The sequence below is a fragment of the Thermobia domestica genome, chromosome 14, assembly GCF_964235325.1.
Source record: "Thermobia domestica chromosome 14, izTheDome1.hap1.1, whole genome shotgun sequence".
Classification (NCBI taxonomy): Eukaryota; Metazoa; Arthropoda; class Insecta; order Zygentoma; family Lepismatidae; genus Thermobia; species Thermobia domestica.
The window spans coordinates 38,311,457-38,455,635 of NC_137467.1; the positions used below are offsets into that span (position 1 = coordinate 38,311,457).

A 144,179-nucleotide genomic window follows, 5' to 3' on the forward strand; every position below is an offset into this window, starting at 1 on the left:
CATGAATGAATAGCCTACTTTTTGCATTTCTTACGACCTTTCGCCATATACACTGAGAAAAAGTCGTATTTGGCGTATGTAAAATCGTATGTTACATTTGTAAATCCTGTAGTTTTTGGAGTTAACGTACAGTAAACGTATAACTGAAAACGCATGCTTTATAATACTTTCTGTATAAGTGTTCCATCTATGCGTATTTTCCGTATGAAACAATGTAGGCCGTCAGGATCTCACATACAAATGGACGTATATAACATATAGCTGACGAAGGTAACATACATATATGTATGTAATATAGGCCTAAGGAAGATACCATACATTCAGCAGCGGAATGATATAACATCTAAGGGCAGTGCCTATGTAGCATATAGTTAACGTATGCTTCGTACTAATATCTGTAGTAAGGAAAACGATACCGTATATTTGATCAATATACTGCTGTCCGGAGAACGGATTTTTCTCAGTTTAGGCCTACGGCTTAGAGAGGAGGAAGGGTAAAGATCCGGCCTGGTCTCATAGAAAGTACCATTCTGGGGGGCGCTGTGGCTCAGTGGTAGAGCGTTCACCTCCGGTGCTTGGGGTCCCTGGTTCGATCCCAGCTCGCGCCGTGTGGACTTTGTGGTGGACAAACACCGTGCTCGTGGGTTTTCTCGGGGTTCTCCCGTTTCCTCCTACTTTCTTCATTCCACCATTTCACTCATTTCACATAATCTCCGTCTCCTTTAGCCTAACCGGCATAACCATGGGACGTTAAATTTAAAGATTTCATTTCATTTCATTTTCAAAGTACCATTCTGGCGTTCACCTGGAGCACTGAGGAATACCAGGAAAACCTGTTAGGATGCACGGCCGGCGCAAGGCAAGGTACTTTTAGCAATGCCGATTATCCGCGTTACATCCGCGTAGTGGCAGTACTTGTCGCTGCCTTCTATCTTCACAAGATTCGTTTGCAAAGTGGGCGTTCGGCATTGGCCAATTCTCCCCTATATTTTAATTCATTTTAATTTTTCAATAATCCTTATATTTTTCAAATATATAATATTAATATTGAAACTATGACGATAATTTTAATATTTTAATACGTTTTACATTTTTTGCTATTTGCATATCCATTCGTGTTTCTATGTTCTATATACAGATAAAAGTATATTTTAAAAGAAGAATTCTTACTAAGTTGTATTGAAATGTTTGAATATTCTTGAAGTCAACATTTTGATGAATAGTTATTATGTGTGTATATTTACTTCATATTACACAATATAAAGTGATCGAATGGGAATACTCAAAAACGTTTAAAGTAAAGTATTTTTTAAAAAATAAGAATCTAAAAGCCCTATGAACGCTTTATGCGCACTTTTGATGAAAAGATAACAGAAGTTATCGCACTGGTGTTTAAAGCCATGTTTCCTCTTTCTCACACCCACGTCTATTAAAAACTTCCCTTCCCTTATAATGGAATCAACGTCGGAGAACAAAGTGGGATATTAACCACAAGGAGACAACAAGGATTTCAACAGATGAAGAAACAGAAAATAAGGAAATCCAACTGCACCAGTTATTCAAGAGGGTCTTATCACTTTGTGGAACACCTGGATTGGATACTGCTCATGCAAGAACTTCATCATATTTTGTTGTAGTGACTGACTAACAAGTTATTTAACATTTTTAAATAGCCCTTCTTTAGGTGAAAAAACAGTAAAATTTTATGGACGTAAATCTCACACCATATCACAGTGCTGAAAACTAACTAATAAAATTTTTTGGTGAGAAACCTAAGTTTTATCCCAATCTCATTAAACAGCCGGGAGTTCTGAACCTGTACTTCTAATACACTTGAACGTTTGGCCATGTCGAGAGCCAATCTATAACCTCAACAGGTTATAGAAGTAAAATTTGTGGACCCTCTGTATACTTCGACGGAAACAAATCATTTTCCGATTCATACATTACTTTTACGACGCAAATAATTTCTTTGTTCGGTGGGAATTACTTCTTTCTCACGCAATAGAAGAAAGGAGTTTTTCATCGTTAACTCATATATATACCTGTAACATTTTTTTCATTGTGAGAGTATTTTAGTAAGCGACAAAGGTTCTCAGTGTTTCTCCTTTACTTATTAATATGCAAAGACTGTGTTCTATAGTTATGTGGAACTAAATTAAGTCCATTCTTCGATAATTTATGGAAATATTGCAAACCAGGTGCAACTCTGCCATATCGGCAACAGCTATATCCCTCAGCCAGTTCTTTATCTGAACGTTCTCACAAGCAAGTTGTTGCTATGTCTTGTGCGTCGTGGCCTATGGACTGAAAATTAATGTCAATTCTTTTTTATATTCTATTTGCTTATAGATACAGGTGATTTAAAGTGAGTGCATTTTAAAATGAACTGCCGACATTGACCGGTCGGTCAATGCAGTTCGAACCTCGGAACTTTTGACTCGGGGAGTCTTAAACGTTAAGGGGCATAAGCTAGTCAGCTTATGTTAAGGGGCATAAAGTAGTTAGCCGGTGAAGAATTAATCTTAGGGGTAGCACCTCATTAGTGGAGTCTTAGGTTTTCAAACCTAGTGCATATCACCTGTAAACGCACCCTCCAACATTCTCATTCTATTTTGGTAACTGTCTACATTCTTTTGTTGGAAACTAACATCAATTTTTGTGGATTTGTGCAGCAGCTACAAGTTACTTCGTGGGATTATCCCGATGTCACCTCCACAGTGCTAATTCCCTATGTGCGTGCATTAATGGTGTGAGAAAAGCATCTATAGTGAAATCCCAATCATAATATTCCATATATATATATATATATATATATATATATATATATATATATATATATATATATATATATATATATATATATATATATATACGCGATAAAGTTCTATAGTGTCTGAAAAGCGAACTGTGATTTTATTAGTGAAAATAATTATATACATTCAGTGTTGAATGTTCGGTTTTTTCTCTACTGCGTTATTTTTATATAGTCTTTTAATAAATAAGTATAGTGCCATTTTATTGAATGTGTTTTTGTTATATGTATGAATGATTTTTGTGTGCGTTTCGATCTGAGTGACCATGTGATCGTTTTTGAGGATTTTGAGACAAGACCTCCGAACACCTGGGTGCCTAATGCTAATTTCATTATTGAGACCGGTGTGCGATTTGGGAACCATTCTCTAATTCCCTTTTGGAAATGTTCTTCGATGTCTTAACCAGGTAAGTTCAGGTTTCCTGGAAAATACTAATTGATGGGACAGCAGGGGGCAGGTCCGGAGGACGATTACACTTCTGTATATATTGAAAACCTGGTTGAATATTTACTCTTAAACGAAACAAAATTCCTATTGTTTCTGTGAATATTTTTTTAGAGAGAAAAAGCTCTCGAGAACAAAGTCTCCATACAAAATTACATGAAAAATTTCAAGAAAAAAAAGCCGACGCCTGTCAGACAGAAGGTTAAGATCCGCTTTTATGTCTGACAAGCTCTCCCGTCCTATTTCTTTAGTTCTCCAGAGGAAAATCACTGTGGAAAATTACTTGAGAAAATTTCAAGTCAAAGAGCTTATACCTGTCAGACAGTAGGGTAAGCATTGACACATGCTTATGTCTGAAAGGCTAGCCTATCCTATTTCTTTAAATTTCCATTTTAACCAGCCTAGGAATGAATTTTTAACTGGTTCAATCGAGGAAATAAAATATTTTCTTCACTATTCCAAATTACGGTACAATACTTAAGATGAGACCTAACATTGCACATATAGAGAGTTTTGCAGGCATTAATATTAGTAAGGTTTCGACATAACAATTTCAGCATATAATAATAATAATAATAATAATAATAATAATAATAATAATAATAATAATAATAATAATAATAATAATAATAATAATAATAATAATGTTACATTTTTATTCGGCTGCAAACAACATATAGCCACTTGTGCGCCAAAACAAAGAATGAAAAAAGCGCATGCAATACTAATTACATCATGAAATTATATATAGGATTAAACAAGATAATGTAAAGATACAAATGAAGCAGAAATATTAAAAATGGAATAAATAATAACATACATAAATAAGAAAGCAGATAATTAATGAATATGAAGTTTAAAGAAATAAAAAAGACAAGTGACTGTCCAATAACACTCATAAAAACCAAAGCTCGCGTAGTAAAACTTTACAAAAATAACCTGCAGAAATACCGAAAAATAAGAAACAAACATGGTTATCTGTTCAGAATTAAATAGGGGTTCATACAATTGATGAAAAAATACAATAGATATGTAAAACAAATCCATACAGTACTTAATAAAAACAAAATAAAATTAAGGCAATCAATTGCAAAAATAAAAATACTGAGAAATTTCATACTTTATTTAAAAATTTAAAAAATGATTTACGCACTTTCTCAAAACTCTTGTGAAATACCTAAAGAACAGGCTGAAAGCTTTTAGCTGTTTCTATACTATAGTGAAACCCTGCTTGAATATTTATTCATAAACGGAACAAAATTCCTAATCTTTCTGTGAATATTTTTTTAGAGAGAAAAAGCTCTCGAGAACAAAGTCTCCATACAAAATTACATGAAAAATTTCAAGAAAAAAAAGCCGACGCCTGTCAGACAGAAGGTTAAGATCCGCTTTTATGTCTGACAAGCTCTCCCGTCCTATTTCTTTAAATTTCCATTTTAACCAGGCTAAGAATACATTTTGAACTGATTCAATCGAGGAACTAAAATATTTTGCTTCACTATTCCAAATTACGGTACAATATTCAAGATGAAACCTAATATTGCACATATAGAGAATTTTTCAGGTATTAATATCAGTAAAGTTTCGACATAAACATCTCAGCAGTCTTAAATTTTTTCTAGCTTTGGAGATTGTAACCTGAAGATTTTTCTGAAAAAGCAATTTTTCATCTAATATTACCCCTAGAACTCTAATATGATTGACGAATAGGATAAGTTGATTTCCTATCCTGTATATGAAGATTAAAAGGTTAATCTTCCTCGAAAATGTTATTGCTTGCGTTTTATTAAATTTCAGGGGTAGGGAATTCTTTTCGGATCATTTCGCTATGATATCTATATTTTTTTTGCAAAGAATCTTGATTTTTTGGACTTTAATATCGTCAGCATATAACAGATACTCACAAGTTAAGTCAACACAAATGTCATTATTATATAGCAAAAAACAATAGAGGACCAAGATTAAAACCCTGGCGTACCCGGAATTATTACTATGAATAGCAGACAGTTTCCCTTTATATTTTACCACAAATATCCTTTCATTTAAATGTAAAATCAACCAGTCAATAATACTTATCAATAAGTTATGTGATAATTTATCAAATGCATTAACAAAGTCCAAGTAAATAGCAGTAGTAGTGGTCCCGTTATGCCCGAATGACTCATCCTCACTCTCTTTTATGACCGGGGTGAAAGGTCAATGACCTGGACCGGGGTCAATGACCTAGGGGTACCTAGGACCACCCCCTCTAAATTTTGGCAGGGGTACCATGGCCCACCCCCTAAATTTTGGCAGGGGTACGTAGGACCACCCCCCTTAAATTTTGGAAATTGCCAAATCTAAAAATTTGGTATGGTAGCCTAGGACCATAGTATGTACCTCTATTAGTATTGGGTGTCTATGTTGTTCCCTTTTATGGGTAAAAAATTGCCAAAAATTCAAATTTCGGGGGTTTTTGACCTAATTTATCCCCTTTGATGTGGTGTTATTACCCTATATGGTTATATGGGCGTATACAGGGGTCCATTCCCTTTCATAAGACATGGGTATATTAATGCACCCCTTGAAAAATTTGGGAGGGGTACCTTGGCCCACCCCTTAAATTTTGGAAATTGACCAATTTCAACATTGGATATTATAGTATAGGACCCTAATATGTATTATGATAAATTTGGGTGGTCCACCTCGTTCCCTTCTAGGGGTATCAAATTGCCAAAATATAAACGTAAGCAATACGTAGTACCACGTGTTTGGTTTCGACCTAAGTTATCCCCTTGGATGAGGTCCTATTACCTTATATGGTTATATGGGCGTATACAGGGGTCCATTCCCTTTCATAAGATATGGGTATATTGGTGCACCCCTTTAAAATTTGGGAGGGGTACCATGGCCCACCACCTAAATTTTGGAAATTGCCCAATTTAAACATTGGGTATTATACTACAGGACCCTAATATGTATCATGATAAATTTGGGTGGTCCACCTCGTCCCCTTTTAGGGGTACAAAATTGCCAAAAATATAAACGTAAGCAATACGTTATACCACGTGTTTGGTTTTCGGCCTAATTTATCTCCTTGGATGAGGTCCTATTACCTTATATAGTTATATGGGCGTATACAGGGGTCCGTTCCCTTTCATAAGACATAGGTATATTAATGCATCCCCGGGAGGGGTACCTTGGGCCACCCCCTTAAATTTTGGAAATTGCCAAATTTAAAAATTGGGTGTGGTACCCTAGGACCATAGTATGTACCTCTATCAGTATTGGGGGGTCTATGTCGTTCCCTTTCATGTGTAAAAAATTGCCAAAAATTCAAATTTGGGGGTTTTTTGACCTAATTTATCCCCTTTGATGAGGTGTTATTACCCTATATGGTTATATGGGCGTATACAGGGGTCCATTAGCTTTTATAACATATGGGTATATTAATGCACCCCTTGAAAAATTTGGGAGGGGTACCTTGGCCCACCCCTTAAATTTTGGAAATTGCCCAATTTCAACATTTGGTATTATAGTACTGGACCCTAACATGTATTATGATAAATTTGGGTGGTCCACCTTGTTCCCTTTTAGGAGTACACAATTTCCAAAATATAAACGTAAGCAATACGTTATACCACGTGTTTGGTTTTGACCTAATTTATCTCCTTGGATGAGGTCCTATTACCTTATATGGTTATATGGTTATGTATAGGGGTTTATTTCCTTTCATAAGACATAGGTACATTTGTGCACTCTGGGAGGGGTACCTTGGCCCACCCCTTAAATTTTGGAAATTGCCCAATTTAAGCATTCGCTATCATAGTACATGACCTCAATATCTATCATGATAAATTTGGGTGTTTCACCTCGTTCCCTTTTAGGGGTACGAAATTGCCAAATTTTAGTACAACCACGTGTTTGTTCTTTTGACCCATTTTATCCCCTTTGATGAGGTCCTATTACCTTATACAGTTATATGGTTATGTGTAGGGGTCTATTTCCTATCATAAGACATAGGTACATTTGCGCACCCCTTTAAAAATTTGGAATGGTACCTTGGCTCATTCACTCAGTTTTAGAAATTGTTTAATATAAGCATTTGGTATCTTCGTACAGGTCTTCAATATGTACCACTATAAATTTGGATGGTCCACATCGTTCCCTTTCATGGGTAAAGAACTACCAAAAATCAATTTTTCGGAGGTTATTGACCCCTTTGATAAGTATTTAGCACGTTATATAGTTTATTATCTTTATATGTGTATGCCCTTTTAAATTTGGGAATTATCAAATAACAAAATTCGGTAAACGTTTTTCTAGGACCCATTGGTGTTCCTTTATGGCCAAATATTCAAAATTTAAAGGTTATTGACCTATCTTTTGATATGGCTTTATTATTGAATAACTACAGGATTTATTACTTTTTCATAAGACATAAGTGTATTTGTGTACCAATCTTAAATTTTGGGAGAGGTACATTTCTTATTGTCATATTAATAATTGGTAATTGTTCTTAAAATTGGATAGTATCTCATTCTTTGGATAAATCATTGTCAAATATGAGTATGATCACGTGATCAGTTATTGACCTATGATGGGATTAGGAGTCCAGGACAGTGGTACATTTAAACTTTGTAGGATAATTTGAGAATTGTCAAATGAAATTGCGTCATTGGTTTCGATTATTACAACCTATGGACCAAATATAAACGTAAGCAATACGATGTACCACGTGATTGACCTTGATGAGGTAGTGTAGAGGGATACATAGCTAACCTTATTGAATCTTATGACTCATAGTCTTAAGGGAATACATGCTACATCACTGGCAAAGTTATTGTTGATGCAATTTGATTGGTTGATCACTATCTTTCGTGCAATCTGATTGGTTGCTGATTTTCAAATCTTTGCTGCATTCAGTTTTAAGTTTTGTTTAACATTTAAAAAAGTTTTTGAAATTTTTGTTTGAAACTTTGGTTTGACATTTTTTCGTTTGATATTTTTAGTTTGAAAATTTTTGTTTCGAAGTTTTTGTTTGAAATTTGTTTTGAAATTTTTGTTTCAATTTTTTTTGTTTGAAACTGGTTTGAAATTATTTTCGTTTGAAATTTTTAGTTTGAAAAATTTGTTTCGAAAGTTTTGTTTAAAAAAAATGTGTTTGAAATTTTTGTTTCAAAATTTTTTGTTTGAAATTTTTTGGTTTGGAATTTTTGTTTCAAAATTTTGTTTGAAATTTTTGTTTCAAAATTTTTTCTAAATGTTTTGTTTTGAAATTTTTGTTTCAAAATTTTCTTTGAAATTTTTGTTTCGACATTTTTGTTTGAAATTTTTGTTTCAGGGTTTGATTTGACATTTTTAAAAGTTTTGTGCACTCATTAGTAAAGAACCGGAACTGTTTAAAACAAAAACCTCTGGCAACATTGTTTATCATGGTGCAATAATACACGTCAGAACATGATAATGCAACGTCATCAGTTTTGCATCATCGTTCGAGTTAGTATTCATGATAACATCATCATGGCTACTTGTCTGCAGTTTCTAAACACACGTGATGTGATGAAATCATTTACCAAGATTACTGATGTACAACAGAATGTACTTTATAGAATCTTAGCTAGTCAAATGATCCCTACAAAGTTTGGATTAAGAATCGTAGTGAAGTTTGAAAATGATAAGAATATAATTTTACCATGAAGATATTTACCCATGGAAGCATCAAAACAAGAAGAACTGCTGCGTTTCTTAAATACTGGATCTGTATCTTTATCTTACATAGGATTCTTGGGTCGAAGTCATCAATTTGAATTTAGTACACAGCCGGATTCGTCAACAATTGCGATGAAATCATGAATTCAAACGTCAGCACATTAGACATAGTTGTATGAATTTGGTTGGTCAGCATGACGGCAGCAACTGTGATGAAATCATGAATTCAAATGTCAGCACATTCCTTTTCAATGACGTCAGCAATAACTATAAATCAACCAATACACAGTCATCCCACGAAATCATTTGAGCAAGTGCATTTCAGGAGGAAAGATGTGTACTTCGAACGATAAAGAATTCCTCTTCGCAAGCTATTATCCAATAAATATATTTCAAACAAAACATGTGATAATTGGTATCAGTGCTAGAACATTTGAACCAGTGATTCGATTGGGCAAAGCAGAACAATTTGGTGTACAACTGACCTGTGAAGAATGGCACGAATCGACCAAATGAACGATTATTTTCATGATGAGCTAAATGTGACCATAGTCAAATCATTAGGCTCAAATCATGAAGTGGTGCTGCGTACAGTCCTCGAAGAAAAGATGGTGCTGTTACGTAAAAAGAGTACATTCCATGTCCCTCGCAACATGGTGTATCTAACGCAAACGGAATGGAACAAATTCATCAACGTTTCCAGTGTGTTAAACATGTAGTGGAAGTATGCAACAAAACAAGTATATTCCTGAAAAAGTACTATTTTGAAAAATGTATCATGCATATTGTACAACATGTATCTAGATATTGTGATGGTTGTCAACATCGTTCGTGGGTGCATACCTGTATTGATAAACAGTTTATTTGTGATCAAATGGACATTGAGTTTCCACCAATTGATATTGCAATAGACCTTAAAAGACTTCAATTGGAATTAAAATTATATGCTAAAGACAAACTAGTGCAAGAAGTTCAAAATACATTGTATCGACAATATCCAGAACCACTATCTGGTATGGATGTATGTGCAGTGTAATACAATGATCCATTTCAATGATTTGTGTCTCTTCATTTCAAGTACAACCCCATATTCTGACGTGTACTATTGCATCATGATAAACAATGTTACCAGAGGTTTTTGTTTTAAACAGTTCCGGTTCTTTACTAATGAGTGCACAAAACTTTTAAAAATGTCAAATCAAACCTTGAAACAAAAATTTCAAACAAAAATGTCGAAACAAAAATTTCAAAGAAAATTTTGAAACAAAAATTTCAAAACAAAACATTTCAAAAAATTTTGAAACAAAAATTTCAAACAAAATTTTGAAACAAAAATTCCAAACCAAAAGATTTCAAACAAAAAATTTTGAAACAAAAATTTCAAACAAAATTTTTTTAAACAAAACTTTCAAAACAAATTTTTCAAACTAAAAATTTCAAACGAAAACAATTTCAAACCAGTTTCAAACAAAAAAAATTGAAACAAAAATTTCAAAACAAATTTCAAAGAAAAACTTCGAAACAAAAATTTTCAAACTAAAAATATCAAGCGAAAAAATGTCAAACCAAAGTTTCAAACAAAAATTTCAAAAACTTTTTTAAATGTTAAACAAAACTTAAAACTGAATGCAGCAAAGATTTGAAAATCAGCAACCAATCAGATTGCACGAAAGATAGTGATCAACCAATCAAATTGCATCAACAATAACTTTGCCAGTGATGTAGCATGTATTCCCTTAAGACTATGAGTCATAAGATTCAATAAGGTTAGCTATGTATCCCTCTACACTACCTCATCAAGGTCAATCACGTGGTACATCGTATTGCTTACGTTTATATTTGGTCCATAGGTTGTAATAATCGAAACCAATGACGCAATTTCATTTGACAATTCTCAAATTATCCTACAAAGTTTAAATGTACCACTGTCCTGGACTCCTAATCCCATCATAGGTCAATAACTGATCACGTGATCATACTCATATTTGACAATGATTTATCCAAAGAATGAGATACTATCCAATTTTAAGAACAATTACCAATTATTAATATGACAATAAGAAATGTACCTCTCCCAAAATTTAAGATTGGTACACAAATACACTTATGTCTTATGAAAAAGTAATAAATCCTGTAGTTATTCAATAATAAAGCCATATCAAAAGATAGGTCAATAACCTTTAAATTTTGAATATTTGGCCATAAAGGAACAGCAATGGGTCCTAGAAAAACGTTTACCGAATTTTGTTATTTGATAATTCCCAAATTTAAAAGGGCACATACACATATAAAGGTAATAAACCATACAACGTGCTAAATACTTATCAAAGGGGTCAATAACCTCCGAAAAATTGATTTTTGGTAGTTCTTTACCCATGAAAGGGAACGATGTGGACCATCCAAATTTATAGTGGTACATATTGAAGATCTGTACGAAGATACCAAATGCTTATATTAAACAATTTCTAAAACTGAGTGAATGATCCAAGGTACCCTTCCAAATTTTTAAAGGGGTGCACAAATGTACCTATGTCTTATGATAGGAAATAGACCCCTATACATAACAATATAACTGCATAAGGTAATAGGACCTCATTAAAGGGGATAAAATGGGTCAAAAGAACAAACACGTGGTTGTACTAAAATTTGGCAATTTCGTACCCCTAAAAGGGAACGAGGTGAAACACCCAAATTTATCATAATACATGTTAGGGTCCAGTACTATAATACCAAATATATAAAATGAGCAATTTCTAAAATTTAAGGGGTGGGCCAAGGTACCCCTCACAAATTTTAAAAGGAGTGCGCAAATGTACCTATGTCTTATGATAGGGTATAAACCCCTATACATAACCATATAACCATATAATGTAATAGGACCTCATCAAAGGGGATAAAATCGACCGAAAACCAAACACGTGGTATAACGTATTGCTTACGTTTATATTTTGGCAATTCTGTACCCTAGAAGGAAACGAGGTGGACCGCCCAAATTTATCATGATACAAACTAGGGTCCAGTACTATAATACCAAATATATAAAATGAGCAATTTCTAAAATTTAAGGGGTGGGCCAAGGTACCCCTCCCAAATTTTTAAAGGAGTGCATCAATGTACCCATGTCTTTTGATAGGAAATGAACCTATATACATGACCATATAACCATATACGGTAATAAGATCACATCAAACGGAATAAATTGGGCCAAAAACCAAACATGTGATACAACATATTGATTATGTTTATATTTTGGCAATTTTTTTTACCCATGAAAGGGAACAAGGTGGACCACCCAAATTTATCATGATAGACATTGAGGTCATGTACTACGATAGCGAATGCTTAAATTGGGCTATTTCCAAAATTTAAGGGGTGGGCCAAGGTACCCCTCCCAGAGTGCACAAATGTACCTATGTCTTATGAAAGGAAATAAACCCCTATATATAACCATATAACCATATAAGGTAATAGGACCTCATCCAAGGAGATAAATTAGGTCAAAACCAAACACGTGGTATAACGTATTGCTTACGTTTATATTTTGGAAATTGTGTACTCCTAAAAGGGAACAAGGTGGACCACCCAAATTTATCATAATACATGTTAGGGTCCAGTACTATAATACCAAATGTTGAAATTGGGCAATTTCCAAAATTTAAGGGGTGGGCCAAGGTACCCCTCCCAAATTTTTCAAGGGGTGCATTAATATACCCATATGTTATAAAAGGTAATGGACCCCTGTATACGCCCATATAACCATATAGGGTAATAACACTTCATCAAAGGGGATAAATTAGGTCAAAAACCCCCGAAATTTGAATTTTTGGCAATTTTTTACACATGAAAGGTGTAACGGATGAACGATACACATATAATCTTTAAATAGCCCCCACTACCCACAGTCCTGCGAGAACGGACGTCACCCCACTTCCCCCTTTAGAATATAAGAATTTTAAAAGGAGAGAGAAAGGAGAATTCCACTCCCCCACGGCTGAGAATAATGACGACGTGAAGAGTGAGGTTCAATACTGGAAAAGGCTTATACTGTATGCAAAATATCACTATTAACCCTGCATCGGTCGGTTATATTGTGTAACGCGGTCGGTCGGTTGTGAGCATCGTGCTCACACGTACAATATATGCATTAACTTTATTATTATGATTGTAAAATAGTAATTTCTGTTGATGGTTTGCACAATGCAAGGTTTTCACGTTGTAATATTCAATTATTAAATGTTATTGAAAAATTAAAAACATAAACTAACCTAACATATGAAAAGTGAATTATCTATTTTCATATTATCAACTTGTACTTGTGTTCGCAATTTAACATTTTACAGGAAGATATGCAGGAATAACATCTGTGAAAATTACTGGAAAAAGTTAAAGTAAATACAAAACACAACATCGTGTAATTTTTTAAAACTTCTACGCGTAAATAAAAGCTAAGGAAAGAGTCCTGAAATCGAAAGTCACAAGTTGCTTGCAGCAAATCATTGAGTAACATTTGAACACTTAAAACCACTGAATATTTGAAACAAAATTAAAAATCTTGTAAACTTTCACTGAAACAGTAGACTTGAAGAAAATTTATAAGATTTATTCCAGAAAACCTCCTTATTCACTGCTGTAACACTACCATCTCACTTGAAAATCTTTTAGTCTTCCTCTGTGTCATCATCGCCATTGGTCTTCTGGCTTCTACACTTGTGACAGATTGTGATGACATGCTCTCCACAGATGGGCAGTTGACAACTGGCACATCTTGTCTTCGTTTTCCGGTTTATTCAGAAAACACACACATCACTCGTTCCCTGCTCTGGGTTTGCTCGGGACAGTTTCTTGAGGTGGAAGCTGGAGATGTTTCCTAAGACGAATCTTCACATCATTTCGAACACCTAACATGGAAAGTCTTCTGATCATGTGATTTCTTGTTAGATCCATAGCCAAATCCTTCAGGAAATTTCTGCGCGTAATTTTCTGGTTAGAGTTGCATAAAAGTATAATTTGGGCATTAATGGCTCCAATGTCCAGTAGTGTGAAAAAAATTCTGAGAGGCCAACGGCAACAGACTGGCAACACTGTAGGTGGACTTCATTTGATATACAACTTCTATTCCTCCTTTCGTGAGATTGTAAAATGTTATCCATTTCACCTCGAAATCACATCAACGCACTAACAGAATTTTAAAAAAAGAAAAAAAAATTGAAGAAAAAACAACAACGCAATCGGTCGATTGTTAGCGGCCCGCTCACATACAGAACACGTCTGTCCCTATGCCGACTCTGCTTCAAACTGGGCACGTGAGAGATTAATGAAAATTTACCTGGCCACGCACAGCATTCCAATCTGCAGTTAGGTGGCAGCATAGGTCAATAGACAAATTTACGTACGTACAGAAACGATATAAAAACAAAATTGAGCACACTGCTAACAACCGACCGATCCCGGGTTAAGATAATCAGGAATATTTCTACAACTACTTGTAAATGTAAAAAGTTTTCTAACAAAATGGAAAATTTTATTATAACAAATCCGAAACGTGTTATATAAATATAGAAAAACATTCAACAAAATTTAACAAGTAAGAATAGCATTAATCGAAATCTCCGTTAGTAAGCAACATTAATTTTCCAAAAGTTTTTTTTTTCCAAGTGACAAAAGTTTCTGAAGTAAATACTATAACCAATCGTAAATCCAAATATAGAATTTAGAAACCTATACAACAATATCAAAATGTATGGAACTCGAAGTTACTGCAAAGTGGCTTTCTTTGGAATGAAAATGTGGGAGGAAATGATTTCTTAAATATGGGTCAAAATGCATGAATTACGAGCAATAGCTCAACTGTAATTCTACAAAATCCTTTCTTTTTTCTTTCCTTTTCCAAAAGTGGACCTAAGACATAAATCATACATTTGAAGTCTCCACTTAATATTTTCCGTAATTTCAATATATTAAACTTCCTGACTAGTGACTTTACTTTAGTTTTATCAAGGAAAACAAGAATCAACATGTTTTAACTCAAGGCATAACTCTGCTTACACAAAACCAGTAACATGAACTATTCAGTTAACTATTTTTACTTTTTTACTTTTCCTTTCGCAATATTTTTAGAAATAAGTGCTTCCAAATATATTGAATAAAAATAATGTCTTCTAAATAATGACCATAGTCAGGAACTGTTATAGTTCTTAAAAGAAGTTAACTAAACTATACGATTATACGAAAAGAATATTAATTTAATGACCCATTCTCTATTTCGAAGGACCTAACACCCTTACCTCATTTTATACACTGCAAAGCGCTTTCGTCTTAAAGCCAGAACCTCGGCTGCAACGTGACGTCATCCCGATCGACGACTCGCGCAAACCAACCGAAGGTTATGCAGTGCTTCCAACTCCAAGAGAAATAACCGACTTAACAGTAAACTGGAGTTTCATCTCACAAAATTTTCCTTTTACAAAATTTCATTTTATTATGAAACTTGGGTGGGTTACATAATATCCGAGGGTCGGTCAAAAAAAATTCCTATCCATAACAAATCCCAAGTTGAATAATAAAATAATTTCAATACATTACCAAATCTTCCATAAATATTCAAATGCTAACGCCTTCTTTACAAACTTCTACAGTAAATTTTCCCAATTCCTTACACAACATATACAAAGGATGATGATGAGGTATTTACAAAATGAAAAGGTTGACCTCTCACTTTCTCGGACGAGGCATTCCTGCAGGAATAAAAAAAATATACAACACACAAAATTTGTTCGAACAAACATCTTAAAACATCAATAAGTACAATATTAATAATTTACTTAACCTCGATTCTCACATCAAATCATTTTTTTTTCGTGTTACCTTATGGGTTAGATTGATTAACTTGTCTCGGTAGAAAATATTTCTTACAAAAACGAACATGGCGTTTTATATGAACATATGGTCTTTCAATATTTTCTAGCCAAACTGTATTTGGTGTAGGTTTAGAAATAAGACGGTATGGGCCTTCCCACTGAGGGGCGATCTTTGGATTGAAATGTTTCTCTGCTGAAATTTTCATGAACCTTTTAACCAATACTAAATCATCAATATTTAAATTAACAGGACTATGTTTTTGACTATATACCTTCGCACTATGTTTCCAAGCGCGTTCAATGTTATTATTTATATTGACTAATTTTTGCTCTTTATCCTGGTCATCGTCTAGAAGATCTAAATCCATCAGCCATTTAACATCTAATGGATGGTAAAATTTCCGTCCCATATAAAGTTCACATGGACTAGTCCCAGTAGTTTCATTCATACTTATGTTAATAGTAAAAGCAATTTTAGATAGTAATTGGGCCCAATTCTGTTGAGACTTATCAACATAAATACGAATTAAATTTTTAACCGATCTCACCGTACGTTCGGCTCTGTTCGATTGTGGGTTATATGGGGAGAATTTTACACTCTGTATACCATAGCTATACAAGAATTTTAAGAAGTAATCACTCACGAAATAAGAAGCTCCGTCGTTTAGGACCTTACCAGGAAAGCCGTATCGAAGAAATAATTCCTGTAACTTATTACAGATGATTTTTGAGGTTAGTCGTCTTAAAGGTTCTAAAAAGACAAAACGACTATAGGCGTCAGTGACAATTAAAATATATTCAAATCCAGAACTACTAGGCAATTTCCCTGCAATATCAATAAACCAAGTATAATTCGGGTGCATTACCTTTTTTGTAAAATATTGACCCATAGGTTTTCGATTGGAATCTTTACAGGTTTGGCACAAATGACAAGATTGTATAAAATTCTTAATGTCAGAATATAAAGTAGGCCAGGTATACTTTTCAGCGACCTTAGCAATGGTTTTTCGATATCCCATATGCCCACCATGAATTATTGGACAATGAGAATACTCAATAATCGACTGAATTAAAGAATTAGGTATTACAATTCTAAATCCATTATTCCCTTTACCTTTTGTCTTTTTAAACAAGATCTTATTTCTTAATACGTACGGAGGAACTTCTTCCTTTTGCTCTAACCTATTGATAATTTCCCTTAATTCAGGATCCTTCCTCTGGTGATCTGTAAGAGGTACATTAAACACAGGATTTTGCCAAAAATTAATGAAAGACAAATTTACTGTTTTATTATGATCTTTTATGACTTCCATTGTATTTTCATCTTTTGTATAGAATTCTAGATGGTTTCCAACCCTAGAAAGGAAATCGGCTATACTATTTATTTTTGATCTTACATGGACTATACGAAATTTAAACCTCGAGATTTTCTCTAACATAGTTCCATATCTCCTTTGTCTTTTATGGTTATTAAGTAACCAAGTTAAACTCTTACTATCAGTATATACTACAAAGGGATTTGCCAAGTAATACTCGAATTTTTCCAAAGATAAAGAAAGAGCCTTAAGTTCTAATTCGTATATATTTTTACTCCAATCAGATTGTGGAATTGCCCGACTAAACATAGATACAGGTCTAAGATTCCCTTCCGAATCGTATTGACTGAGAACCCCAGAAAAATGACGCAAAGAGCTATCACAATGTATTACGAAGTTGGAATTCATATCTGGGACTTTCAAAATGACCTAACTACAAAAGGCATCTTTTAATTTTTGTAGGGCTTCATCATGAACTTTAGTCCATTTAAAAGGCTTTTTTACAGATCTTAATTCTTGAAGGGGAGCAATCAACTCTGAATACCCATAAATAAATTTTGAATAGAATGAGAAAAATGAACATATTCTGTTCACTCCTTTTCTATTCTTTGGTTTAGGTATCTCCTGGATAGCTTTAATTCTCTCAGGGTCTATTGACATGTTGCCATTTTCAAAACGAAACCCTAAATATTTAATACTAGTTTGAAATAGACAGGACTTCTTTTCTGATATAGTAATTCCCCAATTTCTTAGTCGAGATAATACCTCCTCTAATAGAGCTTTATGACTCTCAATATCTTTGCTAAATAAAATTATGTCATCAAAATATATCTCTAAATTCTTACCAATTAACCCTTCAAAGACTTTTGACATCAAATTACTTAAAACAAAAGGTGATAATACTAATCCCATTGGTACCGATTTATATCGATAGATTTTGTTTTTTGTCACAAAAGCAGTAATATTTCTACTCTCTTCAGACAGAGGAATTTGATGAAAACAGGATTTACAATCAAGTTTTGAAAAGATATTATTATCCGAAATACTAGATATTACATTCTCCATGTTAGGAGAAGGATAGCTGTTTACCATCACCTTTTTGTTCACCTCTCCGTATGAAATTACAAGCCGCCTGCTTCCGTCTGAATTTGTTACTAGAAAGCAGGGTGATGTGTAGGGAGAATAATCTACTTCCTCTATAATATCGTCTTTTAAAAGCTGGGCAATAAAAGAATCTAATTCCTTTTGCTTATGCGTTGGAAGTTGATAAGGTTGCAATCGAATGGGAGTTTTATCTGCAAGTTCAATTTTGTAAGTGAAATTTTTAACTCTACCAATTTTGTTTCCAATAACATCAGAATATGAAGTTAACAAGTTATTAACATATTCCTGTAAATTAGAATCACATTGTAATAATTGATCAGGAACCGTATAATTACCTTGAGATTCCTCCGGTTTAGTCTCCGATGGATGCAATATGGACTGATCAAAAACGAATTCCACTCCAGGGTCAAACATGGTGTTAACTCCGTTGTCTCTGGTTACTGATGTCGATGGAGTCAAACTCTGATGAGAATTACCAAAAGATCTAGGCTGAGGTGTAGCTTTCGGACAACCAAGGTCGCATGGCGGCTGCTTTCCACTCACCCCATTCCTAGAAGTATATGCAGAAGCGAGAGAAGTCTGGGCACACAAAGGTTCATCAGCTCGGATCATAGAAACCACTAACTTCCGAGCTTTTATATTATATAAATTACCCGCAATGTCTATTATGGCATCGTATTTTGTATGAAAGTCATTTCCAAGCAGAAGATCAAACTCATTAGAGTCCACGATGAAAAAAATTTCACTAAATTGGTGTCTTCCAATTTTAAAATATAGTCTTACTCTCATATCCACTGTAACTTGTACATTTCCTAAGCCAATCGTCTGAACGTTCACCTTTTCTGCCTTTATTTTACACCTTTTTCTAAGTTCATCATAAAGATGTCGAGCCAAATAAGAGTTCGTACTCCCAGTATCAATTAAGCACTTAAAACGCATACCCGTAATGTAAACAGGAATCGCTAACAAATTTTCCAATTCACTATCATTTTGTTTTACGTCTAAGTTATTTTGAGTTAAATACTGAGATTCTATATTATAGTTATGAGAAAATCCTGCCTTATCAATTTTTTTATAATTAGATGGTAAAGATTTCATAGCTGGAGAAACTAAATTTTTATGCAAATTTATTGGTTCACGAGATTGCAACACTACTTGCTGTTTTGTATTCTTCGCTCCGATAAAGGAAGATGATTTACGGGGTGGTACCAAGTCCCGTACGTTACAACCTTGATTACGTAACCTATAATAGTCCTTCCTATACCTATGCAAAGCATCATAGTGTTCTGCAGCTAAATACAATTGATTTAAATCGATAGGCATACCTCTTTCAGCTAGAAATTGATGGGCAGAAGGCGTTACCATATTAGTAATTAAACTACAAATGGTGGCTTCATCAAAGGACATATCAAGTACGTGAATAATCGATAATTTATTATCTACGAACTCATATAATGAATGATCCTCCCGCATGGGAACGTAGAAAAATAGTCGCATGAATTGTGTTCTACCAATAGTGGAAATAAATCGCACCACTAAATGTCTACAAACTGTTTGCCAAGGGGAAGCGTCCCCAATGAACGATTGTATCACCTCTTGCATTTCTCCTTTTGTACGAGAAAGACAAGCTACTAACACAAGATCTAAAGGCAAACCCTTACCTCTGACAATACTATCAAGTTTTAATAAAAACTGAAATGTAGACTCAGTGTTGGTACCATCTATTATAGGTAGACTATTAATATCATGCAACAAAGATTTATAGATTCCTTCCGAAGCAAATTTCTCAAAATTTAAATTTAATGAAGCTGCCATATTAAATGGTCGATCTCTATATTTATTTTGCAAGCTCTGACTCCCTCCTGCTCTTAAATTAAGCGAGGAATTCGCAAACCGTGAACTGTGTCCCACATTACTTTGTGGATCCACGTTATAATTTTGATCCTGAAATGGTCTACTTTGACCACCTAGTAAAGGTTCGTGAGGATTCACTTGAATATGGGCTGAAGGCCTTAAATGATCAAACATAGGATTACTAAATTCATAAGAATATCCAAGAAATTCATCCCCACTAGAACTTGAAGAATCCGAAAATCTAGACTTTACATGCGTCTCCTTTGACTGTGCCATCCTTACAAGCACACCACAAAATATTGAGCACAAAGAAACCAAAAGAATAATTACTACTATTTTTACAACCTTATCAATAATTATTTTCTTATTACACAATGACCTACTAAGCCATAAATTTTGTATCCGACCCCGGCAACACTGTATTAAGTATTTTACGTTAACATTCATATACAACATTTATATTAACTCAACAAGAAAGGCATAGTATAATGAAAATATGTTATTTAATTTAGAGGTTAATTTAACCAAGGAAATACACATAAATTTTAGAATATAAAGGGAAACACTTTTGGCTGGACCTCCCCGAACCGAACCTCGAAGCCACCATTAATTTGCCTTTCCAGGGCAGTGTATAAAATTTATTTTTTATTTAAAAATTATATATGTAACGGATGAACGATACACATATAATCTTTAAATAGCCCCCACTACCCACAGTCCTGCGAGAACGGACGTCACCCCACTTCCCCCTTTAGAATATAAGAATTTTAAAAGGAGAGAGAAAGGAGAATTCCACTCCCCCACGGCTGAGAACAATGACGACGTGAAGAGTGAGGTTCAATACTGGAAAAGGCTTATACTGTATGCAAAATATCACTATTAAGATAATCAGGAATATTTCTACAACTACTTGTAAATGTAAAAAGTTTTCTAACAAAATGGAAAATTTTATTATAACAAATCCGAAACGTGTTATATAAATATAGAAAAACATTCAACAAAATTTAACAAGTAAGAATAGCATTAATCGAAATCTCCGTTAGTAAGCAACATTAATTTTCCAAAAGTTTTTTTTTTCCAAGTGACAAAAGTTTCTGAAGTAAATACTATAACCAATCGTAAATCCAAATATAGAATTTAGAAACCTATACAACAATATCAAAATGTATGGAACTCGAAGTTACTGCAAAGTGGCTTTCTTTGGAATGAAAATGTGGGAGGAAATGATTTCTTAAATATGGGTCAAAATGCATGAATTACGAGCAATAGCTCAACTGTAATTCTACAAAATCCTTTCTTTTTTCTTTCCTTTTCCAAAAGTGGACCTAAGACATAAATCATACATTTGAAGTCTCCACTTAATATTTTCCGTAATTTCAATATATTAAACTTCCTGACTAGTGACTTTACTTTAGTTTTATCAAGGAAAACAAGAATCAACATGTTTTAACTCAAGGCATAACTCTGCTTACACAAAACCAGTAACATGAACTATTCAGTTAACTATTTTTACTTTTTTACTTTTCCTTTCGCAATATTTTTAGAAATAAGTGCTTCCAAATATATTGAATAAAAATAATGTCTTCTAAATAATGACCATAGTCAGGAACTGTTATAGTTCTTAAAAGAAGTTAACTAAACTATACGATTATACGAAAAGAATATTAATTTAATGACCCATTCTCTATTTCGAAGGACCTAACACCCTTACCTCATTTTATACACTGCAAAGCGCTTTCGTCTTAAAGCCAGAACCTCGGCTGCAACGTGACGTCATCCCGATCGACGACTCGCGCAAACCAACCGAAGGTTATGCAGTGCTTCCAACTCCAAGAGAAATAACCGACTTAACAGTAAACTGGAGTTTCATCTCACAAAATTTTCCTTTTACAAAATTTCATTTTATTATGAAACTTGGGTGGGTTACAAAGGGAACGACATAGACCCCCCAATACTGATAGAGGTACATACTATGGTCCTAGGGTACCACACCCAATTTTTAAATTTGGCAATTTCCAAAATTTAAGGGGGTGGCCCAAGGTACCCCTCCCGGAGGTGCATTAATATACCTATGTCTTATGAAAGGGAACGGACCCCTGTATACGGCCATATAACTATATAAGGTAATAGGACCTCATCCAAGGAGATAAATTAGGCCGAAAACCAAACACGTGGTATAACGTATTGCTTACGTTTATATTTTTGGCAATTTTGTACCCCTAAAAGGGGACGAGGTGGACCACCCAAATTTATCATGATACATATTAGGGTCCTGTAGTATAATACCCAATGTTTAAATTGGGCAATTTCCAAAATTTAGGTGGTGGGCCAAGGTACCCCTCCCAAATTTTAAAGGGGTGCACCAATATACCCATATCTTATGAAAGGGAATGGACCCCTGTATACGCTCATATAACCATATAAGGTAATAGGACCTCATCCAAGGGGATAACTTAGGTCGAAACCAAACACGTGGTACTACGTATTGCTTACGTTTATATTTTGGCAATTTGATACCCCTAGAAGGGAACGAGGTGGACCACCCAAATTTATCATAATACATATTAGGGTCCTATACTATAATATCCAATGTTGAAATTGGTCAATTTCCAAAATTTAAGGGGTGGGCCAAGGTACCCCTCCCAAATTTTTCAAGGGGTGCATTAATATACCCATGTCTTATGAAAGGGAATGGACCCCTGTATACGCCCATATAACCATATAGGGTAATAACACCTCATCAAAGGGGATAAATTAGGTCAAAAAACCCCGAAATTTGAATTTTTGGCAATTTTTTACCCATAAAAGGGAACAACATAGACACCCAATACTAATAGAGGTACATACTATGGTCCTAGGCTACCATACCAAATTTTTAGATTTGGCAACTTCTAAAATTTAATGGGGTGGTCCTACGTACCCCTGCCAAAATTTAGGGGGTGGGCCATGGTACCCCTGCCAAAATTTAGAGGGGGTGGTCCTAGGTACCCCTAGGTCATTGACCCCGGTCCAGGTCATTGACCTTTCACCCCGGTCATAAAAGAGAGTGAGGATGAGTCATTCGGGCATAACGGGACCACTACTACTATAGCGTCAACTTGACCACAAGACCAAATAATTGGAAGCGTATAATGAATAGGACTTGCTAAATTTGTTACTGCAGATATACCAGCCATAAATCCATGTTGGTTTATATTAATTTCATCCTTTATTTTATTATAAACATATTTATAAATTATTTTCTCAAAGATTGTCGGAATTACCCCATTACAGAGTTTGGTCGAAAATTATTAACAGACTTCCCATTAGCTTTAGGTATTAGTGTTACAGAAACAATTTTCCATACATCTGGATAATTACAAGTGGATAAACTCCAAATAAACAAAGAAGACAATATTGTTGCAATTATTTCACCAATACGTTAATAATGAAAGCTGAAATACTTATCTCACTCGACGATTTAATTTTTAAAGTTCTGAAAGCTTCCAACACATGTTGAGTAGTAATTTCTGGTGGCTTAACTTGACTGTGTAACAGAAAAAATGACTTTTAGTAGCATTAGAAGACTAATGAAAAATAGATAGCAAAGTTTTCAGCCAACACACTGTCATCAGTTAACAAAACATCGCTGTCAATAGTACCAGATATTTCCTTATTTTTTGAACCACTTATACATTTCCAAAATTTTCAGGGACAGTAGTAAGATCATTTTCTATTTTGCTAAAAGAAATTTGCCCATCCACATTTAATTGACCTTTGAAAGTTCTACAATTAGCAAGGACCATGTAATCATTTTCCCATTGACGAGTTTTGTATTTTTATGAGCCTGGTTCTTTACTTTCCATAAGGAAATCAATTTTTTGAATAGCATAAGGGAAATTTAGATTTTTTATGCCTAGATTTAGGAATATTACACTCCATCACAGATATAATAATGCTCCTAGTTTACAAGCTACTAAATTGATATCATTACCTAACAATATATTACACCAATCAGTATTAGCAATTTGAAAATATAATGATAGATGGTCACTTTTAGCATACAAAAATTTTTCAGTGGACTCATATATTTTACTAACACTGAATAAAATTCTTTAGTTACAATTGAATGATGGTGTGCATCAGGAGCCACCATATATTCATCATGTCTTTCCGATACTATAGGTGTATTTGTTAGAACTAAGTCTAATTCCGATACTACTGGTTCAATACTTAGATTCGTGCTATCCAAAAAAGTTAACAATAACGAAACCTGATTTTAGAATAATTGAGTATTCCTGGTAAGGGCTCTTTATTTATCCTATCTATTTAAGGTATATTAAAATCTCCGAAGATTAATACATCATTTTTAGCAGGTCAAGTTTACTGGAGATACAATTTAGATGGTTCTCAAATACATCAAGAGGAAATGTTGGATGAAAATAAGCACAAGAGATCATATGATTTTTCGTTGATTAACACTTAAGTTCAATCCAGACACATTCGTTTACACTTTCCAATTCATATCTTCGGAACACCTGAAAGTTATTTCTGACAATTATTAAAAACCACCTCCTCTATTACCACCTTCTTCACTATAACACCTGTCCGCTCTGAACCAAGTATATATAACTGAGAAATAATTCACATCATCATGAAATTCAGGTAACCTAGTTTCAGTTACTTCCACAAGATCATAGCCAAAACTAGAGGTTATAGAAAATAGCTCGTAACCTTTAGTACGCAATCCACGAACATTCTGATAGCATATTTTAAGACTCTCCATGTTTAGCATGAGAATCAGTATTCCTAGCAAGTTCATCCTAATTCTGTAATTTTGCAAGGAAAGGACCCATTCAGACTTTTATTCCACACTGCAGGAACATATATAATAGGAAATATAATAATATAATATAATATAATATAATATAATAAACATATTATTGTTATTATTTTACTTATCACTAATGTTGCCTATCAGTATTTGCATTGCAAAGTGTTACAAAAAGCAAATCAAATAACACTCCTCTCGAACTGGAAATACATGATTTATAGTTCTCTTTGTTAGGGGAAGGCACATTTATTATGCCATTCTTTCAAATAAAACGTTTCACAAGTTACTTCACTTTCAAAACTTCACAACATCACTAATTATCAGCTTGTTCCAATAGAAAAATATTTTCCTCCCAAAACCGAGCCTGACCGAGGCGAAGGGCGCGAACCTTCTTTAGGTGATTAATTGGGTCCAATATATAAATAAAAGAGAATAAATCACTCAAAGATTTATGGACTAAATTTGGTTCCTTTGGAACTTTTTAAGAGTTTGAACGTTTGAACGGTCGTCGTTTTGACTATTTTCATCATATTATTCTGGCTAACGAATTTATCCAAGATATTTCAACAGTTAATGTTTGTACCAAGCTTGGCCTCAATTCACTGAAAGTTATGTCGTTCCAAAAAGCGTGGTTATTGTCTCAGAGGGTGATGATCAGCAAAAATGCATAGACATTTTGCGGTATTTCTGGCATCATGGTATCTGCAATAGGCACATTTGTGAAGAAATTTGCCTATTTTTGACTCTCAAATGTGAGAATTTCGGGAAAGTTTTGTTTTCCCGATCACCGCTTTCTGCTACATACACCTGATTGGATACACTTGCATCCTCAATTTCATTGTTGCACTTCTCCAATAGATGTCACTGGAATGTTTAACTCGTTTTTACTTAATATATCAAACGGGCAATAAAGTTTCTTTTACCACCTTTCATGTGCTCTATGCACTGTTAACAAAAATAAAATATACTAGTTGTAAGGGGTTCGAACTGACGTCCTTCGAATTTGCAATATTTTGCTTTAAAAACTACACCGAGACTGTTGCTCGTAAGTGCTTAGTTGTCGGCGTATTTGTTTGCATTTGTATTTTATGTCCCTACTTCGACAATTTTTACTCTTTTTTTCTCCGTTTAGCAGCTATTTCTGGGTTTCTCTTAGGGTGTCGTTCTTCATTTACACCATGCAGTATTCGTATTCACAGCTTGTCCCCTTCTTCAATATTTTACTCAGATCAGTCTTTTTCCTTACCCTTCACTACACTTTTGATTGCTTTCTCATGTTGTCCACAGTTGTAGCGGGGGAATGCCAGCAACAAAAATTAGATATACAATTAATATATTTAGCGATGGGTCGTTCGTTAATGATTTGATCCAAAAGATCGGATCTTTTAGGTGAACGAAATGAATGAACCTCAAAAAGAAATTGAATGATTTGGTTGAATCGATTCGGAGTTGAAAGTGTTGAGTTCGGTAAGGAATGAAAAGATCGAGTTTACACAAGGAATAGAATGGAATGAGAGGAACAAATATTTCGCGCATGCGTTTAAACCAGAAGAAAGCATAGCAAATGGTACTCACTTCTGTGTGCTTTCCTCTTGCAAACTTCATCCGGACATTTTTCCAGCTACGGAGGGGTCGAGGCTCCAGGGATGGCGGGTGGCGTAAAATATAACTACACTGATGCATCATGCCTAGTGAATGAAACATTCCGCATTTTTTTGCTTTTAACACTTTTTGTTTCATTTACATTTTAGAAAAAGTACTTAGAAATGAGTAAAATGACAGGTCGTAATGAAAAGTATTGTCTTATCGCTATTACATAAAGATAAACAGTACGTTTAATTCTTCTCATATATATATATATATATATATATATATATATATATATATATATATATATATACGAATTGGGCAATTGTTTAAAAGAATTACGATGTACAAATCAATTGCAAGTTATAATGTTTTACAAATTTGAATTTAGAAAAATGAGCTGTCTAACTTTGTTTAAACTTATCCGACTTCTTCTTTATCTTATTATTTGTCCTTCGTTAGAGAAACTCTTTCACAGGGTACAAACGTTGACAAAGAACGTAATTAAACTAATTATTGTAAACTTGGAGGATATTAAAATATTGCAGCAGAGTTCTCGATATTTTGATAAGTCTTTGAAGCTATGGAAGGCAGCCAAGAAAATTTATGCGGTGAAATTATTCGTAACATAGGGCCCCCTTGAAATAGTCGGCTCCAGGGCCCCAAAAGTCTTAATCTGCCTCTGAGTATAATGTAATGGTAGAAGTAAAAAATATATATAAATGCTATATACCGTAGTGGGAGTGACACTAACTGCTCTGGTGTTAAACTGTAGTATGGTTCTGATCCGATCTTACCTAAGTACAGTAGTATGTCTTGTGCTTAAAACTTCCTGCATTCGGATGATAATCACAAATCAAACTCCAATTTCAGATCGATTTACATTCAATAGACTGTCTACAATTTGAGATCGAGTTAGTTGTCAATACATACCCCAAAATTGATTCAATACAGTCATACGAACAATGATTGTGAATGAATATTTAGTAAGTACAAGGTTGGGTCACGAGCATCGTTAGCTACTTAATTCTTGGGATGTCGGATGGTTTTAAAAAATATGATCACTAAAACACATATTTGCTTCTCCCTTTCCAACACCAAGATATTTTCAGACCCATTCCGTGCACAATTTATGGTGATCCAGTGTTAGTGTAATGTACGCGTCAAATTAAAGAGACGCTGTGTTGAAGCAATAGCTTATTATAGCCTTTATTATATATTCTTGTCTTAATTTCCTTACATACTGTACATTTGTAAAAAAAAAAAAATGAGGGATCATGACCACCCCGACGCCCTCGTTAACGACGCCCGTGGTTATGGATTAGATACACGTCGCTGGAATTTTCCTCACCCCAACAAGTTAATACCGAAATAGTCCCCCAAATATTGGCTGGGGCTGCCTCTTTTCATATCTTCTATTGCTTCATAAAATTAATAATCACATGAGACGGCATTTGCAATATGATGTATTTATTAGGCCAAGAAATAAACAAATATCAGCTACGATTAATAAGTGTACCTTTTCTTCTATTGTTGTGAATATATATATATATATATATATATATATATATATATATATATATATATATATATATATTTTCAATTAGGCTAGTAGTTAGCGTTTTTGTTTTGAATCAGGAGGTCCTCGGTTCGAATCCGGAGTTCGGCCATTCTGACTGAGACTTTCCAGGGTTTTCCTGAGTTTCACCAAGCAGATGCCAGGATGGTACCTTCACCTACAGGCCGTGGTCGTCTACTTTGTGCTTCCTATCTCAGTGTTGTTATCCTTGCTGATCGCTCCAGTGTAAAATGGCCTGAGGCCTAGACTGGTAAAATGGCCTGAGGTCTGGAAGCCTAGTAATAAATAAGTAAAAATAAATAAATTAATAAACCAATCATGATAAGGACAAAATTTGTACCATTATCAGTGTGCAACTAGTAAAATTTGTGATAACTGAAATAGTAGATTTTTCATTTAAAAGAAGAAGAAGAAGAGAGAGAGAGAATTTCAGATTTACATTGTATTTTTTATTATCAAGCTGTATTTACGGTATTCCGAAAGAAAAAGTAGCAGAGCAGTTTCCTCCTAAAATGACCTCAGAAGAGAACTGGATTCATTTGGCTGGAACAAGATTGGTTCTGTGGAAGGCGAACCGATTTTCGGAAGGTCACCCAGATGGTGGAAAATTCTGAATGACAAAAAGAACTGATTTCCGAATGAAAGAACATGAAACATGAGTAGAGGTGAGGTGATTTTGAGTTTTACGTCCCGTTCAGCAGCGAGGCTATATGAGACGTGGACCTACTGATTAACGTGGAATCCGAACCACATGAGCTCCCGCCGGGTATCGAACCCGGATCTCCCACGCCAAAGGCGGGTACGCTAACCGCTTAGCCACGAAGGAGCTCCAAAAACATGAGTAGAGTATATCTGTCCTTCGTGCTTCTTCTGTAGCCCATTTCTGACTGTGACCCCCGTTCAGCCAGTCATTTTCTGCTTCTCATCTCTCAAACATCAAGAACATATTTGTTTCCCATCGTATCTCAGTTTCGCGCGAAGCGAAAAGTAGAAAGAATAGGAGGGATGCTAGGTGTTTGTGACGAGAAATATAATCTTCTCCTTCTGTCTTTCTCACACGCGCACTAACACATACAAAAATTACAGAAAACTATGTGTGTGTGTTTATGGTTGGACAGCCCGAGGAAGTACGACCATTTCCGAGACCAAACGATGCGCGGAATGGACTTGCAAATTGAATGAGATGGGTGAAAGAAAGAAGCTAACTACAGAAATCGATCAGGAATGAAATGGTAGAAAAGATTCGTTCTTTTTAACCAATAATTCAGATCAATAGAATGAAAAGAACGAAATTTCCCATTACTATTATAAATCAGGAAAATGAAGCAAGGATATAAATCACCCACAATTTGCTTCTCTAAAAATTAATCATCTAAAACATTTCGAAATTAATAAAAGTTTAGTTGGCGTTAGAGTATCTTCACAGATTTTTTTTGGGGTTAAGCCGGTCAGAGGGTTACGCCCTTTCTTTGGGACGAGGATTATAAATATGGGGAATTTGCTTTATTTATAGGGGGCATTGAGGGTTTGAAGCATTATTTTATTTTATTTCATTCTTATTTATGGGCATCTTTGCCACTGAGGGTTTGGAGCATTATTTTCTTTTATTTTATTTCATTCTTACTATTGGGCATCTTTTTTTTTTATGAGAGATGAGGTGAAGTGCAGGTAGACGTCACAAACACGAGGGTAATGTTAGTATGGACGAGTGAATGGTTATCTTCTGCCCTGGGGCGTCACAGGGCTGATGAAGACAGATGAAGCCCGCTGCTAGCAACATTGATGGAACACTAGTGCAGAGATGGATAAATGCATGGACTAAGATGAGGTGGATGATAGATGGCAAAGTCGGCCTTTTGGGGGTCATCGTCGTCTAGTGTGTTATGGTATAAAGTGAGAAGATGTTGGAGAGGAGTGGCTTGGTGACGTGGGGGCGTATCACGTATGATATCCTGTTGAAAGGTGTCAAGGAATATCGGATTTCCTTCTGCAATGACTTTTATAATATATTTAGTGCGAAGTGCTTCTAAGTATGGAAGTATTGTTGGAAAGTTGATTCGGCGATAGAGGTCGGCAGTCGGTGCTGGTAGTTTGATACGATAAGCAAGTCAGAGAGCATGTCTTTCGGAGATGGCGAGTCTATTATATAGTTCATCAGGGGCAGAAATCCAGCAGATATGGCCATGTGTGAGAGCAGGTCGCAGGAATACTTTATAGGTCGTAATGACTGTTTCGGTGTGTAAGCCCCAGGTTGTGCCCACTAGCCGTCGGAGGAGGTTTAAGCGGTTCGTTGCCTGTGATCGTATCTTTTGTAGGTGGGGTTTCCAACTGAGTTTAGAATCAAAGATGATCCCAAGGTAGCTAATTTGTGATGATGGGCGGATGAAAGTGCCGTTTACATTAATGTGAAGAAGGGAAGGATTGCGATGTGTGCGTGAGCGGCAACGAGGTGGGAGAAAAATAAGCGCTTGTGTTTTGAGAGAATTGATGGTGAGGCGCCATTTGGAACACCAGGAGGTAAAGGCGTCAATTGCCTGCTGAAGTGTTTTATTTATGTTTTGAACAGTATTAGATGTGGCAAGAAAAGCGGTATCATCTGCATATTGGTATACTGAGACATTTGGTAGGAGAGGGGGCATGTCGGCGACATATAAAATATATAGAAGAGGTGAAAGGACAGATCCCTGAGGGACGCCACAGTGAAGAAAGATCGGATAGGAAAGGGATTGGTTGATATTAATATAAGTCATACGATTGGAAAGGAAAGAAAGTATTTTTTTTAAAGCTAGCTGAAAGCTAGCCACCTCTTAGAGGGGTACACCCTCTTCCAGGAAAGGAAGTGAAGGACTGAGAGGAATGAAAATTCATGGATGGTCTAAGTGAGGTTAGGTTATTCAGTATTTATTTATTCTTTATTATTCATTATTCCATAAGGTCATTATGATCTTTGCGATCATAATCATTCTGTAAGGTGGGACGAAAGTACAACATATATAACATACAAAGCAGATATTAAATAATATATATTATAACAAGCATTACTAATACTAAATAGTGCAGATAAACGAGTTGGGAAAGTATAAGTTCTGAGTTAAGAAAGTATAATGAGAAATAGAAAGACTGAATGATAATGGGCATGAGGGATGAGGTGAGGTGCAAAGCACGGCACAACACTTAGGAGAAGTTAGTATGACAAATGCGATTATCTTCTGCCTAGGGGCGACGCTAGGCTGATGAAGACATGGGGAGCCCTGTTAATTACAAAGGTAGTTACTGTGCGCTATATGATGGGAAAAGATGCGGAAGATGATCATGCAAATGATAGTCCTCGAGCAGCGCAAGGTCCGGATGATCAGGGGGAAGTGTGTAACAATAAAGCGTAAAGAGGAGGTGTAACGGTGTGTGATAATAACGAGAGCGGCATGGATGAAGTGCGAGGTAGTGCATAGTTTCAAGAAGAAGAGGCTGATGATTAACATAACGTCCAGTAATAAACTTCAGGCGGAGTGATTCAAGGTGAAATTTGAGAGTCGGGAAGGAGATAAGAGTGTACAGATCACGAGTAGGGCTAGGGAGAGAAATGCGAAAAGCCATACGGAAAGCATGTCGTTCGAAAATGTCCAGTTTTTTATAGTAGGAGAGTGGAGCGGAGATCCACGCAGGAAAGCCATAGGTGAGGACTGGTCGGAGGAACGCTTTGTAAGTATTCAGGACGAGATGTGAAGATAGTCCCCAGGTAGTGCCGGTTAGTCGTTTCAGCAGATTGAGTCTATTTGTGACTTTGGTCTTGAGAGATTTGAGATGAGGTGCCCAAGTAAGATGATGATCAAAAACTATTCCAAGGTACGTGACAGTTTTAGAAGGCCGAATGGGGATATCGTTAACTGTTAATGAAAGCAAAGATGGATTGCGATGAACTTTGGATCGTTGTCGAGGCGGGATGAAAATTATGCTTTGAGTTTTGCCTGCATTGATTGAGAGATTCCACTTGCGACACCAACGTGTGAAGCGATTAATGGCTTCCTGAAGAGAGATATTGATCTGTTGGATGGATCGGCAGAGAGCGAGAAAAACTGTATCGTCTGCATACTGAAACAGGTGAATATTCGGAGGCAAGTCTGGAAAATCGGCCACAAAAAGAATATACAGTAGAGGCGATAATGCTGACCCTTGTGGTACACAACACATGAGGAAAACAGGGTGTGAGAGTGAATCATTGATTGCTACATATGACAGACGGCAGGTGAGAAAATGGTAGATGAGACGGATATATGTAACAGGAAGTTTCAGCTTGGTAAGTTTGTAGATGAGAGCTATATGCCAGATTTTATCAAAGGCTTTCTCGAGATCAAAGAGAATGAGACAAGATGGGTGAACAGAGTTATAGTGGTTGGTAATGAGTGTAGTAAGACGAAGTAATTGGTCGTTTATGGAATACGAAGGTCGGAATCCAGCCTGATGAGTGGGGATTTTGTTTCGAGAGGCTAAGTATGGGTGTAGGCGTTTAACAATAATCCTTTCAAAGATCTTGCTGAAGGTGGATGTTAACTGGATTGGTCTGTAGGACGAAATATCAGATGGCGGTTAATTCGGCTTGGGAAACATAAGAGTTTTGGAGACTTTCCAGTCCAATGGGTAAAAGCCAGTGCGGAGTATGAAGGTGTAGATTAATGAAAGAAGAGTGAGGAATGAATGGGGACTTTCTTTTACATGGCGATAAGTTATACCATCAAAACCTGGAGCGGTATTACGTTTTCGCCGAACGACAGAAGTAATCTCCTCCACTGTAATGGGATTGGTGAGTGCGTGGGTAGGTAGTGTATGAGTATCAGCTGGTTGGAGATGTGGAGACTGAGTATTAACTGTATTGGCGGGATGAGTGCGAGTAGTAGGATCTGGTGCAGGTGGAGTAAAGATAAATTGAAGGTGAGAAGCGAAAGCGTTGGCTTTGTCTTGATCAGAATGGGCAGGCGTATTATTGATAAGAATTGGATAAGGTGTCTTAGTGAATTTGCCACATAGAGCATTAAAACGTTTCCAGTATAACGTGGGATGTGCTGTGTCTGCAAGGTGATTGCATGTCTTTATCCATTGACGTTGCTTGTAGGCGGTAATGTAGTTGCGAACGGTCCGTTGGAGTTGGTGGTGAAGACGTAAAGTAGCTGGATTTCTAGTTTGCAGATATTCCCGATAGCATTGACGTGAACGACGTACCATAGCAAGGTATTGAGGTGGTAATTTAGGCCGAAAAGGTATGGACTCAGTTTGTGGAATGTAGAGTGTGGAGGCCTGTTGAATAGCTTTGGTTAGAGCATCAACTTGGGTAGTAAGTTCATCGGAAGTGGTAGGTGAATGATATGGTTCGATGGCGGAAGAAAGGTAAGAGCGATAATTATCCCAGTTTGCTTTATCATAGCGTGGAGAAAAACGAGGTGATCGTGCGGATGGCGAGTGAGCAAGACCAGTATGGTAAGTAAGTTTGATTGGGGCGTGATCACTGCCAAGCAAATCCAGGACTGTAACTGTGCAATGCGTAACTATTGTATTTGAAGTAATTGCTACATCGGGCGTGGTATTAGAAGCTGGGCGAGTTGGTGAAGGTAAGTCAAGTAGAACACCAGTAGTGTTGGTCAGTATGAAATCTTTGAAGTGTGTACGTTCCTGATCAGTGCGACTATGCATGTTAATATCTGCGAGAATAATGAAATGCTTATAGGTGTTGGAGATATGAGAGAAGAAATCGTATGGTATGGGTACGCCGGGCCGGATATAAATAGTAGCAAGAGTGATAGCAATGGATTTAAAGTAAAGAGTAGTAATAACATATTCTGGTATGTCTAGTACAGGGCTAGTATGCTGTCTGAAAGGAAGATGATGCTGGAAACCTATGGCAGCTCCGCCGTTTGCCCGTAACGTAGGTAAGAGGTTATCGTGTCGGAGTAAAGTGAAATTTGGAAGTCTGCACTGTGTGGACGGAGTGAGGAAAGTTTCGTTCAAGAGTAATGCGGTGATGTGTTCTTCTAGTAAAAGTGCTTGGAAAAGGACTTTGTTTTTCGGAAGAGAACGGATATTCAAGAACAGAAAACCTAAATCCATGATTAGCAGAAGGTTACACTGATGTTTCAAGTGGAGTAGTATGAATGTGAACATAATTGTTAGAATATGTGGCGTAAAGAGCGACATTAAAAGTCGATTTGGCGGCTAGAGTGAGCTGTTGAAGGATGTGCGGACGATGAAAAGGATGAATGTTTTGAAGTGCAAGGGTGAGAAATTCTAGCAATTTACCGATGGTAACTGGGTCATTGATAGTAGTCTCCGTGTTTGTGGAAGTAGACTGTTCGTAACGGAACCACTAGTTCTGGGTGTGTTTCGTCCGGTGAAGGTTTGCGTTTACATTTATAACTGTAGGCAGGATGGCGTTCTGCGCAGGTTGAGCATTGGGGTGGAAGCTGCATGTTTGGACAAACTCTAGTGAGATGTGATCCAGAGCAGTACCCACAAACTGTAGGGTTTGTGCAATTAACAGTTGCATGATTGTTATAGGTCTGGCACTTTTCGCAACGGAGTGGTAGAGGCGGAGAAGAGCGAGAAGGCTCAACTCGATGTTTTCTCTTGTAAATGAATGCACCATTAGTGAGCAGGAAATCGATCGTGTCTTGAGACATAGTCAGCACTCGTACCATATAAGTGGGGCCAGTATTGTTGCGTATGCGAATTACTCTGTCTATGGTGTGCCCTTCCTGCTTCAATTCCTCAAGTATTTCTTCATCAGAATAGGAGGGATCGATTCCTCGGATAACCACAGAGAGCAGCGGAGAACGTTTGGGTGGAGGAGGTTGCTTACGGCGAGCGGTGTTGAGAGAAACCAGTGTGGAGTTTTTGCCGAATATCTCAAAGGAGGCCTTATTTCGGACGGTAGTTAAGAAATTTTCATCGGTAGATTTGAAAATGAAGCCATTGCGTGTCTTGACGACTTCGGTAATGGGAATACTGGGAAGGTATTTTCGAAGTTGCAGAATGATAAACTTTTCGTTTGTGAACTTGGCGTCAAAATTTTGCAGTAAGAAGCAATGAAGTGATGAACTAGGATGAGATGATGAGGATGGTCGGCGTGCAGTTGGTGTAACATCGGCTTCCATGTCTGATGAAGCTGAAGCGTTATCGATATGTTGTTTCTTGGCGGGAGGCGAGTTCTTGACCCTATCAGAGTATTTTGTTTGGCTCCGTGGAGATCTGGATCGAGATCTATTAGAAGCAGTTGACACACTGGAGGCATTCGAGCGTTCTGAAGCCCGTCGCTGTCTTTCAACATATTCCTTCCGCTTCTCCACCTTCGTGGAGGGAGCAGATGGGCTAGCGAAGACTGGGGGTAATCCTCCATGCCTGCATTCCAGAGGTAATCCACTGACTGAGCCTGGGTCGGTCATCGTAAAGGCCAATTGCTGGCACAAGCCTTCTGTGTTCTGCCCTCAAACCGATGTAATGAGAGTGAGAGTGAAGTGTATTGATGTAAAGGTGGGACAACCCGTTCGGATAGTTGTCCAGGAGGAGCAAGTCCTCTATCTCTATCTGTAAAACCGGCTGCCCTTGACTAGATGAGTCTGACAGATGGTTCGCCACGAAAGAGACAGAGAAAGAGCTCAGGATCAGGAAAAGGAAGGATTTTCTCAAAAATCGTCACTGTTTGCTCTGTGCCGCTTCAGAGCAAAGATCTGGGTGAGTATGAAGAAAGTATTTTTTTTTTGCTAGCCGCGCACGACTAGCCCCGCCCAAAGGGTCATACCCTTTATTAGGGGATGAGGACTTAAGGAAATCTCGGGTGAGGAGAAAGATAGATGGGTGAAGTGAGGTTTAATTTATTTATTAAATCTTTATTTTATTTCAAAATCATAATAACATTAGGGGGGAAGCATCAATTTTCAGCTCCGGTATTGACTGGAGGAGCTGCAGGACATCATGGCCTTTAACCATGATCATACTATTAGGTGATGATGAGATGAGGATGAAGTGCAGAAGACGTCACAACACAAGGTATTTGGTTAGTTCGACAAATGCTGATTATCTTCTGATCCAGGGCTACTCTGGATCGTGATGAAGACAGTGGGAGGCCTGTTGAGACAGTAGGACTACTGTGCAGTAGATGGGAAAATGTAAGGTGAATCGAGATGAGTGATGAAATCGGCAACGAGAGGAAGATCAATGCTGTCAGGTGGCAGTGAATAATGATACAGTGAGAAAAGCAGAGACAACGGTGTATGGCGAAGGAGTTCTCGTTTTGGGAAAGTGGCGTCGGCGTGCATGGTGGCAAAAAGTAAGGGGTGGTGGTTCTGGAAGCGTTGAGAAATATAGCGTAGGCGGAGTGTTTCAAGGTGGTAGAGAATATGTGGAAATGGAGTACGGTCATACAGATCTCGAGTAGGGCTGGGAAGACGGATACGAAAGGCAAGTCGGAGTGCGTGGCGTTCTAGAATTTGGAGGCGTTTATAGAAAGAAGAGGGAGCATCGATCCAAGCTGTAAAGCCGTATGTAAGGACTGGTCGGAGGAAGGATTTGTAAGTATTAAGAAGTGTGACAGCAGAAAGACCCCAAGTAGTGCCTGTAAGGCGGCGAAGGAGGTTAAGGCGTGAGTAAGCCTTGGTACAGATGTACTTGAGGTATGGAGTCCATTTAAGATGTTGGTCGAAAGTTATGCCTAAATAAGTGACCGTTTTGCTGATGGTGACAGGAGTATGGGATATACGGAGATGGAGATTGGTAGGATTGCGATGAACACGGGAGCGCTTTCCAGGTGGTAAGAAGATAATCGCTTGCGTTTTAGCGGCATTGATGGTAAGACGCCACTTGTAACACCAAGAAAGAAAGGAATCTATGGCAGGTTGGAGGGAAGAATTAATGCGTTGCATCGTATTTCCTGTGGCTAAAAAGGCAGTGTCGTCGGCATATTGAAAGAGGGTAACGTTCGGGGGAAGTATGGGAAAGTCTGCGACATATAAAAGGTAGAGCAGAGGGGATAGGGCTGATCCTTGGGGGACTCCGGAATGAAGGAAGATAGGATAGGAAAGGTGATTATTAATTGATATATAGCTAAGTCTGCAAGAGAGAAATTGATAGATGAGGCGAATATAACAGTAGGGCAGGTGAAAGGAGAAAAGTTTATAGAGGAGGCCAAGATGCCAGACTTTATCAAAAGCTTTCTCGAGGTCAAATAAGATGAGGCAGGAAGGTTTGGATGTGTTAAACTGATTAGTGATAAAAGTAGTGAGGCGGAGGAGTTGATCGGAGATGCTAAAGGAAGGACGAAAACCTGCTTGATGGAGAGGGAGTAAATTATATGCTGAAAGATGGGTGTGAAGGCGAGTGACGAGGATACGTTCGAGAATCTTGCTAAACACAAGGGTGAGTTGGATAGGGCGGTATGAAGAGACAGATTGTGGGGGTTTGCCAGGTTTGAGAAACATTAAGGTAGTAGAAGTTTTCCAGGGTAGAGGATAGAAGCCAGTGCGAAGAATGAAAGTAAAAATGGTAGAGAGAAGGTAAAGCAAGACATAAGGACCTTCCTTGATGTGGCGGTAGGTGATTTTGTCTATGCCAGGAGCAGTGTTCTTCTTTCGGGAGATGGTATGCTGTATATCAGAAACAGTGATAGGAGCTGTAAGGGGATTGTGGAGAGGTAATGGATGATCGGGGTGAGGTTGAAGGTCGGGTGACGAAAGATCTAAAGTGTCAGTGGGATGTCGGCGAAATACTGGATCTGGTGCAGAAGGAGTGAATATATCCTGAAGGTAGGTGGCAAAAGCGTTGGCTTTAGCAGTATCGTCGGGAAGAGGTAGTGCATCATCTAGAAGTGGATAGGTAGTACGTGTGGATTTGCCGGTAAGTTGATGGAAACGCTTCCAGAATTTGGTGGGGTGGGAGTTGTCAGAGATAGAATTGCAAGTTTTGATCCAATTTCGGCGTTTGTAAGCTACTAGGTAATTATGGACGGTACGTTGGTATTGACGATGGAGCCTAAGGGATTCGGGATTGCCGGTACGGGTGAAATCACGATAGAGTTGTCTAGAACGCCTGATTAAAGGAAGGTATTGAGGCGGCAGGGGCGGTTTGTGTGGATGAATGGTAGACTGAGGTATGTATTTCGTAGATGCAAGATGAATGGTGTCGGTGACAGTGTCAAGAGTTGTATAAAGTTCAGTTTCGGTTGTTGGAGGCAGAACAGGTTCAAGAGCCGTATCAATGTGGGAGCGGTAACTAACCCAATCGGCCTTGTCGAAACGAGGGGAGGTGCGAACGGGAAGAGATTGATAATTTACAGGAGAGCGTTGCAGGTGCAGCGACAGTTTAATGGGAAGATGATCGCTTCCAAGCGGATCTAAGACCGAAATCGTGCAACGCTGAGAGAGATTGGATGATGTGATCACCACGTCAGGTGTGGTATTACTGACAGGGCGAGTTGGTTTCGGGAGAGTATGGATAAACCCAGTAGTATGAGTGGTAATATAAGTTCGAAAATCCTGCTGTTGTTGGGCTGAGCGGCTATGAAAGTTGATATCGGCCATAATAATGAAAGAGCGGAAGTTTGCAGAGATGAAGTGAAAAAAGTCGTCCGGAATGGGATGGCCAGGGCGAACATAGAGAGTAGCGACAGTTACAGATATATGTCTGAAATAGAGAGTGAGAATGAGATGCTCAGGGAGATTGGGAACAGCAGAAATATGTTGTCGGAAAGGAATGCTGGGAGGAAAGCCAATGGCTACCCCACCATTTGCACGGCGTGCCGGGAGTGCATTATCATGGCGAACTATCTGATAGCCAGAGATGCGGGGATGGAGACGTGGAGTCAGATAAGTTTCGTTGAGGAGAAACGTACTAACATGTTCTTCTCTGAGCAGTTGTTCAAAGAGAGGTTGGTGTTGGCACAAGGAACGAATATTCAAAAATAGAAAGTTCAATTCCATGATGAAGACAATGAAAAATTTGAGTTTCTGGTGGGGATACCTAAAATGGTTACACTGCTGTCTGGAGCACATCAGAGTGAAAATAGACAGTTGGACCGGAATAGGTTGCTTGGAAGTCGACGTTAAGGATGGCTTTAGCTGTTTGTTGAACCTGTTGTAAGATGTGATGGCGAAGGAAGGAGTGGATATTCTGAAGAGTAACAGTAATGAAAGACAGGAATTGATTAATAGTGATCGGTTGGTATACAGATGATGGCGGAGGAACAGTAGTATCTTGAGTCCCGTGAGGACGCAGAGGGACAACGAGTTCTGGCTTAAAAGGTTCGGCTGTGGGTCTGGCTTTGCATTTGTAACTGTATGTGGGATGTTCATGAGAACCACAGGTACTACAGAGGGGGGTTGCTGAAGATTCGTGCAGGTTTTGGTACTATGAGGTCCGGAGCAGAAACCGCACTTGGGTGTGTTCGGACATTGAGAAGTATGGTGCGAGTTGTACGTTTGACAGGTTTCACATCTGACAGGGAGGGGTGCCGGAGATTTAGATGGTTCAACCCTATGTAGTTTGCGATAAATATAGGCTCCGTGCGAGAGAAGATTGTCAATAGTTGTTGAGGAATTTGTAAGTACACGGACCATGTAGGTATTCCCAGAAGCGTTTTTAATACGGATGCACTTAAGGATAGAGTGTCCGTCGAGTTTAAGTTCCTCTGCAATCTCGTCGTCTGTGTAATCAGGTGGAACTCCTCTAATGACAACAGAGAGTGCTGGTGAACGTCGAGGTGGTGGTGGTTGTTTGGTGCGAGAGGGAGCCAGCTTAGAAAGATTTGCGTTTCTGCCAAAGACCTCATATGAGTGGGTGTTAAGTAGTGAAGCAGCCAGATTAGAATCAGGGGACTTAATGATTACACCCTTACGGGTCGAGACGATTTGGGTGATTTGCGAACGAGGAACGTATTTGGTGAGACGAAGGTAAAGCTGTTTGAGATCTTGATATTTCGGGTCGTAATTGGAAAGCAAGAAGGAAGTAGTTGCTGGAGCCTGTAGGTTACTAACTGAAGATCGATTTTGTGAGCGAGGTAGTGATGGAAAGTCTGTATCCATATTGAAGTGACCAGAAGTAGTTGACGAAGATGATTCACTAAGCGTGTGATGACGTTTAGCTCGAGGTGAAAGAGACTGGGGGTCCTCTTTAGAATGAGGCGATCGTGAACGCTCAGGACTTGGATTAGAACGGCGTTCCTTTCTTTTATCCACCTTAGTGGATACAGCAGAAGTGTCTGCATCAACAGAGGTTCGTCCTGTAGAAGACATAGCGAGTGCAAACACAAAGATGATACAACAAATATGGGTATCAGGTTGTAGGTTCAAGACCACCCATTCGGATAGTGGTCTAGGTGAGGAAATGCCCCAGTCTAATCGTGTCGCAACAAGTTACCCTTGGCTGAGATAAGTCTGATAGCTGTTGCTCACCGAATATCTGACGAGCAAGTCCAAGGATCGAGGACAGGAGTACAAAAACAGCCGTGCTGACGTTTGGTACGTCACAGCTGATGGTGTCGATATGACTATCGACCTGAAAGATCTGAGGAAAGTATACCCTTGTTCGAACCCCAATCCAAGTACTTCATTCTCTTCATGATGAAAATTTGAAATTTCAGACTTAGCTGATATAAGTGTTTTGATACATGTCTAGTTTGACTAAATTGTTTAAATACGTCTTTTACAAGAAATTTAGTGCTAAAAAATTTTGATAAATTTTGCATAATTTTAATGAGATCCAACCATAGACTGTAGTATGAATGTGTGCTGCCATCTGTTGCCATCTATTACCATCATTTAAACTATAGGCCTACAAATATTTAAATATCTACCATGCACTCTGTCTAGTAAGGCATTCTAAATGGTATTTTAGATTTTCTTTTATTAACTACACCCATATACAAAGAGGAAGGCCTCTACGTGAACTGTAGAAGATTTCTATTTAAACATTGCTAACCATAACATCGTTCTTATTCTATGAAATTGTTGTCAAGACGAGTTCCCACAGGCGGTTCTGGGGAACTGAATACGTTAATGAAAACATTTTCGAGAACATAGTATTTTCATTGAAATTGACCGATCAAACTGGTGAAGTTTGTTTGTCTTGGTTTTCGTTCTTCAGTTCAGAAAAAAAGAATCAACCTGCAAGGACTATTATGTTTTAGCTAAAAACGTAAGGTGTTCGGAAGATTAGTATAGCTAATTAATTTGAGGAAAGAAACAAAAAGTTTGAAAATCATATCCATTCTTCGTCTTATGATTTTTTTTTTAAATTTCCAGAGGGAAAAAAATGATTTTAAAAAATATTCAAAAGGGGTGTATGTTTAAGCAATAATTTCTTAAATATCACTTTCAATGGAGAAGGAAGTCTTTTCCACGGTGATTGGCTTTAGCTATTAGTTATTTTATACTTCAATCGGCAGCGCAGAACAGCTTCATTGTTTGAACTTTAATCAACAACAGCGATACAGCTCTCACTCGCTGCACTTTAACCCTGGATTACAAACCTTATTTTGTGCCTACGTGGTTACAAACCATTCCTAAATTTTACGACTCAATTTTAGTCTTTTTATTATTTCTGTCTACATTGTTATTTTTAAACCTCAAAATGCGCTTGCTTTTAGAATTATATCGGCAATAATATTGGATTCCTTTGGAATATTTTATTGAACAAGTAGGCCTACATGTAGAAGTTATGTCCTATATAACTTGCTAGTTGTATACTTGAATTGTAAATATGACTTCATTAAGAAATAATTACATTTATGCCGGAAAATTGTTTTATAGATATTACAATAGATAACTAAAGTAAAAGGACCAAGGCAACTAAAAATCGTAGCACTTTGCATATCAACTTCGAAAAAAGTAATTAGGTGCAAACTGAAAGTTGTCATTCCAAACTTTTTCATTTTTCCTCGTCACTCACCACGAAACACGCAGCTTTACTTTCAGCACAAATCGTCTTCCTCCAGTGCTTACACAAGTGTGTTGTCATTCTCCTTTTTCCTGACGGTCACAAAAAGCAAGTTTTTCTTATTTCTTGTGGCAGGTTTGACATAAGGTTAGTGATGGGGATGCGCCTCATTAGCAGTATCACTATAAAATGGAATGAAATGAAATCTTTAAGTCTTACATCCCATGATTATGCCGGTTAGGCTAAAGGAGACGGTTATGATGAGTAATGAATGAAATGGTGGAATGAAGAAAGTGGGAGGAAACGGGAGAACCCCGAGAAAACTCACGCACACGGTGTTTGTCCACCAGAAAGTTCACTTGGCGGGGGCTGGGACCGAACCCGGGACCGCAAGCACCAGAAGTGAACGATCTACCACTGATCACTAGAGTCTTCATCAGAAGATCTTACCCAACAACCTTTTTATTTGATTATTTTCACGTTCTTCCTCACTGTCTTCCATAATTTCTCCACCAACGAAGACAAGAAATATTTATAATACTATGATACAACTCTTCATTATTTATAATCCAAAAAACACTCATTTAATGTTAAAAACAAGAAAGTAGATTTTTCAAAATTTGTGAAACAAAAGAACGTCGTTACAAACCTTTCGTAAAAATTACTAGATCTTGAAAATATGGATGATATAACCGACTGACACGGCTGTGAAAGGAAAACTAGTCTCTGCTGTAAGAGCTAGGAAGGTATTGGGGAGGAGAACGGCCGCGGTTCAGCGAATTCAATAATTTTGGACATGTTGCTTCGTAAAATTTAGGAATGGTTTGTAATCCAGGGTTAACCACATTTAAACTATTTCGCCTTGTATGCTGCATTCTAATGAATTATACAATCAAGCGTTTTATCCAGTGTATACATACCTTTGCAAGTGGAATAAAATGAATTTCTTTCTCGGTGTAGAGTGAAGTCATATTTTCAGGTTAAAGTTCCTTAACAACTTACTCTAGCACAATAAATGGCAGTAAAACACATAAAGGTATGTATCTTGTTTAATTTTGATACTGGATTTATTTCTGCCAAATTTTGTTTCTGACTCAGGCGATGACACAACAGAAAAAAAGTCTCTCTTATTGCAGGTTCTTATGAAATTTTATAAAGAACCGCTTGGGTAGGATGTTTAGTGGTGTATTCTCAGAAGGACTAGTTGCAAAAACAAATATGTGATTTTTTTTCAACTAAACGGAAATAACAAATTTTATTTAAATATTTCACAAACAGAAAAACAATAAATTCTAACCAAATAATTTCTTTTAGTTTTTGATAACAGAATATATTCTATATTTTTTTTGAAAGGGGGATAGGAAAATTAACTTTATGTATGCAATATGTTTCTGGAAAATTGTACACTTCTCCTGTCTCTGAGAGGGTTACGCCCCCTCTGTGGCATGTGATTTTCTGTACAAATGTAATTTTGAAAAGAAACGGATGGGCTAAGTTAAGTTTCTTATTAACATCGGTATTTGTGCATCAGTTTTGGAAAGGGGTATAGCATCATTTTTTATTTTTTTATTTTTTATTTTTTATTTTTTTTTACATTTTATTTTCCTTTATATCTTTATGATAACGTACACAAAAGGAGTTAGTAAAATGAAAATACCACATGTGAATATACAACGAAGGATAAATAAATTAAATAAGGCAAGAAAATAATGAATACAGGTTATCATGTGAAGAGCGAAATGCAATTGAGGACAAAATGGGCGCAAATGTGCAAGAATACCAAATATATATATATTGTGAGATAATGCTTAAGTGAAAATGTACGATAATGAAAATGAAAGATGATATGAGGTGCCGCCACATCACAAACAGATAGAAATTAGTCAGACAAATGCAGGTTAAATCTTCTGTCCTGGGGCGACTCGGGACTAATGATCACAGGGGGAAGCCCTTGTTAGTTGTGAGGATCTCTGTGCTAAGATGGAAAAACATGAGGAATATGATCATGAATGATATAAATGGCAAAGGTGTCGCGTTGTGCTACTGTGAGGTTTGCATGGTGGACATATAGGGAAATGAGTATATTCAATGGGGTACGCTTGTAACTATATGCGGCATCAGTGAGAGCATCAGTTCGAACAATATCCAAGAATAGTGGATGGCCCGTTTCAATGCGAGATGTAATGTACCGATTACGAAGTTGTGCAATAAGGTCTGTGATCTTCGGAAAGTCGATATATTCATACGTGAGCTACGTAGGATTCGAAGAGCTAGTCGGATAGCATGACGCTCCAATACGTAAAGTCTTTCGTAGAAGGAAGTAGAAGCATTGCACCAGGCCGTATGTCCGAAAGTGAGAATAGGTCGGAGAAACATCTTATAAGTATAGAGTAAGACATCGGGTTTGAGGCCCCAAGATATGCCTGTAAGACGACGTAAAAGATTTAATCGAATAGTAGCCTTTGATGTCAGTTTTTGCAAGTGTGCATTCCAAGTCAGTTGTGAATCAAAGACGATGCCCAAGTACGTAGCAGTGTTGGAAGGGCGTACAAGATACCAATCGACAGTTACTCGCAAGAGTGTCGGACTTCGGTAGACTCTGGAACGTCTGTTAGGTGATAAAAAGACTAGTGCTTGCGTTTTGTCTTTGTTGATAGTTAAATACCATCTCTTGCACCACTTGATGAAGTCATGAAGAGTTGTTTGTAGAGCACGGCTAATATGCTGGACAGTGCTGCCAAATGCAAGAAAAGCTGTATCGTCTTCATATTGGAAAGTGAAAACGTTACGTGGTACTGAAGGAATGTCAGAAGCGTAAATAATATATAATAATGGGCTGAGTGTAGATCCCTGTGGCATTCCAGTAAGTGGAAATACAGGCGAAGAGAGTGTATTACCAACTACGACATACGCAATCCGATTTGTAATGAAAGAGTAGATTATCCTTAAATAGCAGATGGGAAGTTTAAATGACTGCAGTTTTTGAATTAGACCGTAGTGCCAAACTTTATCGAAAGCCTTCTCCCTATCGATTAGAATGAGGCAAGAGGGAAAGCCTTTGTTAAACTGATTTGTAATTATGGTGCTGAGATGTAGGAGTTGATCATGGATGCAGAATCTAGGCCGAAATCCTGCTTGATGAATAGGTAGGAGACTAGTAGTTTTAAAGTATTTATGAAGTCGGCAGACAATAATTTTTTCCAAGGGCTTGCTGAATACAGAGGTGAGTTGGATTCGTCTATATGAAGAAACAGTATGTACACTTTTATTTGGTTTATGAAACATACAAACTTTTGAAACTTTCCAGTCAGAGGGATAGAAACCAGTTTGAAGTATGAAAGTATATATTGTTACCAGGATGAGCAGAAATCAGTATGGAGCTTCTTTTATGTGTCGGTAAAAGATATTGTCAATCCGAGGTGCTGTGTTCTTCTTTCTCGTTAATGCAGCATGGAGTTCATTTGTAGTAATAGGTGCAGTGGGTGGATGTTCCGGATCAATGACATGACTTGTTGAAGGTTGTAAAACGGGAATGCAAGAGAGGGCTTTTCGTTCAGAGCGTTTAGAGGCTGATGGTGTAAAAACAGTCCTGAGCTGTAACGCAAGGGCATATGCTTTTTCTTCGTCGGAGAACAGAGGAATGCCATCTGCAACTAACGGGCAGGTTATTGTGGTGTTCTTGCCATTCAGTTGATTAAATCGCTTCCGGTAGCAAGATGGATCCGCATCCTCGGATAAGGTGTTACATGTTTTGATCCAATTGCGGCGTTTATATGCAACAAGGTAGCTATGAACAGCTCGTTGCCATTGGCGATGCTGCCGAAGGCATGCCTCATTCTTGGTCCCGAAGATGATGTCGGGCTTTCTGTATGAGTGTAAGATATGATGGTGGTAGGACCGGTTTATGAGGCTGTACTTCCTGCGTCGGAATGTGCTGATAGGCACTGGTTTGAATTGCTGTAGTGATAGTAGAAAGACAGGAAACAAGTTCAGTTTCAGTAGTTGGAGGCTTTATGCTAGAAATAGAATGTTCTAGGTCTTCCCGGAAAAGAGGCCAATTCGCTGTATTATACCTCGGAACTAGACGAGGTGCATGTACAGGGCGTGGGGGTTGTCCTCGAATGAATGTTAATTTAACGATAACAGAATAAATTTAGATTGAGTTTCACTTTTAAATTTGACTATCCGCGAGAATATAATAATAATGAGTAATTTTAAAGTCTCTAGAGCATATTCTCATTTGTAGAAAATGTTTACCCAAATGTAAAATCAGTGTTCTCCATGCAAAGAATAACTAAAAACGTAAATACCAAAGTTCAGCTAACTTAACAAATTGGTAGTCCAATTCAAATTTACGCCTTTCTTGTGAAACTGGTTTGATATAACTTTTCCGCCACAAAATTTCTGTTGTTCTTCATTACACAAATTCCTTTCAATTTTCATTTCACTTCAATTTCACACTATACGAACTTTGTATCGAAGCACAAAATAATAATATCTGATAATAGCATGCTCTATATGATAATGTGACTACTAAGAAATATAAAGGTAGTCATTCGCTCCTATGGTTCTTCCAACTAAAGAGGGGATGTTTGCTACACAACCACGAAAGATCGCAGAGGGCAGCACCATCGACTACTTCAATCAACAAACAAGGTAGCCAGCTAGTAAACACTTATGACAGCATCACTTGTCTAAAATGCATACAGTACGTAGGCTAATTTTTTTTTCTCTGAACAAATAAATTCTATCACACAACACTCTTCAATCATAAATGGAAGGGTGCGTCGTAATTGGCCCAATATTTAGGACATGTTAAACACAATAAATCGGAATTTGGAATAAGGGACGCAAAGCAGCTCTTCTTATGTTACTTTTACATTTTTATACATCCCTTGTTTGGCTTCATTTGTGTTAACTGTGTATAGAATGAAGTGGAAGATTGTGAGTAACCTGAAAACCACAGGAAATTAATTGGTTCTCACCAAATGAGTAGGAACCCTGGTCTTATATATAGCCTGAGATTGGTATCCCGGTTTTTTGTTTACAAAATCTGGGTAAATTTGGAGGAGAAAGGGACATTTAGTGAGGGGCCAAAGTTATAAATTTGGAGAACAAAATTCCAATTGGAGGAGAGAGTAATAAATTTCGAAGGTGAATGTTAAATTTGAGCGGGAATAATAGGTTGTGCTGTAGCCTTTGGAGAAATAGTCGTTTCTATATTGACTTCTAGGTTAGGTGGAGAACCAGTCCAGGTCATAGCTGAACCAGTCCAGGTTAGTTTTTTATTGACTTGTTCGTAGGTTTATGTCAATTTCAACACCGAACTTATACCACTGCCGTGTCGTGACAAAACGCTGTAACTTTGGCGGAGCAGTTTTGCGAAAAAGAGCCGTAAAGTTTTCATCTGAAAAGGTGATCTGTATCGTGTAGAACCAGTGTATCTTGACTTTGGAAACACGTTTTTACATGTAATGTTACGTAAATGCATGTTGTGTGATTAAATTTGGTGAAAATTGATTGGTTGACCATTATTGCCTAGTTACACTGGTCCTACACGATACAGATCACATATTCGGATGAAAACTTTACGGCTCATTTTCGCAAAACTGCTCCGCCAAAGTTACAGCGTTTTGTCAAGACACGGCAGACCAGGTGTGTCCCTAATTTCATTTTCACACGAAGACACTGAGCGGCACGTCGCCGTGGAGCACCACGAAGCAACTTCAGTTGCCGTCACTGACCGCTCTCGCGCAACTATCTTGAGCAACTCCGTGTGCATCACTCGATAAAAAAGCATTACTTTAAATTCTGGCTTTCGAATGGGGACACTGCAGTGACTGTCAATGTATGTAAAAAAAAAAAAAAAGGCAGACGAAACATGTACGCTTGATTTAGTCGAAGGTTTTTGACCGCTCCCCAACATGGGAAATTTTTAACACAGTAAACAATAATAATAATAAGAAAGAAAGCTTATTTTATGCATACCTTTATTTCGTATTTGTATAAATTTTAATGAAGTTTAATTTTGCATATGCTGTGAAGGAAGACTTGAATTGTTACAGATTCTTGATCTTTTTTGTTGTTTCAAATATTACTTTCAAATATTCACCCAACCCTGCCTAGTCGTTTATTATGTTTCGTTATTTTGGTATTATTCATTTATATTAATCATCAGATTTTCAGCCACCTCTAATGCCAAATGAATCATTTCCGGAACTATTATTATTATTATTATTATTATTATTATTTTAGTTATTATTACGCACCGGAACTTATAACATTGTACTATAACATTGTACTATTAGTACGTTCGTTCGTTAGTCCCACGATAACTCTCGAAAAAATTTCAATTTTCTATATTCTGTTTCTGCAATAGATATTTTGACCTATTATTGTATTTGGTCCGAGTTAGTTAATGGAGTCGATTGATCAACGGAACGTGATAGAAATCAACCATTTCCGGTTTTAACGTTGCCATTATAGAGTGAAAGACGTAATAGATAGCGAGAAGGGGTTTCTTCAATCGATTAATCGTTCCAAGAATAACTTCCATGCCCATCCTTAATACTGTATTAAAATCGGAAGTGGTAGAATTTCAGCTCGACTTCCGGTTTCAATATTAATCTACATATAGGAAAATCGATTAAAAAAAGCGAGAAGCGATTACCTTAAAATCGACTTAGCGTTCGAAGAATAGTACACTTATTCTCTCTTAACACCTTATTCAAACCAGAAGTGGCATAAATCAATTACTTCCGGTTTAAACGTTGATCACTATCAGGTAAAAACGGTAATAAATAGGAAACAAGCTATTTTCTGTAATCAATTGTGTTCCAAGAATAATATTCCATCTCGACTCGAACCTCTTTACTAAAACCATACGTGCTATAAATCTACTGAAATTTTTGGTTTCCATATTATTTTTTTTAAAAATGCTGGCGTGCTCCACTTTATCGTCTTTACAGGAATTATTATTATTATTATTATTATTATTATTATTATTGTTATTGTTATTGTTATTATTAAACCATTAAGGAAAGAAGTAAAGGATGGAAATATGTTGTTGACAAAATCAAACATGTATTGATGGGACTCTTTGTGACTAAGTGCTTAGAACTTTGCTGCTCTTGCAGGAGCCGGGTTCGATTTCCGGTGGCACGTACTGTTGTTTGTAGATCTTCTTCCATATAGGCTAGTAGCGTAGGTGTTGAAATGAAGTTGAACTCTAAGTAATAAAAATATATACACAAAAATATTGGTAAATAATTAGAAAGTATGATACAGCCCAGCTTTCAATCTCGTTGATAACATAGGATAAGGATGCACAGTACACACATTCTTTTTACCCTCTACGTTTATTCTTTTGAGCACCAAAAGAAGAAGAGCGTGCTTACTACTAACAGCCATTTCTCAAAGTGGAATAACTTGAGACGGTGGAAATAGTCCTACGAACTACATAAAGGGAATAGTCGCCAACTGGACACTGAAATCTCGAACTAGGAAATGCTATATGTGTTTTTCTGCGTGTTCCATGTATTTCCACGTATCCTGGGAACACCATCCATATTTTGGGCAATAATAGTTAAAAAAAAAAAAAACGAACAAGAAACCTTGGTGTCTGCTGTCGGTTACCTGGTTCATATTTCTTATCACAATCAGTGACGCAATTCCGTGACGTGATACGGCTTGGAGAATATCACTGTTTGCTGTTTGTATGTAGTCTAGGTATATCTTCTTCCACTTGCGTGGCATTTTTCTGAAACACTGATGTGAAAAATACTAAATAAATATAGCGCTAGCTAAGCGGAAACACGCATTATAATAAAGCTACCTAATGTTTTCACACTTGTGAGTAGGAAGGAGTAGGACAGTGTCCCAATCCTCCTCAATTCATCATGTCGTAATCCTCCGTGTATACCCACTTTTACTACTGTCACTATAAAGCTACGAACTCCGGTATTAGAATCATACAAAAAATGTTCTAAATATACTTTCAATACCTAACTCTCTACTCTTATATTAAATCCTCTACTACCTCTTCATATTGTCAAATATTTTTATAATATAAATCTCACATGATAGTTATCAGCGATGAAGGAAAATTTGACTTTACTTCTTAAAACTTGTGCACATTCATAACCTGGTACCAATGCTTTTTAAGTGTTGCCACCACATTTGCTAGCAATCACTATGGCTTAACACAAATCACAATAGAGATATATCACTGTCCCACATCTCCAACTGTCCCAAACCTAACACTTTTCCCCTATATTTGTGTGTGCTCCCTGATACGGAATTTTATTAAAAATTCATTATCTGAAAGTGCCAATGGGGTACATATTTGGGCAAAAGTTTACTTTCGGTCTTACAGCGCCTTCAGTCTTTCAATAAAGGTATAAAACAAAGATCTCTACGTTGCTTCAAGACATAAATTACCTATAAAACACCCTTTAGAAATTATAACGTAAAGGTATGGCGCATGTTAGTTTTATCTAACCACCCGCTCGAGGGTTATGCCCTCCATGGGGGAAAGAGAAGTCAAGGGTAGTGCGAGAAAGGAGTTAAACATGATCTAAGGGATTTCCAACATTTGATAATAACTTTATATCATAAATAACGTAAGCAAATAGGACATTACGGTCTTTACAATCGTAATCATAATGACAGTGGAGAAAAGAAATTGTACAATGAATTATAGACATCATGATTAAAGTATTTGGATTTACATTTGATGATATTGCGTTGATGAGTGAAATATCTATGAGATAAGGTGCATTTGGACGAGACAAATGGGATATTGTATTGTGACTAGTGATGGGATTTTTACCGGTAAATATTTTTTGGGTATTTACCTTGGGTAAATACCCAGGTATTTACCCAAATTGGGTAAATATAAGGGTTTTTTTCTTTTCAATCATATATGTGATACAGACGTTCTTGAGCAGTACATCAAAATAATGAAAAAGTAACAGTTGATCCAGTAGAAGCTACAACAAATGTCAGAAGGCATTAAATTTATTATTTTCGTTAATAGATATGAGTTATGTGGTCGTTCCTGTTTTGATATTTCTTCACAGAGCATATTTTTAAGAATTGATGACTGAAAAATACTACATTTATTTTTTCTACAAGTAAAGAAACTAAACAAGTACATGGAACGCGGCTACGGGTTTTTCTTTTAATTTACATTCTGTAAGTGACTATTGGCGACAAGTCATTACAACTGACATGACTTAAAATATACATTCTGTTACATCATGCATGCTTTAATAGCTACAAATGGAACACAGTAGGAGTAGGAGTATATGCGAGGACTTTCACACTTCACTACACTTGCTAGCTAAAGCTAGGTATCTACATGTAATAAAAAATTGAGATGTCTGAAGCCAGAATGAACTAAGTGCATTTTCATGTTTTGGAGAAATTAGCATTCTTGGAAACAAAATAGATAAAATGCCATTGGATAATGGGCTTCACATGACGGTTACGTAAGTTTCTTTAATTAGTTTCTGATTGGGTGGTATCAGAGTCATACGCCTAATTCAAATGATTTCATGCTTTAATTTAGAATTGGGCAAAATTCAGTTAGTTTTCTCTGGTTTCAAACACCTCAATTGGCAGCATCAAGCTAATAAAAGTACAAAAGAATTACAGAACATTCAGGACTTAGTAATGTTCTCGAAATATTCTATACACATAAGGGCAAAACGATATCTCATTATGAGATGGCATTTCTAGCAAGATTACTCATTAGATTCATCGGATACGTGAAATGAATATATGGAATCATCGCTAGTAATGTCTCCATCTATCTCTCACACGGAAGAATTGTCACTGTCACTGTCTTCTTCAAGGGTTCTCCTTTTTCTTGCTACCATGGTGCATTTCAAGTGTGATAAACTTGTATCTCCCGATAACTTATTTTCTAAGTTTTTCTGCTGCTCTGATTCCACAGTCTTTTCTGTCTCTTTACGCTGTGTTGATATTTTTGGCTTCTGTTCCCGGTGATGCAACTTCTAGTTATAAGCTATATACGTAATTTTTCCGGCTCTGAAAGCAGTCAGTCTATTCCTTGATTTAGTGTGAATTTTTGAAAAGGTTCTGTGGCGGCTTATGATATCGATGCTGTTAATATCTTCTGTACGACATCAGATAATGGGTACTTGCACACAAAACTTGCCACCAAATTACTGGGTTCATTCCACCAAATTACTGGGTTCACTTGTTCAAATGAACTTCTTGCCTCACAAACTTTACTTTATCTTGTAATGTGAGAAATCCTTTATAACATTTACAAGATCTGCTTTCATGTTCTCTGCAACCTTGTGTATGAACTCCAATGCATCGACATATTGTTCTGGAGTCAAGTTAAAACTCTGTGATGATGGATCCAGCAATACTTCGGCATAGTGAATCGGTTGCAGTGCTGGGGCTTTTCTGCTTTCGAAATTATAGAGAATATTTGTTTCTTCTACTTTGGACAACGGACATTTGGGAAGAGCCTTTCTTAGTTGCTCTTCGATTTCTTTAACAGCAAGAAAAACACGATGTGTGTTACACTAAACAGATTCTAATATATTTATTCAGAACACTATTGGCTTAAGAACATATATTAGCTTTTCGATTGTCACACAGAAAACCTCATTATCAAGCAGCTTTGCTTTGTGATCTTTGATAAATGCTGTATATCTTGCAGTGGTTTCATGAACAGCTCGGTTCTGTAGAGTGATGTTTGAAGCTTTCAGACTTTCAGGAGATTGTAAATAGCTTCCTCAGCTGGTTTTATATGGAAGAGTAAGAGAAATGTGAATGTTTTTCTCATTGTTAATACCATGAAAAGTGCATTCAGTACCTGAGTGCATTCAGTACCTATTTCTAACAATTTTAATGACGTCTAAAACATTTCCTATAAATGATGAAATTGAAGAACACTTCAAAGTATCACTGCAGACAAGGTTCAACGTATGTGTTTTATATGACAATGGTTGCAAATGGAGATACGCTTTTTTTGGACAAGAGCAAAAGCCTTCTGCATATTTACTGCATTATCACCAGAACAAAGAACTTGCTGTGGTCGTATTTTTAATGACCTCAAATTCTTGATCTCTAATGAACTGAGCAGTGTGACGGTTATCTTTGGTGTTTATAAAATGAACAAATATTGGATGGGGGTTTGTAATATTGAAGTTGATTATTCCTTTATTACGAGCATTGCTCCAACCATCACATTGATGATTTAGATACTTCGAATCTTGTAACTCTACACGAATCTAATACACAGCTGCGTTTACATTTCACTAAACTAGGCATCAAGTTGTCCCTAAAAGTTTTAACTGATTTGACCATGTGGCCATTATTTTGCAAATACTTGTATATTGTTTTACCAATCCCTTTTCAGACATTGTTTTTTGACTTGATTTACAAGGTCATATGGCAAATCCTTGAATTATATGAAATAAAATTACTTGTACATTAATAGGAAACACTTGCACTGGGCTAGGGTAAATGCAATGTCATATATAAGGAACCAATTGTTGAATTTATTACATAAGTAGTTAACTGTCCTTTCCCATTTGAAATTTTTATCTCAACTTCAAGACAACTTATAGACACTGCAAGCCAGCAAACTACTCCCTTATCGCTCAACCCAAAACGTAACTTGACATGTGATGTGTGTGAGAGCTCATTAACTCATTAATTTACATGTGTTACGGTATGCATATATAGGCTACTTGCGTTTTCATCAGCTGTGATTGTATCCATAAAAGTGGTAATGCTACTACATGAACTTTGTACATTGATGGAGGAACTCTTCATATATGAAATTCCATCAAAGTTTTATCAGCCACCCTCGTCACTAAAGAGTCATCAATGCTTTTATTGTTACTACAACTTGATGTAGGTTGTTCACTTTCATTCACTTCTTCTGTCCCAGTATTTTGCCAACAATCAAACAAACTTCTCCCTTGTAAATCTTTTACAATTGTTTTTTTAGACTTTCAGGACACCTAAAACATTTATTCACATGATCTGACATTTCAATTTATCACTTCGTACATTATATGCGCTCCAAGCATTACTTTTCTTTTATCCACTTTCAGTTTTTCTCTCCCTGAATAAAAGAAAACAAAAAATTCAATTAAGATAAGAGGCACGTCTACTCTCAACAACTCTGAAATTAGTACCAGTACTGAACTTAATTAGAAAAGGAATTGTTTGAAGCAATGTTACCAGATATAAATCATGTTGGCATCTTTCTTTAACCACATTTGTATCTGGAAGAGTTTATTCTGCTATTTTAGAACCCACTGTGTCTTCTTATTATGTAATCTTGTAGTTTGTAATAAATACCCATTTTTTGGGTAGGTAAATAAAATTTCGGTATTTACCGGGTATTTACCCAATTTTTATTTACCTACCCAGTGGGTAAATACCCAAGTCCCATCCCTAATTGTGACGGATATAAGCTATTCTTCTCTCTTGGGGACTGCTTCAAGCATTATTCAAAGGGATGGGAAGCTCTGTTAGTGACAAAGGAATTATTGTGTAGAATATGTATGATATTGTGTGGAGGGTGATAGAGAAGAAACTTTCTGATGAGCGGAAGATCTTGATGATTCGGTGGTAAGGAATAATGATACATTGAAAAGAGGAGGAAGAGGTAGAATGACTGATGCTGTGAACGATATAAAAGTAGATATGGGCGTTGATGGAATCGAAGAGGAGTGGATGATGGGGATTGATCGTTCCGGAAGAATTTGCGGCAAAGTTCTTCTACATGGAACCAAATGTACGGAAAAGTCACGGCAGCATAGAGCTTTGGAGCAGAGCTCGGGGATTTTGATGTGGTATGGAATTCTGAGTGTGTGATGTTCGAGAACCTTAAGTTTTTGATCAAAGGGGTTAGCTGCCGAGATCAAAGGGGTTAGCTAGGTGGTATTATACTGCTTACGGATGCAGTTGAGGAGACGCAGAAGCTGATCGTTGATGCTGATTTGTGGGCGGGAGCCTGCTTGATGGTGTGGTAAAGATGGTAATGAGAAAGATGAGCATGAAGTCATTTGACGATATTTTTTCCTAGGATTTTGGTGAAGATTCTGTTGAGCTGTATCGGACTGTGTTCTTGATTTTAAGGAACTAGAGAAATTTGGATTATTTCTAATGAGCTGGTACATAATTGTTCCGTGGAATAAATATGACCAAGATGATTGAGCAGTATTGGTGGATTGTCTTACATGTCGATAGATGTTATTGATTCCAGGGGCATTATAACGTTTATGATAGATGACATTAGTGATTTGTGTGGTAGAAATGGAGGCAGTGAGTGCTTTGTGAGTAGATATGTTGTGCACCATGTTGGGTTGAAGATGAATATATGGTGAATTGAAGTTGAAATGGTCTACATTAAGATAAATAAAATGCTAAGTGAATGATAGGGGTGTGAAAATCTCCTATAATTAGGAAGCAAAGGTTTTAGCTTTTTCTTGGTCTCTGTGCAATGTGTGATCGTGGTGTAAGAGAGGACAAGAGGTTTACTACTTAATGCGTTGAAACGCATCTAATATTGCGAAGGGAGTGATATGGCAGAAATTGTGTTTCAGGTTTTAATCCACTGTCGTAATTTGTATACTCTAAGATAATTACACACTGTTCGCTGGAGGGGTCTACGATGCTCAAGAGCTTCGCGGTTACCTGAGCAAACATATTCTGTATAGTTTCGAGATGAGTGTTTAACTAGACGAAATTAGCGCGGAGAGATTTTAGGATGATGAGGTGATGTATATGCAATTTGAGAGATGAACTGCTCGGTTGCGAGTTGAATGATTGCTGGTAGAGATTAGCGTCGATTAACTCTTGGAGTACCAAGCCTACAATGTTAGGTAAAGTACTAAGCGTGGGTAATTTTGCCCCATTCCTGCTTCTTGTTGAAAAAAATGTCAAGTTTCATTCAGGGAGTTAAAATTTCTAACGTACAATGAAAAGGGCAATGTACCTGATCGTTCTTTATATTCCAGTAAATTTCATACGCTGTATACACTGTCAGTGGCGGCTCGTGATTCTTTCAAACAATACCTGAATTACAGTACTGTAATACTAGAAATGTATACATAAAAATACACTGTCTTTATCAGGAATAAATTCTGTCGCACATTGAATTTTAAATACACCTGCCAGTCCGTGCAGAGCGGTTTGCTGGTGCAATGCGCTTTGCAAACAAGCTTGTGACATTTTACATGCTTTTGAAGAGTGAAGAATCACGTGTCTTGCTAAAAATAAAACCAGATATTTTAGGGAACTGAACAAAAATATAGCAATTGCTGAGAAAGAAATGTGTAGTGCGGATGGGATGGGGGAAAGAGTGGAAAAAAAAGTATTTGATAAAACTTTCTACTAATCTCACCCCAATCAAAGCTCGGTAGAACGGGGAAGTGATTGTTGCAGGTAAAAGAAAAAATACCGTTTCAATAAGCATAACAATACAATAATAATAATAACAATAACAATAATAATAATACTAATAATAATAATAATAATAAAATATGTTATTTTTGTGTGTCGTACCACAGGGTACCAAGGCTAGGTCAAAATGACCTAGCTACCTTTTCTGTCATTTTTTGGGTATTTTGTGTTTATATGATTTTCGATTTCCAAAAGTAAAAATGGTTGTTAATGGAGGAATACCTAAAATATTAGCCCACTACCTCTCTTTGATATTATAGCATTTCTTTATAAAAGAACATCTGGTCCAAATTGACCCAGTCTTGGTATTCGAAGGGTTAAATTCATTTTCAGTAAAAGAGGGATAGGACGCTGAGAGTGTATGAGTTTAGTAAGTTTAGTAGCGAAGTATGAGAAAAGGGGTTGTGAGACAGAGGAAGAAGTAGTGAAAACTTCTAGAGTGAGTGTAATGGGCAAGTTCACTACCCAGGAGATCTAGGATGTAGATGAAAATACTGTGGGCGAGAAATGAAGTGATCATTATGTCAGGAGTAGTGTTAGATCAGGAACGGATTGGTTTTGCTAATGGGTGAATGAAGCCTGTAGTAGAGGCAGTAATAAAATTGTTAAAAGCTGTTTCTCTCGGTCTGAACGGCTATGGATGATAATATCAGAAGATATCAGCAATGTCGGAAATTATTAGACATATATTGGAATGGGAGACGAATAGGACGACCTGGTCGAACATAGATGACTGTCATTGTGACACATAAAGATTTGTAATAAATAGTTATGATTAGATGTTCTGGAATATTAGGTGGGGAGTCAATACTATAGCATGTGTAGGGATAAAATACTATGCCACGCCGCTGGTGGCGCGTCAACCCGGAAGCTTCTTATCGTGTCGAATGAGTTGATAGCAGGAAATTTTTAACTAAGTTTAGGAGTGAGATGCGTTCTACTGATAAGTAATGTGTGAAATTGTTCCTCGTGTAATAGTTGTTCAAATATGAGTATATGAGGTAAGTACAAGAGAATGTTGAGAAATAGAAATAAAAGTCATAGTAAAATACCTAGGTATATGATCACTATGAGGTAAAATAATTGTTTCGAGTGAAGATACATGAAAGTGCACGCACGAACCATTGTAAGTGGCATGAAGATCAAGGTGAAGAATGTTGCGAGCTGTATGTTGAACGTGTTGTAATATTAATGGTTGTACAAGAGATGAACGTTTGAGGAGTGTCGGTGACAAATGTTAATAGTTTATGAATATAAAGAAATTTATTAGTCTCTCGTGAAGTCTTACCTTTTCGATTTTAACATAATGAGTCAATAGTGGTACTACAAGTTTCGGCTTCAATTCCTCTGGAGCAAGCCAAGACTTACACTTCTAGCTGTATGTCGGAGGCGGGAATTGATACCAAGTGTTGTAGGTTGGAGATTCGGACAGCTTTTGATAGGAAGAGAAAAAGTGTGTACTTCTTAGTAGGATAAGTTCATAGGATACACCTGTTAATAGGATGTTTTTTGTATTCTTGATAGCGTTTACCTCAGAGAGGAAGTGGTCGTAATGAGCAGGATGGTTCAAATCGGTGTCTCTTCTTGAAAACGAAGATTTGTTTATGCAAACGGTCGTTGATAGTATCCTGTGATGTTCTCAGAATTCAAACTATGTTCGTTGGTCCCTGATTGTTCCGAATACGGATGCATTTTTAAAGCTACATCTCACTTCAGGTAGTTCAGCTTATATCGTCATGTGTTATAGATGGAGGGACCCCTCGTACTACCATTGACATGGTATGTGGCTGAGGTTGCTAGTGTCGGATGTTGTTAAGAGAAGTTAAAATTACAGTTTTTCTGAACATTTCAAAAATGTATTGTTACGAATTATTTTGCGAAGTTAGCCGACTGTGACTTAATGATGAATCCATTTTTTTTTTGTTTCTTCCATTTGCGAAATATCTTTGCGTTGCCGATACTGGAGAAGTTACAGAAGTAAAGACTTCGAACTCAAGTACTTTGGATTGTAGTTTTGCAGTAGGAAGCTGTAGACATGGTGCAGAGAACGTTAAGCCTGTCGGAGTGAGCGTCAGAGCTCGAGATGCTATGTGCATTTGTATGCTTCTTAAATGGTGGTGAACTCGTTGATGATTGATTGATTGATTGAAAGAGTTTATATGGGCGCTTCGACAGCGAGGTCTTTTGCACCCTTCTCTGACAGTAAAATGAAGTACCCAACAACAAAAAGCATTGTATCACAGACAAAATTAAGTAAAAACCAAGTCTGGAGTAAGTAAAAGGTGTTCGGTCATTTATGAATTAAAATGTCATAGCATTCAAGAAATGTGCAAACTCGATACACAAACACAAGGACGGGTTAGTACACAACAGCGTGTTAATCTTCTCTGCCGGGGCAGCTCGGCAATAGGTGCACACACGTGGGGCAGCCCATAATTAGTAATGTATATGACAGTGCAGTAAAGAAGATAAAATCAAGGAAATGCTATGACAAGCATAAAAACACCATGAAAAAACACAAACGGTAGATAAAAGCAGAAATAAATTAATTAAAAGACATGTGAGAAATGCACTCACAAATCACGCAAGACGTGCAAAAGCTGCAAGTACGTGAAATCTCGCTGGATCATCTGGACATCGTCTCCAAGCAAGGTAGACAGATCAGCTGGTAAGCCAAGGCGGGCTCGCTCAGGAGCAAGAGGAACACATTCCACAAGAAGGTGGCGGATGGTCAGGAATGCACCACACTGGGTGCAGGAAGGCGGGTTCTGACGACGTAACAGGTAGCCATGGGTCAGATGGCTGTGCCCGATACGTAATCGTGCCAATCGTCGTTCTTCCAGCCTTGAAGGACGAGAACTCGTGGCCCAAACACCAAGTCGCGGCTTGACAGCATGCAATTTATTCTGAAGTTGCTCATCCCAGTTTGTCTGCCAGCGCTGAAGGAGAAGACGGTTGATTACAGGGCGAATATCAGAGCTGGGAAGCGGTGACGGATACTCAGGTCCTGTAAGGGCAGCTTCTTTGGCAACACGGTCAGCACGCTCGTTCCCTGGAATACCAGCATGGCCAGGCGCCCAACAAAATTGGACATCGCAACCTGCAAGTCGTAAGGAATGGCAAGAGAGTAGAATTTGCTGAACTATAGGGTGCACAGTTGACACATCCGTGAGACTATGTAAAGCGCTGCTAGAGTCAGAGCACAGGAGAACATGTCGGAGATGGCGTCGACGAATATAATGCAGAGTCTTCAGGATAGCAACCAATTCAGCAGTGAACACAGTGGAAGTAGGATGGAGCTTCAAGCCAGCGCTATGATCATCCGTGACGAAGGCACAACCAACAGAATCTTCATGCTTCGAACCAGCCGTGTAGAAGACAGCGTAGGTACGGTAAGCATCCAGAAAAGAGAAGAACTCCTGACAAAATTGTTGATTGCTGGTAACAGACTTCTTAAATTGCGTGAGATTAAAGCTGACAATTGGTGGAAGAACTGTTTTTGGAGGAATGGGCAGGAGGCCCAATGGATAGATGGCAGGGACATCGAGTCCAAGAGAAGCACCAAGGTCTATAGCACGAATGCCAAAAGGCCGGGTAGCAGTAGGTCGTGCTTGATATCTGTCATAGCGAGCACCAGCCTCAAGGGCAAAGGCCGAAGGATGGTCAGGTACGGCACGGATATAAATATAATAGCGCAGGAGCAGGCTGTCCCGACGGTGGGAAAGAGATGGTTCATGAGCCTCGACATAGAGACTAGGAATAGGGCTAGTTCGGAAAGCTTCAAGCGCCAAACGGAGGCCCAGATGATGAACAGAATCCAGATGACGTAGGATGGAAGGTCGAGCAGAACAATATGCTACACAGCCATAATCCAATTGGGAGCGGATGAGGCTACGATATAGTCGCAACATCACCACACGGTCAGCACCCCACGAAAGATGGGACACCAAACGTAGTAAGTTCATGGAGCGGAGACAGCGGTACTTCAGGTGTCGAACGTGAACAGCCCAGGTAAGTCGTCGGTCAAACTCCAAGCCCAGAAAACGAACATGATCCACATAGGACAAACGAGAACAGCCAAGGAACAGCTTAGGATCATAGGCACAGTGGCGAAGGCGGCAAAAATGTACGCAGTGTGTTTTGGTGAGAGAAAAGCTGAAACCAGTAGTGGTAGACCATCGGTGAAGGCGGTTGAGCGCTAACTGCAACTGGCGAGTAACTGTACGGAGATCACGTGAGCGACAGTAGATAGTAAAGTCATCCACATAAAGCAGCCCATGAACAGAAGGGGAAAGCTGCGACATCACACTGTTCACTGCGACAGCAAACAATGTGACACTCAACACACTACCCTGTGGAACGTCATTCTCTTGTGGAAACGGAGCAGAAAGAGTAGCTCCAAGCTTGACTCTGAAAGAACGTTGTTGTAGAAAATTCTGGATGAAGAGAGCCAAGTGGCCACGTAAGCCCCAGAGATGGAGTTGCCTCAAAATGCCATATCGCCAAGCGGTGTCATAGGCCTTTTCAAGGTCAAAGCAGATGTTCTTGATGGCGAAATGCATCCTGAATAGCACTTTCAAGATGCGCCAAATGATCAGTAGTGGAACGGAAGCGCCGAAAGCCACACTGAAGATTGGAAATGAGGCCATGGTGTCCAAGAAACCAGACTAAGCGGGGATTGATCATCTTCTCCAAAAGTTTACACAGACAGCTAGTCAAGGCGATCGGGCGGTAGCTTCCACTTGACGTGGCAGGTTTAGCAGGCTTCAAAATAGGAATAATGTATGCTTCACGCCAAGCAGCGGGGAAGGAATCTTCAAGCCAGATGCGATTGTACAGGTCAAGAAGATGTTGCTTGCCATCGTCAGGCAGGTGCCGGAGCATAGCATAACAGATGCCATCAGGACCGGGTGCCGTGTCCTTCGTAGAATCCAAAACAGCAGCAAGTTCAGCAGTAGTAAAAGGCAGATTATAAGCTTCAGCGGTTGCAGAGCGGAACTGAAGTGGCGTACGTTCGGTGCGTTGTTTATAAGTGAGGAATCCAGCTGAGTAGTGAGTAGAACTGAAGACATCCGCAAAATGACGACCTAACGCAGCAGCAATTCTGTCCTGATCAGTGACCATTACACCATCGATAATAAGGGATGGAACCGCAACGGAGGAAACATGTCCCTGTAGACGACGAATTTGCGACCAGACCGCTGTCATGGAGCTGCCAGCAGTACGAGAAGAAACATAAGTGCGCCAGCTATGACGCTTAGCTTGCTTAATCAGATAGCGGGCTCGAGCACGAAGAAGTCGAAATTGAGCCAAATTATCAGCTGTAGGAGCACGATTAGAAGTACGTAGTGCTCGACGTCGGGCCAGAATAGCGTCACGAATCTCCTCTGACCACCAAGGAACGGTGCGTTTACACCGGGAACCAGCATAGATAGGAATAGAGTCGTGTGCAGCTTCCAGGATACTCTGCTGAAAGGCCTCACAATGACCATCAACAGTAAAACGTGGGTCTAAAGTGAAATGAAAAGTGGCGGAAAAATGATCCCAGTCTGCTCGACGGAGATTGTAGGCAGTGAACGGAGCAGAATGGATGAGCGGAAGACCATGTACAAGAATAGGAAAGTGGTCACTGCCACAGAGATCATCATGCACGCGCCAAGTAAGATGGGCACCAAGTTGAGGACTGCAAATGGAGAGGTCCAAATGAGAGTAGGTACCAGTAGCAGTAGTAAAATGTGTGGGACTGCCATCATTGAGGAGCAATGAGTTAGTGTTGTCAAGGAAAGTGGAAATCTCGACCTCGTGGCTCAGTACGAGAAGAGCCCCACAGTGCACGGTACGAGGTAATGGTAAGCATCAGAGACCCCAATTGCTACACCACCTGCTGCACGACCTGCAGTAAGCTGATCATGACGATATACAGTGTAACCAGAGAGAACTGAGTTGCTAGTAGAGGTAAAATGCGTTTCCTGAAGACAGAATATGGTAGGATGAAAAATGTCAATAACTGCTTAAATTCCTCGTAGTGAGTGGAATAGCCATTTAAATTCCATTGAAGAAGGGACATGTTCAACAAGCATCGAGAACAAGAAGCGAGGTACTGCGCTTGCCTTCTTCACGGCCTTCCACAAGGGTAAAATCATCGAGCTCCTCCTCCACCATATCATCCACAAGAGACTCGTCATCACTAGGTGGACTACGTGACGTATGCTTCTGTTTCTTCGCCCCAGGTGGGCTAGAAGACTGGGTGCGTGAAGATTTCTTCGATGCCTTGGTAGAAGAAGCAGTGGAAGAGGGAGAGACAGCTTTGGAAGCTTGAGCCTGGAGCTGTTTTTTTCGTTCCTTCTTAGTGAGGGGTTTGGTAGGAGGCTGGCTGTTTGACTGCTTCAAAAACTGAGTTATGGAGAGAGTAGGAGCAGACGAGATAGAGCCAGCCGCCGGAGCGGCAGGAGGCTGAGAAGCAGGAATGGGCTTAACAATTCGTGGAGGCGAACGATCGTTCAAGGGAAGCTTAGGCTGCGAAGCAGATGATGATCGGTCCTTCGTGCGGGATAGTCCTGGGTTCACAGAAGTAGTGGTACTGGACGCCTTGGAAGAGACTGGCGCACTGGGAACCTCAACGTCAGTTTGGGTAGCAGAATTGACTGTCTGGGTACCTTGGGATCTGCTGGTCTTTAGAAGCGAAGAGAAACTGGTGCCGAAGTTGACTTTTGGCTGTAGTCTGCGTTTAGCCTCAGCGGCGGAGATATTCTCGATTACCATCAATTCACGGATCTTCTTCTCAGACATAAAAGTAGGACAGTCACGTGACCAAGCTGGGTGGTCACCTTCACAATTAGTGCACTTCGATGGGGCCACAAATGGGGCCGGACCATGAGCTGCAGAACTACAATTGCCACAGATGGCAGAGGCATGGCAAGAAGGGGCTGAGTGGCCAAAATGTTGGCAGTTAAAGCACCGTAAGGGTAATGGTATGTACGGGCGAACCTTCAATCGATGGTAAGCAACGTTCAAATGCGTTGGAAGGTCAGGTAAAGCGAAAGTAATGACATACGAATCCGTGGGCTGTATTGTACCATGCTTCTTCGTTGTAATGCGATGGACGTCTGTGACATGGCTATCCTTAAGTTCAGCACATATTTCCTCCTCTGGTAACTCTCGCAAATCGAAGCAAGTGATGACTCCTTTGCTAGTGTTTCGTTGTCGATGAGGCTCAACAAGAATAGGAACAGGTCCTAACTGCGTACTAGCGAGAAGTAATTGTGACTGTTTTTCTGTGGTCGTCTGAACAAGGAGCGTCCCAATTCGTAATTTGCGAATATGGCCAGGAGGAAACGTTCCTGTAGCAATGTGATGAAGTTGTCGATGAACTCTGAACGGAGACAATTTACTTAATGCTCCAACGGTATCACTTGATCTATCTTTTATAATTAAATACCTTGGTGCAAGACCAAGCTTTTCCCCTCTCTCTCTCTCTCTGTCCTGGGTGGGTGGCTGTTGCGTAGCCATAACTATAGAAAGCCCAAAATCCTCTCAGCTTCCCCGTCATGGTTCGAAGCGGCGAACGAGGCTGGCAGGTCCTACCTGCATGACCCTTGTCAGCAAGCTAAGCTGTGACACCAAGTCAAAATGACAAGGAGGCAGAGCCACTTGCACCGCCGACTGATGGGTACTGTTGAGAGGACCCACGTCCCACCGTGTAAAGGGAAGAACCAATGGTTCATTGGAGATTCCCGCACCGCAGACTCCCAGCATTCCCTTTCAGGGCATCACTCCTTCCGGTCCTGCTGGGTGCGCATGCGCTGCACTCCTCCGTCCCACGGCCCCGGGTCCAGCGTCATCCAAGAAAATCCAATCAAAACCAGTCCATTGCAAGGTTGTCTTCTAAAAGAGCAGTCCACATCCGAGGCATATATTTTTAACTATGCTCGATCGCAGGTTTTAAATGCAGGGTGATCGGCCCGGCACAACCCCCAATCTGGAGGACCAGTGGCTGATTGCAGTTCCGAAGAACTGGGCGATGGGGGCGCCACATCCCGACGCCGGGAACTCGTTGATGATGCTTCGTGGTTGCCACTGATTGGAAAATCAGAACTTTCATAACTTGGTTCAGTGTATGCTCTGTCTCGTCGATTTCTCCGCTTTTCGTTTATCTTCAAAGGATGCGTAAAAGACGTCCATCGTCAATTATCATATGGGATAAAATAACCGAACAGAAGCAATATCCAAAACTATGAGATGAGATCAGTATAAGAATGAAAATGGTCATAATGATGATCAAGAATCATACTACTTGTATACTCCAGCTAGCTTCCGCTCGTGAAAGCTCTCAATTTCTTGCAACCTCTCGCCTGTTAATGTGTCAGCATCACCGTGCACCCACAGAAGTGCAATATACACAGCCTAGACTTGGCAACTACGCCTCACTACATGTAATCCAGCTGGGAAAGTTTGCAAATGCACTACTTTCTACCAGCCAGTCAAAATGGCTAGCAACCTTTGAGAAGGTTACGCCCTCAGTAACGTGAGTGCTGAAAAGGAATTTACGTGCAAAGTGTAAGTGCTGGTCTGTGTTCTATCAAAATTTTACAATTATACGGTATAACATCTAACAAAAATCAAAAAGAAAAACAAAAAATTGGGCATAAGGAACTTTGATCCTTAACATTATGAAGGAAGTAAATATATATAACACACAACTTAATATAGACAGATTAATTCAATATAAATACAATACAACTGGAGAAAATGAAAAATTTGTAAAGTGATAGCGAGGATGGAGAATAAGGGGAGGTGCGAAGCACAAGACAACACATGGGTATTTTAATCAGACAAATGAATGTCTTCTGCGTAGGGTCATCTCTATGTGATTATGGGAACCGGGTAAGCCAAACTGAGTAGAAAGTGATTACTGTGCAGGATATGATGGATCAAAGAGTGGAAGATGCTAATGAATAAAATAATCAGATATAACCTTCAGCCCCAGATTAGCCCCAATTCGTGACTTTTAATTATTTTTGAACAACTGCAACAAGTTTTCTTAATTAGTATCTTAGCAACTTTGGATGAGACACTTGTCTGTTTCCGGCAAGATGTGGATTTCGTATGTATATGCCCAAAAGACTTGTAAATATGGAATTAAAATGTTTAGTCTTGTTGGGGAACCATTATACTACACAACAAATATGGAAGCGTATGTGGGGACAGAACCAGAAGGTTCGTTCCAGATAGATAACAAACCTGAGGAAGTAGTGAAGAGATTGTGACAACCGTTTTATAGTTCATCTCGCAACGTGACCTTTGACAATAATTGGTTTACAAGCTACAATTTAGTTAAATCAATGGAATGGGACAATAAGTTAACAATTATAGGGACCAATCCTAAACACAAGGAAGAGTTGCCCCCATGTTCGTGAATGCCAAAAAAAAAAAAAAAAAAAAAAAGATTATAGGAGTGTGTTTGGTTTTCATTAGAACTGCACCATTGTCTCCTACGCACCTAAGAAAAATCGGTGTGTAGTGCTGATCTCAAGTATGCATAATCACAGCAAATTAGATGAGAGTACCGGAGATAAGGGGAAGCCAGAGATCGTCACACTATACAATGAAGCTAAAGGTGGGGTGGACACAATAGACCAGATACGTACTGAATATGACGAAGACAGAAACACTAGACGATGCCCAATGGCGTTATTTTATCACTTCTTAAATGTAGAAGCGATCAATGGTAAAGTTATACATTCAGCGAAAAGAGCGAATAAATTCTAAGAGCGAAAATACCTAAAGGAACTGGGAAAAGTTTGATGAAACAGAGAGCACTGAATAAATGAAATCACACAGAGCTTCGAAAATCGGAGGCAAAGTTTTCTGGATTGATGCTAGAAGAAGATGCTCCTGTACCTCCTCAACTAGGAAAACGAAGACGATATTACATGTGTAAACACAGAAAGAGCAGATACTTTTGCCAAAAGTGTTGTAAGTGGATTTGCCTAAGGCACGCAAAAATGATGTGTGGAGACTGCTGTAGAATTGAAACGTGAATTTCCCTATGTGCAATACACCGCTACTAGGAGAAATACTGGTTTACTTCTTTCTAGTTAATAAATATTTTATTTTGAGTGCCGGTATTTAAGCAATAAAATAGTCACATAGTTATCGAGCTTATTATAACAAGAAAGATATTGCTTCAATGAAATGAATGTACAGTTTCGCTTAAAGTGTATCCACTGTCTGGTGTATTTTGTATTTAATATTGTAAATATAATAAATATTTAAATCCTAGTTCACATCTTATCAGGCAAAACTGTTTCTCGGTCCAGGAGGCAAAATGTTACCAGTCATGAATTTTTTTTCACATTACCACTGTAGGGTTAAGAACGATGAATCTCAGGAGGGTAAAGTATACTGACAGAGCGTAAACATTAGGGACAAAGGATATACTGATAGCGATTTGGTGTGGGGTCTAAAGTGAGATACTAGATACTGCATGAATAAAGGATGCTGAGTTTGGAAGCGTTTGTTGATATAGGTTAGTTTGTTTTTCGATATGGTACTGTAATATGGGGAAGTTATGCGTTGGTATAGCTCCAGAGTGGGGCTAGGTAATCGGACAAGGAAACCTATGTGGAAAACTTATGGTTAGAGGATCAAAAGTTTCTGATAGATTTTGGATGATGCGGCTATCCACACCAGAAATCTGTGTTCGGCACTAAGAAAACTTTGAATGTACTTAGGATCATCTATGAATAAAGTTCAAAAAGATGGCATCAAACTGTAGAAAAGTTAAGGTTCGTGAAAAATATTTGTGCTTTCTCTGTGCTTTATCATTTCCATTGTGAATCCAGTAGTAAGCTTACGGCTAGAGTCTGCGTTTGACAGTATCTCCAGCTGGAAATGCAGTGAAATACCATTAACTCTTATTGCTACATAACACTCAATTAATATAATTTACAATGTTCAACACAGATGCCAAAAAAAGAGTGAGAGTGACTTGGACAACATGACCCCACGCTAGAGAAGTGTGCCAAATCAGGTGCTCCATATTCTCTGTTAAATGTGATAATGTACAGAAGAATGCTGATCAAAAGTGCAGTGAACAGAAAACCACGTTTAAAGTATAATACCAAAATACACAAAGCGTTAAAATCAATTTTACGGACTGTGCTATGAATATTAGTTTGTTGCCGGAATATGGCTGTTTAGTGGTAAGTGAAACATGTTTGAAAGAATCGGTAAGGAACAGTGGAATGCCGTTTCTCAACCAATTCGCTAAATAGATAAACGACCGCAAGACCATAGGGGCGGAGTGTTCGCAGTATTAAAATAAATGGGGCGGCAGAGCACAGAATCACCTCGTACGTGAGTGTGAAATTATTTGAGCTGAGGTAAGTCGGTCCAAAAACACAAACTTCGTCGGGTGTTTCTGCAGACCATATGGAAACAGTCCTCAAAGTTTACTTGAAACATGCCACGAATGACTTCCAGTTGCCACGAATGACATCCCTTTGTCGACAATTCTATTTAAGGACTCGATTTGGGATAATACAATGTTCATAACGCGCGTAAAAATAACAGCTTAGGTTATGTCATCTCTATTTTTCCGACAGAATGTGTCATTTCATATAAAGAGTTGCTTCTCCCAGACCGCGATTTCCCCGTTCCATGTCATACTCCCAATCCCAGAAGCCAGCAATCCAACTCAAAAAGAAAGTTTGTGCCTGCCTGAAGTAGGCGCCTTTGGATGAATTTTGTAAAGTACTCTTGTGTTACAGTGGACACTTTTACTAGATGGAACAATAGACGAGACAGTGGGTTCTTTCGCCGACGTTTTTAATGCAACAATAAATACTTTGTACTGTTCAAAAAAGTAAAAACAATGAAATTTCTAACAAGGCACGGCGAACCGATTGGCCACACATTCCGAAATAAGAAAAAGTTTTGGGAACTATGGTATGCATTTCCAAATGAACACATATAATTTCCAAATGAACACATATCTTTAAAAGAATTTCTGATATAGAACTTCATATAAAAAAGCTATTGAGATGCAGCAAATACCTAGACTATATTTTTTTAAAAAAAATCAGACACCAGCATCAACAACATTAAACAATTTTGGTCTTAAGTCTAAAACTTCTAGGATACCTCTTGTAATGTACAATGATGCAACAGGTGCAGAGGTTGAGGGAAGAACAGAAAATTTTAATGAATTATTTTGTAATAAATTCTTAACTGCATAATCAACATACTTCTCTGTTCAATCCGCTTGCTCGTCCACTTTATCTCATTTATCTATCACTCCTCCAGAGGATGAGTTACTTTATTTTCTCTCCGGCCTGAGAACCTCTGGCCAGGACAATATAAGCTAAACCTTTCTGCGTTCGACGTCATCTATTATTTCTTTTCCACTTTCGCTCATTTTTGTATATGTTTCAGGGAAACCTGTTTTTCCTGTTGTTGGTAAACAACACGTTTCTCTCTCATTTATAAATCTGAATTAGAAAGTTATGTGTCATCCTAAAGCAATATCTCGCTACTCTGAAACATATCACTCCTGTACGAGAAAATTATCAATGACATTACTTCCGGTTCAGTACAATCTTAAACTTGGTATTGGAGGGTGGACGGCCCATCTGCCGTCAGAGAGAGCCAAAACGTATTTTTTTTGTTTCCCATTTACATAAAATGTAAGTAAAACTTTCATTATTTTTCAGTCGCTGTTTCATTTTTAACATCCCTAACATCAAAAATAATAAAAGAAGACCATATCTGTATGAGTTAGCATTAGAACTAATAAATGAAAACCTAAAAGCTAGTTCTGAAATCTCAATTAAAAAAAAAGCTGCTGTTCTTGGCACTATACGGAAATCAAACTACAGATGATGAACCGGTCTAACCAATCCGAAGAGATATTTGCTACATCTCCGGATCAAGAGAAAACAGAACTTGCCTTGAATGTAATGATTGTGGGAAAAACGTGTTCAGAAGGCAGTCAACAATTACTACTACTTGCAATACATGCCAGCAATCTCAGAAAGAGGGCAGTGACGTGGATGTTGATTAACTTTGAACCCGCCTTGAATCTACATATTGTGGAAACACATGTGCAAGAAGCACTCGATGATTACTGCTCCTTGCAATAAATATCAACATTATCACAGCTAGCTCAGTGACATGGATGTTGATTAGGTTGTATTCTGTTCTTTTGTGTTTTGGTCAGTGTATTCACTCATATTTAGCAGTGTTGTAATTTAATTTAAATTAAAAGTATACTTTTGGTCAACAATGATTTGTCTTAATTTACTAAACCTAAATGCGTCAAAACATACACTTTGCATCATGCACAGTGCTGAAAATTGTGATTAATCGATGACGGCCGAATTGACGTCGTCGCGAGCGGAAACGTGAATTGGCAGTACGTGAGCGGATCAAGGTAAAGAACGAGATATTTAACGAATTTTATCGCGAACTTTTGACAACTAAGATGATTCGCATTTGTATATTTTATCACGTGTGTAACGTAACAATACCATTTTATGTACAAACATTATTTCTCAGTAAATCGTTTCACATATCTTACAATATCTTTTTACTAACAAAATGTGGACTTCATGTAAACGGTTTTCACAATTCGCATAGCCATCTTTTACCTGTAAGAGATAGCATGTTTCCCCAAAAATTGAACTTCGATTATACCATCCTTCATAGTCTTCACACGAGCAGATTCTCCCCATTTGTATTAATATATCTGTTGCGAAATATAAACTTTAATCAAGTCATTTCCACACACTTAGAACACTTTTATTTTTAATATGTTTTCTCCTGTGTGTTTTAACATATGTATAGCAAAATGTGAGTTCCATATATATTTTCTTTTCAACTGTGTGTTGTCATGCGTGTGAGATTTCCATCGCTATATTAAAATGTCCTGCCAAACTTGAACATACACCAAATACTTTTCTAAACTCGTCGTATGTGTAAAGTTTTCCACTTGTGTATATTAAAATTTGTCTTGCCAAGCTTGAACGCGAATCAAATGACGCACTAGAATCAGATGTTGCTAACTCATTATTACTAGATTTTACAGGATCACGCTTTAAATTTTATAGAAAAATGTTGCAATAGCGATATATCAATTCAATGATCTAAAATTGTGTGCTGGTTCGATTTGACAGGTATGCGATGTCTTACAGTACAGGATACTTATAAGGTAAACAGAACGTTTTTGAATAAAGTTTAAAACCTGATTTAACAACTTTTCTTATAAAACGAGTGAAAAGTTGGTAAGTCAGTATACTCAAGAGCTTCTGAGTACACAATAAGAATAGGTAAGAAATACGAAACATAGCTACGAACTTTATTTTTAACAACCCACATGCACATTCACTTTACATCATCTTGCGCTTCACAAACGACAGTGAGCGAAAAAGAGTGGAAGATACTGTGTACCGAAGTTTTGGTACACAAACTCTTTCCGAACATACACCACGAATTCCGTTAACGTCTTTAACACTTTAGATAAGAATGCCGTTAAAGTCGCTTTAAAATCAAAGACGTTAACAACTGGTGTGAAATCATGTTCACTACTATTAGTGAGTCTTCTTTTGACACATACGACCTTAATACGATTTTTGCGTGAAGTTAGTCTGATGAATTTAACCCATGTGGAAGGGAGGAGGACTTGATTTTTGACCGCTACTTTTCTTCAATTTGCCAAAAGTTTCCGTCAATGAGCATGAAAAAATATCTTGTGAAATATAAATGTATGCGGTGAAAACGGACCTGCGCAACTATGTATCGGCCAGCAAGATGCGGCCAAATCGCAGATGGTCCAGAAGGCCGTAGTGTTGGAATAGACATGATTATCCGCTGGATCTACACTTGTAGCTGATGAGGAAGGTGCCCCTCATTATCGATGTCGCTTAAACTTGTTATCCTTAACTCCATTACATATATGAAGACTCAAGAAGGGGTATATTTGGAATCATTATTTTCAGATAAAATTTCACTTGAGGAATCGTCACTCGAATCTTCCTCGACGTCAGCCACTTTTTCACTATGCTGCAATCCCTGTGAGGGGAAGGCGAAAGCGCAGCTCATAGAGTAGATGCGCAACCAATTTTCCGTAATATCTGCGCCCGAATTACGAACTTAAAACTTGTCATCCAAAACACATTCCTTTACAAAGGGAAGGTATATCATTTGAAGGACTTATTGTTTATTTTAATATTTAACATTATTGCAGACCAGTTTTGTAGGATATTTATCGTGAATTTAAGATTTTTCTCCAAAACTTGACATAACATCTTGTGAGTGCGTCAAATCCCTTTCTATATCCTATGTCTAGTTACATGTCTTGCCAAAGCTGATTCCAAACTAAATCCTCTTCACCACCAATTGCATGTGTTTGGTTGTCGAAGTGTTTTAATATTGCCATTTGCCAAATGTGAACTGCCAGTAAATGATTTCCTACACTCTCCGCACTTGAGATTATTGTCCTGTGTGGATTAACATGTGCCTAACCAAATTTGAACGTCGACTAAATGCCTTATCACACTCTTGGCATTTGTGATGCTTTTTTCCTGTGTGGATTAGCATGTGTGTAGCCAAATTTGAACGTCGATTAAATGCCTTACCACACTCTTGGCATATGTGATGCTTTTCTCCTGTGTGGATTAACATGTGTCTAGCGAAATGTGAACGTCGATTAAACGCCGAACCACAGTCTTGGCAAGTGTGATGTTTTTCTCCTGTGTGTATTAGCATGTGTCTAGCCAAATTTGAACGCAGACTAAATGCCTTAGCACACTCTTGGCATGTGTAAGGTTTTTCTCGTGTGTGGATTAAAATGTGTCTAGCCAAATTTGAACGTAGACTAAACGCCTTAGCACACTCCTGGCATGTGTAATGTTCTTCCCCTGTGTGGATTAAAATGTGTGTAGCCAAATGTGAACGTCGATTAAATGCCCCACCACAATCTTGGCAAGTGTGATGTTTTTCTCCTGTGTGGATTAGCATGTGTGTAGCCAAATTTGAACGTCGATTAAATGCCTTACTACACTCCTGGCATATGTGACGCTTTTCTCCTGTGTGGATAAACATGTGTCTACCCAAATGTGAACGTCGATTAAATGCCTCACCACACTCTTGGCAAGTGTGACGTTTTTCTCCTGTGTGGATTAATATGTGTTTAGCCAAAGTTGAACGTTGATTAAATGCCTTACCACACTGTTGGCATATGTAAGGTTTTTCTCCAGTGTGGATTAACGTGTTCAACCAAACTTGAACGTACACTAAATCCTTTAGCACATTCTTGGCAAGTGTAAGATTTTTCTCCTTTGTGGATTAGCATGTGTGTAGCCAAATTTGAACGTCGATTAAATGCCTTACTACACTCCTGGCATATGTGACGCTTTTCTCCTGTGTGGATTAACATGTGTGTAGCCAAATTTGAACGTAGAATAAATCCCTTACCACACTCCTGACATGTGTGATGCTTTTCTCCTCTGTGAAATAGCATGTGTCTAGCCAAAATTGAACGTTGGTTAAATGCCTTAAAACACTCTTGGCAGCTGTAAGGTTTTTCTCCTGTGTGGATTAACATGTGTGTAACCAAACTTGAACGATGTTTAAATCTATGATCACAGACTTCGCATGTGTGATGTATTTCTCCTGTGTGGCTTAATATGTGCTTAGCCAAACTTGAGCATGCACGAAATACCTTTCCACATACTCCGCAGATGTGGGATTTCTCACCTGCATGAACTAACTTACCGCTTGACAAAGTTGAACTTTGGCTAAAGCGTTTATCACTGTTTTGGTACGTTTGACGCTTTTCACTTTCCTGTGTCAGCATATGTCTTGACAAACGTGATCGATGAAATCCTTTACCAAACTGCGTCGAAGTATGAGATTCCTCATCTGAATGAGAAATGGCTTTCTTTAATATAATAAACGTATACTCTTCTCCGTGGGAAGCAAATACGTTATCGGGCCTGTAACATATTTAACAAACAACGAAATGTGATTGGAGATAATGATTAAGTAGCAAAAAAAGTAATCATTCGCTATATTTTTTGATAAAATTACGCTTGTTTTATTACATGAAATATTGTAGAAATATGAAATGGAGTACCACTGAGAAGTCTCCATATCTCTCTACATTCAAAATAAGAGGCTGTAGTTTTTTTTTCAGTATATCAAATTGAACAATCATTTATATCGTAGCGGTCATAATTCTTTGACCATGTAATGGCGACTCCTTTGAAACAAATGGAGAGTATTAGAATTAAATCTGTCATATCTGTAGTATCGTGTGAAGAAAAAAAAAGTTGTGAACCAAAGGTTTAAGAACAACTCAACTTATTATTATAAACTGTACCAAAGATTATTCACTTATATCATCATAAGTGGAAAACGAAAGACGTTTCGAAACGAAGAAAAAAGTAACATACAACTTTACAAGCTGAGGCAGAGAGACTTAACGTAACCAGACTAAAGACGAAGCGTTTACAGCGTAGTGTTCGCGGTTCAGTGGTCTAGACGCTTGACCAGTAATCTGGAGGTTCTACCACCAAATACACGTCCAGCAACTTTTTTTGTCTACTTTAGGAATTTTGATTGCGATTGATCGGCAATGACACACGTTTTATTACATTCAAATATTGGAATACTCGTTTGTTTTAATACTTGAACTATCACATTTTCAGGAATAATACTAGTAATAATAATAATTATCTCGTGAAATATTTAAATAATTAAAACTTATTATCGCACAGGTCATATCATTAGAAGCAGAAAGTGACATTAGGCAAAAAAAAAAATCGGTTTTGTTTAATGTTGCCCATTAAAAGGGGAATTTCTCATCTCGATTCTAGAACATACCGAACAAAATCGGGATGAGGCTTAACATTTCAATTGGAGACGGGACAAGGCTAACTCACAATATCGTCACGCTTTGCAGATGAGAATCGAGACGAGACGAAAAGTATCGTAAACATTGCTCGTCTCATCTCGAAACAGTATATGCTGCTCTTTAGGTAACAATTGCTCTGTAGACTGAATCTTATATATTATTTTGTTACCTTGTATTTCAGTGCTCACTGAATTATGGTCTGTGTATATGTTTTTGTAGCAAAGCTTATAGAATTACATCTGCAAATTGCACATGTTAGTATATTATAACCCTTAGCGTTCAATGATATTCAGTTCTTTTTATTACAGTTAATTTCCTGAAAACGTGCAATAGAATATTTTCTACAGGAAACTTTAGCGGAAAATTTGCGATTAAATTTGAGTACCTGCAGAAATGTCTCACGAAGGTACGGAACCCCTTCCCCGAAACCTATACGTTTAAATAAGTTTTGCCAATTTTAGAGCAACTTTAAAATTTTAATACCATTAATATTTTTATTATTAATATTATTATTATTACTGAAGTGTAAATTCAATGGTTCAACCTTTTTCTCCCAACTTTCGCCTAGTAAGTATTGTGCTGAACAAACACAGTGTGTTTCGATTTTCTCCGTGATCCGCTTCCTCCCACTTTCTTTATTCGAATATTTCTTTCGTTGTCATCATGGACGTCTTCTGTAGCTTAGCCGGCATAAGCATTACTTAAAAACAAATTTTCTTACGGTTCTTGTGAATTCAGAATCCCTACTTTCTACACGAAATTTGTCTCGAAACTTTCCGTTATAACATTTAGCTAGTTGTAGGGACGTATGGAGAGGGTATGTCCTGATAGTCCTGACACTTCTCTTTAATCCCGACTATATTGTAACTTCTGGCTAACGCTACGGGCGATTTTACAGGCTTAATACAATGTTTCCTCTTACGGAATTTCTTATCTATATTATTATTATTACTGAATATTTGATACCTCAATATTGCGTTCTACTGCAATGCAAATAGGAAATGAATATAAATTCTTTGGACACTCAATAAGGAGGAATTGAGTTATAAGAGATACTTTGCAAAGAGAGGAAAAAGGTGTCAGCTACTTGACAATAAGACATTCGAAACTTCGGATGCCTTAACAGAAGCTAAGTAGGATTTGTCTTCATCACGATACCCTTTCGAAGTAACACCCTTTATTTGGGTAAAAGACGTTGGATTATGGTTGCGATTATATTGAAATATCATCAAAACATACAAAAAACAATAGTTACTATTTATCAATTTCTCTTGAACGAATATATGGAACGTGTTAAAAATGGAGAAGGGAAACACTATTATTGTTTCTAGTAAGAGCAGAAGAACAGTTAGTAACTATTCAGGCAATTTTATGACTCATAGGCCTGAAGGATGACCCATTTGTATTCATGAATTGTTTTCGAAATAAGCGAAATTTTCAGACAGTAGGAATCGAGATTGTTACGTCATGTAATTAGTTTTCCCTGTGAAAGAAGTCGTTTCAACTCTAACTTGTAAGAACAAGAGAAATTGACAATTCCTCATTTTATTATACATCAAAAATATTAACATTCTAAATTATATTTTTTCTGAATATCCTCGGAGAGAATCGAACCGCGGACCCCTAACACACAAAGCGAATGATCAAGCCAGAAACCCCAAGACCCTCTTTTAAGTAAGAGTTGCGAATTGCTCTCTTATCTAAGAGTTGCTATGTAGCGAATTGCTCTTTTGTGGAAGTTGCTAGGTAGCGAATTGCATACGTTTACGATTAGTATTTTTTATTAACCATTAATCACTGATTTTGTTCAAGATAACATAGCGTAGTCCAATGAATTCAAGATTAGATTTAAAAAAGACCCAAAGTATCTCCGTAACTGATTTCTATTATATTCGGTTATTCTTGTTTTAGAGGTGTTTCCAATAACCTTGAACGACCTGGACACGAACACAGATACATCGAGGACATTTATTATTTAAAAGGTTTTCCCATCGGGAATCGAAGGTGAGACCCCGTTTAATAAACAATCTGATGTGTGGGGTGCCTGGTTCGTTCCCAAAGCAAGCAAGGTTGAGACTGACATCGTGCTCGTGGGATTTCTCGGGATACTCCCACTTTCTCATTTCACCAATTCGTCCATCATAATTCACTTGCTTTAATCATAGTCTTCCTTAACCTAACAGGCATAATAGTTGGACATTAAAGGATCTTATCTTCAAGCTGTTAACCCAAACCGATCCGAATCGAAAAAGTTGTATTTTCTATTGCTCATTAACGTTTTCTCACGAAAAAATATGTAGAAAAAAGCCACGGCGAATCGCAATTCTATTCAAAGATGAAGCAGTAGACTAGCAATATCTTAACCTAAAATGTAACCATTATATATTGTTTGGAACTTTTCCAAAATCTGTACGGATATTCCGGGAAGTGCCACAGATGGAGTAGTTTATTGAATCGGTTGGTCAGTCGGTCGTGGGTCAACAGCATATTACCCACTGCGACCCACCACTCACCATCAACCACTGCGAACATGACCCAGAAGTATATTTCTTGTGCACATGAAAATACAGATATAAAAGACCTAATTCTCATAAGCTGCATTTGTTTCAAAACAGTCGCCATTACCTGGTCAAAGACTTATGTCCGTCACGATATATACGATATCAGAATTAACCTGGTACATACCAAAATACTTATTTTGTGCTATGTGGAATAAACATTTCATCATTATAAGTGAAAATAGAGACTCGTTGTCACTAACATTAATTATATATCATTACTTTTTGTGTCAGAAAATTTAAAAATCGGAAGAACTTGCTGCAATTGCAGCTACAAAAAACTGTCGCTATGATTACAAAGAAAAAAAGGGACGATATAACAACTTTTAAAATTTTGCACAAGATACGTGATTTCCTTAAGTATACAAATTTCTAGTTGCGATTTTATATAGTCTGATACCTTGAGATAGTAAACTTTTGCGTATATTGATATGTAGCTACGAAGTTACATCTGATACATTCTTATTAAATAAATACTTTTGAGAAACATAGAGTTTTCAATTTCTTGTAACTTTTATCTACTTATTTGAAATACATGATATAACGATTCCAGAATTCCACGTTAAGATAATGTGGACAACCATTAAAACCTTCGTTACTCCTAGATTATTACTAGTGCTTTTATCTTTGTGGTCTAAAGATAAAATTTAAATTTATCATAACCTGGTGTAATGTCATTCGCACAAATCTAAATATATATTGAATTTGGAATCTTGCTATTACAGGGTTTTCGCAACGATGCCTCTCGGGTGTTAATAGCATCGTGAAACTCTCTAGTCGTTATTGTTTTTTACTTTAAAAATAAATAGGGCGTACGAAGATAAATGCTACACTCTGAATACCGAAAAATTTAAGAAATATGTTATGCATCACATTATAAAATACAGGCAGCTGAATTGTTTGAAATAAATAATTTAATATGTTGAGCGTCTACATTTAAGTGGCATTTTATTACGTTACGTTCATTCAAATGGGAATCATAAAGACGGGAAGAGGATTCAATTCGCAAGTCAACTCTTATAATCTAAGTGGTCTCTTCTGTTAGAGATAGGACAGTTGGCACAATAGCTTTTTTACTTTTAAAAAAGTGTCGCGAGCAGGAGTGTTACAACATTCAAGAGTGAGAAGACGAACAATCTGCATATTATACCACAGTACAAAAAGTTGACATCAACCAAATCTGGTTTTAACTACAGAAATAGCTGAATCGATTGAAATTAAATTTTACATGTCTGGAATTAGCCAGACATGTATGATGTATCTCATTTAGAAAACTTTTTATCTTTTCTTACTTTACTGTCTCTAGAATGAACATCCTACGAATAAGAGAAAAGCTATAAATCTTACGCTAAAAGCAGAGTATCTGATGAGTGGATTATGTTTGGGAGGTGAAATTTATCATGAAAAATCTTTACTCTATACCAGTGAGCATGTTATCTATGACCCACGAGATGAAAACGGACAATTTTGCGCAGATTTCATAATACATAAATTTACCATATGATATAAAATGAATATGCAATGTACAGAACTTCATCAGGCTTTGTCTGATGCACTCAAGTGACCACAATTTTGCTAGCATAAAAAATGTAGAAAAACTACGTTTTTAAGGGGATGTTGTGCAATTAAGCTGTAAACTTCAAATCAACTTATAGACTTCTTTAGATGTTTTAACAAGAGCAACGCCAAAAACAGCAAAAAGCTTATTGTATACGACTTTAAAAAATTACTGCGAAAGTATCTTCATCATTTCTCATTCAAACAACGCCTTTATCATTTCCGAACGTTCTTCTTTACTTATATAGAGCAATTTACTTATATGGAGAAGTATATCTACCTACTTCTTGGGAAAAAAGATCGAAGAATCACTATTTTTTTTTCGATAATTCACAGTAATATTTCCTGTTTCATTCCCGCGTTACTACAATACAATACTCAGGGAAGAACACTTACGGACACTCTTCAATAAGTATATATACGTACCTTTAACGGCATCATACATAATATACCTTCTTTAAACACACACTTCGAGGAATAGAATTACGTAATACTATATGACTAATGTTGTAACGAACACTGGACATTTATAAACACTTACAACGTAAAAACAACAAAATAATAATAATAATAATAATAATTAACATATGAAATAAATTTTCAAGAAAAATTTTTCCCGACTTTACCACCCCATTTTGAAGAAACTATACATTTTGTTTATACTATTTCAGTCAAAATATGTTTTCTTCGCCAATAAAGTACGAGTTAAAATCAAGTTCCTGCACAAATCCTCAACCAGGGACAATAAGCTTAAGCTTGGTCTGGTTGTATTTACTGTACTATCTGTTAAATTTCAAAGCTGAAGTTAAGCATTGGTTTTCTGCAGATTTTGTTGCAGAGGTAGCACCCTCGTGATCAGGTGTTTCTTTTGCTGGTTACGAAAAAGTACAACATACTGAACATACGTTCGCGAAATTGTGAATGAAGGCCGAAAGAGTAACTCAATTGCAAGAAACGTGACCTTCATTTGAAGTTTTCATAGTAATTTTCAATGTGTACTTTTAGCAGTAATAGCTTAAAAAGTAAAATATATATATTTCACTTTAAATTTTAGTATACATTCAAGAATATACCAAACTCATTCACCCAGTGTTTAACCAAACCCGAAGTCCCACACCTCATAAATTTAACTTCTCGACTGGGTATCATCCTACACTAAACCATGCCAACTTTCATCATTATAGCCCATTCTTAGAGTATCGTATCCTATAGTATTATCTTCTCCTTTTTGACACACCAAAATTTCACAAAAGTTTTACAGTTCACAAGCATATTAGTGACGCAAGCGACGTGACTCGCCTATCGTAGACATATCTTTTTCATTATTTGTGTAAAAATGTGATGTTTTTTATTGTAATTGTTAACTAAATATATAGCACGTAAAATTTCTTTTCGTTCATCTCACGCTACGTAAGTTATTAAATTTAACGTCTTTTTCCTGATTGTTAATAACCATCTTTAACTCTTTCAGCACTGACCTACACAATTGTGCAGGTAGGTAGAATCACCAACATATACAATTCCGGCCGAACATTATGTTTACACTAAGGTAACTATAATGAAGTTCAAAAGTTACAAAATTCGTAAAATATCTGTGTTTATGAACAACTGATACGGTGTTAGCGGAATGTGTGAAATAACCAACGTAAATGTCGGAATGGTAAAATCTTGTACTGATTAAAACATACAATATTTGCTCGAAAACGAACAAATAACAGCAGTGCCTAGTACTAAAATAATATTTCAAATCAGGATAAAGGTTAAAATTCATGCCAGTAAAAAAGAAAGTGTGAAGGTGGCAAATTTTTTATTAATCATTCACGTAACTTCTGCCAAATATCTGTTGCGTAGCTACAACTTTTTTATGCATGGCTAAAAGTATCAACCTGGTGGGGTTTATTAAACATTTTATACAATACCCAAATTAAACAAGTAAATATCGTTTCACAATCGACTTCCAAATTATGCGAATTCAATATTCAAACATGATGTAGTACATCTATAACAATATGTTCCCATATATAAACAAGATCGTAGAAGGAATCTGTTCCTTGGACGCTAGATCTATCTCAAATATGTATTACTAGTTATCCGTTACTCTTTCATTTCTATAGAGATAAATGTTGAAAAAACTTGTTAATTTGAAGCACTTCTAATCTTAATAGAAAGCTAAGGAAGAAGACAGAACGTATCGTTGGGACGCTGACCCGATCACAGAAGAGCTGCTCGACAGCTTATACAGTTTTTCTCTATGAAAATCCGATAACAGGATTACTAATCACTTACAAAACAACAGCTGCTACATACCTGTTATTATTTTCGTTTTATAGCGATAAATGTTGAAACCGGAGACGGATAATTTTAACCATGTCCAGTTGGAATTGAATTTCAACGGAAAAAATGAACATACTATTTGAATGCAGAATCGATTACAAGCAACTGCAACGTGATAGATTTAACACTCTTCCTCTAATCAAATAAGTAATGAAATTGGATGTAATAGTAAATTTGAACTACTTCCGTATTTGAGATGTATACAGTAAAAAAAATAGTCGTGATATTACGCCAGATTCGACACCAGTTTTGGAATATGTTAATTTTTAAATTTATTAACGAAGCCTCGTATATGGAGGAGGACACTGATCACGTGAGTGCTGCATTTCTGGTGACTGTTTCTTTATATCTGACTTTCGGGACAATCACCCTCCACCTACGCACTGCTATAACTAAAAGCTAATAGGACGATAATTCCGGTCCCAATGCTAGGAGTGAAAATCGGGATTTTCCCAGCTGCTCATATCAAGCTTTGTTTGGTAAAAGAACCTTGAGTGCTTTGCACGAACACCTGGTCGTCGCTCGGAAAGGCACACACGAAGGCGAGTGGGGTTCATTGTTCTAAAGTAAACACACGTTATACACTTATGAGTGCTCCCCTTGTGCGGATTGAGCTTCGCAAGCTAAATCGCCGTTTGCATACGTGAGAGCCTTGTTTTACTTTATCATCAGTGATTGTACGATATTTGCATACTCCTTCGTGTAAAATATTTTTTCTAATATTGTGCAGAAATCAGTAGTGAAGTGACTAGTACATATGTGTTAGCACCTTAACATTCGTTTGTAATTTCAGTTTTGTGTGACAAACTCTGGCTCCAAATCATTGAAAAGGAACGAATATTTGTGCCGGCTTGGACGATCGCTTATTACTATCAGCAGGGGACTCCAGCGGACCCTTGGGATTATCCGACGTGGAACGTCTGAGATTGTTATTACTGCAAGGACCCTGAAGGAGTTGACAGGTCGAAGATTATTGTGAGTACGTGAAATCTTAATTTATCATTTGTGCCACACGGCCATCTGTATTAAAAGAAAAAAAATAAGATAAAGGTGGAGATAAAGAAGTCGAAACGGCCGTAAACATATACAGTAAAAGCTACTTGTGCATTTTTAACCTTTTGATGTTCTTTTAATTTGTATGAATTACATTCAGTATTATTAGATTTTCTATACAGTTTAACCAGGTTTTGTGATTTGCATCGCAAGTTAATTTTAGTTTTTTTTTTTTTTTTAATATCTGAGCTTAATTTGATCATTTGCTCACTTTTCCATTTTTTCGATATCTACGCTTTGTTTACCGTTCTCCCAGCTTCGGTTTATGACAAAACGTAGGTACGGAAGAAATCGTGATTTGTCGTAGCAAAGCTGGGATAAACGGAATAAACAAGTGACAGAGAGAGAGAGAAGGATGTGTAAACTTTTGGAAAAAATGTGAAAATCAATATGAGCGTTACGATTATATTTACGAGATTCTAACAACGACAAAAAACACGATTTTACGGCCACATGAATAACCCATGCAGTCAAAAGAAAGAAATAGAAGTGTAAAGATATTTGACCAAAACTAGCCTCCACTAACCACTGGTAAATAAAATTAAGATATCTACAGGAAATGCAGAAAACAAATTATTAATAACAAAACAATATGTTTTGAGGGTAAAATATAGCTTGTACCAGGCGATATTTGAACGCGGGTTGTTTTAAAAAATAACACGACATAGTTCCGATGTATTCCTGCGAGAGCTTGCGCATATTATTTTCGTAGTTTTATTTACACTGCACGAACTGCACTAACAAAGCTACAAAATGTCGTTCCCGCATGGAATATTGGTGAGGACACCTCCTTGAAGAGGTAGAACTGGCTTCGTAGATTTATGAAATCAACTTTCTAATCATCTTTAAGGAAGTAGTGTGAATATCGTATTTGGGAGATCACTCTTCAAATCGTCGGTTCCTTCCTGTTCCCCCCAACCATAGGTAGGTGGGCAACATGAAAATTATGAAATTTTTCTCTACCATGGAAGATCAGTTTTAAAATTTGACAACGTCTCTTCTTCGTAACTGTCTACATACTATGTCCTTCGTCTTCGTTTTCCTGGAATTCCTATTGCATTTCCCGCTATCAGCATGGTCATAAAATCGGAGTGCCGAATAAGGTAGCCAAGCATGCTTTTTCTTTTTTTACTATTATTTTCATGATCTGTTGTCCTTCATAAGCGTCCCTTAGACCTTGCTTATTTATTTTTTTTCGGTCCATGTTATACGCAACATTGTGCGCCAATACCAAATTTGAATTGCTTCTATCTTTGATAGATTAGCTTTTCTCAATGCAAGTAATCGATTAATCCTACATATATGTAGACGCAACAGTAAGTTCTGAAGATTGTGGATTAACTTTTGACTGATCTTGATCTACAGATCCAAGGTTTTCTTTCTGAAGCCGCATGTTTAGCCATAGACATCTAAAAACCGTAAATAAAATTAAAAATTGAAATGGAACCGGGGCCAACTATACGGCAGTGTGCAGTTAAATGGTTGTTTTGAACATACGCCTTAGATTGTTCCTCTATTTGGACAGCATGTAAGACTCATTCTAAATATTCTCCGTTCCATTCGCCTACAGTTTGCTTTTCAATGAATTAAGCATTGTAAATTATGTTCGCTGTTGATTCTAAAAGCGATTTGTTCCGTAAGGGAAGAGAAAAACCCAAACAGAAAAATGGGGCAAGAGATTAATCCAGACTGTCTATGCTTAAGAGTTAAAATTTTGTTGTTCTGTCCATCTTTCGTTGTCTCAGAATGATGCACATTATTATATTCATTTTGTTTGCATTAATTTTCATCTCTTAGAATTCAACGTGAATGTAATTTATCCTATCTATCTAGTGCTTCTCTAAGTGATGCCGAAATATTATTTTTTTCTTGCTCCAATTGGAGAAATATCCTTGCGTGTCATGGTCGGTGTCCAGCTATAAGACATACACTGAAACAATTTACCTGGATGGAGGAGCTACTATTTCTTAGTACGCCAGCCTCCTTAAATGTTAATGGTTAGCTGACTAGGACAAGTAACAAAAAATTGGATTAAAAAGAAATAGGTGAACATTTAAGAATGAATTCTAAAAATTCCTATTAGTAATGTACCTAAAAACAATCTTCAAAGAAAATGCAAAACTTGGTGGAAATTAACCATAAAAGTAAAAATTGAATACATTCCAACTATTAAAATTAGGAAAGCTGAAAGAGAATTACACAAAGAAACGATGGAAATTGTTACAGGTCATAGATCCTGTATTTTTTATACTAGAAGATTAAACATCAAATATGACTAACATGTTACTGCATGGTAGACCAAACGCCGAACTAACCTATCGGCCATGGGTTTACGCTCCCATGCCACGAATGCTTCTGAAGTTTGATTCCATAGATATAAAATAATCAATCTATCTTTGAATTATATTATATTCAACTTTTCAATTTGGAATTCATGAAAATGTTTAAATATTTTGTTCTGTAGCTATATTTTGCACATTACAAGTTGGTAGCATTGTTATCCTGGATGTGTATATAAAATTGCCTTCTGCCAATTTTGATGACTTACTACGGTACCTGTGTTTCGAGCAGGTGTGTTTCCAAACCTAGTAACTTTTTGTGAAATAGCTATCGTTTTGCTGCGATTTTTTCTTTTCCTTTTTTCTTTTTTTTTTTTTTTTGAAAGAAGAATGTAAGATGAATATTGTGTAGAAGCTGTACCGTATACTGTATGAATAGTGTATAGAAGCTGTACCGTATAAGAGATGTAAAGAGTAGTTACCAACCTTATCTCTCAAGATTTGTGTGTTTCTAAGATTCCTGAAGGCAATGGTTTCATGGTAAGTTCAAGGTCCAAACATAACAGTGTCTGGAGGAAGGTAAGATCATTATGTGGTTTCATTAAGTTTCTGGTTTCAAGTTTGTTAAAGTTTAGTTCTGCGCTTAAATACAATTACTATTGATGCGAATACAGTATATACTGGACATTTCTGATTGGGTATATACTATTCATTTCACTCCGTTTGCTTGTTTGGAAATAGCTCCGCAGCTGTGCTAATGATGACACTAGGAAAGTAGTACCCAAATCATGTGCTGTCCTATCATGATATTATTGCCACCTTGCATACAGTTTTGATATTTCGTGACTTCTCACGTCACACTCAGTTAAAATATAAATTAGTTGTTTAACAAATTGTTCATTACCACAAACAAGTAATAAAAATATCATTTAAATTATTGTGACGATTCTCATACTACTTGGATACAAAATAGAAAATATCTATGTTGCAAGTGCTATGTTGCTACTTGCTAGTATCCTATGAGCTTTGAGCTCTCTGCAAGTGCTAATCGAACAAATGTCAAGCATGGAATATTTTGCTGGTAAATTATCTGTATTTTGAGAACCTTTAATTTCAAAACTGACTTCGAAAAAATCTCAGCCTTCCACTTTTTTTCGCCAACTGGTAACACTACTTGAAATGGAAAATTTAAATCTAATTTTTGAGGCTTCACTCGTAAACTTCCTGATTTTATATGGAATAGCTCAGTGTTTACATCTTTAAGTGAAAAAATATGGAACTGTCCAGAAAGGCAGTATGATGTATGATAAAAGCTATCAATACACACAAGTACTGACAAAATGGTAGAAAACTCATATCTTAGTGGAATTCAATCGAAAATAGTGTGAAAAAAAAACTTTTAAAAATTGAGAGAAGGTTCAAATTAAAGAAAGGGAAATATACGTGGAAACACAAAATAAATCAAAAAACGGATACACAAGTAAACTATAAACCATTAGCTCCATAACCTTCCCGTCAGTCTTGGTTCCTTGTACTCTCACGTTCCTGCACTTTCGATTGGATCATGGAATATATTCCCCCGTGTAAGAAATATAATAAAAGTGGACAATAGTTTTTCTTAAAGCAGTTTATATCTTTCTCTCATAAAACCTTAGATTCATAGCCATCATCGTGCTTTCCTAATGTAAACCTGCAATCCAGAATGAAATTCAGCTTAGACAGTGTAGTTCTCTATGCTACTAAAATATTTTGTTCGAAAGTCGGGATGTACTTAATAATTTCGTATTTATGATTATATTTTTAATCTGAACTGTACAGGGCTAATTTATAAATAAATAAATAACGCATCGCTGGCACTTTATGAGTGCATCTCATTAACCCAAAATGAAATTTGCCTTAACATCGGTCTGAAACAAATTTAAATAATAATGATGATGTCAGGCTACAGGAGTTCTATATATAAGAACGAAAAGTCCATTATAAAATACAGTTCTCAAATGTACTGCGAGAACATTATCTGATAAAATGCTGCTGCCCCTTAACAAAAATTGAAACTAACGTTACTCAGAAATCGATTAGTAGTCATAATGACTACTTCCCTTTAGAGGAAAACTGAAAAGAAGAAGCCGACGTTGGGCACATTTTTAAAGGTACTAAGATTCTATTTTGTCAAAAAACATACTTTGCATAGTTATTTTGTAATGATAAATCTATTCTTACTCTTCTATTCCAAAGTTTTTTTTAAATAAAAAACACAAAATCCTGCGGGACTTGTATGTAGGGCCATTCTCACTTAAGTACAATCTAAAAGCAGAGTAACAACATTTATTTCACTCAAATAATAAGAAATTTCTTGATCTTAAATTACATTCTCTGCAGCTAGAAGCAAAATAACTGGCAATAGCTGATAAATTTCGCAATATGTTTCAAATAGAATGGTTGGGAAATTTTTCAAAGTTTGTACTTGGGTTATTCTTACATTCGTCTATATTCTCGAATAGGATCTCAATTCATTTCACTCGCCTAAAAGAAATGAAACGGTCTCAAATTATACCATCCGCAGAGTAGGAGCCGTTCTGATCACCACGTTTGAAACAAGTTTAATGCTACGATCAAATTTCTTTCACTGTTTGTCAGTACGGACATTAATACTTCCTTCTTCATTAAAAAAAAAATACTCACGAGTTTCTTGCCTCTTATACTAGGAATAGCAGTATGTCATATATACCTCTACGATAGGCTCAGACCACCGCGAAAAAAAAATCGAATTGGAAAGCGCTTGAAATAGAACGAGTTAAAACTTTCTTTGTAGTTTCCAGCTAAAGATATTCTTACAAATTTCTAAATTGTAGGAAGCACAAACTTCTAATTTGTTACAGTTAACTACTAAAAATGAAAATAAATAAATTATTTATTCCGTAAAGTTGGTTGTAGAATAGCTGGAAAGTAAAACGTACAAATCCGAAACAAGGAAATCCGAAGTCAGGAAAATATTTTCAATCCTTCTTCTTGGACTATTATCAAACTTGTGGTTGGTAATAATACTTTTTCCGCTTCTTAACACAAAGGATATAATTTGAAATTGTCTTATCCGTAATAACTGAGGGAAACACATTTATTGCTACATGATACAATGTAAAACCTACAATTATGTCTGTAGATAACATAAACTAAAATCATCCATTTCTTCTATTTTTTACCTACTCTAAATTTTGAACTTTCATTTACGCGCTCTGAGGGACTAAGTTGGAGTTGTTTCACTTCAAATCACATTATCGCTACCCGATGAGTGAAATAATTAGTTATCATTTTCTACAATCTAGGAAGGGATAATAATATCCTTGGTAAGAACTATACAATTATACCCAATCGTTTTATTTGTAACATGTGTAGAATTTGGATCTATTAACCTTTACTTTGCCAGTACACTGCCAGAATAGTAAATCCGTTCTTTCCCGCGTGCCACTGTACTGACACAGGCGAAAGGTCTACTTTGACCCGCGAGCACACATTTTTTTTTTATGATGTGCCTTATTGTATGAAGAGATAGTCCATAGTGAAAGGAACCAAAAACGTTGGTTCTCAACTCGCTCGCGGTGCGCTGGCGGGTCAAAGTAGACCTTTCGCCTGTGTCAGTACAGTGACACGCGGGAAAGAACGGATTTACTATTCTGGCAGTGTACTGACAAGCCGTAAAATAAAGGTTAATGGCGTGCGTTCTGCTTTTCACCATAGGGGTTATAATTTGCAATCACACCATTTAAAGGACAAGAGAAATAACTAAAATTTTCGAGGGCCTTACAGAAAGAATGGGCTTAGATATGAACCAAACAATTTCTTACTTTTTTATTTGAGGTCCTGAATATTCCAGGGTTTCCTTCCTGGCCTATAAAATCCCGGGATGGAATTTATTTCTATTTCTTTACTTTATCTTCCAAATTATAGGAACAATATGACTAATTACTTTATTTTAATATATTATGACTTCCTTCTAGGTTTTAAAGAATTTGGTCATTAAAAAAATTAAAATCATTTGACTGTACTTTATATAACTAATAATATGATTTTCTTAACTTCCATTTCCATTTGAACTGAAAAGTAGGGTAATTGTTTAGTATTGGGGCCCAAAACTAGCAAAGCGTAGGACAATTTACGGAACAAAAGAGTTGATAGTGATGTTCAAGTACTCAAGAAAGTATCGAACACAATTTTTAGGGCGGTAGGAGATTTGCACAAAGCTTAAGTGTAAGAGGAAGTGATTTATGTGAGAAAAGGAAGTGAATTGCTGGCAACGAAGATAGAAAACAAAGAGCCCTGCGGGACTCTATGCCGACTTCACTCGGTAACGCTCGCTCGGCAATGCCGTCTGAATTTAATGTTGGTAACGTAATTTAACATATGAAGCCATAAAGCAACCGCATTAGAATATCGCAAAAAGTAGGAGCATATGATGGTCCACCAAAGATAAACAATAGCCAAAATAGCGAAGTACTGATTTCCAAATGATGAAAAGAAACATTTTAAAAGTAATTTAGAATTACGTAGAAATAGAGATGTAGCACTATTAATAAACCCTGAAACACTGTTAGTAATAGACGTCGGTCTGTCTCCTGTCTCTGGCTTGAATTTTTGAAGAGGTATTCGGATTTCACTTACATGTGAATTAAAGCATGACATTTCGAGAAATGGGCAGGAAGAAAGGTCGTGTGGCAATATTACATGCTAAATTATAGATAAGAATTTTTCTTGCAAATGTTGTGAACATACATATTTATGCCTAAATGTTGACAAAATTGTGGGACATGTGTCTTCTGGCAGTTACCCAACCTAATTTGTTTATAACATATAAAATTTAATACGTTTATATCAGTAGTAGAGTCAAGTTTAGAAAATCCACTTACATGTAAATTTAAACTCTTTAGCGGTTTAAAAGTATGTGGACTTACTATACTATTTTTGAAACATATTTTCTTTCGTAGATCATATTGCAAATAAATAACCGTTTATGCATACTCTCTAAATATAAAATAACATAACATCGTTCAGAATATACATTTTAAAGACTTCTCTGGGGACAACTGTAATAATATACTGTGATATACAGAGGATTTTAACTTTGAACTGATATATAGAAATAGAATGCATTTTTGTGATTGTTCATAAATTCCCAAAAAATTCCCATTTTTGGGAATCTTTCCGTGAATATTCCCGGGAATTTGCCCATCACTAGTCTTGTCATGTTCTCGTCATAGCACAGTTTGTGCAAGTAGATAAAGCCTTCGCCGTTGTTCGAATTGCTAGCGCGTGCCATTGGTGCACGTGGTCCCGAGTTCGATTCCCGACGTAAAAGTGCTAAAAATTAATTTTACAATCAGTTACATTAATTAATTAGGCGTCAACAGCGCAGAAGTTAGAGGGAAAAAAGAGACAAATAGCATGTTCTTAATTATATCATATTATAGCTAAATTCTGGATTGCAAAATAAATTAATATCAGTATAACATATGTATTTCAGGAGAGCTGTAAAGTGGTACTATTTGATTTTTATTGGAGACACGGTGGCTGAGTGGCAAAGCTGTGCTAGTTCGTTTAGTTTCCGTCAAGCGGGTTTTTAGTTAAAGAACAAAAACGTGTACCTGGGTTTTCGCGGTATTCTGACGTTTCCTCCCACTTTTTCACTGTACCGTTCATTCATTGCTGTCATCACCGTCTGCCTTCGTGCATAATTAAGTAACATTAAAGTAAAAGTAATAAAATCTAGAACACCTTTTTCTTAATATATAAAATGATTAGCCCGCTGGCCGGATTCCGGCTTACAAAACATAAATCACATCTGGAATGTGTATTAATTTTTAAATATACCACCATATTTCTCGGGACTAGCTTTGTAAATGTGCTTTACAACGATATTTATTGGACAGTTCCCTCTGGAGGACTTTCAAAGCACAACTGCATAATTAAACCTCCAATTGCTGTAAATAAAAATACAACTTCAACAATACAATACAATACAAAAATACAACTTTCTTTGTAGTTTCCAGCTAAAGATATTCTTACAAATTTCTAAATTGTAGAAAGCACAAACTCCTAATTTGTTGCAGTTAACTACTAAAAATGAAAATAAATAATTATTTATTCCGTAAAGTTGGTTGTAGAAAGCCGCAAATAAAAGGTACAAATTCGAAACAAGTCGGGAAAATATTTCAAATCCATATTCTTGAAATATTATTAAACATGTGGTTCATAATAATAGTTTTTCCGCTTCTCAACACAAAGGAGATAATTTGAAATTGTCTTATCCGTAATAACTGAGAGAAACACATTTGTTGCTATATGATACAATATAAAACATACAGTTATGTCCGTAGATAAGAGAAACTAAAATTATCCATTTCTTCTATTTTTTTACCTACTCTAAATTTTGACTTCTTATTTACGCGCTCTGAGGAACTAAGGTGGAGGTGTTTCAATTCAAATCACGTTAACGCTACCCGATGAGTGAAATAATTAGTTATCATTATCTACAATCTAGGAAAGGATAATAATATCCTAGGTAAAGCTATCCAATTATACCCAATCGTTTTATTTGTAATATGTTTAGAATTTGGAACTATTAATGGCGTCCGTTCTGCTTTTCAACATAGGGGTTATAATTTGAAATCCCACAATTTAAAAAACAAGTGAAATGACTAAAATTTTCGAGGGCCTTAGAGAAAGAATGGGTTTAGATATGAATCACAAACAATTTCTTACTTTTTTTTCTTTATTTGAGTTGTGTTTCCAAACTGTAGTGATTATTGTCATTTTCGATTTCGAGTGTTGAATGCTTTAAAGATTATTATAAATATTTTTATACATAACTGGAATCATTATGTATTGTCCACGATTACTCAATAGGTTATGATTATTAATACCGGTAGATATTTTTGCTATGTCTTTTTTATGTTATGTTAAACAAATGATACACATTACCAATTTTTTCTGTAGTATTAGGTAAAAATTCATATTATAGTACTGTACGAACTTGTATTTTACGATGCGCCAGGCGAAATAGCACTAGCTTCAGGCAAAAACTGTGCATACAAAAAATTCGAGATAGGAAGCTGATAAGAATAAATAAGAAAAGCAACAATCTTGCGATTTTAATGTCTTTTCCGGTACATTTGATATTCCTTATCATAATTATAATAATAATTATTATTATAAAACTTAAACAAAATAAATACCAATTACAAACACCTACTACGCTAGAATACTATGGATTCGATAGTGATAGCGGCCCTATTTGATCATTTTCTCATCTCTACTCTACCTAATATTTTGGGGTCTTTCACGTCTATGTTAGTTATAAGTGTATATTAACTAGTTCTTATAAATTAGTATACGAATCGACCTTCATCCTCCTAACGTGATGACAGGCAAAGAGAAAGAGTAAGTTTATAACATCTTTAACACTTCCTTTTCCCAAGTTAAGGTAAACCGAATAATGATATATAACCTACCGTTTAATCAAAACTAGGATGTCTTGCATAAAACTACTTTGAAGTACAATAAGACGGGGTTACTTTGTACAAAATTTGAAAAGAGATTCACAGTACTCTGTCGGTAAAACCATGAACAGCAGAGAGGAAGTTTCAACTGCCACCGTAAGATAGAACATGTAACTGTGTTTCGGCTATAATGTTTGCGGTTAATTCAGTTCAAATTACCGGGAAAGTTCTAGTAGAGGCAAAGGCTGATAAAGGCTGCAAAGTCACTGTAAAGGATGATAAAATTTAACAGATATCATCTATAAGAATTTCTGTCGTAGTTAAATTAGTTCCGAAGAATACTACCATGTATAATGGGACTTTGATGCAGTAGTTGAAATTGAAATGTGAAACGTACTAGTCATAAAAAACGAAAAACTGGGAGAAGGCGTTTAAGCCTTTACTAGGGGTTAATTTGCACCAGTGCAAAATACCGTTTAGATAGGGAATTATTACCACTGGAGCCTCCTGTGTTTTAAATTTAGGTAAATTTCTTATTTAGATAGATGCTGGAATGGATTACTTGTTAGAAAACAAGTAATCAACAGTGGCAGATCCAGAAAAGTAGTATGAGAGGCGCTTCATTTAAAAATACTTTTAAAAAAATCACTAGACTTTTGGGGACTGGGCTTGCAGCTTATACACGTAGGAATCACTAGCAATAGATTTTTAGGCAAACCTTTACTTTGACTCAAACAGTGACTGCAACGATTTATCTGATCCGGTGTCGGAAGCAGTTTAGGAATGATTCCCAAAATGCTCCAGTTTGCTCCCGGATCCGGATCAGTTGATTCGGTTATGGTTACTGTCCGAGTCAAAATAATGTACAATGTTAAGAATTATACTATAAAGACAAAGACCAAAATGTTACTAAACACCATTCTTAATCAATCCAGGTGAAGTGGTGACTATCAATATTGATATCTATATGGGGACTACCACCCCACCTACACCCTACTCAAGTACCATAAAAACATCCAAAAAAATAATATTTAGTCAAACCACTACTATAAAGCTAACTTAAGAAGGAAAAAAATTTTAAAAAAACACTCATCACTAATTATAAATCAGTGAAGCATGGCAAGGTAAAATAAATTACATTTCACCAAGATAATGGAACAACCAGCAGCAAAATAAATAATTTGCCAAATACTCAAATGCAAAGCAAATCAGGAATAAAATAATATCAATTAAAAAACGAAAGCACTCGCCGTTTCGCCATACCAGAACTCTCATGAGTAATGAACTCATAGCTTCTGATTCCCGAAAAGTAAATGGCAGGAACACATGCGCAATACTCAACTACACATTACTGAATAATGCTCGTTTCTGCACAGACGTCGATTTATTAAAGCGAGCAAACTTGTTATTATTACAAACAAGACTTAGCAATAAACGCTCACTTTTACCATACATCGGGAATATCTTCAGCGTTCGACCACAACCATCACAGGTTTTCTCTAACTCAATTAAACCACAGTGCTGAAAAGCGATATGAGTTAGTATCCGAATCTAATACAACTTATTTAAAAACGACAAGTTCAAATTCTTTGAAACGAAATCTTAATTACACGCTCACCGCATTCCACCAGCAACAGCACACACATACAAGCAGACAGAACATGTGACGTCAGAGTAACAAACTGCCATATGAGTGTACAAAGACACTTAGTGGAAAAAATATGAACTACCACCAATCTCTGAACTAAGACGTCAAACCAAAGGCACGAACAATTCCAACAAGTGACTCACGCAGAAACAGTTTCAGGAAGTGACTAAACCTGTAAGAACCGATTAAAGTCACTGTTTGAGTCTAATTGCAGACTTGGCGTTAAAAAAAAAATCATGCAATTTTGGGTGGGTTTCAGCCTGAAAGTTACAAACCCCCATAAATCTTAAACTGATTAGTGTTCGGATCATATTCTTGGAAAAAGGGAATAACCAAATCAAATCAGTTTACAAAAATGATTTTTTTCTGTTCGTTAGTTGGCACTTTTGTCGGAAAAAAATTAACCTATTAGAATGAGGTTTCAGAGTCGGTAACAGAAAATACATAATTTCCTTTACAAATATCGATAATTCAAAGTAAGTACTGATACCGGTACCATCATTATAATATCAATGTTAATAAAATGCATGCAGTTTTGTGCAGAGTGTAAAATGTTTAAATACTGAATGAAAATATTGCACAGAAACGTATGTTCAACATACTTTTTTGTATGTTGTTGAAAGGAACCCCATGTATGAAACGTTTCACATTTCAATTTCAACAATTGAATCAAAGTCCAATTATACGCACTATTATTCTACGAAACTAACTTAACTTTGACGGAAATTCTTTTAAATTTAGTCTATTTTTACAGTAACTGCTTTCCATACCACTACAACAGACCCTCTTGGTAATTAGAACTGATGCTAACCCCCCACATTATAGGCAAAATACAGTTACATGTTCTATCTTAAAGCGTAGTTGAAACTTCTTGTTTACAGTTCATGGTTGTACTGACAGAGGTCTATGAAACTCTTTTCATATTTCGTGCAAACTAACGACCGATGTGCAAATTAACCAAGTGTTACGGTATCTAGTAACCACTGTAAACGAAATGGAGTATCAACATTCAATGTGCCAAATCATGACACGGGACTAGAAAAATGTTTGGGAATGAAGGAATCCTTATAATTAAGAAATTACGTCCCTAATGTATTGTGGTACTTCGAAACACAAATATGCAAGCAAAGAAAGCATTTCAGAATGTTACCTATAAAAAACTTAGGAACGTCCAAGTACACATTCAACACGCAAGACATGTAAGTTTATCCTAAATAAAGTATTTTGCGCTATCCTCGTTTACCAACATTCTGCCTAATGCCCAGTGGCGGCCGGTGGTTTGTGGTTTCGGGTGTTGCAGTACGAACGATCGGAGACAGAAGATATAAAGTGGACTCATTGACTAATCAGCATAAATTTAGATGCAAATGCTATGTGACATGTTAAATTAAATAAAAATTTGTTTTTAAAAAACAAAAAATGCAGAACATTTAATCCAATTAATCACCTTATTTAATTAGTAAGTTCATTCTTCTCTCTTTGATTGGAACAAATCTGCCTAATACATGCTGGTTGAACTCTAATATTCTTATTGTCAGGTCTTTTTCGATGGAAAGCATAACCAATGGTGATAACCTTTCTTGGGACATTCAATTTCTTGAAAGCGTCAATTCTTTTTGATGTGAAAAAAGAACTTTTCTTCTTTTACTGACGGCATAGGTACAGTTAATATTAATTGCAGAAGCTTTGTAGATTCACTAAATATTTTTTCTAGATTTTTGTGAACAATTCATTCTAGCAAACTCAATCCCTGACAGTGATCCGAATTCCTCTTCAGTGTAGACTGAAGAGAGTTCGTAGCAGAGATTAATGTTATAAAAAATGTACATTGAACGCGCTTTATTCACAATTTATCTAGGAAAATTTCAAATAAATTGTGGAAATGTACCTAGTGTATACAACATTACTGCCATAAGGTGTCCTGTACACTTAAACCGTTTTTTTTTTTTCGAGCACTCTCCTGAATTGCACTTTGCTTGTTTTGTCTAAGCCTTAATTGTAAGTTTTTCCTCAGTTGAAAGCTGGACAATTTTTTTTGTAAGTTATTTACAGAAGTCATGATATGCAATTCATTCAGAATATGTAGGTTATGTACAGAATTAAAGCACACACAATAAAATTAAATCTAATAAGTAATAACCAAAACAGCTGATAGAAAAGAGATACTAGTATATGAATTGCGAATGTCACATATTCATACATAGGGCTGTAAACTGGCCGGATTTTCATTGGCCTGGTCGGAGAAATTGATGTTATTTTGATTAAAGCCGGTGACGGGTACAAACTTCTCACCAGCCCCTTTATAATCGTTTTGTTTTTAAAATTTGTATCTAGTTCGAAGTATAGATATTGAAAAGTAGCTGTCATTCTGTAATCTCAAAACTGTTACCTTTCACCATGTATCAACGATTAATACATTTTGTTCACCTGTTTAGAAAATTTTAGAGAGATGACAGGGACTGTATCAGGGAAAATTTGAAATTTACTTTCAAGGAATTTTATACATTTATTAAGAGTGGAAAAGGACTTCTTAAAGCAATTTTCTATAGCTGAAGTAGAGACTATATGTTTAAAGAGTGAATTTTATTTTCCAAATCCAAAATTGTCACGTAAAGATTATTATACTTTTGTTCATCTGTTTCGATAATTTTAAAGGAATGGTAGTTAATGGTAAATACAATAAATTGATCAATGCCGATTGATCAATTTCAGTTTCTCATTTATAGCACAATGTATCTATTATGGTTATTAGTGAATGTTCTAAGGACATACAGAATATATGTGTTAATGCACTTTCGTTCACGATAGTACATTTCCTTTCCATGGATAGGTCCGAACAGAGATACTTCACGCTGAGACCTAAATCACAGAGAATTTTGAGGAAGTGTCGGTTCTTTTTATTTTACAGAATTGGCAACCCTATTCATATATCAACACACATACACCCACATACTTGTGCGTAAAAGAAAAAAAGAACTACATTCCAAATCATCCGTCTTGGTTGTTACGCAATGCACGGTGAACACAATATACTTCCACATGAGGCGAAACAATGTTTATGAACGTTCTGAAAAGCAACCTTGAAACCCGCCAGATATAGGAACAATATGTTAGCTGGGAGGGGTCCAAAGTATTTGAGGAAGGTCCAATACGTCTACGTAATAACGAACCTGTCTTTTACTGTACCCGAAAAGATAAGTAATTCTTAATTACTGTCACCTATATTTTTAGAAAAAATGATAGAACGATTATTTCTATAAGAAAAGAAAGAGTACATGATGAGGCGTAAAATAAAATATTTAGCTTACATCAATCATTTCTCTGTTAAACAAGTATAGTTCGTTAAGAAAGTCTACAAATGCTAGTCGAGTTTCGAAATTTTCGGGAGGTCCGGACCCGGTGGACCCCCCTCGTGGCTACGCCTCTGAGCATTGCTAACTAGTCCCAAATTCAATGTGTCGTTCCCCACCATACAGTTCTATCAAGAGTATAAAATATACTTATTTTATAAAAGAAAAATGAATATACTAAAGTACTATCCACAGAGGGGGGGATCTGCATATTGAATTATTAATATTTGGTTCACAAATTACTGTACAAGAAATTTTCATTATGTATATAAGCTAAGAATTAACTTGTAAATGCGGTTCTACTTTCATTTGATTTCTGCTCTACTATATATTTTCTTTTTTATTTTGTAATTATGCTATCACTTTTTTTAATTGTCATTATATTGATTTGCTTCAGTATTAGTACCGTAATATAAAAATATGAATGCATAAAAACAAATTCCATTTGTTAACTGCTAGTGAAATAAAATTTAGCAATCTTATTTAGCGCGGAAAACCTTCTCGTTCACTAGAAACCGTGCTGTGTTGCAGAAGCACTGCAACGACCAGACCCTTTAACTTCTGAGATAGGGGAAAGGAGACTTAACATTTGCTCCAATTCCCGCGCTGAAGGAATCTGGTCGTTGCATGCTCGCTGCAACACAATATAAATTAGAGACTCTGTGACGGATTATTTTTCGCTTTTTAAAACCGATTAACGAAACGGACAGTTAGAGAAGTAAAAAAACATGTTATTTAAGGTGTATATGGGAGTATTAGAAAGTATTTTTTCTGTTCTTTACTACTATTGCTAATAATATTTTTTTCTTGAAATACTTTGGTCGTTGCGCAACGCTGCAACACTAACATTAGCCGCCACTGCTAATGCCCTAATCTGCATAGCAATCTTCCATTTTCTGGCCATCTAACGCATGCTCGTTACAGTTGTTTGTACAATAATTCATATATCATGTACGTTTACTAAACCCCTAAAGTGATCCTATATTGAGAAATGGAGGTCCATACCCTAGAAATGATTGCTGAGAATATAAAAAGTCGACTTCCTTGAAAGAAATTAGTGCAGCTATGAAATGAATTTATGTATGGACCTCTACAAATAATGAACATCCATTGTTGGTAAAAATATTCTTTATTTTGTATTTTGCTAATGTCTTTGTAAGCCCTCCGGAGAAATGTGGCTAGACACATTTGAGCTAAATCCTGAGTAAAATTACAAACGTTCATAGTTTTTGTTCCAATATAATACGTTCCACGTTTAATTTGGAAAATTTTAGGATAATCTCATTCTCGCGATTTCTTTTTTTTTTACAAATTCTCTATATAAATAAAACAATATCGTCGAGCACCTATATTTTGAATATGCGCAACAATTAGTGAGTAATGTGTAATCAATAATAAAAGAATCTACCTCATAGGTCCTCATCATTTCCCAGGACTCACGAAGTTCAGTCTTTTACGGATTATTTATTGAGGATCTAGTAACTTGAAAATGGGGTAACAAAGCGACTTTCATTTACTTATCGACTGAAACTTGTACATGACATACCACGATTTCTGTACGTGGTGCAAGAGTTAGAACTATCCTCGAGTACGGTGCACTTTATGTGCGCCTCTGTAGTGCCCTTGTACTTTATATTTCACTACTGTGTGGCGGGGGGGGGGGGACTTGAACACATATTGCATGTCTTGTGCTCGTGGATACTTCTTACTGTTGCATTACGTACAAACGTGATGGTATTTTATGTAGAAGTTGTAATAACACACATAAGAAACGGTGTACTCATACTGCATATTCCAGTGTGAGTACAAAATGATCTGGGTTTCTTATGTGTTCTATTACCACTTGTACATGACATACCACCATTTCTGTACGTGGTGCAAGAGTAAGAACTATCCTCGAGTACGGAACACGATGGGGATCTGTTGTATACTATTACCATTCGTTTATATCTTCACAAAAAAATCGATTTCTTGTTATTATTTGGTATACAGCTAGTGTATGTGTGCCAGGTCATTTCCAAATTGTAGATTTACTAACTTACGTTCGAGATATTTCCCATACCTAAATACTTCTTGTGAAGCATCTCTTTTAACCAATTTTCCAAACTCATGTAACAGTATTATCAATCTGAACCAATTAGTATATGAAAAATTGAACATTACCCTTCTGTCCGAACAGAATTTAAATTTTTTGTAGTTAATTGTTGGGAGTCATTAGAGTACGACGCGCAAGTCTCCTGAACCAGTATTTTTCTTAGCGTTTCTATATTACTTTCTAATGCCGGATCTGATTCTGCAAATTCTGATTTCAGCATATCAACAGTCACTTTCACATCCAAAGCTGTACCGTTGCCCATTGTTTGCTCTCCTTCCGTTGTAGATATTAACTCTTTGTTGTCAGTCATCAGTTCGTATGTCCACCCTTTCCCTTCGAGTGGATCTTCCTGAGGTAAGTCATAAACAATTTCTTCTTTACACATCAATTCCAACTTACCAGACGCCTCACCAGCCATTGTGAATTCAAATTATATAAGAATTTAACACTGTTCTTATAGTTCCCTTATATTGTTTGCCAGTGTTTTAATGAAATGATTTACGAGAACTTTCAGAAAAGCAACTTTATTTTTCCAATCTTCTTCTTCTGCGTTTGCGTATTTCTTTCGTAAAGTGATTCAAGGTTAATAGAATGAATAAAGTTGGGATATATTGGTAAAGGGACGCTGATTGGCTGGTGACATGACGTCACTGCAGGAGCAGCTAGGATGGCGAGAAAGTGTAGAGGAGCAGACAAGCCAAGCGCACAGTCACAAGTACTACCTATTTCACCCAGGAGTGCCGTTGTTTATTTGAGGGCGCTGATGTAGTCAACAGTGAGTCATGCGCCTCCTGTCTCTGTATTGGCGAGTGTTGCTAATGCACAATATCGAAAACAAACAACAAAGCGTCACATTCCAAAACAAGGTACGGAACATGTTATGAAACGTGCTACAGTTTGAAACTTTATAACATACTCCTAAAAACATGAAATATATATATACGTTGTAAGAATTTGTGTTGATGGTCTTTAGGAATTCTGCTGTAAACACTTAGGCATCCTATCGCATCCCTTTGTTAATTCTGTTGTAAGAACAGCATAAAAACAAAATAGATTTGTAAAGGATTTATCCTCACTAGTGGCGTAGCTAAGGGGGTTCTAGAGGTGGCCAAGCCGCACATAGATCCAAGTTTAATCCCACGTAGAAAAATCAAAAGTTAAGAAAAAAGAACTAATGGAAATAATTACAAAAGATTATTGAAATTTTACCCAATGCAAAATGCGTACCGTTCGAGAAATATTTTCATCTATACTAAAAACAGAAATGTTAAACCTTACATTTCATATTTCAGGCTTTATTACTGTTTGTGGTTGTTAGTATGCTGGACCCGGGATTAGGGTGCGAAATTGTCCCAACCTAGGTGACGGGGAAGTGGGGGGAATGTTTCTTCTCAAGTGGAAATAAAGTAGAAATAACATTTTATGACGTTTTTAATGGGTGAGATTCCTCCAATCCTCTCGTGAGTTCGTACCTTTACCGGGACCCACCACCTCGTCTATATCCCAGTAGTCCCCTATCTTTTCTATATTCTCCGTCGCTTCTTCAATAGGTGGTGTTTCATACACTACACCACGGCGGGATCCTAGCCCCCTCTAGCCCCTAGCAAGTAGTGCTCGAATTAATTTTTTAAACGAGAGGAGGAAATCTTATGTACATTAGGACAAGTTAGTTATTCCTGTCAGGGATGCTGTGTTATTTTCATTATATGAGCCGGGAATAAGCTTTCACGAGAGAGAGATTTCCCCGACATCTGCCGTTAATTCGAACACTGGCAGCAAGCCCCGGCTTGAGAGTTCTGTGACTATCACAGAGAAATAGAGAGAGAGAGAGAGAGCGGGAGATAGATAGATGGATAGAAATATAAATAGAGATAGGCTTAGAGAGAGAGGGAGGGGGAGCAGTTGAAGCAAACAAATCTTGTCACTCACATGCCCCAGCAAAAACGTACCGAGTTTTCAACACTGCAGATTACTGGATCACGAGTGGGCTGTCACGTCTTAGCTGCGTTCTGTTTACTTCTTAGTTCTGTGTTTTGCCACCATAAACAACGGCAATCCTATCTGAAACGGGTAGTAACACAAGACAAGTTTTGCACAGGAAATAAACAATAATAAATAATTTTAAATAATAAACCTACGTGCCTTTTTCTGCTTAGTTGTAGGCCTCACTGTGGCTGAGGCATGCCTAGTCGAGATTTTCTTTTATGGGCATCTGTTGATTTTAGAATTTTATTTCTATTATTCATGTATTTTATGCGAATGTACATCGTAGTTCTTACATATATTTTAATTAAATGTGCATTCACATCAGGATACTTTTCACTTATTTTCGCGGTTAGTCTTTTTACAATGTTTTTTTCACCGGATATTTTGCTGGTAGGCCACCATTAATGTCATTGAAAATAAGTTCAAAACCCTTCATTTTACATCCATTCCTGGAACGAGGAGACCACCACGCGACAGAAAGTCGATCCAACCTTCAGATGCTGTACCGGGTATGGAAGGAAGTACATCTCTAGATAGTGTACCCATTGATGTGTCGAATTTTCTTCCTTGATGAGTGATGTATCCAGCAAGAAATCGAAACCCTTCCACTGAGCAATCTGTCTGTTGTTCAATAGCCGGCGATTCGGTAGGTGTTCTGTCATCTGATACAAAGATATTTACGATTTCGGTTTCGCCTTCAATCATTGCCAAGGGTTGTGTCATATCTTGTAGAATTCCTTCTAATAATTTTGATATCAAGAAATCTTCATCATCTTCTTGCGCGATAGAAACTTCATTTGAAAGACGGATTTCATTTATATTTTCCCCCATAAGCAAAAGCTGCAAACGGTGTTTAAATTCGATTGGTGTCGGATGGTCATAGCCCATGTAACCAAAATGGCTGGGCCAACGTTAAAATATGGTTGCATTGATTTTTGGTGACAGAAGCAACGTTGGTCCAGCGTTCTTTACGCCGTTACTACCAACCAACCAAGTCCCAGTGTTGGCCCAACATCATTTTACGCAGGGGTGGATAACTTAACGTAACTGTAACGTAACGAAAATAGTTCTCTGTAACAAAATTATTGGTTATTTAATGTAGGTAGGTACAAGGTATAGCACCAATTTTTGTTACGACACCGTAACGTTATTCGAGCATGTAACGTTATTGTACCGTAACTAATTGAACGAACAAATCTGTTTCGGGTATTCCTTTCACGCTTGGTGGGAGAAAATCAACAACTGGTACCAGCTGAATGAGATCCTTTCCTCTGCGGGTATCTAATGGAACGAAAATGTGTGGAACAGAAGCTATTTCGTTACAAATACTATTTGCCACATGAGTAACACAGTTGATCAGACAGGTTTGGTAAAGGTATTGTGTTTATCAGTTACAGATCTTATCAGATCTTTGGAGAGTTCCTCGGACATGGTATCTATTGTATTGTTCTTCAGAGGGTCACATTGAATTTCGTTCTTCAGGTGGTGAAGCAGAATGAATATTTCACTTTCATATGTTGTTATTGCAAATATGAAGTATAGACAGGGAGAAAAAAGATCGATTTCTGTGAATATCATAGGAGGAAGTCAGTCACATACAAGGAAAAAGGCAGGTGGAAGGGGATAGCAGGGTCAGGGGGAAGCACAGAGTGAGACAAAAGTAGCAAAGGGGAGGGAAAATAGACAATCTCTTTCATTCTTCATCTTGCTTTGTTTTCATAGCGCTCTTCGCTGTAAACAACAAGAGTAGGATTAATTTATGTAAGAACTGTTCCATGAATGGTGGGCGCAAGCCTGTATAAATCATATTATTATTATTATTATTATTATTATTATTATTATTATTATTATTATTATTATTATTATTATTATTATTATTAAAACAAAGCCCACAAAATAGCTAGGAAATTGTGTGATGCATGGCCACGTCATTGGCTATCAATCTGCATTATTTTTGGAATATTTCACCGTTGTTTGCTGATTCTTAATCCAGGCACATCCCCAATTTGTTCACAATATTAAATCAAACTATATTATTATTATTATTATTATTATTATTATTATTATTTTTATTATTATTATTATTATTATTATTATTATTATTATTATTATTATTATTATTATTATTATGTCTAGCGAGCATAGCCTAGTGGCTAGCGTTCTTCTTTCGCAAAAGGGAGATCCTGGGTTCTAAGCTTGTGGACTGCTACCCTGACCGGTTTTACCAGCTTTTTTCGTTGTTCCACAAAGTGAATGTCGGGATGTTATCTTTAAGCATAAATCCTGCCTGATTTTCTCCTTTCCTTTTTCCATTATTGATGTTAAAATATTTTGTTGTAAATTGGCCTTAGAAGCTGCATTTGAAATATTTTACATAAATAAATGAATGTTTAGAGCACACCAGGCACGCGCCCAGATTTTTTTTTTTTTTTTTTTTGTTTGGAGGGATCCGAAGATTTTTGCAGGTCTAATACGTATATGTAGAATTTAACCTGTGTTATTCAACACCCGAAAAGACGACAAGTAATTGTTAATTAGTGCCTCTTATTAAACGTGATAGAGCTAAAGATATTAAAATTTTTAGGCTATGTCAATCATTTCGATGACAAAGAAGTATACTTATAGTAACAAAGTTCACAAATGTTCATCGACTTGCGAAGTTTTGTGGGGAGGAATCTGAATCCTGTGGATCCCCACATAGGCCTTGGTTTCAATTCCCTGTGGGAGCTAAAGTACTTTTCCGGCGTTGATTCAGTATCTTGAGACAATGGAAAAGCTTACGGTAGACTAGCGGAGTCCGGTTACGTGCTATGTGCCTTCCTTTTACTTAAGGAATAATGCTGTTGTTTGAGGTTGCAATTCATCAAGTATAAAAGGGGGAAGGGAGTTAGTAAAATCAATCTCATGTTGAAAGTTTACACATGTAGGCCACATGGAAGGCAATATTTCAATATACACTATGTAAAATATTTATAAGTCAAAACTTGGTGTATATTTTCGGGTCGCGGACATAAGCTCACCGGCATTAAACGCACCTATGTTAATGCAAAAGCGGACAAAAGCTCCCCGGACATAAGCTCACAATCAATAATATATTTGTATTATAAGATAATTTAGGAATTAAAGAATACAATACAACAATTACATTTATAGATTAACTAATTTAATTGCAAAGGAAAATAAACCTGAATAAAATAAATAAGCAACGGAAAAATGACAGACGGAAAATATGACAGAAATGAAACTAGACTTTGAATATTAATATGAAGTAGATTTTTAGAATTACTCCCAGAAGCGACAGTCCTATTAGCGATAGGAACTGTTATCTGTCCTATGAGCGACCGATTCATTTACATTGAGATGGTGGAAGATGATATGATTCCCTCTCGTAAAACATGTTTGCCTCTGGCGTTATTAGCGTCCGAACAACTTTGCTATGAAAAATCTACGTGCCAGTGACACTGTTCGTCAGATATATTTTCCCTTTACTGTGAGTTCAAATAAAACTTACGTTAATTTTGAGTTAGATTTGACATAAAGTATATCAAATAACGAGGAGACAACAGGGATATTTCCTTGAAAAGTATGTTCCCATGTAATTAATTATTGAAAATCCAATTGCAATATCCCCTTTCTTCAAAAGCTCTGCTTTCTGTATTTAATTTAATTCAAATCTAATTACTCACTAAGCAAAGCAATATATTTTATTTTGGAAAGCTTAAACCTGTAACAGTTTCGCCAATTATCTACTCTTTAGATTTCCTAAGACTCTACGAATAAAATGAGTAAAACATTTCAACAATAAAAGACAGCTTTTGAGATCAATTTTATCTGATTGGCTATTCCCAACCAAGCCCACCAATTACAATGCAGTTGACTCTAAACAATCCAAAAGGTAAACAAACTCTTTAAATTACCTTCCCTCCCTGTTGTAAGCTATTACCTGACAAGCGAACGAGTGCGGGCGGCCGGTTTTGGAACTAAAATGCGAGCAGCAGTGTTTCTAACCGGATTACTTGTAATTAATCTATTACAGTTCTTTTTGTTCTGTTCGTAATACTACTTCACGCATATGCTCAAGTCAGGGGCAGATCCAGGGGGCGGGGCGATCGGGCGACTGCCCCCCGTCCATAATAGGGTATTTTTTATTTAAAAAATAAAACCTAAGAATTTTCACCTTTGTATTATAAATGTAAAATAAAACCTAAAATAGGTAGACCTTACTTTTTTCTGTTTCACGTTGCAGAAGTCAAATAAAGCAATAAATTGCAAGAAATTACTTACATTGGTGTTCTTGCTCAAAAAATGTCTACCTTCGAAATCGCAGGTGGCCATTTCTGTTCTAGAAATTGCAGACAATAGCTACTTCTCCTTTTCTAAAGTTGTTTTACTATTTTTTTTTTTTTTTTTTTTTTTTGCAATACACTCTTACGTTGATTTGACTTCGAACGACCGCCCTCCAAACATTCAGCCTGGATCCGCCCCTGGCTCAAGCTAAGACAAACAGTTTCAAAAGTTATTGAAGTTATTTGCAGAACATCTTAAGTAACAAGCAAAAAAAAAAAAAAAACTACAACAAAAATACACCCTCCATATTAACTTGCGAACAAACTAGCGAGCAGCGTTTTACAGGCTGCTCCTGTTTTATAATGACATCGAATAAAACGTAATCAATTTTTATACAATCTGCTTAATACACGGTAGAAGCTCGCTGAATTGTCAATTGTACTATGTTGTTCTTAAATTGGTAATTTCCATTCATATATCACTATTCACAATACATCTGCATTACTGCAGGAATGGTTTACTACAACCACTTAACTTACGGCGTTCTTTATTAAGTGGAAAGAGATCAGGCTATGCATAACATCCAAACTGCAACTTTTAAAAACCGTTGGATACATTGCAGAGTGAAACTCTCCGCTCCCCTGTCCCACCGCGCTTGCCAAGAAACTGGTATAAATACAACAGCAGCGCCATCCTTCCAAAACCGCACTGCTATTCTGGTCAGGTAATACCAAAACATAAAATAAGTGCTTAATTTGCCTTCCTCCCTTGTTTTGACTTATACATAAAAGCTTGTCGTGTAGCAATGTGATAGAATCCCTTATAGCTGGGTGAACTGTTGAGTCCTGCGAGAGATTTGAACTTGTGTAATAATTTCTTCGGATAAAGTGTTTTTAGATTTCTTTGATATCTTCAAGTGGTGAGTACCCTGTTTTCGATTTCTTTCTTATGCCACAAATATATCCAAGCTAAACGTATGTTCCGTATCATTTTAACATGCAATTTTTAATTACATTAGAATCATAGACAGAGGTGGAGCTACCCTAATTATTTAGTTAGTTTTCCCCTTGATATAGTCAGTGTACTTATAAAAATGAATTAAAAAGTATAATATGAGGAAGAACGTATAAAAGATTGTTAATGTAATAAGAACATTCTCACGTATTAAATTCAAGTGGAGCGATTTTTTTTAACGAGAAGTGGTAATACTGCAATGTAATGTTGTGTTATTAGTTACTTGTACTAGGTATATTCATTGTGTAACTCATTGGTAGACATCGATGTCAGTGTTAGAAAGAAATATAAGGAATTGTTTATAGACCTAAGGAGCCCTGAGGAGAATTTTTGCAGGGGCGGGCGAGATTTTTTGCAGGGACCTTTGAAGTTTCGGTACTGAACAAAATAACATTCCTTTAAGAATAATTTATTGTGGACTCGTAGAACAAGGAAGAGAGAATTTTTGAAAATATTTTTTGACAGAACAAACACAAATATTAGAATCAGGGTCTTCGGAATTTGTTCAGGGTTAAACTTTTTGTGAAATCGTTTATTTTCCATTCTTGCAGCCATATATAGGCCAACAGGTTTCAAACTATAAACTATCACAATCACAAGTAGGGTTCCTAGGCCTACCTATACGAGGTTGACCCATTCTGGGACAAATATTTACCGATAGGTCAGTGCATTCTCAATTGCATAGGGATGACTTAAGAAGTGAGAAACATGCCCGCTAGCAGAAAGATTTATATATATATAATGTTACAACTAAAGCATGGATTCTAAATATTACATAATTAGTATCAGGGGCGCAAATCTGTCTTCAATATTGGGGGAAGGGGGTTAGACTTTTTTTTAAAGTGATGTTCAAAACATTTATGAAACTGAAAATAATTCTATGGAGGATTAGGAGGCGGGCAGATTTGAGGCTTATTCTGGGAGGACATCAATTTCATCTCACTTTCCTTGTTTCAATCGGACACAATTCATCACATTTCTTCACCCCCAAAAACACATTTCAAATCTGATTATTGGGGGGATAGTCCCCCAAGTTCCAAGATTGGAGGGGACATGTCCCCCTCATACCCCCAGGATTTGCGCCAGTGATTAGTATTCTTGCTACTGATATATATTTATAATTAATACTTGCAGATTTGTTATTTCCTTCTTCTTACCTAGTTCTTTCTTTTTTTTTAAAATAGAAATAGAAATGGCGGAAATCGAAATTGTGCAGACTGTGAAGGGAAAACCGTCTGCCATTTACAGTGGTCATCAGTACCGCATTGATCGGATAAACCAGGAAAATTCAATCAATTGCTTATGCCTAAAAGAAAAAACGGATAAATGTGGTGGTCGTATTTTAGAGAAAGATGGTGTAGTGTTAAGGGCATCAAGCCACATTTGTAAGACGGATGTTGCTGCAATTGAGGTTCGAAAGAGTGTGCCAATATGAAAAAAACGTGCTCGAGATGATACTCAGTCTGTGTCAGCAATATATCGTGAAGAAATGGGTCCCATGATCCGTCGTGGATATGATTTTGTTACTGAACTTCCATTGTTCTCTTCAGTTAAAAGTACTCTTTATCGCTTGAGACAAACTACACAAGGTTTAACAGGAGATCCAAAGAACGTACAGGATATTTATATTCCAGAAACTGTTACTAAAATGAGTGACAGTTCAAGTTTCCTTCTCTTTGATCATGGCAGGGATAATAGAATTTTAGCTTTTGCGACGACGAGAGGAAGGGAGGCTATGTCGATAGGAACCACGTTTTTCATGGATGGAACATTTAGAAGCTGTTGCAAATTATTTCCACAAATTTATACGATTCATGTAGATGTAGGTAGCACGCTGCAGGAGACCAATGTCATCCCTGTAGTGTATCCTCTTTTACCCAATAGGAGGAAAGAAAAATACAGTAAATTGTTTGAGCATCTGTGTACTTTTATACCCTTGTGGAAACCAAAATCCGTGATAATGGACTTCGAAGCAGGAGCTGTTTCAAGTTTGAGGGCAGTATTTCCGGCAGTGGATGTCAATGGTTGTAATTACCATTTTAATCAGTGCATTTGGAGAAAAGTGCAAGATATCGGATTGGTAAGGGAGTACAAGGAAGACGCCGAAGTCAGACTTCACATAAGAATGTGTGCTGGTTTGGTATATTTGTCACCTGCACATGTTGATGACGGTTGGCTTTCTATTCAAGAAAGCTCCCCTATGAATGGTAAGCTTCAGGAGTTCTATGACTACTTTGTTGATACGTGGTTGGAGAATGCTCATATTACCGTTGAAATGTGGAACTGTTATCGAAAGAGGCATAGAACAAATAATGCAGTGGAGGGCTGGAATCATAAGCTTAATGCTTTGCTAGGAAAACCACATCCGAGCCTCATACATCTAATAATTGCTCTGAAGAACGAAGCTCAGCAAAACGATCTTTTGTACGATAGAAGGGTTCTGAATTTGGAGGGAAAAAGAAGGAAAAGGGCATATGTACTGTTAGACCATAGGATATTGTGACAGTTGCTATAACGACCCAATTAATTAGTAAATTCATTTATTCTTATATTTTTAATGCATATTTTGAGACATCATTTTTCTTTTAAAATGAAGAATCTATATTTCTGTTTTCCTTCAAACGCGTATTTTTTTATTCGTTTTCCTACGGTATCCAGCCTTTCAGCGGTAAATGAGACACCTGAGCAACGGAACTCTTTAAAAGTCTTTATTCACCACGACCACCCACAGCCAGGAGACACACTCAAGTTCTATTGTAAAGCTAGACAGTTTGTCTAGAAAGAGAATCTTCACAATAGCTATCGCAGAAAAGAGGTATATTCGCAAGCACATGATAAAACCGAAGGAACCACACCGGCACGATATTGCAAGCTAGAAGTCCATTAGCACATTTTAACATTTTAGGAAGAAAGAAAGAACAACGCACAAACAAGAACCTACTTTGGCAAATTTTAAAATTTTAAAACTGGAATTGGGAGAACATACGTTACTTTTTTTAAAGAAAGACGGTTGCAAGATACTCAAAGAAAGGGCAGTTAATTTTGAGAAGTGACACCGACAACACGTACACAGAGCTCACACACACACACTTTATTAATTATTTTTATCGTGTTGAGCAACTATAGACAATGAAGTGCTAAACACCCAATAGTGCCGCAACGAGTTCACTCATAAAAACACTAATAAAGTTTAATCAAGTTCCGAACGTTCTCCCAATCATACACTATTTTGCATTTATATCGACTTATATCGGAGTGCAACGAAAATTTAATTTGTGACTGTGACCAGTTGTGATAATTGTGATCAACATATATACGGATACATCATTTGTTAATCAGTTTATCAGTCGGATTCACCAATATTGGACTTCTATAATCACTTTGACCGAGACAACCTATGAAGAGACGCCGAGACGCCTAGATATGAGGAGGAATTTGGATGCTTCAGTCCGATGATGTCCTAAACATCCAGAGAGAACCAAAGGCCTAAGGAGGAGAGTGTCAGAGATCGGCGGGTGACCATACACATCTCGGAAGTCGAACGGGATGCTGCAGTCACATGAACACAGGAACTTGAGTGTTGTAAGTGGTCGACCAGAGGTGAATAAAAGTGGTAGCTTCAACATGGGAATCGACGGGAAGGTAGGACAAAACCTTTATATTAAATTTTCAATTTGGAATTTCTTGCCACATTACCGTGGGCGAGCGCATCCTCTTACCTTGGCCAAATTCACTAATGTATCGAGACGAGAATTGAATCGTGGTAATCCGGCCTTGAGGGACTGAACTGTTATCTTTTATTATTATTATTTTTGTAAAGAAACTATAACTGAAAACGATATTTTAAAATTTATTTGTGATTAACTTTTGTCATTTTAACCATTTATACTCACAGCTAATTAGTGTTAGATTCTGAAAATTATCTCCTTATGTTCTAAATGTTAGTGTTGTTTGCTCATTTAAAGATATTATATGTAGAAAATTTTGTGAGAGTATAAAAAGTTAGGTTATTACACAACGAGATTAATGTGTCAGAAAAGCATTACTATTCAGGTATTGATTGGATGAATGATCTTTATGTTTTCATGTATTTCTATCAAAAGATTTTTTTTTATTTACCAAGTACATACCCAGAAAGCTCGTAATTGTCAGTTAGAAGACGAATGTAATCTGTTTGCTAGATATAGGTATTTTTATTAGTATTGACAGGGTGTACCTAAATTGAAAGACATATAGTATAATTCTTGCCCTAAGCATGTAAATAGAGAAAAGTATCATTAGGACAAAATTAACTCCTAAAGAAGCAACTAAACAAATAAACAAACAAAAAAAAAAAGACATCTGTTTGCCCAAACGCCGCTCAGACAGATCTTCATAATTATGAAGTAAAATATTGCGCAAAGTAAAATAAACAAATATAAGGTACCGACATTTAGAAATAAATATTGGCCAAGTTAAGTATAAACTCTGATATCTATATATGTGTTCTAGTAATCATTGTGCATATATCATGTGACTATCTAGTATATGTGTCCAAGTATATATATGTTTGTTTGTTTTCATATTACGAAGTATTTTATTATTATTATTGGATATTATTATTATCTTAGATCTATACACATGTGTTGAGAATTTTCAATTTAAAGTAGACAGTTAAAGTCAAATCAGTGCACTGCTCAAATCAAGGCTTTCGCTATCTTTTCATCTGTAATTCATCTAAATAATAGTCATGTCTTGCTAGCATTCAAAATCATCTAATTTTCCCACCTTCGTCAATGATCTGTTTCTCAAGCATACTTTTTTTTTATTACTTTCTCCTTCTGCGGTTGATGAATAAAATATTGTCTTCTGGACTAAATAAATCACACACAAAAGGTTATATCGGAAAGATGAAACAATGATACCATGTACATTTAATTTTTTTTGGAATATCTAGAATATTCATCTTTAAAAAGTGGAAAATAGAAAATATTGTTTGTAATTTATATAACAAGCAATTACAAAAAAGGTAAACTTCTGAGTAAATTCAAATCTTTGTAATTTGAAAGTATTGCCTAAGTTCTATTTTTTAAACAACAACAACAGAATAATAATAATAATAAGAAGAAGAAGAAGAAGAAGAATCCTTCAGATTCTTCAGTCAACATGTTCCATATTTCTTTTCTTATTTTAGTGACATTTGTATCACAATTCATTTCAACTTAAAGTAATTGTCATTTCATTTTTTTTATTGTTGTTCAATTTAAATTTTATTGCAAGTTTGGATAATTAAAAATTTATTACTGTTACCTAAATTTTGTTAAATTGTCATTACTACAACAATTCAGATTTCCCAACCTAGTCTAGGCCAATTAGAGAATTTTATTATACTATTTCGAAACAATTGGGAACCTAACTGAGCTGATCATCACAGATATAGTTAATAGTATTTATAATAAAATTTTCCGTTCTACATTTACATAAATTCTTTTAGTCTGAGAACTAAATTAATTTATGCAACAATTTTATTTGCTTATCGAAGTGACGGCCAGTACAGCTGTTTCCCATTAAAACTACAATAGTAATTTTATTTCAGCTATGCAGCACGTGAATATCTTTTGAAATATGTTCTAATTAACTACGCACCTATTTTCCTAGCACTCCGGAGTACCGTATGGGGAAAATAGGATTATAAAAGTCGAGCCTCGTGCGGTGTAAATCAGGCTTTCATGAATCAACGCACGTATCTTCAGCTTTCTGCTTATTAGGCATGTTATAACTTGCCAGGGCGGCGAGTAAATATGCAAAAACAATTTGCATATTCATAAATAGTATTGGCGAACCCGGACACAATTTTAACCAAATTATTCAAATAAAATTTCACAACTAAGACTGGAAATCAAATTTATCTTGTCATAAATTTGATTCTCCCAGCATAACAAATTCCGCCCCCGAACTAGGACTCGAACACCGTTACAATATCTTCCATTCTCGATGAATACGAGCGTACACTGGATGTGAAGAACTGTCTGCGGTCACTTGCGTATGTGCAAAAGCTCCAGTAATATTTTGTCCGTGTGTATGTGATAATTTTGACAGAACTGGTCAGCATATGTTAATGAGTGTGACTGGGACAACTCTGTGTATATATCATATAAGTTTGACAAAGACTATCTACCGTAGTTTTCTAAGTGTGATAGGGAGCGCAGTTGACTGTACAGTGTACAGTATGTTTAAGATATATTTTAGATAAAAACTGCTTACTATAAGTTAATAATTTTGACAAGGAAAGGAGGTGGCATAGGATAGGTATATGTGTATGTAGAGGTGTTTTCGACAGAGGACTGCTCAGTATAAGTTCCTAAGCAGGACAGAGACAGTTGCTCATGTGTATGTGTATTAGAGTTAGAGAGACTATTTATTCTGACAAATCCTGCTTTCCGCAACTTTTAAACACGCCAACGCTATGACCAATACGTTGCCAGTCCCAAGCCTGGATAAAGTGTGAGGGGTAGTTAAGGAAAAATATTGTTTAAAAGTTATTAATGCTTGCATGTAATGCTTATTAAAGAACGCTTTATACTTATGACTGTATGGGTAAAGTTACGTCTGAAATTTATTATTAAGCAAGAAGAATTTAAAAAGTAGAAGGAAGACTAATGAACTGTAAGTTTATATCTGATTAGGTGGGCACGGTGGCTCAGTTGTAGAGCGTTTACCTCTAGTGTATGGGGTCCCTGGTTCGATTCCAGCTCCCGGCGTGTGCACTTTGTGGTGAACAAACACCATGCTCGTGGGTTTTCTCGGGTTCAGGGGCGTCATTTCAGACTTCGCTTAGGGGGGACAAGAACACCACCGACATAAGACTTTCACGGAGTACATGTATTCCTCAAACCCATGGGGGGGGGGCAATTGGCCCCTCCTGTACCTCCCTAAATGACGCTTTTGCTCGGGTTTCTCCCGTTTACTTCCACTTTCTTCATTTCTTCATTCTTTCTTACCATTTCATTCATTTCTCATGATCACCGTCTCCTTTAGCCTAATCGGATAACCGTGGGACTCAATCTTAAAGATTTCGTTTCATTTTTATATCTGATTAATTGTTAAGGATGTTTGTTAAGAAATTGTTTATGTCCACATGTTGTTTATTTGTAAAGGTAGAAGGTAGGTAGGTAGAAAGTAAGGGAAGGGACTGAAGTTTTTCCTGTAGGTATCTCATTAAGGTTTTTTTTTTAATTGTTAATTGTTACAATTAATGCTCATTATAATTGTGAAACGGCTGGAAGAAATGAGAGTCTAGGAACGTAAATTTTTCATAGTATATTTTGTTTGGTTCTAAATCACACTAGCGCGAAAGAAATTAAAGAAGAGGGAACCTTATCTTCTTCTATTATCTTGGTATGAACGAATCGGTGACTCATAGAGCAGTTAACAGATCGAATCGGTCGCTCATAGGACAGTTAACAGTTCCTGTCGCAAGTAGGAATGTCGCACGTGGGACGACACCGATTTTTAATATTAAAATATAAACTGAAAACAGATCTGGACAAACAAAAGAATACTATTTCCTCTTACTGAAGAAAGCAATCCAACTCCCTCCCCTGTGCTGATACTTTCGTGCAGGAAATTTTGCAGCACACAAATATCGGTAAACGAAACTTTGGTGAAAGGATATCTCCTTGTTATTTTTATGAATTACATTTATTTTATATTTTTTTTTAGATAATGTTGGTCTAGCAGCATTATTTTAAATTATTTTCAATTCTTTTAGAAATGGCATAGTGGTTCCAGATAAGATCATTGAAAATATTCTCTACAAAGTGCTGGAGGCAGAAGGAGAATGAATTGGAAAAGGTCTTGAGAGGGGGGAGGGAAATCCCTGCCTGTGAGCAGCACATCTGTTCGCAAAGATCAAATTGGAGCCGACAACCTTCAATGTTACCAAAAAATGTTCGTTACTCTTGATCTAAAATTAAGCGTAAAATTGAAACAATCATCCAACTTCTATTGTTTTTCTGTGTACATTTGGAGCATTTTTAGTCGTTGACTACCATACTTCATTAGATGTTCATGAAGTAAAATTTACATTATCTTGGGAATACTGAGAAACTAATGGTAAAAGGCATAAGATCCTCGATATTTATTAGCCGAAGCGCCTTCCGTGATGCACCTTCACGATTCTTTTCAATGACAGGGGGTTGTGGTGGCTCAGTGATGGAGCATTCGCTCCTGGTTCGTGTGATCTTCAGTTCAATCTAAGCTCGCGCCAAGTGGGCTTTTGTGGTGAACAAGCCTTGCGTGCGTGAATTCTCCCGTTTCTTTCCACTTTCTTGCCGTTGAACGATCCGCAGTGATAATTTCCCCTCGACACAGAAAGACATGATCTATCACCTCCACCATAAAACATTATCATATCAGCACCTTCTGCAGGTGGATGGTGGTATTGGAAAACATGTTCCTGAAGTAATCACAATCCAACTACTGTCCTGACCGTTTTCGATTGTTGTCTAAAGTCCTGATAGTTTACAATTGCAGATCTATTTTTCACAATCTAATGCAGGAAAACTTCTCGGTTATTCCATACACTCAAAGAATGGCATACGTTTTAACGGCGATATTAGCCGATGTGACTTATGTAGCCATTAATCCAACTTTTTCTACTTGCTGATTGTGTGGAACCTCAAACAATAGTGTCATGATCTGTATCAAATTCGTTTACAATTTTAGGAATACTTTTCCGAAGATCTGCTTTCACAGTCATCCTAAGGAGCTCATCAGAACATGTTGTTCGTCGATGGACGCGGGGTTTACTTTTCAATGTTTTCACTGGCACGAAAGTTTACAAACCAATACCATATAGTGTGTCCATTCACCACTTCTGGAGCAATGCACTTTGTATTCCGCGGCTAGATGTGAAGAATATTTTAACTTGAACTCTTGAACAAAATACCAATCGCATTTATGCATTCTCCATGATGTATTTTCACACCATCCTGTTCAACGACAAAGGACCGCGCGGCTCAATGATACAGCATTCACTTTTGGGCGTGGGTGAAGGTAACATGAAGTTATACGAGAATGACAACGCATTTTGGGAGTATTTGGGAACTGTGTCGGACATCTTAGCTCTTGTAGACTGGGCTCCTTTGTTGCTAATCGCCTATTTCAGCGTTCTTTATAACTCGCACACAGTGACACACCAACGGGTCCAACGGGTCTGGAGCCCCCTCAAAACATCCTAACTTTCTATATATTTGTACACTTTCTCAATAAAACTATATTTGTTCAACATGGAAATTATTGATATAGCACAAAAATTTGATTTTACACTTCATCTGTATTCTTTCTCTTATAAGAGGCCGCGGTGGTTCAGTTGCAGAGCGTTCACTTCTGGTGCATGGGGCCCTGGTTCGATTTCCGCTCACGCTAAGTGAACTTTGTGGTGGACAAACACCGTGTACGTGGGTTTTCTCGGGGTTCTCCCGTTTCCTCCCACTTTCTTCATTCCACCATTTCATTCATTTCTCACCATCATCACCGTCTCTTTTAGCCTAGCCAGTATAGCCGTGGGAGGTAAACTGAAATATTTCATTTCATTTATTTTTCTTCTTCTTTATTATTATTATTATTATTATTATTATTATTATTATTATTATTATTATTATTATTATTATTATTATTATTATTATTTGCTTGTTTGTTCGAAAGCAGTGTTCCCAGAGCTACACTGACATCCTTCCCGTGTAGCACCGAGACTACAGGAGATGCAGACCAATAGTCTAAGGTAGGATCTAAACCATCGTAATGCCTTCAACCTCTTCCACCAAAAATCGTCCCGGACCACGTCCATCAAAGGAGCGGGCTCTAGGTTTTAGACCAGCAGGAAGAGCATAGGCGTTACTAAAGAGAAACTACTCCCAACTAGCAACTGCTCGTTACTCCAAAGAAGAAGAGCTATTATTATTATTATTATTATTATTATTACAAATTGATTATTAATAATAATAATAATAATAATAATAATAATGTACAGGTGTCATAAAGGTTAGTGTTAGCCCAAGCCATCAAACCAGTATACTCCACTGTTATATATTAATTTTCCTAATTCATAATCCTTTGTTCAGACGCGCTACTCCGCTTGACTTAGTCAAGCTTAGACAGTACTGAATGGGCAGAGTGGTAAATAATCTGTGCTCTACTCGTAAATCATTTGTAAAACTAGTTTACGTATGATGTCCAGTTTGACTCATTTCATGTCTTAAAAGAAAATACAGGTTAGAGCTACTCAACAAAGTAAAAAAAAAAAGTTCATAAAACAAAGTAGGTTTCTGTAGTGCAATAGTTTCACAATTAATATTGAAACCCCAAAAGGTAATAGATTTCTTCCACTTCCGGTTTTAGTAGAGGGATTAGAATACAGACGAAATGTATATTTTTGGGACGCTTAACTGATTGCAGAAAACAGCTTCTTGTTATCTATTATAGATTTATTCTATAACTCTCAACGTTAAAACAGGAAGTTTCTGATTTTCGACCACTTCCGGTATGAATAGAGGCCCAAGACAGAAGATGGCAGCTATTTTTAGAACGCTGAATAGAATGCAGAAAACCGCTTCTTACTGTTACCATTCCTGTTCTATGGATATGACTATTGAAACCGGAAGTGGTTCATTCCTACGACTTCCGGTTTCAATTGAAGATCAATAGAGGACATGAAAGGTATTGTTGCAGTTGCGTAGCGAGAAACTCATCAAGGGGGCGCTCACACACAAGCATTTCATACATATATACAGGCATGGGCGCCGATCCTGGTGGACCAAGGTGACCCGGGACCCCCCCAAAGCACATGTGGGCCCCCTTATTGTATTTAAGAAGATATAATATTTGGAATAATTTGAATGCAATTTGTTTTAAAATCCTCATATATGCCTTCTCCATCTAAATGAGGCCCCCCATTTTACAGAGAAATCGGCGCCCTTGTATACAGGCGCGGATCCGAGGGAAGGCTATAGGAGCTATAGTCCCCCCTTGACGATCAGGTATACACTGGTTAAAATGGGCTTCAATTCCGCTTTACACTGGATAAAGCTGCAAGCTATGGTTTAGCCCCTCCCTTGTTCATATCCTCGAACCGCCACTGTATCTATCTATCTATCTATCTATCTATCTATATATATATGTATATATATATATATATATATATATATATATATATATATATATATATATATGCCCGGATTTAGGGACTGCAAAGGTGCACTTCCCCCCTTTGTTGTGAATATACACTATGTAAAATGAGAAGCGAGCAGTGAAAATAGCAACACATTCCGAAATTTTTGCCATCATGTTTCTGTTTGGGGCTTAAAAGAAAGCAGAGCTTTGCAAAAGCATGATTTTCTGAAGGTTGAAGGAAAAGAACTCACCAAGCAAAATAATATAACTTTTGTCAAGTAGGTAAGAAAAAATAAGGCAAGAGGAGAGAAGGACATTTTTGTCCTGCATTACACTTGCGTCCCTGTTTAAAATATTTCGGCCAGTAGTTACTGAAAAAGAAGATACAACGTACAAGACAAGTCGAGTCGAGACTGTCGGCGACCGAGCCCAGACATAATATATAATGATCCTTATTCCTTAAGCGATACTTGGAAACCAAATTTGATTTAAATCTGACCAATAGTTACCGAGAAATAAAGTACAACATACAAACAGAGCCGAACCGAGCCTGTCCTTTGCCGAGTCGGCCACCAAGTATAGAGATGTTTATTCTTTGGATAATGGGCTATCTGCACACTAAATTTCGATTATGTTTGGCCAGTAGTTACGGAGAAATAAAATAGAACATACAAGGCAAGCCGAGCCGAGCCTATCGCCGACCAAGCTCGGCCATCACATGTAGTGATCTTTATTCCTTAGATGATTGGGTACTTGTACATCTGATTTGGTTTAACCCTTTCCGGATCCTTGGTACAATTTGTACCATACGCATTTTTCATGGTACATTGCGTTATTTCTCTTCTATTTGAGCTTTTTCGTCCGGTTTTTTTTTTCAAGTCCAGACACATTACATGACATTACATATGGTTTCAGACCGTCCTGCGTCCAGACATAAAAGGTGATGACGTCATAATCTTAAAATGTATTTTTTTCCCTTTTTAAGCCTATGTTCATTATTTTTTGGCGAGCTTATTTTTGAACGTAGAAGATTGAAATTTTGCAGAAACATTCAGTCCACCAAGTAGTATTTACCAGATTTTTTGTTCCGATGTCAGTGTTAAAACAGGGGGGAGGGAACCAGAGGGGCAAAGGGTTAAAAAAAGGGATATTTTTACCCCAAAAATCCCGTTTTTCGTCATTTTCCCGCCTCACATACATGATAGGACCACGTGAGTCATACCGTCTGAAAGGCAGTTCCATTGTGAAGAGATCGGCGGTCGAATTATTATTCTAGGGTAATTAAGGCCGTCTCAGTGAATTTTTATCCAAATATACTTCTGTATAGGGTAAAAGTGGGGCATGGTAGGGAAATTTTTTTCTGGCGGGCCTATTTTTTCACGTAGAAGATTGAAATTTTGCACAAACATTCAGTACACCGAGTAGTATTTACCAGAAGTTTTTTTTTCGATTTCTGCGTAAAAACAGGGGGATCCAGAGGGGCAAAAGTTGAAAAAAGGCATTTTTAGACCCAAAAAATCCCTTTCTTCGGGATTTTCCCCCTTTGCATACATGATAGAGACACGTGAGTCATACCGTCTGAAAGGCAGTTCTGTTCTGAAGAGAATGATGGGCGAAACATGACCCTAGGGTAATTAGGGATGTCTCAGGAAATTTTTTCCCTGAGATCATGGTGTTTTGCGGTAGTTTTGGGCATGGTGGGAATTGCTGATAAAATTTCTCCCGCCCTTACTATTCAAGATAGAAACTTGAAATTTGGTACACACATTTAGTTTACCAAGTACTATTCATGAGATTTTTTGGAGGTCTCTACGTTCACACAGGGGGGGCCAGGGGCCCAAAGTTGGACAAAAAATTTCCCCATCAAAATTTTCCCTTGGACATCAATTTTCCCTCTCCTGGTATATGGTATGGGCATGGAAGTGATACCATTTGAAAGCCAGCTCTATTCTGAAGAGAATGAGGTATGAACCATGATTCTAGGATAAATAGTGACGATGAAGTAGCTGCTTGACTGAAAGTCTAAAAAATAGCCCAAAATGCCAGGATCCGGAGAGCGTTAAATTTAGCTGGTAGTTACCGAGGAATAAAGTACTACATACACACATACTTAATTACATCTGGAGTAAAACCACAAGCTCTCTTATGCTTACTAAGGAAACTAAAAAGAAAAGTTCTAACATTACAAATGGAACATACTTCATGTAAAAAGAATCCACTTTCAACATTACAACACTAATGGGGAGAGCTTGAGGCGGGTGAGCCCCCCTGACTACGCCACTGCACTTTTGAGACACTTAAGATCTATCCGAATGGAAAAAACTGCTTTCATCTACCGCTCTTGCTCTATGTAGACCAATATTTATTGAAACGAGAAATTATAGTTGAATGAACCACTTCCGGTTTTAGTAGAGAGTTAATAATAGAGATTAAATATGTTCTTACGAAACTGAAACCCGAATCTTAATACGTATTACGTTTTTCGATCTATGATGATCAATGATCAAACCGGAAATGGTTTATTTAAACCACTTTCGGTTTGAGAAGACTATTTTAATAACAAACTCAATTCCTAATTCTTGACTCTTTGTATTTTTACCAAATTTGGTGATGATCCATGAAATACTTTATTTATTTACTTTTTGTCACACTGACACACGCGAATATGGTAAATATATAAAGGAGCTTTGATAAACCAAACTCTAGTTATTCAAAAAAAAAACTTACAACGAAAACTTGATTTTTGCCATCCCTGCACACAATTAATCCGTTCTAACCACAGAAACATCGTACTGTGTGCGTGCTGTGATAAATATTATAAAATGAAAAGAAATCTATCCTTCCAGAAAACAAAAGAAATAGGCAAATATATAAGAATCATTTAGACTTTTTTTGGTTGTACATTTGTGAGTGGAAGAGATTAAAGCTACTGCTTCGAATGAGAATCCATCCGTTTCAACCAACAAAAGATGTAGAAAAGCAATTGGAAAGACATTCCATACTGAGGTTTCAAAGATCATTATCTTTGTTCTACGAAGTATTTTGTTGACATGTGAATCATAATAACTTAGGCCGAAAAAACACACTCAGATAGTTGTGTCGTAAAGTTGTGGGAAATCAGTGGGAAGTGGGAGTGGAAAGGGAGACTGCTCAAGGCATAAATGATTATGAAACTGGAGGGGTAGACACGGGTTTCACTTTCCAAATTGTCATAATACATCCCTCCTCAGCATTTGTTCTTCAAAGAATGTCATCCATAGTAATTCATGAAGTATATGAATTACTATGAAGCCTATGTTCATTATTTTTTGGCGGGCTTATTTTTTCACGTAGAAGATTGAAATTTTGTACAAACATTCAGTCCACCGAGTAGTATTTACCAGATTTTTTGTTCCGATGTCAGTGCTAAAACAAGGGGGGAATCAGAGGGCAAAGGGTTGAAAAAAGGGATATTTTTACCCAAAAAATCCTGTTTTTTAGGATTTTTCCGCCTCACATACATGATGGGGACACGCAACTCATACCGTCTGAAAGGCAGTTCCATTCTGAAGAGAATGACGGTCGAATCATTATTCTAGGGTAATTAGGGACGCCTCAGTGATTTTTTTTTCAAAATATACTTTTGTATAGGGTAACATGGGGACTTTTCTTAATTTTTTTGGCGGGCTTATTTTTGCACCTAGAAGATTGAAATTGTGCACAAGCATTCAGTCCACCGAGTAGCATTTAACAGATTTTTTTAGATTTCTGCATTAAAACAGGGGGGTCCAGAGGGGCTAAAAGTTGAAAAAACGGAAATTTAGACCAAAAAATCCCTTTTTTCTGGAATTTCCCGCCTTAGATACATGGTGGAGACATGTGAATGGTACCGCCTGAAAGGCAGTTCTATTCAGAAGAGAATATGGGCGACACATGTCCCTAGGGTAATTAGGGATGTCTCAGGAAATATTTTCTCTGAGATCATAGTGTTTTGTGGTAATTTGGGGCATTGTGGGAATTTTTGATAAAATTTCTCCCGCCCTTACTATTCAAGATAGAAACTTGAAATTTGATACACGCATTTAGTTTACCAAGTACTATTTATCAGATTTTGTGGAGGTCTCTACGTTCACACAGGGGGGGAAGGGGGGGCCAAAGTTGGACAAAAAAATTTCCCCCTCAAAATTTTCCCTTCGACATCAATTTTCCCTCTCCTGGTATATGGTATGGGCATGCAAGTAGTATCATTTGAAAGCCAACTCTATTCTGAAGAGAATGAGGTATCAACCACGATCCTAGCATAAATAGTGACGATGCAGTAGCTGCTTAACTGAAAGTCTAAAAAATAGCCCAAAAAGCCAAAATCTCTTAAGTGTTAAAGAAGACAGTGGCGGAGGTGTCCGGATCGTACATGAGTCTTTGCTGACTCCCAGGAAAAGAGAGACGTATTGGCCACCTCGCACGTTAATGTTTAAATATAATAAACTCTTAGCGGAGAATAGTACGCCTACGAAAGATTGGCCTCTACACACCATAAAGAGGTTTTTATCACACAGGTTTGTTCTCACTATTTTTGTCAGCGATATGGAATAACAAAATGTAGATGTTACTGAAAAAAATGTTAGTTTGTTTAATGAGGTAATATTAACGCGATAATCTTCGTAGCTGATCTTGTGTCGAGTCGGCCTTGTGCCCTTCTTTTGTGCCCGAAGTTTAATGTTCAGTTGATATTCAAATTTGTAGAGAATGAAACGTAATAGCCCATTACCGGGTTCTGTTCGTGCGTGTTTGCTATTTTCTTTATCACTGAAAGAGTTTTATTGATAAATGTATAGGAGGAATTTCATACGAATTTACCAGAGCCATTTTGCTTCATAGCCACAGATTTGGCTGATATTAATTTTACTGAAAGCTAGTGTTATGTAGGCAACAGAAATGCAATATGAAATTATTCTAACAGATACTGCAGAAAATACAGGGTGTTCAAAAAGTGATGAATCTTCCCAAATTGGTCGTTTCTGAAACACACCCAAGAACAGGAACAGAAACACATCTCAAAAACTATATTTTTACAATTATATAATGATTTTGGTTTTATTTGAAAGCGAAAAACTTCCAGTTTTACGTCCCACGCATATGCCGGATAGGCTAAAGGAGACGGCATATTTAAAAGCGAATGATCTGTGTAAACTAAGAATGGAGTTTTTGCATGTCAAATCCCAAAAATCCGAGAAAAATATTGAGCAGTGTACTAAAAATATTGCCCCAAATTACATCCGAAGTGAGACCTTTTCTAATGGTGAATCCCGGGTGGTAGAACAAAATAATTTAGTACATCACATTATCTAGACATACACAAAACATAACAGATAAAAAAAATTAAAAAGGTAATCTCTCTGACAACTGTTCTTAAAATTTCTAAATGCGAAAGCAAACCACGGGTTAAATATTATGAGTAAATTCACAACATCCTAAAACAAGATATCATGAGCCGTCAAGAAAAATGTATATCAAACCGTGAAAATATAGGGCAAAAACGAAGCCTGGGGTCCGTCCGCACCCCAGGTATGTGTTATAAAGTTAAAAAGTATCTTTTGAAATATTCAAGGTCAAATATTATGTTACATAGCATGAATAACAAAATCCTTTTTAATATCATTATGTTTATCTTTTTATGAAAGAGTAATGTTTTGGCTTTAAAATAAGCCCTACGCGTTGTTTGTGCCGTACCTCTAACCAAAGTTATGCAAGGTTTTCTTCGGTCTTGCATGTTAAAATTTACTTAACATTTTAAGTTTGGCAACTCTGCAACATGAAAACTGTACGTTAGTGGCAGCTGTTATTTTGGAATACTCTTCTCTCATCAAGTACTAATTATATCCAAATTTCATGAAATTTGGAAATGGTGAGGTTGAAAAGTTTTTTTTTTTTATTTGTAATGGTTGTCCAAGCCTGTGTATGTAAATGCCATCAAAAAGTCAAGTTGATGCCGCAAGCCACCCACATATAAGTTTATAATGGTGTACTCGATATATTAGTTCCAAAGAGACGAGAAAAAAATGGTCTTTGCTGAAATATGGACAAATCTTGTGCTCCAGACTGCAACCACGTAAGGGTATAGTAAAATTATAATAATTTCATTCTCAGAAATAATACCTTTTTAATTTCTTGATATGCTATTGTGTATGTCTTTATAATGTGATGTACTAAATTATTTTGTTCTACCACCTTGGATTCACCATTAAAAGAGTTCTCTCTTTGGATGTATTTTAGGGTACTATTTTTTTATGTAATCCTGAAGATTTTTCTCGGATTTTTGGGATTGGTTTACACAGATCATTCGCTTTGAAATAAAACCCAAATCATTATAATTGTCCAAACAGTTTTTGAGATGTGCTTCTTTTCCTGTTCTTGGGTGTGTTTCAGAAACGACCAATTTGGGAAGATTCATCACTTTTTGAACACCCTGTATTTTCTGTAATATCTATTAGAATAATTTCATATTGCACTTCTGTTACCTATATAACACTAGCTTTCAGTAAAATAAATATCACCTAAATCTGTGACTATGAAGCAACATGACTCTGGTGAATTCGTATGGAATGCCTTCTATAGATTTAACAATAAAACTCTTTCAACGCTCTGTGATTACTATAGATATTCAAGATATAATTGAAGCGATTTCCACAAAGTAGAAAAGAATCGTAACGGATACAACTCTTTAAAGTGTTATGGAGTAGAAATCTCTTCCTGGATGGAAAAGTGAATTTATATTGACTCAGCTAATACTTAGAGTAAAACCATATTCCTATAAGTCACATAAAATAGGCTACTTTTCGATTTTAATTAGTTTCCAGTCGAATGTAATAGGGAATTATACCGGTTTCAATTAATCGTTTTGAATTGAAATTCGTTTAGTCAGGATGAGCGAACAAAATGTAGATATAACAAATCTCGTCGAGTTGTCTCCTTGTATGTCTTGAAAACTTACGTTAGTGTGTGTTTCTTCTTTACGTTATATATATGAATTGTTGCCTTCTTTGCTTTTTTTACTTTTCCTTTCTATCGAAGTTTTTGGTGTCTCGTTTCAAAACGTCCACGACTTTCTGTAGCCGTAAACTCTGTTTGAAAAGTGTCAATGTTCTTCCTCATGAACAAAGCCTTAAATTCACAATCACTGTGTATGTGTGTTTGGGAGGGGGAAGCTTCGCCTAAGGATGGTATCACTCACCGTATTGACTTGTTTGAGTGATACCATCCTTAGGCGAACCTTCCTCTATATACGATGATTGTGAAAGAACATTGACAATTTTCAAAAAGAGTCTACGGCTACAGAAACTCGTGGACGTGTTTTAAAACGGGACACTAGACAGTCGATAGAAAGGAAAAGTACAAAGCAAGATGTGAGTGAAGGAACAGCCGCAATGTTAGATGGCTGTACTAGTCTCGTATACAACTAATGCGTTTTGGGTTTTCTGGTGCTTCCACAAAAGTGCACACCCCTTATGTAGCAGTGGCTTCCGCTTAAATTGTCTGATTTTCACATACGTTGCAGCCCATGACGACTACATTAAAAGTTGTCATGGGCGCAAGCTCTGGAAAATTCATATGCGCGTGCTACAGCGCCTCAAGTTTACATATGGCCGAAATATGGTTTAGGTCAAATCGCTTTGTTTTTTATTGGCCTTCGCCGGCCAGGTTGGCTTTCTTGTTAAATAATTGTTAAACTCGACAAGCTCTACAACACATGTGAAAAAATCTTATTCCAACTGAAGTTTACATGAACACGAGCGCGCTGTAGCGTGCACATATGAGTTTTCAGAGCTTCCATGTGTCGATCGGTACAACATATGTGAAAATAATGTGATTTACACTTCAGCCACATGTAATTTCGAGCGCGATGTAGCGTGCACATATGAGTTTTTAGAGCTTGCGAAAGTGACTTTTAATGTACTCGTCATTTTCTACAACATTTTTAAAAATGAAGCGATTTGACCGATGCCACATTTCGGCAATGTGTAAGCTTTAAGCGCACTGTAGTGCTCGCAGGTCATGTTTAAACTTGAGCGCAAATAAGAGTTTTTCAGAGCTTGCGCCCATGACAACTGTTAATGTACGCGTCATGGACACTAACATATGGGAAAAGCAGCAAATATAACCGAAAGCCAGTGCTCCACAGAGGGTGTGCGGACTACTGACGGATTTCAAACATTCAACAAAACCATTTCAAGGTGTCAATTTGTGCCGAATGTTTACTTTATTTTTTCTTCACAAGTAAAATTGCTTTATTGTTATGCATAGAAGCTCCAGCTTGTTATCAAACTTAATCTAACCTTTTAAAAACGTCGAGTATCCAAATTCGGGAGCGATGGACACCTGAATTTAGACCCCCAGCTCTGAAAATATGAACACTGTAGTAATATATTTGTTCTGATGACGAAACACTTGAAAGTATTTCAAACGTTTTTCACGCCTCTGAATTTCATTACCGTCTTCATACCGTTTTGGGTGTTTTTACATAAAGTGACTCAGATTTATTTTTCAGATGACCTACTCAAGGCAAGAACAAAGCTGGTACAAGCGCAGGATGAATCGAATCTAGAAACTGATAACGAAATTACAGGGCGACCTCAGAGGAAGAGAAAGCGTCCGAGTAGATTAATTAGTGATGATGATGATGATAGTGAGGATGAATTTTATGTAAGAGGGCAATGTCGTACGAATTGGAGGAATTCATCACTAAGTTTACTTTCACCGCCTCGTTCATTACCATCAGAACCAGCTTCATGTGATGCAGGTGTGTATTCTTTATATTCTCTTAATTAGTATCGCCCATTGTGTTGTTTGTCTGTGTGTTCTGCCGAATGCATAAACTAATTCGAATGAAATTTTTACAGATTGTTTATTGTTCAAAGTACATGTCAGGCTTGTTGTGGAAGTAAATCGGACAGTGGGGTGAAACCCTGGTCTGAAAGGACAAAAATGTATGAAAAACAATATTTTTTTATTAAACACAAATTTAATGCACTGTCTTCTGTTTGAACAACCTTATAAATGTGCGCACACACTTTGGAGATTACAGGCTATCTGTGGGGACGGGAGGGGGGCTAAACCAAAGAAGGGGAGGGGGTGGAACCCCCTTAAAGGGCAAAAATGTAGAAAAGGAAGAAAAAATAATTTAAAACGAATTTAATGGACTGTTCCAGGGACCTTTGGGTAAAAGACCTGCCTTCGAGCAGAACACCAATCATCGTCTTCGTTATATGAGCCTTATAAATGTGCAAACATACTTTGGAGATTCCTCGCTGCTGGTTGGGTCGGGGGTGGAGGGTGCGAAGGAATGCTCGAAAAATGAATCCGAATAACATTTTTACAGATTTATCGCGAGGTCGACTGTTAGAATAACCTTCATACTAGTTAGATTTGAGCACAGTTGCAGACAGGGTGCAGTTTCCTGCCGTTTGTGATCAAATATTCGATTTTCACTATAAGTCTTTCCTTTTTTACCTGTGCAGCGTGACTGGTTTGTGCAGTTGGAAGTGCATTGTAAGGACATCTAAAATCTACCAGTAGGGTGGTCCTTATTTCTCAAGTTGTGTATATCAGAGACCGCACCCCTTAATCTTTTTCCTTTTTCCTTTAAATGAGAAAAGTGTTATCTGTAAATTTGAGTTCGTTATCACAACGATAAATGGTGCCGCAAAGACATTTTAATCTTTATAAGAATAAGATGTAGTTTCGAATGTTGCTCAATAGATGACAACACATGCAGTGACTTAGATTATTCTATTTAATCCCATTTCTTAGGTAATTTGGAACAGATTTATGAACAAAATTAAATTGGAAATAATAAATAAATGAAAAACAATTATTTTTTATGACCGTTTACAACTAAATCGTTCTCCCCTTTGTTCTTAATTACAACTCTTATTGTAAATAAAAGAATTTTAGACTACTTGTAACATGTATTTAAGTTTTTCTGTTCGAACTGGCCACCTGGAGCTCTAACCAGGTAAAAAAAGAGGGTATCCGTAGCTGGCGGAGAAAAATAAGCGAGTCCTCTGGTGTTTCCATCCCCATTGTTTGATTTTACTCGCGATCTTCTGTATACGGTTGGATTACTTGCCTCCTCGAGGTCCAAGGAAACAACCGTCGAATTGATTATAAGCCTCCACGGAGGCGAAAACACTAAATTGATCCTAATAGTTGACGACCCTTGCTGTTGTTTTTGGCTTCTAGATTTATTTGATACTCTCCTCTTCGGAGGCTGAGATACCTGTACACAGTTGACGACCTTGGCATACCTATCGGCAAACGAATTCGTTTTCTGTTTTCTAGGCACACATCTTCGTATTTACATTTGGGCATCAGCCCAGGGGCGGATTTTCGATGGCGGACCCACGGCTAGGATCAGGCAAAACGATGAATGGCAAACATACAGGGTTACCTCAAGTTCTACCTGGACCATCCGAGAGCACCCCGAAGGGCAGGGCCTGCAAGGACCCGAGACACACTTCTACTATTAGCAAATCTCAGCAACGGCGAGGTTCTCAAGCCTCAGTTGCCTCTGCAACTTCAGTCCTCTCTTCTGGTCCTGTCCGCAGCAGATCGCCACATCCATCAGACCATACAGACAGTTATGCCGAACGTCTTCAACAATCTCCCCCTCCGAAAAAGCAACATCTCTCTTCTAACTCAGATCTAAACCAAGTTCTCATGGACATAACTACAACTTCAAATCATTCTGATGGATCTACTCTACCTTCAGTTCATTCCATGTTGCTCACTAATTTTGACGTAAAGTTCAGCAATGCGAAGTTTGTTGCCATACAACTGCGCAAATACCTCCCTCGAGCAGCTATTTCAGAAATTGTTCATACGAGAAACACCGGACCCAAGTCTCATTACCACAATAAAAAACAAAGTGCCTATTGACACTTTTGGTCCAAATGCGAAGATTCAATCTCTGAACTCCTCCACACGTAAGCAGCCTCCACCACCAAAGCGACCACCATTGTTATCTGTCGTTATTCGGGGGGTTGACCCCTCCTATACAGATGAAGAGGTCCAAGAGGAGCTCAAGCTAGAGGGCCACACTATTACGAAAGTAATACGCATTCGAAACGATAAAGGTCCTACCTATATGGTTCGTGTGCTTACAAACCATCAAGACACCATTGATGAGTTACTAGCGTCAGGTGCATACATTTATAATCACAAACACAGAGTCGAACCATCACGAACACCAGTTCCAATGCCGGTCCGCTGTGAACGTTGCCAGGTCTACAATTCCCATCACACATCCGATTGTAAAAGTTCCAGTAAATGTGGCTATTGTGCAGGTCCTCATAACACCCGGACTTGTGATAACTTGGAATTGCCACCGAAATGCGCCACTTGTAATGAGCAGCATCCGGCCTACAGTTACAAGTGTAAGGCAAAGCCAGACCCTATTCAGGATCATCCTGAACTCGTTGTTCCCTTGCGACCACCGGCGCCTGTTCAAACCCATCCACATCCAATTGACGCTCCTGTTTCATTAGACCAGCTATTGACGTTTCTAACGCTAGCTTTGCAAAACATCCACCCTTTTATTAGGCCGCATATTCTACAGCAAATCATTCTGGCAGCAAAAACCACTTTTCATGTTAATTTTACTGCTACTTATTCCGGAAATACTGTTCATTTTCATAAATCACGTGCTAGTTCACTTGTTTAACATCATGGCTTTAACTTTTCTCTTTCTGAACATCCGATCACTACCAAAACACAAAGTTTTATTTGAACAGCTTCTTCTTTAGGAACATGTTACAGTATTCTTACTCAATGAAACCTTTCTAACAAACTCTCGTACTTGCCGTATACCACGATATACCATGTTACATTCTGCAAATCCCGTACCTGCACTTCGAGCAAATGGGGGAGTAGCCATAGGGATTTCTCCTCACATCCCTTATCGCCAGCATCAGTATACTGCAACAGCTCTTCCTGAATATCTCCTTGCCACAGTTTATTTCAAAAATGTCATCATCACCCTAGCAACTATATACATCAGACCAAATCATCCATTACCTCAGCAGTTCGTACAATATATCTCCAATACTTTCAATAGATACATCATTATGGCCGATTTCAATATGCATAGCCACAGCGATGGTGACCGGACAAATTTCATTAACTTCATAACAACCCACACTACCGGGGTTATCGTTGATCTTCCACAAGCTACACGCCCAATTTCAAACACCAAGCCTGACATAGTCATTGTCTCCACAAATCTTATCTCACATTGCACTGTAGAAATCCTTGATCTTCTTGGTAGTGATCATGCACCAATCAAGCTTGTTTACAAACCATACTCAGCTACGACCCATTCCTCTTCACCAGTACGAGTGAGCTTGCGCTACGATAAAGCTAAATGGGATCAATATCGTTCACATATTACAGACCTCACCAGTGATATAACAGAACCGGCCACATGTGACGATTTATACCAGACTGTAGATCGCATTACATCCGCAATCCAGGAAGCCAGCAACTTGTATATTCCAACAACGAAATCTGTTCCATATCAGCCTAAACTTCCGCCACACTATCTCTCCATGATCAAACGTTCACGTCAGCTCTATCGAGAATATCTCCACACTCGCAACCCAGAAGCACTCCGACATCACAAACAACTTCAACGTACAGTACACAATTACATCAAAGCATATAAACTCCGGTGCTGGGTAAAGACATGCAACACCCTGTCTGAAACATCGCATCCTACTAAATTCTGGTCCCGCTTCAATGCGCTTTGTGGAAAATTCTCTAGTACACCCTACCCCATTTTATTGGATGATACACCTGTTAGTACCGATAGCGATAAAGCAAATGCCTTTGCAGATCACCTACAAGTTATCTTCACACCGCCATTTGAGAAAACACCTCACCCTGCAGACAGACTCAATACTTCATCACCAGAAATACAACCCAATCCTACTCATGTTTTACCTCCTAATACTGCTGTTTCCGCCCCAATCACCACTCACGAAATCTCTCAAGTTCTCAATAATAAACGAAATACTGCACCTGGCTTAGATAACGTGACGTATCGCCATATCAAGGAATGCCCTATTTCACTATTACTACTTCTTGCGAATATCTATACATTCATATTGCGAACTGGCTTCTTTCCTTTAGCTTGGAAAACATCTAAGACTCTAATGTTTCCCAAACCACATAAGCCTCCTCAGGATGTTGCGTCTTATAGGCCTATACAACTTACATCCACATTCAGTAAGATCTTGGAACGTATCCTAGTTAAACGATTACATATTTTCATTTCAGATCACGGCCTACTTCCAGTCACACAAGCAGGTTTTCGTCCAGCTTTCTCTATAAATGATCAACTACTTCGACTCACAACGCTCATTACTCAACACTATAATTCAGCAAATCCTTCCTGTTTAGTTTTATTTGACTTGGAGAAAGCATTCGATAAAGTCTGGCACCATGGGCTCATATACAAACTTCTGCAATTTCAGCTCCCTATCTCCTACATTCGCCTCATTTACCATTTCATTACGAATCGTATCACCTATATCTCAGTACGAGGCAGTTTGTCACATCCGATCTTTCTGTTCTCTGGAGTACCACAAGGGTCAGCCTTGTCTCCTTTACTATACCTTCTGTATGTAGCAGATATGCCCCGACTGCCAGATCAGGTCCATCTCTTCCAATATGCGGATGACACGGCCCTTCTCGCACTTGGAGCAAATATCCAGCAGCTCAACATTAAGTTACAGACTGCTATTAATCGCTTTCACACTTGGTGCACTCTTTGGCGGCTTACTATCAACGCAGCTAAAACCCAAGCCATCATATTCCTACCACCCAAAAGAACTTCCAAAGTCCGCAGAAATCCACGCAATCTCTCTCTGTACGTTGATGGGGTGCCTATTCAAATCAGTAATACTGTCACATATCTGGGAATTACCTATGATCACCACCTTACTTGGTCCCAACACCTGAAAGTCATTACTACAAAAGCCTATAATAAACTCAATCTATTGAAACGATTGACTGGTACCACCTGGGGCCTTAAAGCACACACCATCCTAAATACCTACAAGGTATTTTTACGACCTGTCCTTACTTATGGATTTACTGCTTGGATAGCTGCACCCCCTAAGTTCTACAGTAAACTTTTAATTCTAGAACGCCATGCTTTCCGTATAGCATTCCGCATTAAGCTGCCTAGTCCTACACAGGATTTATACCGCAAAATCACTTTTCCGACTTTACAATATTACCTAGAAAAGCTGCGGCTAACATTTATCACCAAACGCTTCGAAACACGACATCCTTTATTACAGGACACAATGCGTTATTTAGCACTTCATCCAACACCTCACCGTTATTATCATCCTCCACTTTCGCTCCTCTTCACATTATATCATTATACTCTACCACCGTTAGACCCGGCTTTACTTATAATCACAGATTACGTCATTCATGAACATCTTCCTCTCATCCACCCATCATTTCCAGCACAGTGATTACCATTATTTACTAACAAGGGCCTCATTCGTCTTCATCATTGCCTAGAGTAGCCCCTAGGCTGACGATAACCTCATCTGTCTAATTAATAATATCCACGTGTTGTCCTGTGTAAGCACCTCACCACATATTTCACTCCCATTGCTATACTTGTACATATCATGAATTCTATACCTAATCATCATTCCCATTTTGTTATCGCTTGTTAGCTTAAAATATACTGTATGTTTATTTTCCTTGTGTATATACCTGCACCTAAAGTTAAGGATTAACGTTCCTTAAGTCTCCACCTCCAAAATTACTTATTTATGTAAATGTTGTTGCTAATAAAGTGTAAAATCACTTAGCCCATCTAACATCTTTTTTTTCCGTAGTTAACTATCATGTTTCGTTCCTAAAAGAGGGCGTAACCCTCTGAAAGGCAGCTAGCCCGTCAGGCTAGCCTCAAAAAAAAATTCTATGTTTCCATGTATTCAGCAATATCTTTTCTATTTTTGGGAAAGTAAGCATGGATTATATCCATGCTTTATATACAGAGACTCACTTTTATATTCGGCCACCACATTGTACTGGCGTTTTCTTTTATATTATGAACTACAGTAAAGTAGAGTGATAATATTGTTTATGCTATGTGAAACCTCTATACTTTCTGCAACTTTTTAAAAAAATTTAACTCTTACATACAAAAATCAGAACATTTTTTTCTCGAACACAAAAATTATAATCACTTTAATATTCGGCCACCACATAAGGTGGAACTTTCTTGTCGCCTTTCTCGATGCAAGAAAAAAGATTTAATACTTAATTGGATACTCTTTATTGTGTATCATCTTCTGCAAGTGATTTTGCATATATCCAGTTATTTTTGCGGTATATTCAACAGCAGTATTGGCCCATTCTTCTGTTAACTTTCTCTGAAGTTTCTCCTTTGATGTTACCGCCACTTTCCGAACTCTAGCGTCGAGTTTGTCCCACAAATGTTCAATGGGATTGAGGTCCGGACTTTGTGGTGGAATTTCGATGGCTTTGGAGCAGTTGTACAGAAGCCAGTCACACACAACATATGCCCCATGTTTTTGATCATTGTCGTAATAAAATTTAAAAGTCTCGCTGATTCCAAATTTGTCCGCACTATTGTGTAAAGACTCTTGTAGAATGCTCAGGCACTGTTCTTTTGTCATTTTAGCATTTATAAACCTGAGTTCATCCACACCGACAGCACTTATGCACCTCTAAACCATTATGTTACCACCACCATATTTGACTGTTGCTTGTAAATTCAGTTTCCTTAATTCTTCATTTGCCTTTCGCCACATTATAACCCTGCTATCTGTCTTTAAAATGTTGAATTTGGTTTCCTCAGCAAAAATTACGTCTTTCCATCATTCTGGTTCCTTTTGCACATAGATTTTAGCGAACTAAAGCTGTTTCTTTCTGCACAATTTGTCGACAAATGGTTTCTTTCTAGCTATCTTTCCGTGGTATCCTTCGGTTTTCAGTAATTTCCGAACAGTCTCTGGGAAGTTGTCTCTGGGAACTGGTGTGCATCCCTCCCATCCCTTACACACCCTTGCAACATTTCCGCTGCAATCTTCGGAGCACTTAATTTTGGGTTTTCCTAACTTTTCCCACAATCACACGTTTGTCTCCATTTAGCTTGCTAGGCCAACCCTTCTGCTTCACGGATTCTATCATGTCTTCCTTCTTATAACGTCGCAAGATATCAAGCGATATCAAAACGCTTGACGTTTGTCGATTGTTTAGAAAATGGAGCCATCTGTAGGATTGGTGAGTAGTCTCAGAGATTTGGCGCTTGATTTTTTGCAAAAGGTAAAGGAAGGTAAGCTTTGTGTATAAAATGTAATAGTAAGCCCTACTTTAGTTTTATTTACAAAATACAAAGCTGATTTTTTTTAGACTGGCGTGCTGAGCGCTTTTAGGATAACTTTACAGACCAGTGTTACTTCATTACTTTCGAAATATGGATGGAATTTGATGTTTACCTTTTTTTTTAAGTTTGTTCATCCGTATAATGTACACCATATTTAGCCATTGGATTCTTTAAAGTCAGTGATGGCTCTTGACAATTAACATCAGCATGGGCGCAAGAAGGGGAGGGCAAGGTGGGGCCCGGGTCCCCTTTGGCTTACGAAAATGTATACGTAATATAGCAAACCACGTATATTAAATACCAGGCGTAATATAGCAACCAGGGAGATGGGCCCCTCGCTAGAAAATTTTCAGCCCCTGAACATCAGCACAAAAATTAGAGGGTTAACTTCAGCAGACGGCTTTACCATAATAAAAATTTATAAGTGGAATACTTGATAACATGTTAATTCATTACTTTAGCAGACGGCTCTATCATATTTATATCGATTTTGTGGACATTTTTCACTAGATTTGAGATACTACTGTTATATAGATATAATTTTGGAACTGGGGGACCAAAATCAGGTAAAACCACCGTGTTTACAGGAGAAATGAGTTGGTGTTACGTAACGGTAATTACTAACATAACTAACCAAACCTAACCTTAATCATCAAAAACACAGAAAATATAGGGAAAAAGTACAAATTCAGGTAAAATTACCATGTAAAAATTATTGCGGATATTTTATGTATTTTCCACTTTCCTCGTTTATGTGCATGTCCTCCGTCCCCTGACGCGCCTGCTCCCTGATGACCCACCCCCTAGCTCCGCTCGGGTCCCCCTGCTGCACTCCTGCTCTGACTCAATTAGATGGCATTCGTGCTTTCTGTGGCCACCTATCACAAGTTGGTTCGTGGTTTATGCACTAGCTCCTCATTTAGTGAATAATATACAAAAAGAAACCGGAAAATGCAATGTGTGAACATTTGGTAGAACCGTCTGCTCGTATCCTAACCCAGCCTGACCTAAACTAACTTAAACTACCTAAACCATTTAAAAAATACAGAATATATAGCAAGAAAGTACAATATTTAAGGAAAATATTGGCCCCACCAGTTCCAAAAATATGCCGTTACATAACACTTTACGAAGCATAGCTGAGCGAGCCAAGGGGAATAGAAGCCCAGGAGGGCTCGTTTTTTTCCTACCTTTTAAGTTACAACGATTGGCACAGCAACCATTCCAGACGGTCATTTTCCATAGCTTCATATGTACTTACTGCCCTCTCATTCCTTGCTTGTATTCATCTGCCTTCCGCCTTGTCAATTAGATCCACCAAAACATACTTAATTTCCCATTTCGTAGGATTCTATATAACACATACAATTTATTAAGTCTAAACACATTAAAATAATTTATTTAATTAGGTAGAGCCATCTACTAAAGTTAACCCCATATTAATAGTGAAGGTAATTAAATGATAATATAAGTGTTTTGAACTCAATAAATTGTAGGTGCAAATGAGTATACATGGGAAAGTAAGTATGTTATGGTGGAGCTATTTGCCAGAGCGGAAGGCGGTTGAATACAAGCAAGGAACGAAATGCCAGTAATTGTATGTTAATTTTTGGAAAATGACCGTCTACAATGGCTGCAATGCCAATCGTGTGTAACTTAAAAGATAAGGAAAAAACGATTCCTACGGGGCTTTTAATTCCCTCCGTTCGCTCAGCTGTGGTTTGTACAGCGTTTATAAACTAGTGCCCCAAATCTAGTGAAAAAAGCAACAAAATCGATATAAATTTGGAGAGCCGTCTGCTGAAGTAATGAAAATTACGTTTTATCTCTACAATCTAGGAGAAAACTGCTTTGAATTAATACATTGCCTAAGCTTTCTTGTTTTAGCTTTCACCGATACACTACAAATTTTAACTGATGTGGCTTCCCCAAGAATCGGTACGGATTATATTTAAATACAGCAAGCCTGGACATTTCGCTCATTTCAGAATGCATCATGCCTATCTCTCGTTCCTTGAGTTCGTGCATATTTATTTGGAGGTTGGAGGCAAAATTGAAATAGTTCAAAAGAAGAATATAAATACTTATGTCCGACTTTATTTAGTAACAATTACTTATTCTAAGGTATACTTCATCAATCTTAGATTAAATGATATCACTCATTTCATCGCTTTACAATAAGTGCAAGGAAAGGTTCGATCGGGTATGGACTTTTGGGTTTCAGGTAAAAGAACGATGAATTTCGAAAAATTACTTATTAGATATTAACAATAACTCAAAATGGATTATTACGCGAAAATAAGTTGGCAAATTAGTTTGAAGTTTGTAAGGTAAGAAGTCGTAGGTTATAAGTTTAAAGAAAACAAGTTTTTCGTTGCTTACATTTCAATCTTTTTATCCTCTAAAAACAGCAACTTCTGTCTCTTAATTGATTTTAGTGCCTTTGTTTACTTTTTTCTACCAGCTGAATGAAGTCTGGATCTAAAATCTCAGAAAAATATTTGCAATCTGAACGGATGTAATAAAGAAATGATGCTATTTTTCAGGATTGGCAAAAACCGTGTTCTTTTTTTTTAAAAAAAGGTACTTTTTTCACTTAAACCGGAATTTTTTATTTAAACCAGGTTTCTTTTATTTAAATAGGTTTACCTTAAAGTGGAGTGACCGTTGCACCCCCTTTTTTAAGAGTAAAGGTAATTTGAGACATGATTCGATTGAACAAGGTCGCAACCTCGAGAAATGACCGCTCAAACTAGATGTCATAGATCAACTAGTTCTACAAACGATTTACCAGTACATCATAAATTATTCCGCACTCTACTCCTTCAGCATTGGTTAAGCTTGAATTGTCCTTGTTTGAAGCATGATCGTCCACAAGTTGAGTGGGGGTGGGATTCGTGAAAAATACTTTTTAACTTGTCTCTTTAATTGTGATTTTATTTTATCAAGTTTGGAGTTCCCGCCGAACTGCCTGTAGTGAGCTGTCACACTAGCAGACGGTCAACAAACCTTTTCCACAGAACCTGACTAAGTGTCTAAATTTATAACATTGGAAAGTAGATCGACGAAACAGATATTTCTATTAGGTTTCACTGGTTTGTTAATAATAATAATAATAATAATAATAATAATAATAATAATAATAATAATAATAATAATAATAATAATAATAATAATAAAAAGGTTTTATTTAGAAAGATAATGTGAATGGTCCAGAACTATTAGTCACTTCTTGTATTGATTAGCAAATTAAATTAAGCCTATATTTCTGACTTTAACTAAATTAGATCTTCTGTGTTATGCAGTCTTTTAAAATTGTCCATTGATTTCATGTGTATAAGTGTAGAATAATTCCACTTTGCGCTTCTTTCCCTTTTGGTTCTTAAGTGGCTCCTAAAATATTCACAAGTACGCAAGACCACTGCAACGTATTTCTATTAGTTGACCTGCGTGATTGATGGTCTGTGAATTTATCGCCTTTGTTATCAAAGGATTCTGGTTTCGAGTTCAAATGAAGGACAATATCTCTCGAGTAGTGGTTCGGATCTCACTTTAAGCTGTAGGTCACTTTCTTCATGACCCCGCTGTTGCAGAAGAACGTTATGGCCAAATCTAGTTTATAACGGTCCATATGTAGGCTACATAAACAAAGCAAATGTGTTTAAACCGAAAAAATTATATAAGAAAAACAGTTTTGCCAACTCTGATCACTCTATAGTTAGTGCTACTTAGATATTATGGGGACGGAGTTTACTGCAGTGCCGACAGCCGTAGAGGGTGCGGGTTAGCTTACTGAAAGTTTGGGAGCACACTGAAATGTTGGGAGAAGGACTCTGAAAGAATATTTGTCTAGGGGCCCACAAAAAATTTGATTGTTCGTTGAGGTGACCTGAATGTTTCTTCAATATAGAGTTCTCCCTTTTGCTCAGTACTTTTATTCCGTAATTCTTCCTACGTCTTTAGCCACCATGGGATAATCGTGGGACGTCGAACTCCACGAAACGAGAAAGCGTTATTCTTCCATAATTATTCCCTGCGTTATTCGCCTTTTTTCTCTCGGTTGGAAACGTGGCATGTATTTTACTTGAAGTATTTATCAATAATATAAAGTTTTATTCTATATAATGACGTAGCGCTTTGGACGTGGACATATTAATTGGCGTGTACAAATCTATACTTGTGTAACGATGCCATAATTACTGAGTTATTATACAAGGTAGGCCAAAAGACAGGTGACAGTCCTGTAACATAAAGTTCGTTGGGCTAGAGGTCCACATTGGCCATGGATGATGAGTGGGGGTGGGAAACCTAAAAACCCACGTGACAACGTGAACGGGAAAACCCTCACGAATATGATATTGTCCACCATAAACTCATGAGGCGGGAGATTGAACCAAAGATCCGTCGCACCAAAAGGCAACGATCTACCTCTGAACAATCAACCCATTCCTTCCGCAGTGCTGATGAAAGACGTCATACTCCAATGACCTGGTCATAATTCTCCAACGTAGTGGTCTTCTATACACGTCTTCCTAATTGTTGCCCACTTTCCCCCCCAAGATTTCTGATTAAATGAACAGCGAAATCGTATTTAAATAAAATCTTTGAGTTTTGTCCCACGGTTTAGCGGGGCAGCCCAAAGGAGACGGTGATTATGAGGATGAATTAAATGATGGAGTGAAGAAAGTGAAGGGAAACGGTAGAACCCTGAGTAAATCCACGCACACGGTGTTTGTCTACCACAAACGTACTCGCATGTCTATAAATATCTTGTTGTAGGAATAATATTTGATAACGAATTCGCCTTGTATTTCTTATAATTGTTCCATAACCCATCCCAGTGGTTCTGGATTCGATTCCCCACGATGTACACAAGGAAGTTTTTATTTACTTTTTTTCTCTTTCAATAATTGTTGTAGTCTCAAGGCTCGAAGAGCACGCTGTAATTTCTCTCTCTTTTTTCTGTTAATAATAAATGATGGGACAAGGCAAACGTCCTTTCCTACCCAAGCTTTCGCAAAGCTTGTTAATATTTCACTTCTGGATCCCTTTATCCTCTTCCTGTCTGTCCTAACTTCTATATAGGTCTGCATTCTTAAGGAATGCTGAAGTTTTGGTCTAAAGTTCCTGTTTGGTTGTCTACAAGGAAGACATAACTTGCTGAGCTACGTGTCTTCCGTTTTTTATGATTTGATGCTGTATTTAGTTTTTTCTTGCTTAAATGTCAGAATTTCTACCGGGTTTGGTGCCCGCTTGTGTGGTCAATCCCCGGATACGTTTTGCAAAAGACAAAGCTGACGTTGGGCTTCATGACGTATGTGGGAGGTGCCAGTTTGGACAACATCGTCTCATCTTCGGATTAGGAGGAGGAGAGAGGCGGAGTTTCAGGCAAACCCCGGAAATGAAAGGTGAACAAAATCAGGAGGATGGGGAACGATCGGGGTCTTGGCGATCAGTGCATGAAGGAGACAACGCACGCTCAAGGATCCTTCCTACCCTTCGCACGATGGAACTACATCAAGTTCAAAATGTAAATCACCGCAGAAACAATCAGGAACGTACACACCAAAAGCTTGTCTAAATTTGTTAAAGTCAAATCTTGCCTTAAACATTTCCTTAACGTTTGCTGTGCCAAATATTAAAAACCAATTCGAATTGCATTTTATTTCTAAAATTAGTAAATCCAAGCTACATCCCATAGTTATGAAGAAAATAGTAATTTAAAAGTATTTCAACTTAAGATTAGAGTCTCTCTATCATAAAATTTCAGCTAAATAAGGGTAACATTACCCTTTCTCCTATCCGAAGATTGGTAATGTTTCATGGTGGAAAGATGCTGTTGTTTGATCTCTGTTGTGCCTCCCGTTTAACTTAAGTTGGCTTGAAACTTTAACTTATTACGTGAAATTGTTTCTATATATCGTGTTGCTTTTATGAAGCTTGTTTTGTTGTAGTTCATATTATTTGGTGTATTGTTCTGAATTGTTTTTGCATGCCTCTGTTTATTTACTGTCTTGTTTTTAATTATTTATGTTGCGACATTTTGCTCAAAATTGTGAATTATATGATGATTTGTGTGACAATTTAGATTTGACCGAATATTTTGAACCCGTAGCGTCTTCGTCCCCTAGTAAGATTCATTTTACTGGTCAATGTTTGGATCGCGTTAAGCGTAATTTACAATTCAGTCAGTCTCTTTCCGATATTGAGTACCCATCGAGTTTTCTCTAGTTTTGCGATAGATTCTGATATAGCGGTAGGGTAACTCACGAGAACATGGGCTTGCTTAGCCACATACCCCGTCCGGAACCTTTCTTTGGGCGCATGGCTGACGATGGGGCGCGATATGTGGACCAGTTTGAAGTATTAGCTCGAGTAAATAACTGGCCTGATGGATATTAGGGTATCTTTTAAAAGGGCCAGCGTCCTACTAGTTCGATACCCTTTCTAAACAACCAGATTTCCCGGACATGACCTACGATCAGTTTAAAAATAAGTTCAAGGACGCGTTTAACAATGTGCTGTTGCCTCAGCTTACCGAACACGAGATGAGGAGTAGGGAACAGGCATCCAACGAGTCTGTTCTTTCCTATGTATACGCGGAGCGTAGCCTGATTCTCAGAAATGACAAGGATGCTCCCATTCAATAACAAGTGCAGTTGATCATTGACGGGTTAATCCCTCAATATATGAAAGTAGCGATAAAGAAGAAATATGATTCTGTAGAACAATTAGTGCGGGATTTGCTTGATGAAGAAAAGGCTCGTGTTTTATTAGAAAGGAAATCGATAGAAAAGTTGATGAAGCAGAATCCTTTTCTTTCATATTCTGTTACTCAGCTTAATCCTCCAGACAATGTTGGAATTCAGCCTGATGCAGTTGTGCAGAATCAGGAAGATCAGGTTTCCGCGCGGACTTTGCCCGATGCTGCTTTAGCTCCGAAGGCAGCAACTGATGATTTTAAAGAACAGCTGTCAGCTATTCAAAAGCAACTAACACAGCTTTCATTGCAAGGACAGTCTGTGAACAAAAGTAATAGCTCACGTAATAATTTTCGCCGTAATGGCAATAATAATAGTAACCGAGGTAGACGTATTTTTCAACAGCGTCAAAACAATACTCAGCAGCGGCCTTCACGTAGGAATCAGGAAAATAGTAGTAATAATAATAGTAATCAATCCAACAGGCGTACTGTTATATGTTATAAGTGTAGTAAGGAAAATCAGCTTTGCTGCACATTGCTTTAAACTGATAGGAAGGGTTGATGAGAAAGGGCCATGGACTCTCAAGAGTTTTAAAGTCCTTCTGCAGTTTGATAAGGCTCTTCCCCATGTTTTGATACAGTTGAATGGTAGGGAAGGCCCCATCCTCTTGGATAGCGGTTCCCAAGTTTCATGTATCTCTGCCCAGATGCTTCCACGTAAAGCTAAAATTGTTCCTACGAATAGCTTTTTGAGAGGGGTTACAGGGAAGACGTTACCTGTTAACAAACCTGTTTTGCCATCCTTTTACAGTAATTCCTAGTTACACCCATCCCCCTCTTTTGGGCCAAGATTTTCTACTGCGATGCTATCACGTATCTACAAGATTTGCGATGAGGCAGATATATATCAAAAAAGTTCTACGTTAGAAATTACTAGATTTGGGAGAATCCCGCCCGCCACTTTACAGTACTATGAGAGTGTTAACATGATTTCCTCTGATTTAGCTACTCTTGTTACTTCTGTTTTTAAGGTAGAGGCATCTACTTGGTTGCCCCCCCCCCCGCGCTAAAATTTGTGTGCCTGTTCGAAAGTTTTATGGTTTAATTGGATGCAGAGATTGGCTGCGACCCACGTCTTTTATATCGGGGGTGGCTAACCTATTAGTGCAGGAGTGCAGAGTTGATACATATAATTCTCTTATTTGGGTTTCTAACCCGATCAATAGAGGATACTTATTCTGGAAAAACAAAATTCTAGGGCAAGCAGTGGACAAACAAACTGAATATTTCTGCACAAACGTAACGCTTAGTCATGGTCCTCAGTCAGCTGAGAACCCTAAATTTGATTGTAAATGTGTTGGTGTGAATCCTGCGCTTTCTGAGGCAGAAAAACAGCGATTTTATGACCTCATCACGGAATTTAACGATGTGTTTAGTTGGTCCCCTGAGGATTTTTCTCAGGCTCGAGATTATGAACACGATATTCAACTTAAAGACCCTAACCCGTGAACGTTAAGCGGTATGTAATCCCATACCATCTCCGAGATGCTGTCAACGAACACATAGAGTTATTGTTGAAACAAGATGCCATTCGGCCTTGTCGATCCCCATGGAATTCGCCCATTACATTGGTGCGTAAGAAGAATGGCTCATTTCGATTTATTGTGGACCTCAGAACTGTGAATTCCCACGTTATCGCCCCGACCTTTCCGATCCCGGCGATGCAGGACATTCTAGAGCGCTCTAGTGGCAAAAATTTATCAATAGTTGTGACCTCACCTCTGGGTTCTATCAAATTAAACTCACTAAAAGAAGTCAATTGATTTTTGCTTTCTCTGTTTCTGGTGAGAAACAATACTGTTTCAAAGTTCTACCTATGGGCCTGGTGTCTAGTTCAGGGGCAATTAATGACTTAATGAAACTTAAGCTGCAGGGTCTAGAAAAGCACTACGTCTATTAATATTTGGACGATATAGTGTGGATACATTGGAGGAAGTTTTGGCAACCACCCGTAAGCTATTTGAGAGGTTGAGGGACCGGGGTTTCAAGCTATCCCCAGAGAAGACCAAACTGGGGCACTTTTCGTTGGAGTTATTGGGGCACACCGCCTCGCAACAAGGAATTTCAATCTCTGATCGGATTACGGATTCTATTCGTACAAAAGGCCTAAGACGCAGAAACAACTTAAGAGTTTTCTAGGGCTGTGTTCCTGTGTTCGAACTTACATTAAGGACTTTTCAAGTAGAGAGGAAACCCCTTCAGATGCTACTTAAGAAGAATGTACCTTCTCAATGGGGTGTTGTCCAGCAGCAGGCTTTTGATCAAATGAAAGAACCGGTAACATCTGCCCCGACTTTAACGCGTTTCCATCCGAATAGGGACATGTATGTCTTCTGTGATGCGAATCTCCACGGCCTGACCGGGGCCATCCTGCAACCTGAATCTGATAAAGAAGAGGCTCCCTTAGTCCCGATAGCCTTTTGTAGTAGAGCGGTTGGTCCCCATGAAAAACGTTATCACCTTCTAGATCTGGAACTTTCTGCAATTGTGTTCACGTTACGGCGTTTTAAATACTTTTTGTTGGGCAATCATTTTTATCTAAAAACTGATTGTCGGTCTCTTACCTATCTCCGGCAAACTAAGAATGTAGCTAAGTTCGCACGTATCTTAGCAGAACTGGAACAATATAACTACAAAATCTCACACGTACCAGGGAGAATAAACATCTTAGTGGATACGCTCTCACGTAATGTCGACTGTGAACGTTACATTGTTGACGAAGAAAGGAATCTTCAGGATCCCCGTGTGTTTTTTGTCCAGTTGGATGAAAAGTTGAAGGATGAACAGCGGAAGGACCCCTACTTCACAGCCATCATCGTTTATTTGGAAGGGAAGACGTCGCAGGATTACGCTATCAAAAGGAAAGCCTTATGTTATGAATTGAAGGACGGTGTTCTACATCCTATGCATCGGCTTCCATCCGGGACGCAGCTACTGCCAGTAATCCAAGTATCACGGCGTGACAGAGTGTTCCAGTCTGCGCACGAGTCTACGTTTGGAGCCTCGCATTCTGGGTGTGGTAACACGTACCAGATGCTGTTGAAGACGGCCTATTTTCCCTTTATGAAGCAGTACGGGGCTGATCGATGTAGGAGGTGCCATATATGTCAGCGTATCAAGAAGCCACTAGGGAAACCACCGAGAATTCTCCAGACGATGCCTTCTGTACCCCAGCCTTTCTATTACCTGGGAAACGATATTTCCGGGCCATATTCGGATGCTAATATTTTAAGGCACAAATACTTAGCTATAGCCGTTGATGATAATACTCGATACGTAGTGACGGCTACTTTGGGCACCAATCTGCATCTACACTTGCCGACTTTCTGTATCAGATTGTGTTTTTAAAGTTTGTACTTTGCAAGGGAATTTTGGTGGATAGTTCCACCGCCGTTACAGCATCATTATTTCAAGAATTGTGCAGTATTTTGGGGGTAGAAATTAAGTTTGTTAATCCCTTCAACATCAAACAGCGGGTCTGGTCGAGGTGACCGTTAATACGTTACCATTGACGGTACACTATCAGAAGTGTAAATCCGTTATTTCCCGCAGTCACTGTACTGACAGAGGCGAAATGTTTACTTTGACCCGCGACATACCGGTTGAGAACCAACGTTTCTGGTTCCTTTCAGTATGGACTATCTCTTCATACAATAAGGCACATCATTTTAAAAAATAAGTGTGCTATTCCTACTTTTATCTAGTTTTTAACAGCGATAAGAATTTAGGTTTGTGATTTTTAAAAAGAATGGCTTTTAAATTTTAAAAAAAAATCTGCGTTTCACAAGATTTTATAAATGTTTCGGAGGAAATATTATCATGGTAGTTCAATGTATACTTACTGTTCTTATTGT

General features: G+C 37.3%; 3 protein-coding genes across 4 annotated transcripts; 1 reads left to right on the forward strand and 2 right to left on the reverse strand.

Moving 5' to 3' along the window:
* Positions 1 to 59,005: 59,005 nt before the first annotated feature.
* LOC145669799 (uncharacterized) lies at positions 59,006 to 60,736 on the reverse strand. Its single transcript, XM_081738141.1, has one exon. It carries the CDS (start codon positions 60,734 to 60,736, stop codon positions 59,006 to 59,008), a length of 1,731 nt encoding a protein of 576 aa, XP_081594267.1.
* A 7,748-nt stretch (positions 60,737 to 68,484) lies between these two features.
* Positions 68,485 to 99,435, reverse strand: LOC145669637 (uncharacterized). Of its 2 annotated transcripts, none has more exons than XM_081737878.1 (2): positions 98,779 to 99,435; positions 68,485 to 73,426 (listed from the first exon to the last, which is right to left on the reverse strand). In XM_081737878.1, exons 1-2 carry the CDS (start codon positions 99,126 to 99,128, stop codon positions 72,652 to 72,654), a joined length of 1,125 nt encoding a protein of 374 aa, XP_081594004.1. In that variant the 5' UTR covers positions 99,129 to 99,435; the 3' UTR covers positions 68,485 to 72,651. The 2 variants fall into 2 exon arrangements, with proteins under 2 accessions (XP_081594004.1, XP_081594005.1); XM_081737879.1 differs by lacking the exon at positions 68,485 to 73,426 and adding an exon at positions 89,566 to 90,099.
* Positions 99,436 to 107,486: 8,051 nt separating this feature from the next.
* On the forward strand, positions 107,487 to 108,500 carry LOC145669801 (uncharacterized). The gene has a single exon (XM_081738142.1). It carries the CDS (start codon positions 107,487 to 107,489, stop codon positions 108,498 to 108,500), a length of 1,014 nt encoding a protein of 337 aa, XP_081594268.1.
* Positions 108,501 to 144,179: the final 35,679 nt, after the last annotated feature.

Coding starts and splice junctions, on each gene's coding strand:
- LOC145669799 (XM_081738141.1), bottom strand. CDS start 60,736: ATGTCGCAGCTTTCCCCTTCTGTTCATGGGCTGCTTTATGTGGATGAC.
- LOC145669801 (XM_081738142.1), top strand. CDS start 107,487: ATGGGTCCCATGATCCGTCGTGGATATGATTTTGTTACTGAACTTCCA.
- LOC145669637 (XM_081737878.1), bottom strand. CDS start 99,128: ATGGCTGGTGAGGCGTCTGGTAAGTTGGAATTGATGTGTAAAGAAGAA. Junction 73,427..98,778: donor AATTCTGTTCGGACAGAAGG/GTAATGTTCAAT, acceptor AATATGTTACAG/GCCCGATAACGTATTTGCTT.